This window comes from Alternaria ventricosa, assembly GCF_023758065.1.
Source record: "Alternaria ventricosa strain BMP 2768 chromosome Unknown scaffold_35, whole genome shotgun sequence".
NCBI classification, from domain to species: Eukaryota; Fungi; Ascomycota; class Dothideomycetes; order Pleosporales; family Pleosporaceae; genus Alternaria; species Alternaria ventricosa.
The window spans coordinates 66,866-204,146 of NW_026055715.1; the positions used below are offsets into that span (position 1 = coordinate 66,866).

The window sequence follows — 137,281 nt, forward strand, 5'->3', positions numbered from 1 at the left end:
AGTTCCTTCACTCATGCGGCGCGTTCTTGGGCGGGTCGTGGTTGAGGGGAGCGTCGGGTCGACGAGGAAATTGAACAGGCCTACAGACTACCCCGGAATGAGAGCGCGCAAAGTAGCTGAATCAACGTCGATGTAGCCTCCATGGTGTTTGGCCACTCTCTTGGATGAGGTGAGGGAGTCGCGGTGTACCGAGGCAAGCACGGCCAGCTTGGAAGTAGTAGCAAGGTGCGTCAACGATAGCAAACCTTACACATGTGCATCACCTCACCATTGATAGCAAGTCCTCAGACGCGACGCCATCGTCAATGATATCACAATCATTGTGTCGTCGCACACATCTCGTAATCCCTTGGAACGCAGCTGGCGCTGTGCCACACACGTGCCTTCGGATTCGGACCGACACTAAAACACACACCATCCCCTAACCATCGCGCATCCCCGCATCTCCACACCTGGGATCAACTTTAATGTCGCAGTCACCGGGGCGCGCTAGAGCGCCCGCTGGCCTTCCCATCCACGCCCCCTCCTCCAGCAATGCGCATTCACCCAGCAGCAACAACGATAGCCATGATAACGCACCCCTACCTTCCTACCTCGCCCGGCATATCCAGCTCGGCTTCTCCCCCGACGATGTCGCCGCGCTTATCACCGCCATAGACTCGAGCCAAGACCGATCGACTTCCTCCACGAACAGGACGCTAGCGCACCTTCCCGCAGAACTGCTCCTACAGATTCTCGAACATGTCCCTGTGGACTATATTCTCGACTGGCGGTTAGTCTGCCGTGGCTTTCGCGATGCGATCGACGGGCGGGTTCTATACCGTTGTCTGCAGAGGACGGAGCTGGTGGGGTATATGGGTGCGAGAGATTTTGGACTCATGGTGGACTTGGACGACGAACAATATGAGTCGGTCCATTTACTTGAAGCGGGGTTTTCGCACGTCGAGTGGGACACTGCGTCAGACCCGGAGACAAATCGACCCGCGTGGAGCGCGACGCACGCCGTTTTTGAGATCGCAGAGGAGTGGTATGACGCATTCAGGCAAATAGGCGGTGCGGAAGCGCATGATGGCGATACGATTCTCGACGTGGACTCAGACTGGTATAGTGTCTTGGACCGACTGCAGTTGCGCCGCAGGGAAGAATATTTCGGGACGTTGCGCTGGTGCATCCGGCTCGACCACGCGGTTCTGGATTTGGATCTCCCGTGCGAATGGCCGCGAATGCACTTCGACGTCGATGTCACCCTGCACACGGGATTGATACGGGTTGCGTGGAAAGACATGCTCGTCCGCTTCCTCAAGACAGAACGACAATACCGGTTACTACTAGAACAGGTACGTCTGCCCTCAAAACAGCTCGTATGGCCATACTGACAACCTCCACCCAGAAAACCGACTCCCCCTACACCTTCTCCCACCACGAAGACTGCCTCCGCTCCGTACGCCGCACGCACCTAATGCGCTCCCTCACCGACAGCAAAGACGACCTCCGCATCCTCTGGCACATGCGGCTCCTCCCACCCCTCTGGGCCAGCGCCCCATCCCCCAAACGCACGCCTCTAAGCCTGGACCCCACCGAAAACGACGCCATAACCACACTCCTCCTGCTCCGCCGCGCCGCCTCCCTCACCTCCTCCCAACTCACCTACCTCCACACTCTCCACTCCTCCTACCAAGCCATGGAGTCCGCCCTCCGCGACCTAGACGAAACATACTCTGAATTCAAGTCCTACATGAACATGCCCGGTTTCCAGACGAATATCTTGCTGCCGGCTGTGATACGCAATGCGAAGAATATACCGCGGAATCCTGTGGCGTGGAGTGATGAGCTGAGGGGTAAGATTGAGGGCATGGTGGAGAAGTGGCGGGGGCAGAGGGATGTGGTGGATAAGGTGAGGGGGTTGTTGGAGAGTAGTAATGTTGCCATGGCTGTGCCGGATGATAGCTTTGATGAGCTGGGTAGTGATTTTTGAGGTGGTGGCAGCTAGGATGGGATATAATGGCGGGGAAATGTGGGATGGAATGGGTCTGCGGGCGGGCTGGCGTGGTGGATGATTTATCTTCTTTCGATGTGAGGATGATCTTTGGTGGACTAGATATACTTCTAATATTTTGCCTGTTATTTAGAACAGTATTTCGAGGTTCCCAGCTGGTGGCGATTGCCCATACATCCTTCGTAGAGACAGAATAATGCGATGATACTCGATCGAAGAACAGCGTCTGGGTTGGCTCAGATGCCTACAAGGAGATTAGGTTTTCTGAATTCGTATCCTATACTCTTTATCGAGGCATACGTTGTTACATGTACTATCAAATGCCTAGAATCCCATGCAATGTATACCTTTCGATCATGCTTCAGTACACCCCGTGTATTACCAAAGAGTTATGTATGTGACAACACCTTCGTTACACTACACATCTGTTTAAGGATCCAGCATCACACAACATCACAATCAACCAGCGATCTGAAGACAAAGTGTTCCAAAGTATTATGATTAAAGCCTGGAATCTATCCCAAGCTGGGTATGCCGAATGCGTAATGTGTATATCTCAAAACACCATGCGCTGCATCAAACCATAATGAACAAAAAATACGCCAAAGCTAGCTCATCGAATCATTGCGCTCGAAAGCTATCAACATGAAGAGTAACAACAAGCGCCGGCGACATGCTCGCTAATGCAGGGAAGACATGCGGTGGAAGTAATGCAATGCGAGGCGAGGCGGTGGACATGCAGGGGTAATGTGAAGCCTGACATGCCATGCGCGGGAATAAGAAGAAGTTTCTCAAAAGAACTCGGTGGTGTAGTGCTATGCTCAGAGAATGAGAGCAGCGCCGAGGAAGACCATGGACGCGCCGACCATGGCGAAAGGAGCCATGGAGATGGACGATGCGGCACCGTCGGCAGGGGGAGCGGCGGCGTCACCAGTCTCGCTGGCCTCGGCACCCTCAGAGCCAGTGGCAGTCGCGCTGTTGGAGAAAGGTGTGGCAGAGGAGAAAGCAGAGCCGGTTGACATGGAGTGCATGCTCCTGCTCTCGCTGGTGAGGCCGCTGGTCTCGCTGGCGGAGATGATGCTAGTAGATCCGGACAGGGCACTCGAGGTGGTGCTGCTCATCGACATGCTAATGTCGCTGCTCATGCTCGAGGCAGTCTCGTCGAAGAGAGCCTGGATGCGGATCTCGTGGCACTGGTCGCCAATCCACGAGTCGTACAGGTTGCCGAAAGCACCGCTCATGCAGCGCCACCAGCGGGTGCTGCCTCCTATGGCGAGCGAGTCGTTGCCGCAGACTGAGAAGCCGCCTGTGTAGATTGCGCCTGCCTGAGGAGGGCCATCGAACTGGAACTGTTGGTTGGCGACGATGGAGCCGGTGCGGCCGTATTGGTCGTGGAGGATACCGTCTTCGAGAGTGCAGAGGAGGTCGCCGTCAGATGCCTGGTGATGGTGTTAGTACGATGTTATGAGTAAGAGTCCAGGGGAGCACATACCTCTTGAGCAGTTTCGCGCCTCCTGAGACTGGGGTTCTCGAGTGTGCCAATTCGGAAGGGCGTCTCGACAGTCGTCTTGCAGCCCTCGGGCGCAGAGGCATCGGGAGCAATGCCCTCCTCGACGGCCTGGGCGAGGCCAGTGGCCGCGAGGAAAAGCGGAGCGAAGATGGTGGAAGTGCGCATGGTGACGGTCGAGGATCCCTGACAAGCTAAGACCCACAGTATGGGAGGGTATGTCGTATCGTATTACTCGTGATAGTTATGAAGAGTGCGGGATAGAAGATACTCGTGATATGGGCCTGCAGCGTCAAAGTCGTGAAGAATAGCAGAAAAGCGGCGATGGGAGGGTGCAAGATAAGAGGCTGGACGCGAGGCCGGCCAGAATTATTTGTTGGTGCAACCCTCGCGCGACTTCCACACAAAGCAAGGCCCAAGGCGCAACAAGCAAGGTGTACCTGCAGATCGACGCTCAATCGGGCAAGGCCCAACGCGTGGACGTCAATGCGTAGATTGCATGTTTATCGTTGAGATCATAACCGCTTGCCGAGATGAAACATGGCCGAACATGCACCCTATAGGGATGACGCCCGTAGAACTCCTGGGGAACAATACGAGAGCCACGCCCGTCCACGTAGGGCATGGTGAAGACACAAGAAAGCGCATCGTGTGCGTGCGAAAGCGCCTTCTACACCCACACCGCCACCGGCACCAAGGCAGGTACCCGCGCCGACGTTGGAACTTGCGCCTGTCAACGCCTGCCCACTAATTTGCTAGTCCTCTGGGCACTCGAGGACAAGATCTGGGCAAACACCGCCATCGGCACTCAATTCCGTCGCACCATGGCCAGCGCAGCGTTTACGGTTACACGGCATTGCCGTCATCGCATTGTGTTTGCCCATTCTACACGAAACCGCCTTCCACATAACCTCTCGCCTGCAAACCTACCATTTCCAGGCTGCCATGCCATTCAACTGCCGCTCTGCCTGGATCTTGTTCGTTCTCACCGTCATGTCCTGTGGCGTCATACCTGCCCCAGTCTGCGTGGGTCCCGAGGTAGGTGCGGTAGAGTGCGTGTGCGCCGGAAGAACATCGGGGTCGACCGCCATCGCAGCCTTCGTCTCCTCACACACGCGCCCGATCGCAAATGTCTGAATTGCTGCAGCTCTGGCCTGCAGTGCTGGCATTTCTGTTTTGTCCCGCTTGTTGAGGTCGGGATGGTTCAGTACCCCCGGCTTATACGTGTCTGCGCACAGTGCCATCAAATCACCGATATCTTCTGGCGCGTGCATCATCTCAAGAAAGAAGAATTTGTACCATCCCGCCCGGTTCAGAGCCGGCATGTACGTCGTGTATGTTGTCATCGGCGTTGGCACATCAGCGATTACTTTTGCACCCTGCGCATGCGAGTGTTGATTAAAGTTCCAGTTTGGTGTCAGGTTGGATTGGCAGGGCACCATGATGTGGGGGATTCCCTCGAGACTCCACAGCTTTGCAAAAGCGCTATAGTACCTGTAGGAAAAAAGACCTGACTGCACATTAGTCTTGCATCTTCTGTCGGCAATTCAGACACTCACGACACGCGTCTTCGGTCAATTTCACCCAGCTTCCGATGATCTTTGGTGCTTCTAGAAGGCCCGTGTTCTTTGGCTCAAACTTCCGGTCCAGAGCGTCGAAAAGCAAATCGGCCAGAATATAGAACTCGCGTGTTGGAACTTCAGTGATCGCATCTGCAAACCTCCACGGATCAGCCAGTGGAATCGTGCTGACACTAAACGACCGCCGAGGAATGGTAAAGCCCGGCGATGGCGATCCAGTCGGAGATAGCGAAGGGTGGAAGGCTTGATACTGCGAGCCTGAGATCGATGATTCATGTTCCTTCGGCTTCGATTCTGCAATAGCCAAATTTCCAAGATCTGCAGGAAGCTCCGCAATGAACTCGTGTGGCGCAGAATATCGAGACTGATGTGGTGCGGGCGTTGACGACTGGCTTGACTGTGCAGGCTTGTTTGACGGCACATGAGGTGCCATAGTCATCGGCTGTGTAGGCGGAGGGCTGACGGAGTGGGCGGGCACCTGCGACTGTCCTTGGCCATATGCACCACCTGGAGACGGGCTATTCCACTGGTGCTGTGAATGAGGTGGCGGACTTGCTGCAGTGGTGTTCTGCTGTGTGGGATATGTTGGGGAACCCGACTGCTGCCCGGTAGCCTGTTCCCATTGTGGCTGCATGACCTGGGCGGGTATTCCTGGAGACATAGTCGAAGTCTGGGGTGGTGGTGTATGTTGAGCGACATGAGAGCCTCCCACTACTCCCATCTGCTGTCCAGTATATTGGCCAGATTCCTGTGTCGGTTGTGCGACAGGCGCCTGAGGCTGACCCGGCTGCGCCTGATTCTGCCCATTGTATCCCTGTATCTGTGTATGCTCCGCGATCCCTCCGCCTTGACCGTATTGCCACGAAGTATGCCCCGTGCTAGTGAGCGGCGACTGTGGCGTATGAGACTGTGTGTTGGGTGCTTGGGTGGTTTGCGATGGGAAGTAGTTGGTCTGCCCCGAGTGGCCGGAAGCGGGTGTAGAGTAGCTGGATTGCTGGTACGGAGACTGTTGCGAAGGTGGGTAGGCATTCGGCGCTTGAGGTGGGGGTTGTTGCTGCGGTGGTGCCCATTGCTGCTGTTGCGGCTGAGGACTGAAAGCCTGACCCTGAGGTTGCTGGTATGGTTGGTTCTGGCTCTGCTGCCCAAAGTGAGTCTGGTAACTCTGATAGCTCTGCAGATGCTGCGGTGGGCCTCCTGAAGGCTTGTTCCCTAGCTTTGAGCTTATAGTCTTGCCCAGCTTGTTCAACATTGGCTTTCCTGTTGTCACCGCCTGCTCAAGTCGCTGATTCATCATCTGGCCAAACGTGCCTCCTCCCTTCTGAGACTGATATTGTGCTCCATAGTTCGTGGCATTGGGCTGATAGCTCGAGGGCTGCTGGGCGCCTTGCGATTGCGCTGGAGAGCCTTGGGATGGGGGAACGTAGACCCCTGGGGACGGCATCGAGTTGTACTGCGACATGGCCTACAACGTGATATCAGTGAATTCCAGAGCGATCATAAGACGCTCTCTTGTCGTTGCAAAGGCACCACACTGCAGCGCACAAAGCTCGTTACCGCAGATGGGCATCAGCCGCACCGTATACGGCGCTTGGCAACAAGCCATTGAGTCTAGGGTTAGCGAAGACATTATCGTTAGTATGGGGATCGAAATATGGACGATCATGAAGGCATGAACTAATGCGTGTATCAAAGTCATGATAGCAAGTAGTGGGGGGTTTGGTGTTCACCAGACGCGTGGATTACTTTTGCGGAAGTGACGGCATGCTGGACCCTGCAAGCTGCCCAGGACCGAGGTGGAGCTGCGAACCCAAATGGTCACATACGTCAACTGCAAAACATCACTCAGGCTTTACAACCATAACACACCTATAGCATCACTGGATATCTTCGATCTATATGAACACGACAACTTCAGTGTATGGCAGAATCCACGCGACTCATACCTCCAACTTCCACTAGAATCTTGACATGGTTCTCCTTGTCGTTGATCAGGGCTTTGATCCCGCCTTCTACCAGATCCTCCAGACTAATCTTGCTGGTAATCATCTTCATGGGTTTTAGAGTGCCTAAAGACAAATCAGCATCTGAAGGAAGTAAGGTTTCGCACACCGCACAACTTACCAGCAGCTAGATGTTCGATGACGGCCTCGAGGTCCTTTCTTTGGTAGCCCAAAACGGCTGTGTACTGCGCCTCCCGGAACACGAGCATGTTCGGGTTGAACGGAACCTCCTTCTCCCATATCGCGACGTTGACGACCGTCCCTCGAGCGCGCACCGCCGTGCAAGCCGTTGTGAGACTTGCGGGAACGCCAGCGCAGTCGAAAACCACGTCCGGTCCATCCTTTCCACTCAGAGCCTTGCTCATCTTCGCAACGTCGTATGTTTTGGGGCAGAGGACATGGTGCGCGCCGAACTCCCTTGCGAAGCGTTGCCGCGCGCCCGACACCTCGCTCACGATGATCTTCTTCGTGCCCAGTGCCTTGAGACATTGGACAATTGCCAGCCCGATCGGTCCACCACCCAAAACCATGACAACGGATTCGGGTGTAAGCGGAGCAGCTGAGATGGCATGCCACGCAACAGCCAGTGGCTCCACCAGTGCGCCGACGTCGAGCGGTACGTTGGTGGGCAAGTTCAATACTGCGCCTTCAGGCACAACGACTGAATCGCTCAAACCGCCACCTCCTCCCGAGAGCCCGATGAAACCACCGTTTTCGCAAACGTTTTCCGAGCCCGCCTTGCACGCCTCGCATTTCCCACAATATATCGTCGGCTGAACAACGACATTCTGGCCCACCGTAAAGCTCGAGTTATCCGAGCCCACTTCAGTCACAGTCCCTGAGAACTCATGCCCCAAGGTGATGGGAATCGTTTCGTTCGTACACGGGTGCGGTGTCGTCGGCGCAAAGTTAGGTCCTCCGAGGTATTCATGGAGATCTGTACCACAGATGCCTACGAAGGCCGGTGCGACCTACATACTGTCAGTCATCGCACAATGCACTTCCCAAGCCTCGAACACATACCCTGACTTGTCCCGCCCCGCACTTCTGCTCATCCACATCCTCAATCCTGATGTCCTCTTTGCCGTAGTATCTTGCTGCGCGCATGGTGAATGTAGAAGCCCGGTCTTGATCACCCCAGTTCGGTAGTCCCATAACTCAGATTCCTCTCGGTCAACGACCGTATTTACAAATGCGCTCTCAATAGCAGATGACATGACACGATCTGCGCCTCCGCTTTGCCAACTCTAAAAAGGAGCGACCTCGGTTCCGCTTCTCGGAACGTATGCGCACAGCCCCCAGGTGTACATGTGATCTAGAAGAGGGTACCCACTGTTGCCGCCGTGCCGCCCTACATATCTATGTATGTATGTGGTTCTGGACGAATGGCCAAGCCCGATTTGCGGGCATCGTGAGGCGACGCGGCTCGCACAAGAGGGCCGCGTCCGCTTGCACGCTTGGGTATCATCGGGAGCGGGGCTGGCATGGTCACGATATCAGGAGATATCTCCGTGAGTCCCGTATACCCGGCTGCCAGTGGTGCCATGCGAATGGGTTCGGTGGAGTTGGTGCGAGGCTAGGTTTGCGGGGGCGGGGAAATTGTGGAATGACTAACTTTGGTAACCCGGATGCTGGGCTCTTGCTTTGTTGATCCGACTTGGCTCTTGTGCTCCTTCCGTTCGTGAGAACATCAGTTTCAGACCTTTTGTAGGAACTCCAGGCAGCTCTGAATGCTCAGTATGCACATTGTCAGTTTCCTCGTATCCCGTCTGCAGAGCTTGCCGGATAGTGTAACTTGGCTACACCTTGAATGCGCAGTCGCTCGATCGCGCAGAGTGTCGCGCATGCATTCCCTGTCCTCATTCTACCGTACAGAAGCAACAACCTAGACAGATGATTGCAGACTACATGAGTATTGAAACAGGTCTCTACAAAGTTCCAAAGAGATATAGACATCTAGGTCGCTTACTTTTGTCATTCTTTCGAAACGGCATGGTACAAAGTTGTTGCCTATTGCAGGCCCGCATAGCCACCCGATGCTCAGCCTCACCAGCGTCCTTAAACATTTCAATCCGCATGTTTATGCAAACAAAAAACTTCTTAACTCATCATCACAAAATTCTGTTAGGCGAAAGATGCAACCGTTCACTTATATCCATGAGTCTGTCCTATACGCTTGGAACGACAGCGCCCGCCTTCGTCGCTGGGTAAAGCGCTTCACGTGCCCATGTTTGGGCTATCCTTACTGCAAACACTCCGCTGGGTTCCGCGACTGCACTGGGCGGAACCGGAAAAGAAAGCAAGAAGAGCGCGTCCGCATCATGAGCGAGGTAAAGCAGGCGCGGCGAGAGCGGGCCGTGGCAAACCGAAAGCGAAGTGTGTCTGTGGACGGGAAGCACACCAAGATGCCGTTTACGAGACGGAAGAAAACCGTGGAGCAAAGCCAGAGTGACTTCTTCGCAAAATTACCAACGGAATTGCGATTGAATATCTACGGCATGGTATTTCGCGATATTGAAAACATTACTGTGGATGCACATGATGGCGCACAGGATGATATGTTGAAATTCAGCGCCGACCCTGGACGCTCAACAGGCATTCTACGTACCTGCCGCAGAATGTAAGTACCCGCACACTCTAACCTCGGTACATGACCTAATCGTCTCGCCAGTTACCGCGAAGCAGTCGACTTGCTATACTCTGAGATCGACTTTACCTTCACAAGTTATAGACGTTTCATCCTCTTCACTCGCTCGATCCCGCAACCACGCTTAGCTAGCATCAAGCGCATCACCATCGGGCATATCTATCCGAGCTGGACTCCTTTGGTCACAACCGAAGAGGAGCGATACCGCAGTAACTACGAATACGACGACTTTTTCACCGCGATCAGGTTGTTGCCCAGACTAGGATTTCTCGACCTACAATTGCGCCTGGAAGATATTGAACTGTTGGACGAGATCGAGCAAAGGTGGGATAGGGTTGGCGTTGAAGTACAGTATATCATACGTGGGTCTCCGCAGGACTTAGAATGGTTACGGGAATGGGAGTACAAGAGGAAGAGGGACAGAATATCTTGGGCGAGGTGGAAGATCCATCATTACCAACACACCAGATTGTTTTGATGGCATCAAGATGCGTAGTTTCGCTGAAAGTGTCGAAAGAGGAGTTGAATATCCATAGTAATCGGCCTGTGATGAATAGGTCTGCGACCAGCGTTCAGAGTATCCATGGATGTGTTGACACCATACAGTATGCCTTGCGACGCCTGTAAAGACAGCCACACCAGCCAAATGGTCTTACCAGCAGTTAGACCAAGACTGCGCCAACATACGCTACCTTGCCGGCACATGGTTGCCTGACGAAGGCACCAATGGACAGGCCCCCACCAACTGCGCCTCCTTCGCAGGATCAAACAAGGCGGCCCCCAACACATATCTTCAGCCGGCATCGCCACATCTCAACATGCACAACATTTACACAACACGATGCCAATTTTTGGACTCATCAAAGATGCCATAATATACACATGGCACACCAACTCCACCCTGCGCTTCTGCTGCAAACTCGTCACTTGCCCTCTCTGTGGTCTGTGTTATTGGATCAGATCCATCGAACCCATAACCTGTGTTAAACGTCCCCCCGGCCGTCCATCTACAGCACAGCAAAGGCGATATGACGCCTTGGCTAAAATCGAATATCGGAGACGCGTGCGTGCTTTGGAGAAGAGAAAGCGCAGTGTTTCGGTTGACAGAACCCGGGGGGTATGGAGGAAGAATGCGGAATATCAATCGCAAAGTTTGTTCTTTACCAAGTTGCCTGCGGAGTTGAGACTGCAGATCTATGCGATTGTGCTTTCTGAGCAGGAGGAAGTGGGGTTGAGGTTTAATCGCGAGGAACTTTGGGATCTGTGGAGGATAAAGGCTGTGTCAGGCTGCAACACGGAGATGCTGAGAACTTGCAAGAAAATGTCTGTTTCTTCCTCGCTTTCGGGCAGTCTCGTTGAGCAGAAGACTTACAAAAAGTACAGGTACCGCGAGGCCATTCCGGTGCTCTACTCCAATAACACGTTCAAATTCGACAATAACAAGATTCTGTCTATTTTCACGTCGACAGTCCTTCCGCAACGCCTCGCTCGGATCCGAAATATCGTTATCGATGATACATTCTCTTCGTCTTGGTTCGGCGGCGTTGGCATTTTCGATCACTCCGAGGGCCTTTATGCGTCGCTTGGGGGTTTCGCAGATCTTAGAGAGGTGGTACTGAGGTACCGCCTACGTGAGAATGAGTACAGAATGACTCCCCACCTGAGGGACTTTGCTCTGCTTGAGAGACTGGAAAAAAAGGAGAGACCAAGAGGGTATGAGATGTTTTATGAGATATTGGATGTTCACCCTGGGCCGAAGATTGAAGGTATGTTGTTTGATCGGTGGGTTGTTGGCGAGAGAAAGAGTATACGCGGGGTGGACTCAAATGAAGGCGTGGAATGAAAGCTTTTGCAAGCATCAGGAAGGACGACGAAATAAAGACATGCTGGGAATATGTAATTAGCGAAGATGACCTTTCTCTTCTGCTCAGGCTCGATGGGTGTAAGTGACTCGAACACGGTGGTGAAATAGCCGGATCGCCAAACATGAGTCCAAAAGTCGCTGCCCGTGTGCTTCTTGCACCCAATGATTTAAGAAAGGACGACCGGCGTCCAGCGAGGCCGTGATACATCAGCCCCTTCATAGCTAAAACCCATGGATGACTTTGGGTTGCGCACCTAGGGTTTTCCGAAAGGTTTCCGCTGTGAAGTTTCGCAGGCGTCCTCTAGGGAGCGCTTGCTCTCACACTGCAAATCTTTTGGGTTCTGTATCCGAGGTTCTCTTCGCTGAGATGGTCAAGCGAAGCGGAGGGTCAGCTTTCGAGCTTAACGGCTATCCCACTGTTGGACGAATGAAATACCTCTCCAAGGCTTACTCCGTAGTGTGAAGAAACCAGCGGTCGCGCTAATCTGGGTGTGCTTAGGCTTTTGCCTATGGGCGGAGTTCCGGCAGCTATCGAAGCCACCACTGGCGCACATCCAGTCGGAAGCCAGGCAGATGACTTTTGAAACTCCTTTTGAACGACGCTTGGCTGGAACAACCTGTCGCTTCTGCCGAAATGCAAAGAAAGGCCAGTTGTGGCTGAAAAACAACGGGCGGCAAGATAGTCCCGAGCGCACCTGGGCAGATGGGATGCATGTGCTAGCCACGTTCGGCTAGGCTACATCTCGACCGGAGATCTGGCCACATCGAAGTTTGATTGAAGCTTGACAAGCGAGCAATGCATGTCAGAATGCACCACACACATCCCTCATCTATGCTAGACTCTGTTTTCGCTGGCTACTTAGGTGCGCCTTTCGCATCGATGCACCCGGCAGTTGCTGCGGAAGATTTTCAGGATGGTGCTCAGCTCGCTGCGTTCAGTGTCGGCGCTCCGGGGCAGCATCCATATGGCAATGCGAGACCGTCGCCTGCATACTCGCAACACACCTGCAGCTACACGCTCATCAGTTGTGCGTCCCGCTTTGCTATGGAGCGGCACGTCCCAGCGAACAGTGTAAGGGTCCATGGGCTCGATGGTCTAGACTTTAGACAGGGCAGTTGCATGGCCTACGCGGTCTAGATTCCCACCAGACGTCTGGCTTGCCACTCCTGGAGCCGTTTACTCCGGGACGGGAATCCACAATGAAATGTGGCTGGGATCTGTACTGGCGCAGCAGCCCGCAACGCCGTACCATAACATCTCTCTCTTGGGTCGTCACGCTATCGGCATTGTTATGGCGGTAGAGCTTGAGCAGTCTCACCTCTCTTTTCTCACGAATCCGACTGGCGATCCAGCCATTGACGCCGACTTGCAATATATTCGGGACTTGGACTGGGCCAAAACTGCCGTCGGACTCATCTCATCGTGGCCTCGCGAGCTGTTGTTGCTCATCCACATCGCCATGATCTCCCCTCAACCGCAGCTTTTCCTGCTTGGCTCCGATTCGACCGTTCTTTACAACACAGCATACGGCCGACTGTTGTACGACCATCATCCGCAGTACCAAGGACGACCTATAAGCCTAAACACAGCTTTGGTTCAACAACTGCCCTTGATCGACAAACTTGGCGAGTGCCTAAGGGCAAAGTCGGATCTTCATGGCGAGCAAAAAGTGCCCTTCTTTTTCTCCCGGAATGGCCGCCTCGAGGAAGTGTTCTTGTCCATCACCACAACGGGTCTACCGCCGTCCCTGGGCGGATCCCATGCCACAGCGTACAACGTCACCCGAGATATGCTGGAATTTCGTCGTGAGAATTCTTTGGACAAATTTCGCAGTTCCTGCGAGACTGCCATGGATCTGGATACGCTGTGGCCCTCTATCTTGAAAGGCATATCCAATGGAGACGGAGACATATCGTTTGCCGCGTTATACCGCGCAGAGACGATTGGAGAACATGAAAAAGAGACCGCTTCTTCTGAGGAGCAGGCTCCTTCACCGACCTTCGTTCTCTCTGGTACTGTTGGTTCCTTCCCGACCGCGCCTCCTCCAAGACTCGAGCCAATCATGGATCAAGGATGGGTTGACGCCTTCTACAGGAGTGTCAATACTCGTACACCGGTACTTCTCCAGGCTGAGGACGGTACACTCCCCCAGGAAATGTGTGAGGCTTCTACGAGTCGATGTGTGCCACCAGGCTGTCATCTTGCCAAGTGTTTCGAACCGGACTGCCAATGTTCATGCTGCCTTAATCGTTGGTCTGGCACCTCGTACGCCTTACAATCGCGCCTATCAAGCATGGATCAAGACGCTCCATCGTGACTTCTCCCACGAGGTGATTTCGATGGCAAACGCTGAAGCTAGGAGCCGTACTGAGAAAATCCGCAAAGAACGCATTGCTAGAGACGAGGATGTTTCCACCAAGGAAGAAGCTCTGAAACAACAAGAGGTTGCGCGCGCAGCAGCTCTGGAGCAGCTTCATCTCAGCGAATCGCGGCTGCAGCAAGCCGTAGAAGCCAAAAGGCAACAAGAGAAGTGAGTCTTCACGTACACGTTGTTTGCTTTAGTTTACTAACAGGGTGAAGCTTCGTTGATATGGTGAGCCATGAAGTACGCTTTGGGAGCCATACAGGTTGTTGCATAGCCTAACATACCGTAGATTCGGAACCCCCTTAGTGCTGTCATGCATTGCGCGGATTCAATAGCTCACTCGCTCTCCGAAGTGAAGCTTCTCCTTAACCAGTGCGAGAACCGAGGTACACCCGATAACGAAAGCTCCCGCACCGCCGACGACTTACGCAATCTCAACAGCAGCATGTGCGATGCTGTCGACACGATCATGGCATGCACTATGCATCAGAAACGCATCATAGACGATATTCTTTCGCTGTCCAAACTGGACTCGAATTTGCTTGAGATCTGTCCAACGGTGTTCCAAGTCAAGAGCTTCTTGGGTCAGGTCGAGAATACTTTCAAGACCGAGGCTGAGCAAGCTGGTGTCCAGCTTGTAGCTGTAGCCGATCCTTCATTGACCGAACTCGGCGTTGACTGGATCGATGCTGATCCGGGCAGAGTGACACAGGTGTTGTTCAACATGGTCGCCAATGCGATCAAATTCACCAAAGATAAATCCGACGAAAGAGCTGTTACCGTTCGTATTGGAGTAGCGTCATGGCCACCTACTGCTATCTTCGACGGTCTCACCAAAGCAGTGCAAAAGACCGGATCAGTAGACCAATCGGAACCAGAGGAAGGGTCCATCTTTTTGTGGTTCAAAGTTGAAGATACAGGGTGCGGAATGGATGAATCGACCAAAGCGCGCGTCTTCAGCCAGTTTACTCAGAACATGCCAAAGACATACAGTAAATACGGTGGTTCCGGACTGGGTTTATCTATCAGCAAGAAATTGGTGGCCTTGATGGGTGGCGAGATTGGCTTCCAGTCTCAGCAACATATCGGATCTACGTTTGCTTTCTACACTAAAGCATCGAGGGCTCTACCACCGAGGCCGTCTCTATCCACCAGGAGCTCCGAAAAGTCGATCACGTCCGAAGGGTCGACCTCGTCGCTACCCCACGCTATAAGCACCGCCGCGGATGCACCGCCAGCAGTCCAGTCCAGTATTCTGCTTGTGGAGGACAACATGGTCAACCAGCGGGTGCTCAAGAAACAACTACAGCTCCAGGGGTATATCGTTTACACAGCCGATAACGGACAGGAAGCTTTCGACTTCATTCAGACCACACAACACTGGAAAGGCTCGACTTCATCGCAACCACGTGTCAACGAACCACGTATCGACGTCATCCTCATGGATATTGAGATGCCTATTGTCGATGGGCTTGAGTGCGCAAGTATGATTCGCGCCGCGCAGGAAGACGGGTCAATCGATAAGCACCTTCATATCATCGCTGTCACCGCGAATGCAAGACCCGAGCAACTGAAGCGCGCGAGAGAGACTGGAATGGATGACGCGGTTCCGAAGCCGTTCCGAGTGAGAGAACTTGCAGCTGTTATCGAGCGATTGAGAGATGAGTGATCCAATACCAGAGGATGCTTCACCGTGAAGCGGTGATCAGCGCGCCTTCCCGTTTCATCTCGTCTGGCTCTCACTTCACCAGGGTCCAAATGCTTGGCGTGACGAATACGGTGCAACCTCGAATCGTCGCTTTCTTCGCGTCGAGACAGTGTAGCCACCTAAGCACAATTCAAGGTAGGTTGAAGAACAGCTAGGCCTGCGCTCATACTGACCCACAACAGATGAGCTATAATCTGGACGCACTCTTCCACGACCCCGATGACTTGCGTCCCGGGGTATTGTCGCTTAGTGTGTCAGTGTCCAAAGCGTCTACTATAGAGTCCGCCGGAGGCCTCTGGCACGAGCATGTAGTCGATGAAGAACAGGCAGCGAAACACGGTGAAGAGGCCCGTCTGAGAACTACCATCGCAACCTTGGGTCAGCAATGCGAATACTGGAGAGGGCAGGCTGAGGAACGAGGCAAGACCATCGAGGATCTAGATCGAAAGAGTACCAGAACCGCTGCGGTATCTGATCTTCCGACTGACACCGTTCGCCGTCTCAACCGCCTCGAAAGCGAGGTCACACGTCTGCGATCAGAGAACACGCAGCTGAAGGACACACTCAAGACCATCGAGTACGAAAATGTCAATCTGGGCAATCAAAACGATGGAAAGACGCGGAAGCTGAAGGGTGCCAACAAGAAGGTCAAGAATGCTAAAGACATGGCAGGGAAGGAGGAAGAGAAAGCCAAAGATGCCCAAGGTGACAAGCAACGCCACCTCGCATCCGAACGCAAGATGAAGAAGGAACGCGGTGCTGCTTTGGCTGCACTACAGCAACAGAGGAAGCTCAACGGTGACCTGCGCGCGGAGCTTGAGGTCGAGCAGTCGGGTGCACCTCACATGCGCGATGTTGCTGCGGACCCGAACAACACCACTGCCATTATCCCAATTCAGTTCGAAATCCGTCGCACAGATGTACAACCTATGATGAGAGTCCTTCAGTGGCACCAGATGAATCTCACCGAAAGGTTCAAAGCGTGGTACAAGGACTGGAAGAAGGCATCGACCGGCGAGGTACGCAAAGTCGTCGGCTCGGAGGGCGTGGACGATGAGAAGAAGAAGCTTGAAAAGCTGTATGGAGATATGGTTGAGATGCCTGATGGTTACATGGAGACTGCTGCTGAGCACGATGGGTGGCGATCGAAGCGCGGAGTCCAGGCGGTTTGTCGTCATGCTGAAGCGCGACACAACGGAGAGATGTAGATGTTGGGGATTGTGGCTTCATACCTCTCCGCTCCATCCTGATACTTAGCATCGAAGAGCACGCCACCCTATAGTGAATACCAGAGACTACTTAGGAATCTACATCGCCGTCAGACCCGCTAAACTCTTGTTCCTGTACTAATGGAGACTGCGATACTTCTGTTTGATTGCTGCACCACGTTATCACTCTTCCTCTTCCTCCCCCGAACCAACGAATGATGCGGCACGGTGCCGAGGATTGGCTGCATCGATGGCAATCTCATAGGCCCAGGCGCTGAGGTTTCTGTTCCAACGTAGTCAGCAAAGGACGCTTTCAAACATGCCGGGTAGGAGTGGTTGCGAATCCCAAAAATTGTTGTAACGTGAAAGTCGTGTGTTAGCTAAGCACCGAAGATGATCCCTAGCATCCTCGACCGGCGGCAGGTCTGACGCACGACGCACGACCCTCCGACCCACATCACTCCGCCAAACAACACCGCCAGGGTTCAATAGCGACCATGTCCAACATCCTGCCCCTACACCACTCGTACTACCCCTCGCGCCAGTCGTCCCTCTCTCGATCCGTAGACACTGCGCAAAAGCCATCGACATCCTCCTCTGCAGCCACGATCCGTCCGCAACCCGGCACACAATCGCAACCACAAGGGCAGCACATCGCAATGAGCGGCACCCCAAGTCAAGGGCCTGGGCTGCGGTACCCTTCGAACAAAAAGAGCATATACGACAGGAATCTGAACCGGAGTAAGAATGCGGAGCTTAGTAGGGCGGCGTTCGCGTACCTCTTCATTGAAATGATTGCGTATGCGCAGAAGGGCGCGAAGGATGTGGGGGACTTGGAGCAGAGGTATGCTAGATACATGCGGTCGCCATACTTCACATGTGCACTACGAAGTTCCGCATTCGACTTGCACAGGCGTGTTCTGACATCTATCTAGACTGAATACACAAGGCTACCCCATTGGCCTCCGCTTACTCGACCTTCTCCTCTCCCGAACCGCCAACCCCCTCGCGAGCATCCGACCCACACGTATCCTGCCTCTCCTCCAGTTCATCGCGCAACAGCTATACCGATACCTATTCGGCCGACCTGCCGACGCATTAGAAAAGTCTGGTACCGACCCAGGACAGTACATGCTCTTCGACAACGACCCGATGGTCAACCAATACATAAGTCTGCCCAAAGAACTGTCGAGTTTGAACTGCGCGGCCTTTGTTGCGGGCATAATTGAGGGTGTTTGCGATGGTGCGGGGTTTCCGACCGAAGGCGTGACAGCGCATAGTGTGGGCGACGAAGAAGGCAAGGGTCTGTGGCCTGGAAAGACGGTCTTTTTGATCAAGTTTAAGCCTGAGGTGTTGGAGAGGGAGGAGATACTGGGCAGGGGTGGGGGCTGAGCTTTGAGGGGTTGTTCAATTCTTGAAAAGCAGCTGGGTTCAACTGCTCATGATGGCATAGCGAGGCGTTGTGGACTTTTTGGAATTCAAGGTTGCTATCAGCATGTACATCATTGTCGAATCAACCTCCGCGAGACCATCCATCAGTTCAGGACAGGCCCTCCCATCTGTATGACTGATTACTCCGCTAAAAGGTTCCGTATACGCATTGCGCCAGCATTTATAGCCTCTCCCGCGCAGGACTGCTATCACCAACTACCAGATGCGGCAAGCGCGCCGACACGTGATCGTGAAGCTGATGACAAATGCTGATTGGCCAGACCATTCATGGTATGGCGCATCTGTTGGAAAGAACATTCCACAAGGTTGCGCCATCGCAGTCGAACAAATACAAAAGTGCAGCCTGGATCTTACGATAGCTTAAATAAACTACAGCCGCCTTTCAACAGCCCTTCAACAAGACACAACACTCAAATCACTCGACACACAACCTCAGCACGCCGCCTTGACAGACATTTCAACATCAACCATGCCAACAGAGATCTCAGCACCCCTACACTTCCGCACCCTTCTAAATGGCCATACCTATCTAATCGCCGACTTCTACGCAACATGGTGTCCACCTTGCAAGCAAATCGCGCCCATCTACAATCAACTCTCCACCACGCACGCCTCACCAGGGAAATTCGCATTCGTAAAAGTCAACGTGGATGAGCAGAGGGAGATCGCGGGGCAATATGGTGTCACAGCTATGCCGACGTTCATGGTCTTCAAGGATGGAAAGAAGATTGAGGAGATCAGGGGCGCAGATGTGAGGGCGCTGAAAGCTGCGGTGGAGAGGGTTGCTGGTGAGCTGGGGAAGGTTAAGGAGGAGAAGGTTGAAGCGAAGAAGCCCGGGGTCAAGCCGGAGGTCAAAAAGAACAGCAAGAAAGAGGAGGATGAGAAGACCGTTAGTGGAAGTTATGGGATGACTGGAGGGAACAACTGGAAGATGTCGTTGCATTAGATGTGGAAGGTTTGGGAGGTGATAGCCACATGCAGGTTTGGAGGACGATGGACTTGTGATACCCAGGAATTGAATGCATATTGTAGTAAACAATATTCATCAACAGCTATATGTACGATTAAGACCGTGATTAGTATACGTGATCACTATCCAGTGTACGTCATCCTGTCGCGTTGGTGTTGGATTTGTAAAGTTGAGACGCGTAAGGACACCTTTCAGACTAGCGATCGCCACCGCGGGACCCTGATAGCCGCTGTGCTGCTCTAGCTCCCCACCAGATTTCCCACCGCTCTTCAACACACATTTGGAGCTTCAACTCATCTTTGAGCTTCACACACCTTCTAGATGCTTTTCCGCAATTTAATACCCGCAGCCATTGCGCTGCTGCCCGCAATTGCCTCGGCATCGGCCGTCATCGACCTCACACCCTCCAACTTCGACGATGTCGTTCTTAAGTCCGGCAAGCCCGCCCTCGTAGAGTTCTTCGCTCCATGGTGCGGCCACTGCAAGAACCTCGCCCCCGTCTACGATGAGCTCGCTGGCGTCTTCCAGCACGCTGGAGACAAGGTCAGCGTCGCAAAGGTCGATGCCGATGCCCATAAGTCGCTGGGCAAGCGTTTCGGTGTCTCAGGTTTCCCTACCCTCAAGTGGTTCGACGGAAAGAGCGACAAGCCTACGGATTACAGCGGTGGACGTGACCTCGAGAGCTTGAGCAAGTTCATCACAGAGAAGAGCTCGGTCAAGCCTAAGGTCAAGGGCAAGCTGCCTAGCCAGGTCGTCTACTTGGACGACAAGACCTTCAAGGCAAAGGTTGGAAAGGATCAGGATGTACTTGTTGCCTTCACTGCCCCATGGTGCGGACGTATGTCTTTCTTGCCTCCTCTCCATCAACTTGTCATAACTAACATCTTCACAGACTGCAAGACCCTCGCCCCCGTCTGGGAGACCCTCGCCAACGACTTCGTTACCGAGCCCGGTGTCTTGATCGCCAAGGTCGACGCTGAAGCTGAGAACTCCAAGGCCCTCGCACAGGAGCAAGGCGTGTCATCCTACCCGACCATCAAATACTTCCCCAAGGGCTCCACCGAGCCTCTCCCCTACAATGGCGCCCGCGCCGAGAAGGACTTCATCGACTTCATCAACGCAAACGCCGGTACCCACCGTGCTGTAGGTGGTGGTCTCGATGCCACTGGTGGCACCATTGAGGCCTTCAACACCCTCATTGAGAAGTTCCAGGGCTCATGGGCCGGCGGTGCTGAGGAGGCCAAGACCCTCGCCGGTACTCTGCAGGACAAGTACGCCGAATACTACGTCAAGGTCTTTAACAAGATCGGTGCCAACCAGGAGTACGCTGCGAAGGAGCTCAAGCGTCTGCAGGGACTCATTGCCAAGGGCAACCTGGCACCCGAGAAGATGGATGACTTGATGAGCAGGAGCAACATTCTGAGGAAGTTCATGGGTGATGCTGAGGAAGAGAAGTCGGAGTTGTAGACGACCCGTGCGTGAAGTAAGATTCCGCAATGAGGCATACCATCAACACTATTAAGATGACAAGATGAGCTGGGGGCGCAAAGAGGCCTGGCGCAGGAGTGACAGGCATACGTGATCATGACAATGAGAAAGAGGAACAAGTAGTAGAGAACCAAAATTCAATACCCAGATTGCATACGATCTATGTAATTTAACACCAAACGCCAATGACTGAGACGTGCGCGATGTACACCGCCTGCTTTTGACCAAACATGATGCTTTCCCTGTAAATTTACTTGCCAGAACCTGAGCCCTTCGTACCATCTCCAGCCTGGATAGTTGCTTCGAGATTATCTAGCCGCCGTGACATGTCATCCACTACGCATTGTCAGCATCTGAGCTACCCGCTAGGCATGCTTGTACCCACTTTTGGCAAGCAGCTCGCTGCTGACTGTGGTGAACTTGGTGTTGAGTTGATTCAGGAGATCGTCCACAACTGCTGTGAGCTCTCCAGAACTCTCGGCATCTTTTGAGACGGCGGACTATGCGCGTGTTAGGTAGAGCGGGGCATCGTGAGTGCAGCAAGCACGTACCGCAGTGTCGCTTTGCGCGCGGTCTGCTAGTGGTTGTGGTGTTGCCATGTTTGAATGTGTTTGTGAGGAGAGTAGAGAACGAGACGAGTGGTCTGCGGATTCAGGACAGTTTCAGCACCTCATAAGGCGATTTTGAAGCTGTCTGCTACAATACGACAGGAGAGATGCGCATACGATGGATATGTAAGGTCGCGGAGCACGTGGTCTTCGCCGCGGCTTCCTGCCCGTTTCGTAGGCGGTCAAGCTAGCGTGCGCGCTAAAATGTTTCTGCGCCCAGAGTTCGAAGTTCACGAATTATTTTCTGGGAAGCTTTGACGTCTTGTCTTTTGCGACATCCGATACTCCACACCCTTCAGAATCCCAATAAACCTCAGTCGACATGGCGAAGAAAGGCGTCCTCAAGTCGGCGCTCGACAACTACCAAGGCCGCGACATCAAGCGCGAGAAGCAGAAGAAGTACGTCAAACAGGCGCTGAAGCGCAAGGAAAAGCGCGAGGCCAGGAAGGCCGCGGAGGAGGGCGAGAAGGATACTGAGGAAGGTGGCGTGCCTGTGCCGCTGGATGAGGTAGAGGTGAAGGTCAATGGCAAGACAAAGAAGTCGAAGAAGGACAAGAAGGCCGACGCAAAGGCTGCGCCAGCAGTCAAGGAGCCCGAGTGGGAGACCGAGGGCGAGGATGACGACGACGACGACGCAAGTGACGATGAAGACGCGCCCAATGGACTTCAAGTAGACCTTGATCACCTCAACGACACCGATAGCGACATCAGCTCAGACGAGGAGGAGATACAGGCTGATGAGGCTGCAGAGGAGGATGAAGACGCCGAAGATGACGAGGATGAGGATGAGGACGAGGATGACATTGCGCTATCCGATCTGGACTCTGTCGCTTCAGAGGACAAGGGTGACATTATCCCGCACCAGCGCCTTACCATCAACAACACCGCCGCTCTCACCGCAGCGTTGAATCGCATCCAACTTCCTTACTCGAAACTCGCATTCTCGGAATACCAGTCCGTTACCACCGACGAACCTGTCGAGATCGCCGACGTCGAGGACGACCTCAACCGTGAGCTCGCCTTCTACAAGCAATGCCTGTCCTCGGTCAAGGACGCGCGGAAGAAGCTGAAGAAGGAGGGCGTGTCGTTCTCTCGACCGGCCGACTACTTTGCGGAGATGGTCAAGAGCGACGAGCACATGGGCAAGATCAAACAGAAGCTGATTGATGCCGCGGCAGGCAAGAAGGCCGCTGCTGAGGCACGCAAGCAGAGAGATTTGAAGAAGTTCGGAAAGCAGGTTCAGGTCGCGAAGCTGCAGGAGCGCGCCAAGGAGAAGAAGGACACCATCGAGAAGATCCAGACTCTCAAGAGGAGTACGTATCACCTATACCCGAAGACTTGACTGGCAGTATACTGACAAACATGCAGAGCGACAAGGAGCCGACATCACAGCCACCCACGAGGAAGACCTCTTCGACGTCGCCGCCACCGCCGATGACGACAAGTCCGACCGCCGCGGTCGTGGTGGTGCTGGCGGCAAGGACTTCAACAAGCGCCAGAAGAAGGACTCGAAGTACGGCTTCGGTGGTAAGAAGCGTCACGCGAAGAGTAACACCGCCGAATCCAGCGCAGACGGGAGCGGCTTCTCGGCTCGCAGGATGAAGGGCAAGCCCAGCGGCGGTGCAAGCAAACGACCTGGCAAGGATAAGAGGGCGAAGAGACACTAGGTGGTGCAGTCATATGGAAGGCTGAGTGACAGTCACATGTCACGTTCTGCATGCGTATGGCGCTCTGGCGTTCAGGGACTGAGTCTAAAAGCGCACTATGTATTCTAAGAGGCGGAATGTCTTACTTTGCTAGGAGATACCAATGCACAATTGAACGTCTGAAGTTACTTTGAACTGCCGCTGATATATCGTTCCTCGATCTCGGAAGAGAGAGTTGGCGCCTACATACCGCCTTGTCCGGGCGATATCGCACGCCATAAACCCCCGTAGCAGTATACAGCACTGTTTGTAACGGTCTGTCGGCGCCCCATATCGGAGCCCGATAGCTCCAGGCGCCAGTCCCGCCTTCACCGCGATACCGCAAACCACAAGCGACGACGTCATCTAACAAACGCTCGCAGGCTATAACGCCCGTGCTTGCTCTTCACGCATACATTGCTCATCCCTCTCACCTTCATAAACTTCTCAAGTACCTACCTCGACCACATTGCCTTAGTAACGACATCAAAATACTCGACGACATCACAAGTCCTTGACTATCCCTACAACTCACCATGTCCAACGAAATCTACTTCGAAGGCGACGATGAAGTCCAACCCTTCAATAAACTCACCCCAATCCCCACTCCCAAAGTCGACAAGCCAGTCGATGAGCTCGCCTTCATCGACGTCGAACCCAACACAATCTGGTACTTGAGCATCATCCGACCACACACCGATTCCCACGAACTCATCGGCCCTGCGAAGGCATTCCGCCACCTCCTCCCCCAAATCGAAGACGTCGTCAGCAACTCGCCCAACGCGATCGACAAGCTTGCCCTCATAAAAGAGAAGCCAAACGACGACTTCCTATTTGAGGACGACGAAGATGAAGAGAAAGAGGTTGATGAAGAGTTCTTGGAAAAAGGCTTCAACACGTTCATTGTGGAGGGCCAACGCGGCTCCTACACTATACTGAAGATACATCGCGAAATCAACAAGGACGTCTTCGATATCCTGCCCGCACCCGTCTACACTATCATCTCCGCCGGCCCTCTTGCCCACGCCGAACGCCCGGCTGCCACCTCCTTGTCCTCGAAGTTCACGGCTTCCAAGCCAAAAGGATACGCGGCTACAACCAAGCTTCACGCTTCCTACGTCGATCGTGCTGACGCGAAGGAAGACGCTGAACATATCTTCACCGTCCTGCTCCTCGATACCGAGGACGTGAAGCAGACAAAGAGATGGGAGAAGGGGACTAAAGGAGGGGGTATCTTGATTGGTATGAATGCGAGCAGTATGTGGGAAGTCAATGTTCTTTACATGGATGATCCGATTGGCAGGGCGCAGGAAGAGGCTGACAGGGAGCATGACGGTTTCGTTTTATGAGGAGATAAGGGGGTGGGGAGGTATTCGATGGGTTGGCGGTGTTTAGACGGTTGGGTGATGGGGATATGAGCTCCTCCCCGGTCTTGTATGAAGCTAAAGTCGGGAAGCTTTGGGTGTCTTGGAGAGAGACGGGACTACCCATGGCGTCCAGGATTCTGGCTTCTCATTCACACTTTCTACGGGCTTTGCTGTCGTCTCTTGTATGCTGAGACTCTCTATTGCTTTTGTGACGACGTGTTCGCAGCGGAGGAAGCGGCCGTCTGGCCCTCGTGGGTAGCGTAGGCATACATGAATATTGGGAGGCGCTTGTGAAAAGTCGTGTCTTTTGCTGTTTTTGCGTACGAGAGCGAGGTGCGCGTCGAGTTGCTGGCGAGCTAGTCGTCTTTTCTGGATGCGGTTCTGCTGCTTTACGTTGAGTTTGTTGAGTGGTGCTTCGACCGGTTGCTCGTTGGTTGCTGACATGTTGATCGATGCTTGGGGTACTGTCTCGGGCGTCCTTACGATGACGGCCCGCCAATTATTGTACGGGTGGGAAAAGAAGAGTAGTTGGATGTTTCACTGTCAAGAACGATGGTTTCATGGCTTTTCCACCTCTCAAGCTTGCAAAAAGCGTTTGTCGTGCATTGCGGATCAAAGACATGCAGGGAAACAATGCCACATGATTTGTTAGTGATGACGTATGACGGTCATGCGATGCGGGGACGTCTTGCAACGTCGTGAACACACGACCACCACCACAACACCATCTCATCGCAACGCGTCGAATGCTGAACAACAACGAGAGGCTCACAGCAACACATCCAGCATGAGGAATGTATTGTCGAATTAGGCTCACACGCTAGGCCCAACGGTGTCGGTACAAAATCGGGTTTGACTCAACGGCCGACAAGGAACCGCACATCACGAGTCGAGAACTTTTTTGACCTCCCTCCAGAACTCCCGAGCCCAGGGGACAGACGCCAAGGAGACTAAGAAATTATCACGCCGCACCGCTACTGCACTTCAGTGGACCTCCCTCGTCTTTGGTTTAGTTGCGGAAGCATGCCTCTGCTGCATCGGATTGTGGAGCGAAATCCCATCGGACCTAATCCGGTATACTATGCAGAGCCCAACGCTCTCGGTAGTTCGAGCCGCCGACCGACGACGAGACAACTGCTGTTATGCGCCAATACAAGCCTATGCACGATGTTATTGCCAACCTCTTGAGGCGCCTTCCTTCGTCGTTTGCAGGCTTCCCCACCATGGCGTCAAGGAAACAACAGGATTGAACATATGCGGTCACACTCGGTAGCATTCCGCAACAACACCAACGTTTGAAACAAGCCACAGGCGGAAACAGAAACACGCTACAGCTTGTCTCTCCACAAGAGATTGCAGTGTGGATACATCGGAAAAGGGTCGTTCGTGATAGGCCTTCGGCTAAAGTGCAGGTTGAAGTGAACGACTACTGACTCAGGAGTGCTCCATCTCGCGAATCCACCAGCCTGGATGCACGCCTTCATCGTGTAAATTGAGTCTTAACAGCTCAAATAAGCGCAACAACAGGCTCAATTGAAGGCGGCCGATATATATAATGGTGTAGACCGTTACCATCCGTGAGTCTTGCCTTGGAATCGCTCTTGACAATCACACAAACTTCGGTAGCCGCTCTACCTCCGAGACCCGTATGCAGTCTCTATCTTTGGCACAGTGGGTACGAGCACAGCGAGCGCTAGATGGTAGGTAGTAGCTCACCCGAACTCAGACGTGAGTGGGCTTGCAGTCTGGTTGTGTCTGGATCCCGATCATCACGTCCTTGAGCATGTGCGATCCCGCCATGCCCCCCTTTCCGTCATTACTCGTTTCACGTTGAAGAGGCGGAGAAATAGTCTTGCTGTGTTTTCATGCGCTGAGATATTGGAAGTGGAAAGAGACATCACAACACTGATGACAACAGCATTCTACGAATCTTTCACGAGTTTCAATTCACTATTGACTGTACATTGGAGTCTGCTCACATGTTCCTGTACTTCTATGCATAGTCTGCACCGGCAGCAAAGTTCCGTCGAGCATGGTACCTGCACCTCACCAACTGATGAGACCTCCGACCGCCAAGTCTCCTACTGCCAAGATAATGGTTTGAAACAGGCACCCGTATGGTGACAGGCCCACCACCGCGGTTCCCAGGATCGAAAAAGCGGGCGCTACGGGGGTCAATACCACAATGACAGCTCTCATCCCTTCGTATGGTCATCTCGCTTCGCCACAGCTGTACGGGATAGCGGAAATACGGCCACAGCCAAGAGATCTCGGCCTCATGCGTCGATGGGAGGAAACACCTGAGGCATTGTTTCATGGTGCAAACCAACGTCGGCGAAGAGGGGTTTGCAAGGGATGGGTGGAAAGACCAGCTCTGGTCACTAGAAACGGTTAGCGACGTTGACCACAGCGCTCAGATAGGAACGCATGCTCAGATACATAAGAAGCAAATCACCACCACGACAGAGAGCTCATCAGCACACCTTTGCACACTGTCTTTCGCTTCTCTTCAGCTTTTCGCTACTACATTCGTTTCTACAGGCTAGTCCTACCATACAATCGTTTTTCATCTTCCAACCCACTACCAACCACCAAACCAACCACCACTACCCATCTCAAACATGAAGCTTTCCATCATTGCCGCAGCTGCCATTGCGCAGATCGCCTCTGCCCACTACACCTTCGATGTCCTCGTCACCGACGGCCAGGAGTCCAAGGGCTACGAGTTCATCCGCGAGAACACTCGTGCGGAGAAGTTCAACCCCACAAAGTGGAAGAACCCCCTCGACAACATGACCCCCGATATGGACGACTTCCGCTGCAACAAGGGCTCGTTCGCTAGCGCTGGCAAGACCGGCGTCAAGGAGGTCGCAGCCGGCACCAAGATGGCCATGAAGCTTGCCTACGGCGCTACCATGAAGCACCCCGGTCCCGCGTTCGTCTACATGTCCAAGGCGCCCAGCTCCGTCAAGGAGTACGAGGGTGACGGCGAGTGGTTCAAGATCTTCGAGTCTGGCCTTTGCCACCCCGACAAGGACATTCTCGGTGATGCTTGGTGCACCTGGGACAGCAACAAGATTGAGTTCACTGTCCCGGCTGAGGTGCCAGAGGGCGAGTACTTGATCCGCTCTGAGCACGTTGGTCTTCACGGTGCGCACGATGGCCAGGCTGAGTTCTACTACGCGTAAGTTCTTCTCTTAACTACTTCTTCGACAACATCAGCTAACACATGATAGTTGTGCTCAAGTCAAGGTCACCGGCGGCGGCAGCGGCACCCCCGGCCCCACCGTCAAGTTCCCCGGCGCCTACAAGAAGGACGACCCAGAGTTCAACTTCAGCATCTGGGGTGGATACAAGGACTACACCTTCCCAGCCCCCGCTGTCTGGGATGCCAGCACCAGCGGCGGCGCTCAGTCTCCTGCCCAGACCCCCACTGAGGAGCCTGCTGAGGAGACTTCGCCTGCTGCTTCCCCTGTGCCGTCTTCCGAGGAGCCTGCTGCTAGCAGCGAGGCTGTTGCGCACAACTCTGAGAACTGCAAGGGTGGAAAGGCTAAGCGTGGTCGCCGTGCTTTCCGCGAGGCTCTTCTTCGCAAGGCGTAAAAGCCGAGAGTTCTGAGTCTGGGAGCATACGCGTTGGATGAGATGGAGGATCGAGACGACGAGAGGTCAGAATCTTTACTCTGGCCGACTTTCTATATATATACTTTTGGATAGGCGCAGCCGTGCTGCGCTTTCTTGTAAATGTTGCTGAATGAAGAATACAATCAGTATTGCCAAAGCAGACTATGTTCTCGATATCTTGTTGTGATATCCTTTGTTTACCACTTCCTGGGAGAGATAGAAGCCCTCATCAAGGGTAGCATGCCTGCAGTTATTCCCTCACATTTTGATCACAGGTTTACTTTGAACACCAGCTTTCAGGCTTAACGTGGTTATATGCACGTAGATTCAGAGTTCAAGAGTGTGAGTATGGAACTCTCATCTGGACGACTTGTATTGACATTCTTGTCCAGGCACCCCAACAAAACGGAGCCAGCCCTTCTCCATTAGATGAGGTATATCTCCTCTGGATGCCTCATCTTTTCGCAAATAGCATTCAGAATGAGTCGTTGTTGTAAACATCCTCGTAGACGTGCCACCATCTCCATTGTCAAGACGTGAATCCATAGTATGCTATAGTTCTGCTCAAGCGTGAACTTTGAATCAATCTTGAGTTCTTCCAAGAGAACCGAAGCAGTGCACATGATATTGGCTATTGTCCAATCAACCTTCAAGAAAGATCCCACCTTTTTTGCACCAATCCTTACAGTATCAGGCGCGAGAAGGTGCAGTAGATCAATTCCCGAGAAAGCAGAAGATCGACTAGTCAACCTTTTGTTTACCCTGTCTTCGAGATCTGACATGGCATGTTGTAGAGGTGCGTAATCCTTGCAAGAATGTCGGTGATCTCTCACGACACTTCTGAGGTGGGTCCACAGCTCTTCTGGCGAAGACGCCGTTTCCAATTTGGCCGCATGAGCCTGCTGGATACGCCTAGTGAGACTTTCATCATACACTTCTGATACATAATAAGGCCATTGGGTTGAATCGGGGTAATCTCGCGGATCGGAATTCAACTCCAGGGACTCTGCGATAAATTCCCTAGCATCTTCTGAAATCCCTATCATCCCTGCTATTGTGGGATATCGGTAGTCCTCTCCAGTATTTATTTTGAACGGTAAGGTGAGTACTTCGCAGGCAGCTGATGCGCGAGGCAAACATTTTGACCAGCGTTCGTTCATCTTTGATCCTCGCAACAACTCAGCGTAGGCTGAGCCGGCTCTATTTCCATAGAAAAAAAGATCCATCAGCCAGTGCTCGGCAATTTCTTCCTCGAAAACCTCTAGACGATCTTCAATCCTGAACGCATCTCCAGAATTTGACGGTACATCCGCACCCAGAGGAGCACAAACGATTCTGAATCTGTCACGAAGGCTGTAGATAGCATCCGCATGTTTATTCAGTGCTAGAGCTGCCTGCCATTCCAGACATATGTACAAATGGGTATCACTGTATGGGAGATCCTGTTGTCTTGACTGGGAATCTCTAGAGCGCGTGAGTTGCAGGCCGTGCACTGATCTCCCGTTGGTGTCTGTGAGTTCTAGCCTTCCTGTCGAAATGGAAAGTATGTGGACAGCTTCCAGCGCCAAAGTACCACCTAGTGGTAGTGGTTTGACAGAGCCCCGTCTCCAGCCTGAAGCTATAGTTAGTGCGTACCAAGTCGGAAGCATATTGAAGTTGTCTCGACGCCCCTGAAAGGCCTCGTCTAGTGTCCACCTGACGCTGGGTTCGTTGTAGTTGGGCAGTCTGGACCACTGTAGTCCCGACGATGGACGCTCCACAGATGTCGTGTCGAATTGGAGAGTCAATGGTGTCAATGAAGTGCACTCTCCGTTCATACTTATATGTGGTTGCGGCGTCCAGTCAGGAGTCCAAGAAGGAAGGAGTGTCATCTTGGGAAGCAAAGCCATTTCTAATACTGTGGATATTTGTTCCCTGTCACGGGTCGTACCTATAAGCCAGTACATTGCCAGACCAGTGTATAGCTGCTGCTTGCTAATACTGTAATCCACTGGTAATTTCCTTCGATCCTTCTCGGAAACTAGGCCCATTAGGCCGTATACACGATCGCGCAAATCACCGCATCGAAAATCTTTGGTGCCCTTGAGCCATGACAGTAGGTCCATCTCGCCGTCTTTGTAATCGAAGTGCTCAATCAGAGCCGAGACAGGCTTCTTCTGTTGGCTTGACAGGGAGTTCTGCACAAGATCGCGGAAGTCCTTCCAATGTGTTGTATGCTTGCCGACACTCATGGTGGCTGAATTAGCGAGCATGACTTCCTGGATGACCCAAATACGCGAGAAGTAGGGTAAACAAAGTATCGTGCTCACATCGGGGAAAGCACTCCCAGAAGGATGGTCGGATCTTCCGTGGTTATAGTGTGGCGATTCCGTGACATCTCCAAGGTCTTCGTTCCACTCTCCCAGATACGTCAGCACTCGGGCTGCAGACTTGTAAATATCTTTCATAAGCGAAACTTGACGATCTCGCTCCTAGTCGCACTACCGTGCAAGCGTAGGAGACGAACGGAGTCGGCGTTCGGAAGGCTTGTGTATACTTTTTGAAAAGTAGTGGCCAATTCAGATGAGCTGTGTGTTTGTTCTTGGCCCTTCTTATTTGACTCCAATGACACTCCGGACTGTGAGGTGGTATTGTTGCTAGTCCATGCATCGATGCTCGCACCCACAAAAGCTAGCGTTGCTGCATGGTCGTTATCAATATTGTGTTGAGTAGAGCTTTTCGCATCTGCCGGGGTGTCTACATAATCTCCGCCATCCGAATGTGCCTTGGGAAGCCGATCATGATCCAAGTCTCTCGCGACTTTTCGTGATTCTGCAAGAGTATCATCGGAGAAAAGTTGGGGCGGCCATGTGCACAGCAGTTGTGATCGTGGAACATCTGGCGGAGGTCCAGGCGGCGAGATTGGATGGATGGGCGATAAAGCGGGCGCTTTACGAAGACAGGTAAGACATCCCGGTCGTCCATCTTCCCACTCCAACTTCAGCGCTGCGCATGTCGCGTCGTGCCACGCCATGGACCCAGGTTGCGTGAGCTCCACCAGGTAGATAAGAGACGTGTTAGGAGTGATGGTGAAGAGGCCGTCGAGGAAGGCTGGAGGATGCAGTTACCCCGCCTCGGTTGTGGCCATTGGCCAGCCTTGCTGCATCTCACAGCCTCGTTGTGCATATGTGCGAATAGCTAGAGTCAGTTCTGATGATAAGCAAGTGGGTTTCGACATATTCGAAGGACGGCAGTTTTGGATACCATCCGGTTGTAGACCGACCTGGTACCGCTGAGGAGGTGAAATTACCTTTGAGACAAACTACTACTTCAGGCCACCACGAAACGCATCGAGCGCCTCTGGGATCACACATATAATGTCAACCATCTTGGGAGACCCAGCTCAAGTTACATGACAGATGCGACCAAAACGCTGGAGGACTTTCCAGACCCCAGGACCATCTCCTGCTCCGAGGCATCGAGAAGCCAGCTGCACATGACAGCTGAGCATCGTGACAAACTGAGGCATTGCACCCCGGTGTCTGACAGGCTTCTCGTGTAACAATGAAGTCCTGCACAAGGAGAGCTGCGGCTGAGGCCACCACTGTCGCACAAAGTTTGCATAGTCGGTACGAGTTGTGGGGTGGTGACATCTCAGCGGGGACGCGAGAAAAGATGGTAGCGAAGCAGCAGCAGTGCGTTGGGCGACAATGTGGAGAAGAACATGCGGACGATGAATGTCGGGGTACGCGATGTCGCTTTGTCATGTACCTCAGAGCTCAGATGCCGCGCCTGAAGATTTTCTCGTCGGCGATTCGTGCTATGTCGGGGCTGAATTCTTTTCCGCGTCAAGCTTCGTCGGGGTAGGCACTAGCGCAGGGCATGGCCAATCAGGGTTGTGGGCCGTCGGATCGAAACCATGGGGAGACCTCCGCGTGATTGACACCGAGCGACCCACGTGAACGAACCACCTCGGTAGCGACAGCCTTCTCGCCATCATCGCTACCACATTTTCCTCCCGCAGCGAAGGGACTGGATTTGGATCTCTCGCAGTCGCTGGGTCAGGCATCCTGACCGTGCATCGTGACCACATGCACTAATCAAGGGCGGCCCCGGTTGGACGTTTCCAGCGTCGGGACAGGAGCGGAGGCTGGGGTTGGTGGTGTTGGGCTAATGAGAGTGACTCGTGCCACACTGCGCGCTTAATTAGGAGCTCCGAAGGCCAGCAATGTCGCGTATTGGCCGTTAGGCGTCCATGGCCGACAAGCGTCAGCAGTTCACATTCATCTTGACCGCCGTTGCATTAGCGTTCAGCCACATGGTGTTGTCTGGGGAAAGAGGCCTGCAGTGGTGAAAAGCATAGCACAGGCCATGCCATTGGCGCATCGTCAGCGCATCATCGTGATGAAGGAAAGCAGGCGTAGAAGGCGGAGGGAGCCGAGTGTAGGGCGCCGCGCACCTGGTATTGGGGGCTAGCGCCGTTACCAGCCTGCTCCAGACACACGTTAGCCGACTCCATGGGCCACGAGAGACTCCATGGGCCACGATGGTGGAGTCTAGTGAAGTGGGAACCCTTGGTCGGGGAGCACCTCACGTGCGGCTCTGAAAACCTAGAAGCGTTCTAGACAGGTAAAAGCATCGTCTGTGCTTCACCTGCCAAGGTCAAATCACAGCCGGTGCAAATGCCGGTCCGACACTTGTCAAATTACCAGGTTAGTCGGGCCAGTCGGGCCTGGAGAAGAAGCTGGAGCAGGCAAAACGCGGGCGACCATTCCCCAGAGAGCTGGTGGCGCGCACCCTTCACTGGGTTCCAGGCTAATGCACCCAATAGCAGGGAAGCACGGGCCCCATCTAGTCGCGCCGCAATGTTACCTAGCCATTTCTGCGGTACACTTGTTCCGCACTGCACTAGATCTCAAATCTCCAGCTCTGTTTATTAACCCTCAACTCACCCGCATCTCGGATTCTGATTCTTCGTCCAAGGCCGCGTGCGAGTTCTACCCTGCACAGCTTCAAGCAACGCGCTTCGTCAACTCCCTCAGCGTACAACCCCCACGCACTTGCCCATCATGAGCCACAACAACGACTTGGCCGACGAGGCCGCCAACCCCAAGGGCATCCAAGCTACCACCGATGTCAACATGACTGAGTGCCCTGTCACTTGGAAGGCCTACCTTCTCTGCGCCTTCGCCTCCTTTGGTGGTATCTTCTTCGGTAAGACAACAACAGAGCACAATCTCCACAGCAACAGTGGCTGACTGCATACCCAGGTTACGATTCCGGATACATCAACGGTGTGCTCAACTCGCCTCTCTTCATCGAGGAGGTCGAGGGCCCCATCTGCCCCCAGGGTCTCAACACTCCCGATGGCCTCTGCAAGATCAGCTCTGGCAACACCTCGCTCATCGTCTCTATCCTCTCCGCTGGTACTTTCTTCGGTGCTCTCGTCGCTGGTGACCTTTCCGACATGATTGGTCGCAAGTGGACCATTGTTCTGGGATGTCTCATCTACATCATCGGTACGAACTTCCCCGCTTGCACTACTTTATGAAACAAGCCACTAACCCCCACTTAGGAGTTGTTCTGCAAATGGCTGCCTCTGGCCGTGACCTCCTTGTCGCTGGTCGTGCCATCGCCGGTATTGGTGTCGGTTTCGAGTCTGCCATTGTCATTCTCTACATGTCCGAGATCTGCCCCAAGAAGGTCCGTGGTGCGCTCGTCTCCGGTTACCAGTTCTGCATTACCATTGGTCTCCTGCTTGCCGCCTGTGTCAACTACGGCGTCCAGGGTCGTGGTGACACTGGCGAGTACCGCATCCCCATTGGTATCCAGTTCGCCTGGGGTCTTATCCTCGGTGGTGGTATTGCCTGCCTTCCCGACTCTCCCCGTTACTTCGTCAAGCGCGGCCGTCCCGATGAGGCCAAGAAGGCTCTGATGAAGATCCGTGGTGTCCACCCAACCGACCCCCAGGCTGCTGAGCTCAGGTCCATGGTCGAATTCGAGCTTGCTGAGATCATTGCCAACGAGGAGTACGAGCGCGAGCTTATCCCCGCCGGTGGCTGGATCTCTGGCTGGGCCAACTGCTTCAAGGGTTCTCTCTTCCAGTCCAACTCCAACCTCCGCAAGACTATCCTCGGTACCTCGCTCCAGATGATGCAACAGTGGACTGGTGTCAACTTCATCTTCTACTACTCCACTCCCTTCTTGGAGTCGACTGGCGCCATCAGCAACACCTTCTTGATCTCGCTCGTCTTCACCCTCGTCAACGTCTGCTCCACCCCTCTTTCCTTCTACGGAATGGAGAAGTTCGGTCGCCGCACACTCCTCCTCTTCGGTGCTCTCGGTATGTTGATCTGCCAGTTCTTGGTTGCCATCATCGGTGTCACCCAGGGATTCAACAACTCCACCACCCTCGCCGACGGCACCACCCGCGCCAACAACATCGCCGCTGTCAACGCCCAGATTGCCTTCATCGCCATCTTCATCTTCTTCTTCGCCACCACCTGGGGTCCTGGTGCCTGGGTCCTCATCGGTGAGGTTTTCCCTCTGCCCATCCGCTCGCGTGGTGTTGCCCTCTCCACCGCCTCCAACTGGCTCTGGAACACCATCATCGCCGTCATCACCCCCTACATGGTCGGTACCGACCAGGGTAACCTCAAGTCCTCCGTCTTCTTCATCTGGGGAGGTCTCTGCACCATCGCCTTCATCTACACCTACTTCTTGGTTCCCGAGACCAAGGGCCTGTCTCTCGAGCAGGTCGACCAGATGATGGCCGAGACCACTCCCAGGACCTCTGCCAAGTGGCGCCCAACCCACACCTTCGTCGAGAGCTCCCTCCAGAAGGGTGGCTCTACCATGATCGAGCGCAACGGTTCCATTGTCGTTGACACTGAGAAGAACCACCGCACTGCTTCCGTCCACTAGATGGTTAATAGTGCAGTGTTTTATTCACGTCTTGATGACACGAATGAGTCACTTTGAATGATGTAATGTTTGGTTCTAGCTATGCAGTACAGTATAGCATATTACTAAAGACACGGAATGGATAGATGCCTGGCTGGAGAATGATACCTCTGAAGTTTATACTATAGCATAAACTACTTCTTAATCTTGAACTACGGATGCGCTTCTTACATGTGATGTCTTATTTGATTCTTGACTTTGAAATGTCTTTCTCTCATGTCATGTATCCTGTGAAGTTCAATGTTGAAACGCCCTTATGTAATGCTTCCGACCCATCTTCTCATACGTCATCCAGCATCAATACTTGATCCATCTCCAATCACACATACCCACCCCCTCCCTCTGCCTCCTCAACCCCTCTCTCAACTTCCACTCCCTCTCCCTCTCCCCCTTCCCCATCCCCTTCCTCCCTCTCTTCACCCTCCCCTTCTCCACCCCCCTCATCCTCCCTTCAACCCTCCTAACCTCAAGCTCATCCGCCCAAGGCCCCGCTTTCACCTCCGCAACACTCCTCCCCACCCACCACTGCGGATCATGTATTCCCAGCCACCCACCTTGCTTCACCCAATCCGGTCGTGGGACGCCTAATTCATAGATTTCGAAGAAGGGTGATGAAGCTATGAGTGTGGCGTGGGTGCGGAGGAGGTTCAGGGCGAGGAGGCGGGTAGGCTTGCTGGTGGCGGTTGGGATGGTGAAGCGCGTTGTTTGCGCTGGGGTGGTGGTGGAGAGAGTGTAGGTGATTCCGGATTGTATGCGGTGGAGGAGGGGGTCTGTCTCTGAGTCGGTGGTTGTCTCGTCCAGCGAGGCGGATACTGAGGGTGTTGGGGAGGTAGAGGGTTCGCGGATAGCTGAGCGGGGAGTACTTCGCCTTGGTGACGAGGGCCGCGGCGAGGATGCTGGAGGTGATGTCAGCGTCTCGCTGCGCGATCGCTTGGCTGGTGGTGATGAGGCCGGCTCATTGTCTGCTCCACGCTTTGAGGATGTATATGTCATGATAGCAGTAGGGATGGTGGTAGTAGGTAAGTGGTTTGGGGAGGTAGGAGGGTGTTGTTCAGACTTGAAGACATCATTTGATATCTATTACCTAGGACATGCTATAGTGGAAGTGAATGAGAGTGCGTCTATAGATACAATAGCTCATGCATCAACAATAACAGCCTCTTTCACTACAGTATCCCAGATCCCCTTCACCTCGACTGCACATGTAGATAGAACCACACAAGGAATTGAACTGTCCTTTACTGGGTTGAACAGCCTCCATTACCAAGAAGAGACATCTCCTCCCGCATCCTTGCAGTCTGCGGATCATCCTGGATACTCTCCTCGCCGACCTGATTCGTTCCAAGTGCAGTCCACTTCATGACCAGCTCAATGCCTGGCATACCGGGAATGTTCACTCGCTCGCGAGCATCTTCGACCGCCTTCCTCAGTACTTCTGGCTTCACGGCCCCAAGTCGCAGTGTTCGTGGTCCTGGAAGCGAACGATTGGGGTGCGGGTTCTTGGCTAAGTACAGTCCGAATACGCCGATAATCTTGTCAGCGTAAGGAATCTCACCTTTAAAGCCCAGCTCGCGCATGACCCAGTGCTCTGACGCGACTTGAGGTCCCTTCCAGACTTGTAACTCCGGCATTGTATGCGGCCTCTTGGGGAGAGCGGTATGAAGAGAGACCACGCTTAACTTTTGCTCAGCCTTCGTTAGTTCTTTCCATGACTTCGCGATGTCGTAGCCGTCCTTGGTTCCTGGAAGAGACATGATCTTGTAGGACTTGGCGAAAGCTTTCGCTGCTTTGACAGGATGATCTTCGCCAAGCTCGGCGACACCCAAGAAGCGATAGAAGCGAGCGATAGCAGAAGCAGGGACTACCTCGTATCCCGAGATCTTATTGCAAAGCTCTGCCTCCTCTGCATTGCCAACCTTCTTTGTTTCACCCTTACACTCGTGTCGGAACTCGCCACGGAATTCGCCAGCGGCCATGTTCGAGAACATGAGCATTGATTTGTCGAGCGAGGCGACGCACTGTAACGCATAGATCGGTGACAGGAAGTTTGGTTCGAGACGTGCACCTATCATCTCGTTCGTCTCCAATGAATGCTTGATGAACATGAAGGTGCCAAGCCACCTCGCGAATGCCATGTCGCCGTTTCCGGTGTTGAACGCCATGTCACCCACGCATTTGATGGAAAGGGCGAGTTCGTAGAGTTCGACAGCGGCGGCTCGTAGCCATGCGACTCCCTGTGTCATGGTTTGCGTGACTTTCTCGACAAGGGCAGCATCGAACCCAGTGGTGAAGGTGACCTTCTGTCGGAAGGCTAATCCACTGACTGTAGGATAGAACGGGTAGAATTAGTAGATTACTCACATATGACTCGCAAAGGCGAAGCTTACCTTTTCCCATGGGTAGGGCAAACCTCTCCTGATCCTCCCTGCCCAGAGTGCTGACAGTACCAGGCGGCTTGTGCAGTGCGAACTTGAAGTCATAGCCCATAAAGTTGGCGAAGTCCAGGATACGCAGAGCGCGAGCAAGCTTTGGCATGTCTTGCAACAGCAGTACTCCCACTGTCGTCTTTCCGCCATACTTCCCGGTCGCCTTCCGCTGGTAGTTAGGATCGACCTTGACTTCGGCAACGTGGTTGTCAAACTTCTTCGTCCCTAACTTGAAGTAGGGTACTTCATGGTTGAGAAGGGCGTTTTCGATCGTCGTGCCATAGCCATTGTGAAGTTTGATCCACTTGTTGTCCCCATAGAAGACCTTGGCAGCTTCCTGATTGATGGCCTTACTAGTGCGAAGGACGGCGACCTGGAAGTCATAGTCTTCGATGAGATAGCGGTTCGGTGGGCCGCGAACGCGATCGGAAAGTAGCAGGTAGCGGAGGATGTCGCGACGGATGTGCTTCGGAAGCGCTTCCAGACGAGACATAATGGCGTACGCTGTCAGGTCACGGCGGCAGCTGGTCGCTAGGGGTGAGCGTGCAGTCGAGACTGTCGGCTGTCGGCTACCGCAGAGCTGTAAGTACACGGAACCCTTGTAATAGAGCGATGGCTGAGACAGGATCAAGCGGATTGATGAGTAGCGTCGAGATAAACGATGAGAGTGAAAGACATCAGCTCGACGGCCTCGACGAGCGTGATGAACAAACTTTCCGTTGGGCTACCGTGGGTGTGTATGGAGACGACCACTTCAGACGAACTTGGCGAACCACCGTTACCGAATATCTCCCCCCCAATGTACACAACCAAAGTACCATCGCGAAAAGACCCCTCGGGCTCGAGCGCGAAAGGCAGAGAAGACGGCAACTGCGAACAACAGCTGCAGGAGTCTTGCCGGGGCTTGGATCGATGTAGCTTAGCGCCTACGCTTAGCTCAGGTCCCCGCGCGTGCCCCCGGGATCGACTCTTCTGCCTTCATGCCTATCCTCCACGCTGTCCATCTCATCATGTCTAGCCATCTTTTATCATTACCGCGCGAACTTCGCGACATAATCCTCGAATATGTCATCAGTGCGCACGTCGAGCTTCCGAGACACCCTGCACCAGATGACACCCCTCGCAAGGCCTCAGTAGGCTCGAATTGCCTGCGCATACCCGTCTTGCCACCTGCCGAGCAATATGCTACTTACGGACTGCTCCTCACGAACAAACAACTGCACCACGAGACCAAAACCTGTCTCCGCCGCCTGCCGACGGCGTACTCTCTTGACCTCATGATGGTCAACGACAAAGAGCTCTGGCTCACATGGACCTGCTGTCCAGCTCGAAGCAAAGAGCCGATCGATTCCATTTCCATAAACGTGCGCGAAACCAGAGATAGTCCGGATCTCTATTTGAAGCGGCTTCACAACATTCTTTTCGAAAAAACTTGCTTTCTCAGTCTCTTCGAATACATGGTTGATGTCTGTTGCCCTGGTCACCAATTTAGGAAACTTGGTTTGAACCCTCCTTACACCAAATGTAACTGAGCGAGCCCCGCACATCAGTACTGTGCAGTTGAACTGGGTTGGGTGGAGGGCAAGATTTATACAGCAGGACATGCGTCCTGTGATGCGCCAAGAAGATGTCATGAACAACCAGAATCTAGCCCTGAGACTACTAACCTATCGAATGGCCTTCTTCTTACTTTCAGTAGAGATGACAGTGTCGGAATTGGACGGCGTGGGCTTCAAACTGTGGGCTGGAGGCTTTGACAAGAAAATCATTACTGTCAATGGGGACAGGAGGGCTGAACTAAGCAGGCGCTGGGAAGGGATTCATGCTCCGCACGTCCAGAAATCTACTGACGCACTTAATTACAACGACAATATCCTAGGAGTACATTCTCCGTCCACGTCCACAACCTTCTCGCCAGGTCTTCATCTCTAGCCTCCGCCGTCAGTTTCTCCGTCGAGTCAACCCCCCCAGGCGTGTAATATCCTCCACTCCGCAACGCTCCTTTCTCCGCTCCGGCCGCACACCAAAGCTGATTGGAAACGCCCTCATGTGGCTCAAGCCACTTCTCGCCCGACATCCGCGACGTTACATTGACAAATGTCTTACTCCAGCCGGCCATCTCGGTATTCATGGGCGTCTTGACAAGTCCAGGGTGGATGGCTACAGACGTCAGCTCAGGATGCCGACGCGCGAGCTCCGTCGCGAAGAGGATGTTTGCAAGTTTGGATTGGCCATAACGAATCCATGCGCCTAGCATCATTCGAGACATCGTGCTTCCAGCATCAAGCTCATCGAAGGAGATACCACCTTTGATGGCGCGATGGAACTCGTAACCGGCGGACGTGTTGCTGACGACACGGACGTCTGCACCGGGCTCTTTGGCTGTCTTGAGCAAGATGGGCATCAGCTCTCTGGTGAGCATCGCATGGCCGAGGTGGTTCGTCGCGAATTGGATCTCGAAACCATCGGTACTCAAAACTGCTGGTTTGGCAATGATACCGGCGTTGTTCATCAGTATGTCGAGGCGATCATGTTTGAACTCTTGAGCGATGGCCTCTTTGACTGCGCGAAGGGACGAGAGATCCATCTTGATGAAGCTTAAAGATGTCGTCGGGTGCTTGGCTTTGATATCGGCGATCAGTGCATTCGCTGCAGTGACATTGCGGCCTGTGAAGTAGATGTGTAATGGACTGTGCGCCGCCAGTGCTCGCACACTTTCCTCTCCCAATCCTGCGGTGCCTAATATGACTGTCAGAAGAATGTCAACGACGGGAAACAAGTTCAATCACCTCCAGTCACCAAGATCACTTTTCCGGAAAGGTCTCCAATGTTCTTCGCAGGGTCGAAGTCTTTGAAGCCTTGCATGTTGAGGCTTTGGCTTTAGTCGCGAGGTGCGTTGATATGGACATCTCAGTTTCTGCAGTTGCACAGTGGCTCTTATATACATGGTGCACCATTGCCATTTTTCAATTCGGACGAAAAGGCAGGCTTCTTGTGGCGCTTCTTCAAGGTGGTGGTGGTGGTGCGATATCTCCGCCGGGAAGATGTGTGGCCGCAACGTGCAAAACACCGGGATGATCGACGAGAGTGCAAAAACGCTATACCACATTCGGCCATGAGACAGGATTATGGCTGCAGACACAAATTCCGAAGACGAACAAAGTCCCTCAATATGAGTCACGTCACGTTCGCTAGACATCAAAATCAAAAGTAAGGTAGAGAATGCATTACATGGGCTGTCAGGGTGTCACCCAGTCGCGCTTGCTCATAGATCGGCCACGCTAGTATGTTCCCCGTGCAGCTACGCGTCCCGTCCCGTCGCATTCGTCGCACGCCAACCTAGGAAAAAACTAAACAGCGTAGAGCCTACGTTAACGTTAGGTTACCTACTTTGCAAGGTTTTAGGTTAATGTAGTGTACAGACCTGTTTAGTTTTTTTCTTGTATAAGGTAGTCGCGTTCCTTCCCAATCCGCTTCCGTCTCTCGCCACCTACTCCGAGCTCGTCAGACACTCTAGCGCATGCGATAGGTCGATCACATCCGTAGACGCGTAGGCCAGTACAGGCTGTCGCGATAAGCGCTACCCAACCCGTTAGCCGTAGTATCGGCCTCACAGAGGCCGCACCGCGTCGCATTCTAGTAACGCAACATTACTCAGACTGTATCCGACCTTGCCGATAGTAGGATAGTAGGATAGTAGGATAGTAGGATAGCTTTGTAAGGGGTATCGCGTCGATTCGTTATCTTACACTGCCTAAGGAAAGCTTAGGTAGGATTTTCACGTTGGTCCAAGTCCTGCTTCCGTTGCCTGGTGCGGATACGATCAAAAGCCGAGAGAAATGCGCGGTCGCTTTACTACATGTCTAGACCTTGTTGTCTGGGCTTTGGTCATGCGTCCCCTCATCCCATGCGAATTCTTTCGTCATGGTAATTCCTCTTTCTCTCCTCATACTCTGTGAGAGCTCGCTCGTAGTAACACTGCCTTCTTTGCACAGGGCAGTACCCGGGCACTCCCCATGCACAGTCGTTGTCGTGAGACACATTTCGTCTTCATCCAATCGCGATTTGCCCCATTGGCTCCGAGTGTCATTGTTAATCGTGTCTCCCAATGTATCCTTGAGGTTGATCTTGCGCGTGCGCTTCTTGGATATCGTTTCGAGAGGGTTCAGTGAGGGGCCGGATGAATCGGAGTGCTGCGATGACTTGAAGGAGGATGGCAGGCTGGTCGAGAGTGCGTTGATCACCTGCATCATGAGCGGTCGCAGCGTGGGTAGGCATCCGGAGATGATACCGATGGAGGGCTCTACGGAGGACCAGATGAAGACGTCGCTCTTTGCCCAACTGATGTCTTTCGACTGGACGAGGTGGGTAATGGTGATGATGCGGTAGAGCGAAGCGAAGCAGACGCTGTACTTATTAGCGAGACTTCATCGAAGGGACAAACGTTGAGCTGCGACGTACAAGCTACCGAGTAGGAACGTGAGACAGACTGCCACCTTCTGGGTACGTCCCATGTGGAGCTTAAGCACGCTCGCTATGGGTATCGTAAGGATGCACACATCGCCGAAAAGGTTGATGATGCCAACACCGAGATAGAACTACATTTTAGTCAGTCGCTGTTTGCAGATCAGTCTTGTGGTAGTCTCACCTTTGCCTCGTCTACCTGGACCACGCCTTTATCTCCGTACCACTGGTTCCAGTAGTAGTGCAGTGGTCGCGTGTAGAGCGGTAGGACGATGTGGTTGGTGATGAGATAACCTGTAGTGAGAGCGATGCAGAAATAGCCAAAGTATGAGAGGCCGAATATGCGACGGTATAGGGCCAAAATTGAGAACTTGATGATGCATACACTCCATGCGTAGATGAAGACATAGGCGAATGTGATCTTGCTCTAGTCAGCCCTGCGTTACGCGTGTGGTCGGGGACTTCACAACGTACTATCGTGATTTGTCGCATCTCATACGGCCCTAACGACCATATGTGCTTACCAAGACCATAGAAGCCGCCTAGTCTAGATGTTAGCATCTATCATTGATCTCGCGTGATTGATTGCTCTACCTGCAATGCAGCATGCCAGGTTGCCCGCATTCAGCGCCAAACCGAGAAACATAAGATAGTCATCTAGACCTAGCGGCTCACGCTTTACATGCAAGCGAGTGTAGAGGCGCAAGCCCACGAAAACGAGAGAAAGGACGAAAAGTACAACGCCGATAGCATTATTGGAGGCAGTGCGGGACTCGGTCAAGTCTAGTCCGGGAGGAGGGTTTGCAAAGTAATCGAACGCCATGTCGAAAGCCGGTTGTCGTCGGGATCACGCAGGATGAGTTGCGAAGTGTCAGAGAATCGCACAACGGGATTTCACGCAGAGGATCAAGCTGTATTATCGCCGTGCAGGCGTTTGGGTTTTGCACCCCCCATTCACTCGGCGGATTTCTGTGTCACGAAATGCATTTATTGCAGTGAACCCATAAGGCCGTGCAACCCTATATCCACTCGGATTAGTTTCCATCGTAATCGCGCCGATTGTGCAACGAGTGAATGCCAGTGTTTTCGGGGGGAAGTGCCGGTTTCGGTGAGGAATGGAGTCGACGCTAGCCGCCTATGTATAGGCTCACATGGCTGCGAGAACGCGTGGTGTGACCAGCCGGGTACCTGATGCGCACTAGCCTGTGACAAACACGATCTTCGCGTGGAGTTGCATTGTTTTGCGAGGCGGGAGTGGCTGGCAGTTGAGCAATCGGACCTTTACACGACACGGGAGATAACGACGTGCCGCAGCGGTTGCCGTACGGTGACCGTGCCGGAGGCGGCGATCTTGGCGGGCAGCAAGCAACCTTAACAAAGAAATCTGGGTCCACGACAGTTATCTTCTCCGCAGTTTCAACAGCCTGTCAGTCTTGACTCAGTCCATCGATTAGGAACACCCATTGTCGTACTGCAACACGATGGCGCCCAAAGAAACCAAGTTCAAGGTGGCTGCCGCACACGCGGCGCCTGTCTTCATGGACAAAGCCGCCACCATCAAGAAGACAATCCGCCTTATCGAACAGGCTGCAAAGGACGACATCAAGCTCTTAGTGTTCCCTGAGACCTTCATTCCTGGCTATCCTGTACGTGCATCGGCTGTCAATCTCAAACTTTGTACGATGGGGCTCATGCTAACATTACCATAGTACTGGATTGAATGTTACCCACCCCTAAAGCAGGTCGCTGCTTTGGCAAAATACGCCGAAGAGAGCGTCGTGGTGGAGCCGAACGGAGAGGATGTGAGTGCCATCCAGGATGCCTGTCGCAGGACCGGTGTAGCCATCAACCTGGGCGTCTGCGAACGTGTCGCCAACGGCTATACGCTGTTTAACACCCAAGTCATTATCGATAGTGACGGCACTATACTCGGTGTTCATCGGAAGCTCCAGCCAACCTATGTCGAGCGCATGGTGTGGGCTCAGGGCAACGGCAGCACATTGCGCAACTGGCCATTGTCGCTCGGGTACAACCTCGGAGGTCTCGCGTGTTGGGAGCATACCATGAACGGCGCACGCCAGGCCCTTATTACACAGAACCAGCACATTCATGCGGGAGCTTGGCCGGCATTATCCACCATGGCCGGCTTCGAAGCCGTTGCCGATGCGCAGATCGAGGCGTTGATGAAGGCCCATGCCCTGACTGCCCAAGTCTTCGTCATCACTGCTTCCAACTACGTCGACCAACAGTGCCTCGACTGGATGGAAGAGAACCTCGGAAAGCAGGATCTCGTCAAGGCTGGCGGCGGCTGGTCTTCTGTCCTCCATCCGTTCTGCTCGTACATCGCTGGTCCGCACACGGGCGGGGAGGAGAAGTTGGTGCAGGGCGAGATTGACTTCTCGCACATGGGGTCGGTAAAGGTATGGATCGATGCGGCAGGCCACTACCAGCGTCCCGAGATTCTGCAGTTCGCGTTCGATGCGCGCCCGCACTGGGCTGATGAAAAGACCGATCGCTTCAAGGTGCGTACTGATGACAAGAAGTCGGACACTGAGAGTGGTTACTCGTCTCAGAGTGAGGTGAGGTCAAACTAGAAGGATGTGGTCTTGGCAACTGTGCCGCATCGACAGGCAGTCACAATATGAAGTGGCGTGGCATATGTGACATGTTACTGGCTGAACCTCGTGGAGGCTTAGCGACTCAGCCATCTTGTGCAGCCTCATTCAGGCGGGGTCAGATGAAATCTCTCAAGAAGTCTCAACACTTTCATTATACCATTATCATCTCATTCTCCCAAAGTTTTGTTGTTATATTGCCATGCCGGTCACATTCGGTGCCGTAGGCGACATCATCTCCGTCGTTTTGCTTGTGAAAGATCTAGTCGCAGCGCTCGACGAGGCTCGCGGCTCCAAAGCAGAGTACCAGGCCGCCGTACGCGAGCTTTGGACTCTCGACCGTACACTCCTCGAAATTGATCTGCTCACTAGACAGCATGGGGATGGAGCTACGCCTGAGTTACGGAGTCTCTGCGAAACAGCCAAGCAAGCCGTAGCTAGATGCAATGACCGCGTTAGCGCCTACAAGAAGCGCATTCAGGGATATCAGCGCGCTTTTGAAGTCGGCAAAGTGAACAGGGTTAGAGAGATTGGAAGAGCGATTGGTTGGAGGACTGGAGAGAAAGAAGCGCTGGAGCAGTTTCGCGCAGAGATCGCGGGGACGACATCAAGTCTGCAGATGTTGTTGATCACGGCCAATGTGTAAGTATCATATTCATGCTGGTCGGAGCTGATGCTGATGTTGTATAGCACGTTACTTGGGGTGAGTCGAAAAGAGATGAATGACAAACTCGACGAAGCAAAGCGCAGGAACGACACGGCGACGCTCTTACATGATGCATCACTCGTAGACATCAAAGACGGCATTGGGAATGCTAACCGCAATATCGAAGCTGCCAACTCGATATTGGGGAATGTGTCCGAAGCACTCAAGTTAGATTGGCTCCGAAAGCTTGGTTCTGAGCTCAAAGGCATGATTCGAGGCGCGATGACGATCAACTTCGCAACTTACCGTGCTGTTATGCGTCTGCAGACTTCACTTCCCAGCTACCTAGAGCGAAGCATGTTTGAGGAGCCAATAATACTGGACGACCCCATGGGTCGTATTGCGCCTGTCCATTTGCAATTCATCACCTCTTGGGATGCCTTCCACTCTGTTCTTGAGCTGCGTTTCCAGGACATGCCAGGTCACATCAAGATTGGACGAAGGCAATACGCCTTACAAGCCCGAGGCACGGGAAGAGAGATAGAGTTGTCGCGTCCATGGCACGCTGCGTTCATACCAGGTCAGCGAATCGACATGAGCTTCATCTTCAGTCAGGATGATGCTAGCGAGAGCAGTAGCACTACTTGTCCAGGATGCCGGACCCCATCATCATATACTACTGATGCCGATATACACTGCACAGAATGTCAGATGTTCTTTCGGAGAATTACCGTAATTCAGGACGACGAATATCAGCTACAAGAAGATCAGCATACACGAGAGTCCAAACTGCGACTAGGAGCTACGGCTACCGGTAGTCGAAAACGAGATATACATGAGCTCAGTGAGCGCGAGGAAGAGGACGTGAGAAGCTTCAAACGAGTGCGACTCGTTTCCAAAAGAAAGCGAACTGATAAACTTGAACTCTTTCCGCCTGGAATGGTTGAAGTAGAGGCACGCAAACGGCAGAGAAATCAAAGGTTGGATGATGTCATGGATTCATTTGGTTCAATGAATGGGCGATTCACGCACCTTCGAGCGCAAGTCGATCGATTACACGCCCAGCTCAACAAAGAAACAGTCGAGCAAGAACTGAAAGGCGGCGAGGAATTCAGTCTCGAACGTCATGGAAAGCTCATGGCTTCTCTCAATTCACGTAAATATAGGAAGGAGAGGGTTAGAAGGACGAGTCAATCAGACATTGGCCCAACAAAATTTGCCCAAGAGGGCGGGGCGGACAAAGGGAGCCTTCGATGGGTTACCGCCACCAGACCCAGCGATTTCAAATCAAAGGCTAACATGCGAGCCGTAAGCCAAGCTGCGATGAACAGCTATCTAAAGGCAACAAAATGATTGGCTAGAAACATAGTCAGGGCCACTGGCGAAGCCACGGATGATTCGCAATAAATGGCCCCAAAACGATCAGATCATCGACCCTGGGAGCCACAACCAGAATCAGTCAAGGACGCGCTACGATCTGACTAAGAATATGGTTCGCATCTCCAAAGATGAGGACGAAAGCTTGTATAATTACCAAGGTTGACTCCTGACTATAGCATGTCTACTACAGGGGGATCGTACATCAGATCGCCGGCTGAAAGACGCTACCAATAGCACTCATCCCTACATACACCACTTCTTCACCTGCACAGCCTTACACCCGTCCTTCCCAAGATACCAATCATCACAAAGCGTGTTACACTCCACCCCAGGCTTCACAAACACCCTACCCTCCTGGCTCGGGTCCCCGTTCGGCGTACCATACCAAGGTAAACGCCATTGGACTTCGAAGTCGTTGGCCTCGTAGCCTGTCGCACCTGTTGGGCCATGTTAGCAGGTGTTATCCATGGAGGTGTGGCGGATAGCGGCTGGAAAGTTGGTGATGGGGGTTGAGAAGAGACGTACGATACCCATGGCGGCAGGCGCAATAGTTTGGACCGGGCGTGTGAGGGTTATCATGGCCCCAGACGTAGGTGCAGGAAGTGGTGATGTCGCATTTGTTCTTGTCGGGGCCGGGGACGCATGTGTCGCAGGGGGGTTCGTAGGGTGGAGAGAGAGCGGCGGCGAGAGTGAGGAGAGAAGAGACTACGGCGATGGTGAAGGTCTTCATGGTGAGGTGTCGCAAGGGGTTGACGCAACTCTGATAGGTGATTAGACGATTGAAGTGGGTGTTGGTTTGCTGTATCGCTCCTTCTCTGTGCGGATGGAAGATAATGGAGGAAACAGAAGGTTGATCTTATACTCGAGATGCTCCATAGCAGCTGTATGAGGTCAACTTCAGTGTCGTTTCCCATTCACGCCACCGCATCACATCCAAGACATGCATTTCGTATTAGCGTTGGAGCAGCGACGCCGCATCGATACTCATGATCAGATCAGTACGAAACCACCTCAGCCAACATGATATCCACACGTAAACCTGAGCCACTATAGTCGTACTGGACTCCTTGATCTCGTACTGCAAGACGTGCGTAGATGCCAAGCAAACAGTCCATGCACGCGAATGGAAGCAGCGACTCCAGGGCGTTCGCCGCATCATCTAGCGCTACCATAGATCAACTGCTAGAACGATGTCATAGGTTAAACATAGCAGAGATGGCTGAACTGAACATCTGATGATATGTCTGGCGCGGTCAGGAGACCTCGTGTTGCTTCCCCGCATTCCTCAGCTTGCTGATGAAGCGGAGAACACGAGGATTAGCGGCTCAGGGGGGCATATGAGAACATTGTTCGCCAATTGCGAAGTGTGAATGCGATGAGAATAAGTGTTGCTAATTGTCTAACCGGGATATACCAGTGTTATGCGACTCCGAAACGCCATGCCATGATGCGTGTGCAGTTGCTCTTCATTGTCTCATCTCTTCCCCTTCTTGAGCACCAGCCCCTTCCAGCCCTTACTGTCCTTGATCCGCCTGAGCGCTTTGCTCGCAACGGGATCCTTGGCCAAGTCATCCAAGCAAGCCTTCTTTTCCTCTTCGCTCTCGTGCTCGTGGAACTCGCACCATTCCTTCTCCATCTTTGGCCTCTCCCCCCTCGCCAACATTGTTACCAGCTCGAACAGGAATGCTTGCGGAAGCTGGCTGCGTAGAGCTATCGTGCGCTCGTCGTCGCGGTCGGGGTTCCAGTACACGGAGTACATGTCGAGGAAGTATCGGCACAGCGGTGCGTCTGGTGGTAGGCTCTCGTAGGCGGCGATGACGTTGCTGTGGTCGGGCATGACTTGCAGGATCTCGTCATTTGTTTGCCATGCTAGGATGACGGCGCGACGTAGTTTGGGGATGGCGTAGCGGTGTGCGAAAACGTAGAGCGATATGAATCGGCGTTCCAAGAAGCCTTCCAGCCCTCTCCACTTGTATGGTCTTGAGCAGCATGGGCACAGTGTCTCTTTGGGTATCTCTGGCTTCTCAGCGGGGTTGCGAGGAGGTGGCACTACAGCAGCCTTTTCGGGCTCGGCATCGCCAGGAACTTTCTCCGCGCTCGGTGCAGGGCTGCTTGCTGCAGCAGCGTTGGCCGGCGTGGCGTCCGCTTCCGTATCGTCGGTCTCCAAAGCAATGCCCCAAGACGCAGTATCCACATCATCGCCCTCCTCCTGACCGGCGGTGCTCGAGCTGTCGCCGCCATTGACACTGACTGCATGAGTTGGAGGGTGGACCTCCTTCCCTCCCTCGATGAGATGGTGTGGTATGAAGCCTGTGTATAACCATAGCATGAACGCGTCGAACACGTCAGGGGTTGTGTCATCGAGGTCTAGCGTAGTCCCCGACTTCTCGTAGGGCGAATTGCTCTTCTCTTCCAAGCATGTGTTGAAGTATGGGGAGCATCGACGGAGGAGTTCGCGATGGCAGCTGAAAGACTCGGCGTAGTCTTTTCCACCGACTTTGACTGTGATGATCGTCTGATCAAAGTTTCTGCCTCTGGTTAGCGTTCAGCTTGATGAATCTGAATGTAATGACGGTACTCACCGGAAAGTATGACCGAGCGTAGTAGCACCTTTTGAGTGCATGAAAGGCATTTTGAGTAGATAGTCAGGTTCCATTCATTGTCGCCTTACTGAGGACTTCATCGCCATTATATCTCTACTTTTCCAGCCCGGGTAATACGGGGAGCTCAGTTTCAGCAATCGTGACAGATGCATCTTGGCGTTCGACCTTCCGGCGGTTGAATGCTTGTACGAGCTTCTGTGCCCTGTTCGAAGAGGCTTCAGCGGGGTGACAATGAGCTTAATTGAAACCGACAGGCCCTAGGGAACGAGTGACGGCTGGGCTCAGCTGGGCGATCTTAGAACGAGGTAGGGGTTTTGTCGAGTCGTGAGGAAGAGGAAGAGTTTGATAGCCGTTTCATGATGCTTGGCGGGGAAAGAATGCCTCAGCCGACATCTGGCTCGCACGAGATATTCATGGCGGTGAAGTCGAGCCTGGCATCTCCTTGCGCGTGGCCTAACGTAGAGACGGGTGGTGCCGCAGGATGGCTTGGTGATGGGGTGGATGGGGTGGTTGGAGCGTGATGGAAGACGCGTCGCATCCCCGCGTCGTGATGTTGGCATCCGTGCACCGCTGACCCGCGTCATCCCCAGGAACCAAATGGGCCGCGACTCAAATCAAGGAGGATGCGGACTATACAAATCAGACTGTCATTGATCAGACGCGAAGCATTGCACGAATAGTAGGAGTTCATTAGGTGTGAAAAAGGGTATGCGTGTATTCGGGCTATTGCGCTGCATGATTGACCAGTCTCTAGAACAAGAAGACAAAGTCCTTTCTCACAGCTCAAGCCTTGCTGTTGCCCCATTCTCTCCACCACTCGTAGAGTGCGATACCACCTGCTGTTTGAACGTCTGTAGAGAACGTTAGTACGTTGTTCTTGATGTAGACAGTATAATCGAAACTTACTCAAGCTCCTGGTCACTCCCACAGTCTTGATCTCGACGTTGCGATCGATGACGGCCAGCACCTCCGCGGAGATACCTTCCTTCTCACTACCCAGCACAAGACAGCACTTCTTGGGTAGTGTACCAATATCCTGGCTTCTAGCCTCTTTCACAATCGTCTCTCCATCCACAACATCATTCTTACTATCCTCTGTCCCCAATATGCCGCTGCGATCCGTCTGCTCAATACCCACAACCTCATACCCCTTACTCTTTGCATCGAGTAAGAACGCCGGTACGCCAACCTCCTTCAGCTCATTGATAGCAAGATGTTTCTCGGATCGCACACTGGTGGCCTTAAAGTCTTTATGCGCAACCTTCTTGAGATCGTCGATGTAGAGGGCTTCGAGACCGAAAGATTCGGATATGCGGGAGAGACCACCGAGGTTGGTGGGATTGTCGATAAGAGAGGCAACGAGCATGACGGATGCGGGACGGGCGTTTTGCATACTAGGTGGGCCGCCAGGTGGGTGAAGGTTGTCGAGGTCAATGCCGGCTTTGGTCTGGAGGGTGATTTGGCCGGTCGGCTCTGTGGTGGTGGTGGTAGGTACCGGGGCAGTCGTAGCTGGTACAACAACATCAAAGCTGGGTTTGATCTCGTTCCCAATTGCTATGCGTGCAGGTGGCGGGTTGAAACCATCAGACTGATCATCACGCTCGAGAGCCTCGAAGTCTTCATGTGTGACGAGCTCTGGTTCCGGTGTCTCGATCGACAGGTATCGGCCTTGGAAGATGCCTGTAAGGGTAAAATCCTGTTCAATATCGACCTTTAGAGTTCTTATCGTCCAGGGAGAAGCGTTGAACTTGTCCAGCCGGCGGATGAAAGCGTTCATGCCTTTGAAAGCGGGATTCTCGGTAATCCTCCTCCAGCCCTTCTCAACAGCTATGTCGAACACGATGGGAAACGCAAAGTTTGCTTCGTGGCGGATCTGAACTTTAGGGCTGGCAGAGTAGAAGTTCAGGTGTGTGATGAGCTCTACTGCAAAGTCTTGGGTTTCGTATGGCGCGACTAGAAGACATATCTTCATCAGACTGGCGATATGAATCGGACTATACTCTTCCAGATTTCCTAGCTCTATCAAGAGACGCGTAGAAAATTCCGGGAACCGACGGTAAATGCGAGCTATGGCCCATTCAAGCAGGTAGCGGTATCGTGGCCATGATTCTACCACTAACGCACGAGTGAAATAATCGAGATGACTCTCCACATTTATGTCATCCACACAGTAGTGACTCATCAATAGCATTGCCTGCAGTTGAAAAGTGTTCTTCCATGGACATTTGACTGCGACTGGTGGTTTCTGATCCCCCCAGGGAAGTTCCAACTCATCCAGTATATTCCGAGCAGTCTCTGGAGATGAGACATATGGGTCATTCGGAATACGATGTAGGATATCTATGACAGCTGAGTATGCATGCCATTCTCGCATACCGTAGTACGATGCATATGTTCGATGCGGCAGGTATTGCTGAAGCTTGTCGGCAGCGACAACCTCAAACAAAAACTCTGTTCCGATGGATGCTGGATTATTGATGAAATCGAGAATGTAGTCATCGAAGGGGAGGCCTCCCCGCAATGATTTGATTGCATATGGGTGTGCAAACACAGCTTTGCGTAGCGATCGAGCAAGTACTGCAAGAATGTAGGACCGTCCCTTGGATAGCTTCATAAGGCGTTTCATGGCTGTCCAGAGCAGACCTTGGATGTCGCAGCCACTGGGAAAGTGGTCCAGAGCGTCCTCAACACAAACTATTATGCATGTCGGATGGAATAGTAGCGCAGGCAGGTGTACAGCAAATGGTCTGATGAAGTCGCGAATCTCGGCCTCTTCCCATAGTGCTGACAACACAGTGTGCAGCTCGTTCGCGTCGATCTTGGCTGGCTCAGTGCGATCAAGAAACTCCATCACGCTCTTGCATGCTGGCGCGAAGGCTGGACCTTGTATGCAGCTATGTTTTGAGTCGCGGAGGTCGTTGATGAATGACTGAAGAGTAGGCAGCTCGCCATCACTCGTGCCAAAGGTTGCTTGGAGCGCAGAGTGATCCACTGGATCTTCCAGCTTTTGGCATTTAGCCCGCAGGGCTTCACTAGTAGGTACACCTTTCGACTGTGAATCGGGATCAAGAAGATCGCAGAGCTTTTGGCAGTGAACGCTGTGTAAGTCACTTGCTACCTCTGGCATTCCAGGCAAGCGTGATAAGCTGATGATCTCGGTAATCTCGGAAATTTCCAGTTTGTGATGCGTTGGGCTTCTTTCGTATCGCGTCTTCAGGCCTTCGATGAGACCATGCATCATGTACAATATTGCTGGTTGGAACATCCTCCCGCCGGCATTCACGAGGTAACGAACTATGCCAAGAATGATTGCACGGCCATTTCGGTTGTCCACTCCGACTTCAGAGACGGCATAGTCGACCGAAGGGACGAATGATGGAGTGTCTTCGGTATCGGAGACAAACCGAGAGATCACTGCAGCGAGTGCGTCTCCGTGAGCGCACGTTGTCGATGATCGTGTGGCAGTAAGAGTCGATGTGAAGAGGCTACCATCCGTTGCCCAAGGCAGAAATCCCTCGAATAGGAAGTTTATGTGGCCGCTCAAGTCACCCCGGCGCTGCGATGTCAAAGTCAGCATCGGTATACTCAGCCTCTAGCAGGCCATGGCTTTCGCCCTCAACTATTATCTTGTTGCGTGGATAGTACAACAACGATAACAACGATATCGTCTATGAGAATGGAAGACATGTGACTTACTTCGATGATAAAGTCCATATACCAGCGACCGATCATCTTCCTAACGCTCTCCTGTATCAATGGGTTCAAGGCTGCGGTGAGTAGAGTTGTCGTCATCGCGGGAGTAATCCGGGAAGGATTTGTTGCTGAAGAAGAGCCAAGAAGCGTCGTCATGGATTTCAGGCAGTCCTCGACCTGGCCAGAATACCGATGGAGCACGATGGTCTCGAATAGGGTCGTATATAGATCGTACTGCTCCCGGTCTTTGCCACTGGCATCGTATCGCATCGTAGGTGTATCGATATGGTCAGAAGTAGCAAGAAAAGACTGGCGGATAATACCGAGGCAGTATTTGCGTTGATCTGCATGGCCTTTGACAAGACCCAGCCTAAGCTTTCTCCAGTATTCTTCGTTGCTCACACATGTGAATTTGAGCCCAGCGGAAGCGGCGAGCGATATCCATTGGAACCAGGTCCTGTATATCTTGCTAGACCGAGCAGCAAACCTTGCCATGTCGAGGGCATTGAGTCGGTTCCATATTGATTGATCAATGACTTCATCGAGATTGGTGGGCGAGATCTCTCTCTTGCTCTTCAACAGCGAAAATAAAGCAGACAAAGTATCGTGTGCAGTATCATCTAGCCCTTCGATGCCGACGAAGCTCGAAAGGAGAGTGAGAGATTGCGAGTCGACCATGTACGAAGACGCGGCCGGTACCCAAAAGGAGCATTTCAGGAATTCGAGATAGGCTCTTGCAGTTTCGATGTTTTCCCCATGTGCTTGTTCAGCCGATAGATCCGTGGCTAGGGTGGAAAGGCTTTGCTTGATTTTGGAATTGAGAAGAGATGCGGCATGCGAGTCGTGGGTGTAGCATATCTCAGCAATCTCGTAGAGGCTCTCCGGTGACCTTTGGTCGACTAGACGGTCCAACACGGTATTCCATAGTTCCTCATGCTGCGAAGTACTTGCACCTTCTACATGGGCGCTTCCGCTGGGCAACAGTCGCACGCAAATATCGAGCGCGCCGCTGTCGATTCCCGGTGCAGCTCTTAATTTCGCCAGGCTACCATCAAACGCTACCTGTCGGGTATGTTCGTCCAAGAGACTTAGTACTGCAGCGGTGGCCATGTCTGGCGACGGCAAGTAAATCTTGCGCGGGCGTGATAGGCTTTGTCGTTAGTGCGCTCCTCAAGCGAGGTGTCGACAGGCCGCTGAAGGTATCCTGGCTTTATATTCGACCGCTGGATGCCTGTTCTCATTAAATGAATGAAGGTAAGCAAGTCGCATGCGAGTAAATGTTAGGTTGAATGAAGTTTTGTAATTGCATGGTTAGAGTTCACGTCGCAGGGTCGACACCAGTCACATTTTGCGCCCGCCTCAGATGGAAAATTTAGTCGCTACTGCGATGCACACCCGGCCGAAAGTGCGCGGTAGACAACAGCAGTCCAGCAACGCATCGAAACGGAAACGAAGCTGTACAAGATTGCTATGGGCAAAAGATAGGTGTCTGGTATCGATGAGCAAACGCGACTTGAACTAGAGCATGTTGCATGGAAGGCGCTGGGACGAAAGACGTCATTGGTGACTGCGAGGTATCCGGCTGATAGTCCTTGATCCTTCACCGGATGCTCATAGCAGAGCAGCACTGCATGCGCCTAGACAGCTTCACCGTCTGTTGATGCTATGGACAGGTCAGCTAGCTCTTGCTTTTGGCCAGGTCGTCCTGTCGCGTCGTGTTGGGAAGACGAGGGCTGCTGTGGGTACTCGCCAGTACGTACCTAGAGACAGATCGAAGCTGATCCGACCACACAGTATCTCCCCAGCAGATCGCGGAAGCTATTAGACATCCCCTTTGGTCTGGTCGCGTCGCGCTGTGATGGCGCGCGCGTCAATGGGGAGCTTGGCAGTGACGTGTTATCGATCGCACACGGCAACCGCGTGTTGACACGGCCCAAACAATGGCCGACGAGTCATGGGCAGAGCGATCCGTGCTCCACCTCAACACCGCCTATGCACCTGCTGTACATTCACCGGTCGCAACAGCTCTTGGATTCTTGCTACCTCATACTAGACGGTATCTTGGACTACAGAATGTATCCCTTACACACCACCGCCTCTGCGCCTTCCATGCGCGCATCCGACGCATCGTATCTTCAGGCGCTCTCATCACCCGCGCCCATGAACGACGACCCCGGCAATGTCAAGGTGGTGGTGCGATGTAGGGCTTTTGTGCCGAGAGGTAGGTTCACAGTACTCAATTGATATCTACGGAGACTGACAAAGGCTATAGAGAAAGAGAAGGGCACAAAATGCCTAATTCGCATGGACCCAGCGACGCAAAAGACAACACTCTATGCGCCAGAAGAGAGCGGGAACAGCGGACGCCGTGTTTTGGACGACAAGGAATTCACATTCGATCGCTCATACTGGTCGCACGATGAGTCCGACCCGCACTACGCCCACCAAGAAGACGTCTACCGCTCTTTCGGTGAGGAGTTCCTCGACCACAACTTCGGAGGATACCACACATGTATTTTCGCATACGGCCAGACGGGATCGGGAAAGAGTTACACCATGATGGGCACACCAGACAACCCAGGCTTGATCCCGCGAACTTGCGAGGAGCTGTTCGATCGCATCGCACACGAGCCGTCACCCAACACCAACTACCACGTTCAAGTCTCTTACTTCGAAGTCTACAACGAGCACGTACGGGATCTGCTCACCCCGAGGACGACCCCGCCCATCTACCTCAAGATCCGCGAGAGCCAGAAGGATGGTGTATACGTGCAGGGCCTCACCGAGGCCGAAGTCAAGAGCTACGCTGATGTTGCGCGGCTGATGAAGATTGGCGACATGGTAGGCATTTCGCCCATACCCCTCCAGACGAGATACGGTACTAACAAAAGCGCAGAGCCGAACGACTGCCTCCACCAAGATGAACGACACCTCGTCACGATCCCACGCCGTCTTCACAATCCGCCTCAAGCAAATCACCCACTCGCTTCTCTCCGATGAGACCATCGAACGCACAGCACGCATGCGCCTCGTCGATCTCGCTGGCTCCGAACGTGCCAAGTCGACCGAAGCCACCGGAGCTCGCTTGAAGGAGGGAGGACAAATCAACAAGTCTCTTACTACACTTGGTCGCGTCATTGCTGCACTGGCAGACCCAAGACGACACGGTGCGAAGGGACGACGACCACGAGAAGTTGTGCCGTACCGCGATTCGGTCTTGACTTGGTTGTTGAAAGACTCATTGGGCGGCAACAGTAAGACGGCCATGGTTGCTTGCATTGCTCCAGCCGACTACGACGAGACTCTTTCCACGCTACGTTACGCCGACCAGGCAAAGCGCATCCGCACACGTGCTTTGGTCAACCAGGACTGCATGTCGGCTGCACAGCGAGACGCACAGATCGCAGAGATGTCAGAACAGATCCGCAGTCTACAAGTCTGTGTCAACGCCGCCAGCCAGCGCAAGAGGGAGGAAGCCACCGAGCTGGATGAGTACCAGAGGCAGGTCGCACTCATGCAGCGCCTCATGGAGGAGAACCGTCAAGTCTCTGCGGCGAAGATCAAGGCACTCACCTCGGAAGTCGAGGAGCTGCGTCCTACGAACGTAGCTCTACGCGCAGAGATCGACTCATTGCGCCGCCATCTCCAGCTCGCTCTGGGAGAGCTCAAGAACCCCATCGTCCTGCCACCACCTCGGGAGCTTGGTACGCCAGACTTCGAGAATGAGTCGTGGCTAGGTGAAGGCGAGGGTAAAGAAGAATCTGTCCCTGCTCCTGGTGACGAGGCCAGCGATGATGACTCTGACTCAGGCTACGATGAGGGTGACCACGATGAGTTGGCACAGGAGCTGCACAACGAGGCAGAGGCCTTCCTCCAGGACCTGGGTATGTTCCGCAAGAAGGTCGGCAGCGATGTCGATCGCTTCGGTATTCGCGAGACACTGGCTGAGCTCATCGGAGGTCATTGAGCATCCTGACGTTGATTATGCGGCTTGGTTGTGAGGAAATCGGGCTTGTAGGCGCACAGATTGGTTACGAATGCATGAGCGACGGCGTTTTCTTCAAGTTGGATTTGGCAGTACCCAAGATTAGTATACCAGTATATAGTTACCAAGAAATGAAAGATATCCCATGAGTCTCGATGAGTTCTGCGGAGAGTTGACGTGAGTCGAACATGACATAACAACAGACGCTGAAGTACACATTGCCATATCATGCTTAAAGTCACATAAGTAAGAAACGCAGCGTATGTTTGCTCGATTTGGATTTTGGGCGCACCCAAGGCTACCTTCGCAGGCGTTGCGACAGCCTCGGCGGGCGAGCTATGACCTCAACTTGAAGCTCCATGCAGGCACCCAAAGCCTCCGACAAGTTCGCGCGATGATACCCCGATAGTCGCGCCCAACCATGTCCAAGCCAACAGCCAACTGGGAAAAGGTCGGCGACAAGTTCTACAGGAAGGTGCAGCTCTACCAGGCCGTCTTCGACTCAGACCTTGAGCTCGAGAACTACAATGTGGTGGGGGCGCCGTATAGCGGTGCTGTAGGTAGGTACGTCCCACCGTCTGCCGACGACTGCGCAAACATGTGACCAGGCGACTGACTTCTGTAGCTGTCTACCGCGATGAGGAGAAGCTGCATACCTACCGTGGTCCCGGCGCGTCCAAATCGAGCATCGACATCTATAGCTGCGCGGGCAAGCTGATACGCAGCATCAACGTATGCAATCCTCTACGTGTTGGGAGATGAAGGACGGAATACTGACAGGCGATAGTGGGACAAAGGCACAATCAAGGGCCTGGGATGGTCGGAAGACGAGAAGCTGCTAGTCATCACCTCGGACGGAACGGTGCGCTGCTACTACGACCTCCAAGGCGACTTCGTGCCCTTCACCCTCGGCCACGGTGCAGACGAGTACGGCGTATTATCCTGCAAATTCTACAACACCGGCTTTGTAGCGCTTCTCGGGAATAACCATCTCATCTCTGTCACCTCGTACGCCGAACCGCGCCCCAAACTCCTCGCTATACCGCCGACCGAGCCCGTCATATCATGGAGCATCATACCGCCTGCCTATTCGCTCTCGCGATCGGTGGAAGTCATACTAGCGATTGGGTCTACGCTGTATGTCGTCGATGCGACTGAGGCGGAAGATCGCAACTTCGATGCCGGACCGTTCAGGCACATCAGCGTCAGTCCGCGCGCGGAATTCCTGGCCTTCTACACAGAGGATGGAAAGGTGTGGGTTGTCAGCGGCGACTGGAACGACAAGCTCAGCGAGTACGACAGCAAGATCAAGACAGTGCCGAAAGACATGGAATGGTGCGGCTCGAATGCTGTCGCGTTAGCCTGGGAAGACGAAGTACACCTGATCGGCCCTCGAAGTGCCGCGACCAAGTTCTATTACGACACCTGGGTGCATCTCTTGCCGGACGTCGATGGCATACGGCTCCTCACGAACGACGTCTGCGAATTCATACAAAAGGTGCCGGATGAGGCGGTGGATGTCTTCAGGCTGGGCTCCGACTCGCCTGCTGCAAATCTGTTGGAAGCGTCTTCGCTCCTAGAACAGAAGAGCCCCAAGGCCGACGACCTCATACAGCTGATACGACCGAGTCTGGGAGAGGCGGTGGACACATGCATCAAGGCCGCTGCGCATGAGTACAACATCCACTGGCAAAAGTCGCTGCTGAAAGCGGCTTCGTACGGAAAGTCAGTGCTGGACCTGTACTCGTCTGACGACTTTGTCGACACGTGCGATACACTACGAGTTCTGAACGCTGTGCGCTTCTATGAGGTTGGCCTGCCGCTCAGTTACGACCAGTATCGCCGCATGACGCCTGAGAAGCTCGTTGAGCGTCTCACGAACCGCAGCGAATACCTTCTTGCATTGCGCATAGCCGAATATCTGCATCTTCCAGCAAACCAGATCCATGGACACTGGGCGCAGCAGAAGGTGCGCGTGTCGACAGATCCAGAGGAGGAGATTTGCAGTCTTATAGTCAAGAAACTGCATGGCAAGCCTGGTGTCTCATTCGAAGAGATCGCACGGGCGGCCTACGATGAAGGTCGCGTGCGACTGGCGACGGAGCTTCTCAATTATGAACCCAGAGCTGGCAAGCAAGTACCGCTACTACTCAACATGAAGGAAGACAACATTGCGCTCGACAAGGCGATCGAGTCGGGCGATACCGATCTCATCTTCCACGTTCTCCTACACCTACGCAAGAAACTACCTCTTGCCTCCTTCTTCCGCGTCATCAACAGCCGACCTGTCGCCACAGCTCTGGTCGAGTCGTCAGCCTGGGATCAGGATCGCGAGCTACTGAAAGATCTGTACTACCAAGACGACAGGAGATTAGACGGCTCGAACCTTCTACTGTCCGAAGCAATCGCACAGGAAAGCCATCCAGCCCAGCAAGACAAATTGAAGCTGGCGTCAAAGTATCTCCAGGACTCTCGCGACAGCGCTGCCGTCTTCCAGCGCCAAGCTATAGACGATGCTGCCAAATTGCTCCGTCTGCAACACCAGTTCGAGACCGACCTCAACGGCCCGAGAGACCCAATACCCGCAGGCTCGCTACCAGGTCAAACATACATCGGGCTCTCAGCAAACGAGACAATCTTCCAACTCATCCGCCAAGGCCACTACAAGCGCGCCCAAAAGGTGCAGTCAGAGTTCAAGATCAACGACAAAACATACACATACATCCGCCTCCGCGCCCTCGTCGCAGCACGGCATTGGAACGAGCTGGAAGAATTCGCGAAGCAGAAGAAGAGCCCGATTGGCTGGGAGCCTTTCTTCAACGAGGTTCTCGGTGCGGGAAACACCAGAGTGGCGAGTGTGTTTATCCCCAAGTGCACGACGCTAACGGTGCCGGAGAGGGTCGACATGTGGATTAAGTGTGGGTTGATGGTTAAGGCGGGTGAGGAGGCGTTCAAAGCCAAGGATAGGGAGCTGTTGCAGGAGATTAGGGATAAGGCCGATGGGAGTACGGCGATGGAATTGGAGAGGTTGTTGGGGATGTTGCCGCAGGGGAAGAGGTAGGCGGTTGGGTTTGTGGATGGGTTATGTAAACGAATGGCGCAGTGGTGGATATGAACATGGGCTAGTGTGTAGTAATCATTCACGTGTATTAAATCTGGATTGTTGCTTACATGTCCTGCATAAAGCGCGAAATACTCTTGACGGGCTCCTCTTCTCAGTTTGCGACAGCAAGTGTTATAAGAAACATGTCTTCATACGGATAGCTTAGAAGGCTACACTAAGCTGAGTGTATAAACAGGTGAGCGTCATGAAACAGGTAGAAGGCTACATTGAGTTAAATGTATAGACAAGTGGATATCATCAAACAGGTAGGAGGATACAATGCCCATGAACTCTCTAACTTTTCTTCTTGTATCTTGTTGTAGACTGTAGTATATCAGAAGCTTCATCAATTCCTGCTCAATTGCCTCATTGTATACGTCACGGTCAACTTTCAGAAGCATGTTATCCCGCTCTTCCTCGGTTGTATCCATCATAATTATCTTCTGGAAGCAGGCCATCTAGCCTCCTCTTTTCCCATTTCCAAGCTCCCTTTCCAAGACATCGGGACGTGGAGGCAGGCACACCCGGCAAATCCCCGGGCCGCTACTTCTTCGGGGGAAAACCCACACTAGCGTCAGCCATGTGCACAAGACCGACCCGCAGTGGCTGCGAAAACGACTCGCTTCCCCGCAATGACTAGGATGGGTACCGGGGCTAGGTGCAGGCTCCGCGATCTAACGAAGAAATTCGTCGCTCGACGTCGTCATCTCGGTGTGTACTCGTCCGAACAGCCTCTAGATCTTCGACACCGGCAAATAAGTGTGGGAATCGAAACGGGGTCATGGCTTTGGCTGTGGTGCCGGTAGGCAGCGGGAGGGAAAGGTACATAAGCCTTGGATCGTCAAGAGCTTGAATGGGGTGTAGGATTGGACATTTTGGATCCGGTCGCCATATACGCAAACATGAGGTTTTCCAACTCTCTAGTCAGCCTCGCGGCTGTCGTACCCGTCGCACTCGCATCGATACCTTACTCGCAATATATCCTCGCGCCCAAATCACGAACCCTCCACCCCGTTTCCGTACACAGCACAAACGGGTCTGTCACGCACCCCGAGAGCCTTACCAGCGCAAATGGCAGTTCCGTCTTCACCGGCGAAGCAGCAACAGCATACGACTTCGGCATCAACATCGCAGGTCTCGTTACCGTCACAATCGGTTCCGTCAACTCGTCCTCCTCCGAATACATCGGCGTCACCTTCTCCGAAAGCTCGTTATGGGTCAGCAACCGGAGCAGCGATGCGACGGCCGATGCAGGAAAAGACGAGACCCTCTGGTTCCATGTCAATGGCACGGGACGGTATACCGCGCCGAAGGAGAAGGTGAGGGGTGGATTTAGGTATATGACGTTGGTTCATAATGGGACGGGGAGTGTGGAGGTGACGGGCGCCGAGGTGCATTATACTGCTATGCCGCATTGGGAGGGAGATGCGCTGGGGAATTATACGGGGTATTTCCATTGCGACGGTATGTCATTCATTATTTGCTTGCTTCTGTCGCTTGGGTAGAAAGACTAACGTGTTGCAGATGAGCTGCTCAATCGCGTATGGTATGCCGGAGCGTACACGAACCAGATCTGTACGATTGAACCAGACACCGGCAATGCGCTTGTTCATCTGCGCGAAGAAGGTTTCTCGAGTGAGGACGACCAGTCGCCGGTTAATGTTACTTGGTATAACAACTATACCATTACCAGTGGCAAGAGTGCGCTGGTTGATGGTGCAAAGAGGGATAGACTTGTTTGGGCTGGCGGTACGTTGATACATCCCCCATCACTGAGTGCACACTGACAGGCATTGGTAGACATGGCGATAGCAGTCCCCGGTGTCGTGGTATCGACAAACGATGTCATTTCCATTGAGAATGCATTGGACTCGCTCTTCGAGGTACAGAACGCGACGAATGGTCTACTCCCATATGCTGGAAGGCCTTTCCCTCCTCAGGCGATATCGTTCACGTATCACCTCTACACCTTGATCGGCGTCGCTGACCACTTCCTTTACACTGTAAGACATCCCGATCAAACCCTTCACACTCGCTGACCAGTTCTCCAGGGCGACATGGACTACCTCAAATCTCTGTGGGACAAGTACAAATTTGCCCTATCCTTCTCCCTCTCCAACATCGACTCCAGCGGTCTCATGAACGTGACTGAGCCCAACGACTGGCTCCGCTTCGGCATGGGCGGCCACAACATCGAAGCAAACGCCATCCTCTACTACACCATCAACCAGGGCATCTACCTCGCCTCAGCTCTAAACGATACCGCAAACATCTCTTCCTGGCAGGAGACCGCTGATGGTATCAAGACGGCCGCCAATGAACTCCTCTGGGACGAACAAGAGGGCATGTACCGCGACAACGAGACGACAACGCTCATGCCCCAAGACGGAAACGCCTGGGCAGTCGTCGCAAACCTCACATTGAACAGCACGCAAACGAGTATGATCTCACAGAACCTGGTTTCACGATGGACACCGTACGGCGCTCCTGCCCCCGAAGCCGCAGACGCCATCTCACCCTTCATCTCGGGCTTTGAACTACAATCCCATTTCCTCGCGCAGAATACTACCGCAGCATTGGAGTTGATGCGCCTCCAATGGGGCTTCATGCTCGACGACCCCCGCATGACAAACTCCACCTTCATCGAAGGATACAGCACGACCGGCGAACTCCACTACGCGCCCTACAACAACGACGCACGCATCAGCCACGCCCACGGATGGGCAACAGGGCCGACATCCAGTCTCACACAATACGTAGCCGGTGTACAGTTACTCACTGCCGGCGGAGCAACATGGCGTATTGCGCCTTCACTTGGTGATCTCAAGTTTGCGGATGCGGGCTTCAGGACGAGCTTGGGTTTCTTTGGCGCGAGGACGCAGGTATTGGACGATAGTATAATGTTGGACTTTGAGGCGCCAAAGGGGACGGTGGGAGAGGTTAGGATGCCGGTGTTGGAATGTGCGGGACGGGTGGTTATGAGTGGAATGGAGGGGCTGAGTGGGGATGTTGTTGTTGAGGTCATGGCTGGGCAGGGGGATGTGGACGTCCAAGATGTCAAGGGTGGCAGGTGGACGGCTACGTTTAGGTGTACTTGAAGGGTGTAGATGTATGAAGATCGTTGAATGTCTAACGAGTAATTGAATCGCTATAGTATGTTTGTGGTCGGTGCCACGATACGCGGCTCACATCTCCAACTACCCTGGTGTAATCCCATATTGATACGGACCAGACTCCGTGAACACAAGAGGTTTGCTTCTCCTCGGCTTCAGCAAGGCGCAAAGCAGGTTGCGAAAGGCCCGTACACGAACTGCGTTAGAGCGCAAGAACTATTACACGCGCCTATATGAGGTCGACATAGCAACGGGTATGGAAAAGAAATCTCATCTGCCGCTTCCCGGCAGAGCTGAGGTTGGTGCAGGATGATTTTCTGGGTCCGGACTATCAGCGGATAAGAAACAGGGAACCATCGGCCCACTACTACTGTACCAGAGTCCTTCACCAACAGAAATCCTTCACGATGGCATGTTGGACACAGACTCGGTACAGTAAGCCGTATAGTTATTCGTCGAGCATTGGACATGTTTCTCCAGGGTAGTGGTGTCCTGTTAAAGTCTAAAAGCGACCAGGCGGCCAGGCAACGAGACAGCAAGTGTCGAGTAGTCCAGGTCAGCATATAGCACGGGTATAACCAGCTGGGAATGTAGCAAATACCGGTCATGTTGACATGCAGATTACCAGTATGATCCACGCTGTACCGCCTACCCCGCGCGTCTGAGTGGCGGAGGGCGATCGTGTGAAACGAGGCGTTCTCGTGATGGCGCGCTACAGCGACGCGCCCGGGACGTCGCTGTGCCAACGGCATCCTTGGCGCATTGTTCCAAAATAGTGTTGCGCAAACCACTATGACCACCCGCTTGACTCTGATCTGCGGCCCATCCCCAGCATTGCATCACTTGCGTCTTGTGTATACACATCTCGAGCATTGCTTCCTTGCACCGGCCTGGCATACAAGTAGAGTGCTGTTTGAGCCATTCCCTCGTTTTACGCCTTCTCCTCCTGCTCGGCCTCTTGCGACCGCCTGCATCTCGCTTCCCCACTACTATCCACTACCACGTCAGAGTCAGGACTCATCACACCGCATCCCATTGCTCGCGCAAAGTTTCTCCGCCCCACTGGACGCGGTCACATTGCATGCGCGTTTGAGCCTCGCATCTCGCTGGCGGGTCTGCAGCCACCATGGACACGAGCTACCTCGCCCAGCAGGTCACCACCATCATCGGCCAGCTGCACGGCTTGTTCGATGACATTGGCGTCCCCAGCCATGAGCGCGACTCGCGCGAAGCAGAGGTGAGGAAGGACGAATTGTATGCGCGCGTGATTGCTGACTTGTGTAGTTGTTCTCTGCTCTGTCCGAGACGCTTCACAACCAATTGCGACAGGTCACCAACGAGAAGCATGAGATGACAGAAGAGGCGCATCGCCTGCTCAAGACTATCCGCCAGATGGAGGCTTCACTGGACGACAACAAGCCCAACCCCAACTACGATGACCAGGACGACCGGGCCATCACCTTCCCCTTGACGCGCTGCCTTCAGGGCCTGAAGGAGCGATACAACTCGGTCAGCAAGATGCACAAGGAGCGCTTCGAGCAGGTCAGGAAACTGGCTGAAGCCCTGGAATCGTATGCGTCGCATCTCGAATCGTCCTTCGTCCAGGTCAAACTCCCGCCCACGGCGCCCAACGCGAAAGTCTCACCCTCCTTCGATATCTCGCCCTCCTACGTCACCAAGCTCGACAACGAATTCACACGCGTATACGAAGAATACACAAAGCGCCTAAACACAGTCCAGGTCATCTGCCAGGAGATCATCCAGCTTTGGGCAGAACTCGGCACACCACAAGCGCAAACCGACAGCGCAATCGTGCAATGTCATCGCGACGCGCCTGAACAACTCGGTCTGCACAAGGACGATCTCGCGCAATTGAACGCGAAGAAGGAGCGACTTGTTGAGGAGAAGCGCGGCCGCGAACGACGGTTAGGGCAGCTGCGCACAACCATCGAGGAGCTCTGGGATCGTCTGGGTATTGAAGAGCGCGAGCGCAAGCAATTCCTCACCAGCAACCGCGGATGTGGTCTGCGCACAATCAACGAGTACGAGGATGAGCTGGCCAGATTGAACGAGCTCAAGCGCCAGAACCTACACTTGTTCGTCGAGGAAGCGCGCGTTCAACTCCAGGAACTATGGGACGCTCTCTACTTCTCGGAAGAAGAGATGCTCGACTTCACACCCGCCTTCTCCGACGTCTGCAGCGACGCTCTACTCGCCGCCCACGAATCCGAAATCGCACGTCTCGAAGCCCTCAAGGAGCAACGGCTCCCTATACTTCAGAAGATCGATCGCCACCGCGAACTGATTCAGGAACGCGATGAGCTTGCACAATCGAGCCAGGATGCGACCCGTCTGATGGCGCGCGGCAACAAGGGCGAGAGACGCGACCCGGGCAAGCTCCTGCGCGAGGAGAAGATGCGAAAGCGCATCGCAAAAGAGCTGCCCAAGATTGAAACCGTAAGTCACCCTAGTCAATCAGCAAGAACTGAGCTAACACATCATAGGATCTCAGAGTCACCCTCGAGAGCTGGGAAGACGAATACGGACGTCCCTTCCTTGTCCACGGCAACCGATACCTCGACGAGCTATACGCAGCCGCGCAAAAGGCAGCCCCACCACCTCGCGCAAAGACACCCTCCAACAGCGGTATGCCTACCAAACCAGCCACTGTTGGCAGAGCCTCAGCAGCGCCTAGCCGTGCCGGAACAGTTCGTGGTGCGCCACCCAGCCGATCGAAGACCCCCGTATCGAACTTTGGCCAGAGCGTATCCGCAGCAAGCATGTCTCGAAGCACTTTCGCGCAATCGGTGGGCCCCAACTTTGGTGCTTCCGTATCGGCATCTGCCCAAAAGAGTCCTTCCAAGATTCCTTCTCGTGCGGGACTGAATGGTACAACAAATGGCAGGAGCTCGCCTGAGAAACGACCACAACTCTCACGAGAAGATTCGGCCACAATGCGCAAGATGGCGCCGCCTATGGCTCCTCCCCCACGTATGAAGGATCTGTTCGTCCCTCCAGAGCCGTCACCAATGCAGACACCGATGAACCGCTTCGAGTTCAACCGTGGAGAGCGCAGTGAAAGCATCGTGCGCAACGTACAACCAGAGGACCCCTACGACGACCGATCCTTCATGGGACGCACCATGCGAGGAGGCTACACACCCACCTACCCACCGCCATCACTATCATCCGCTAGCAGCCGCCAAATATCACAAACGTCGTCCACAGGCACCGCCGCTACAGGCATGACCATGCAATCCGGCTCCGAAAACTGGGAAACGTTTAGTGAACAGTCCGACGAGGTACCGGAGGAAGAAGTCGACTTTCAAGCCTACCGGCGGCAGATGAAGCGCTACACACCCGAGGGCGGCCATGTTGCCAGCCCAGGTCGTATCCAGGGCAAGAAGGTCCGCGGTATACGGAGCGTCGACACGGGCGAACTGTTAACCGAGCAGGACGGCCGCATGGTACGCGTTATCGAAGGCTCAGAAGCGGGCTGGACGACTGACGGCGACGGGTACTGAGTAAAGTACCCTATCCACTTGGACACTTTCTTCTCATGTCGACACGACTGCATGGCTTTCATGCTCCACGACGCTTATACCGCCACGGCCGTTCATCACTTTCCCGGCTCACCGAGCCCTGTTAATTGCTCTTGCTTAATTCGTGTGTGCATACTTTGCGGCTCGGCGTTACTGGACCCTGAAAATTTTCTCTTCTTGTCGACTCATCCTCGCTGCCGCAACGGCACGCACAAGCGGGCTGGGATACTCGCCACGCTATGCCACGTACTTAGAGTAGTGCGCTGCATGTCACTTCCCGCAATGCGACCGGTGCGGCGCCTGTTTGGGTAACGCAGCATGTACCTGCCCAGGTGGCTCTTTTATTTCTTCACATCACTTGCTTCTTTTTCAGCGGTAGGGTGGTGGATCATCCGGCGTTGGCGACCTCGGAAGCGTATATCTGGATAGCGCGCCATGCGCTACCTTGCTTGTGTCTCGTTTGCGCGTTTTGCATGTTCAAATTTCCCTTGTGCGAGGATGAAGCGAGAGAAGTGTGCATAAGGCCTCCTTTCTGTGAGTGGAAGGTAGATCTGTGTGTTGGCGAGGAGACGTGTACTATTACGATTGAACAGAATCCAGAACATTGCAAAAACTTGTGCGACCATGCCGTGACTGATGCACTAGGATGCCGAAATTTGTGATGCATTGGACGCCTGCAAAGAAGTAATATATCATCAACTTTGTTACATACTATGCGTAGAGTAATACACGTTCGTGTATACAATGTCCAGATTAGCGAAAGGCGGTCACGTAGGCGGCAAGCAACACCAACTCGTGCCTTCCTGTGCGAGTAAAGATGATTGACATGAAACAATGCAAGCGCACAATGGCGGGTCGGTGCCGAGGGCCAAGAGACGATCACGGGAAGCTTGGGGTACACGATAGAAGGTCACTCCGTTCCTTCCTCTTTCGCACAAGAGATCCCTTAAGCTCGAAGCAGCAGGTGCAGTTACCGTGACAGAGCTCTATTATGCAAGGCCGTTGGGGAGCCTCAATCGCGAACTAAATTCTCACAAAGGACACGTGCCTTTCGTTCTACCTACCGTGAACTACTCTCCAAGGCCACGACATGACGACAATGACGAAGTTGGTGTCCAGAAAAGGGCCGGTATGGGAAGTGTGTAGAGTGGCACAGTGGGAATAGACTTTCTCTCCACTCCACATCCACCATGCTTTTTTGCTCGACAGTGGAGGGCAGCGGGCATGCACCCCGCAGGAATCCGCGGCCTAGCGTGCGAGACGGCGCCGGGCTGCACGACACATGGTGGAAGTGGTTAGATAGAGTTAGAGGCAGGTAGCGAGATATTGGCACAGAGATAAGGATAGCACATCTGACAGGCCCGGAGCGATTCCACACAAGCCAACCGTGACCGGAAGGCAGGCAGGCATGCGACCGTCTTGCCGCGGGGAGCGCTGCGTGCATACAGAGTCCTAGCTGCAAGCCACGTTACAGTCATCGCACATAGTAGATGCCTATGGGAGGTGCGGGTGAAGGGAGTCATGATGACGGGAGGTGCGCTAGTGTGAGTTTGTCTGAGATCTGAGTGAATGCTAAGACTCAACGTCTTCATGTGATGGCGTGCAACGTGCTGGTCTCCAAAAGGATGGCTTCCACCAGGATGGCTTCCAGAAGACGACCGGCGTGGGGCGACGCGACAGGGCTGGCGGAGGCGGAGGTGGCGGCTAGAGCCAATCAGGGGCTGCCCGAAGGCGATCGTCTGCTCGAGTGTTGTGCATGCGGGACCGACCGGGGCTGAGAGCTGGTATGCTCGTGTGAAGCGTGATCAGCGCAGCAGTAGGCGTGGCGCTGGCAGAAGGCCACGCAGTCTTATCCTCAGCCGCCAGTATCTGGTCCGAGAAACGTGCCTGGATGCGCGCTGGGCTGGGTGTGTGCTTTTGGTGTCTCGATAGGAGACCTCCCACGCTGCCCTTATTACTTATCGCCGCCCGATAACCCTGAGACCCCAACGTCGTCATCCTCCCTTATCACCACCGAAGAACCGCCTCGAGTCCACCACCATAGTATTTACTTCTTCATACCATCCTCGCCTTTTTTGACTCTGCCTACCCTCGTGTGCGAAAGCAGAGCAGTGCGTCGGCGATCTTCGGCACACGTAAACCCTGTAGTCTCATGTCGCCCGCGACTTGCCCTTGCAGACCCGTCCAATCGCCTACCAGCAATAACGTAAAGAAATCCGACGGCCGCACGTCACATCCAGCCTAGCCAGCACCAGCCGTACCTGGATCGTCCCAGCTGTTAGTCACGGGGAAAACGCCTTCAGGGCCCAAGCCGACGATAATGATGTACTCGCCAAGGTCCTTTCCCTACCTCCAGCACTCGTCTCCGCCATCCTCACGCACCTCCCGCTCCAGGCCTGAAAAGATGGGCACGCGAACGCGATCCAGTCCTTCTCCGAGAAGTGTCATGCCGGTCACAGTGGGAACCAACACGCAATCTATGAATAAGAACGGGTCCCTCTCACATACCGAGGCTACAACCATGTCACAGCCCGTCGTTATTCCTCCTCGAACGCCCCTCAAGTCGGCAACTTCAACACAGACTGTGAGAATGAGGGGACACAATGGCGGCAGACCCGCTCGCAATTCACAGAGCCACGATGCGAAAGCCCTGCCACCGGCCGTTGCAGCCTTGCTGGCCGTTACCGCTATCCCCAAGATGCCCACCCGCCGACGACCACGCACTACTACCGAACGGAGGATATCCATGGACGAATTGATACAGGAGTGGAAGCAGGACGATTCCGACACTCCGCCTTCACTTGTCGGCTCGCCCATGGACCTGCTTCTTGGTCGCGTGGACGAGTCGGACGATGAGTACAGCAGCGTTCTGAGTATGGAGCAAGAGAAGGGCTCTTTCCTGACGTCTAGGTCCATCTCGAGCGACTCAATATCCACCCTACCGCCTTCGCTGGACTACGAAGACCCGTCGTTCGCGTCGCATTGGGACAATCTCAGTACACCAGATTCACTGGGTAGGAAGTCACTGCCAGAGCGCAGGGAGAAAATTGTCTCTTCACCACCAAAGGAGGACTGCGTCTTGGACCATCCCCTGCTCCATTTTGGCCCGGACGAATGCGAGGACATTATTGCGACAGACATCAACGAGACTGTCACTCCAGTACCTTCCAACGAACGATTTAGGTCATTCAAGTCAAACCTGACTGCGTCACTCCAAGCACTCAAGTCAGCCGCCAAGTCCTTCTCCAACTTTACAGCTCCCAGCGTTCCACCGGATGACTTCCTTACTCGGTCGTTGCTGGCACCCAACTACACAAGCGAGATGCGACCGAAACACGTCGAAGGCCTGCCATCACCCGAACTGCGACGATACCTCAACCCACAGCCCTCACCAATCTCACCGACTGAGTTGTCAATGCATTTACACGACTCTCTTACCCTCGATGCCGACGCCGAACCCCACGCGCCGATGATCCAAATGCAGACATACGAACGCCGAGGGCGATCACAAAAGTCGCGCCGGAGTCGCTCCACGGATCCCTTTTCCGAAGCAGGACGCGTCCTGTCAACCGACGCACCTACCGTCCGGCAGCGCGAGCCACGCGAGAATAGCGACTTTCTACGTGTAATCGTGCTCGAAATGAACATGCGCCGCGTGGGCAAGCTCGACACAAAGGCCGTCGGCAAGGCACGTATTTGGTTGCCGCCAAGAAAGCCTGGGTCTAGCAAAGCACCTTCCCTTCACGGCGCAAGCGGTGTGCCGCTTAGATGGACTCCCGTTACCGCTGCGTGAATGCGCTACGGCTAGCAATTTCATCAGGCCGTCTCGTTGCGTCAACAGGCTGGGTTGGGCATGCACGCAGCACTCGGTACGGTACCCTCGACACGTTCACCACGACCACGACACGAACCGACAATGTCGCATGCATGCATGCAAGCATGTCGTGTCGAGCTCCACCCACGTAGCGCATCGCGAATGTGCAGGCAGGAATTCGATCCTTGGTCATTGGCAGACGCGCCATGCAGCCCTGTCAAGCTCGACGATCCCGGATTCAGAGTCTCCGAGGATCGCATCACCTGCCTTGGCATAGCGCGCGCTCGCTCGCGGATTCTAGTGGAGCCGCCAATCGAGCAGAATTCCTGGTCTTGGTATAGGACAACGTCACAGCCCGCACCGTTGGATCTGGCTGCGGATACTCGCGACATGGGGTCGCACGTGTCGTGGATATTTCTGGTCGCGAGACATCGTCTAAGCAAGTTTCTCGACCAAGCAGTCAAGTCAGTCATGGGAAGGTCGGCCGCGCGAGGTCGCTCGGCGATACGCACGTCTCGGTGGTTCATCGGGACCCGTGACCTGCTTTCCACACTCACACGACACACGGTTGCGGAGCAAGACGTCACACATCGCATGCACGCAGGCGTCGCCTCTTTCCGCTGCGCAACGGTCGCCCACACTCCACCTTCCGTCCGGTGAAATGACCTGTCCCCGTCACGATAACTCGCTTGCGCAAAAGCTGGGGACCTTTCTCACGATGCCACTTTCGCAAGTCCCGTCCCCACCCGGCATCCGCAATGCCGGGTCTCGCCGATAGACGCCCGTCCGCCAGGTTCGACTCGCGACACGGTGGGGGTACACGAACCGGCACATTCGTGTTACATGTTTGTATCGAGCAAATGGCTTGCCCGAAGGCCTACGAGACATTTCCGAGGCGGCTATGAGCTGATTTTTTTCTTTCCGTTCGTTTTCTTCTCTATATTATCGTGCGCATATTAGCGGAGCCTCGCGGCATTTGCCAGATTATCCATTTTCTTTTTTTCTCACGTCAGATCTTTTCTTTCCGCGGTTTTTCGAAGCATGGGGCATGGGTACCGGCGTTTGCGCGATGGGAGCATACGACGGTCAAGCGCTGACCGCAAGAATTTCTCTCTTTTCTTTTTGACAGTAGATCAGTCAGTGTGTGTGCGTTTATAGCGTCGCGTAGCATATCGTTATATCCGCATCGCATGGCATCGTATCGTATCGTATCGCGTGTTCGCGATCTAGATTGCATGACTTCACTGTCACACATTTGATTCGGCATGGTTACAGCATTCGCTTCGAGGCATATATATATCATCACAACAAGTACATATCCAAACAATTCAAAACATCAAATAACAGACTTCCGACTAGTGCAGGTGAGGTGATGCGTGTGGGGTATGCTGAGTGTGCGATTTTAGTATTCTCGCTTTTAGGTGGACGATATGGTGGGAGTGATGCGTATATTCGAGCTGGATACATGGCACGGGTCGTGGTATCGCAAGGACTGAAGTGCATGTGTGATCGAAGATGGAAGATGCGTCTGCTATCGTGGGTGGATGGGCATACCTGGGTATGAGGTAATGGAGCGAACTGCTCGTGTGCTGGTAGAGCGAATTGATCTGGTCATTTCCCATTGTGCGGGTTACCGGTCGACTCTGTATGGGCTAATCTTAGGTCTGCAATTAGTACTGACAAAGTCGTCTGCGCGAAACGCACATTAGTCATGCGGTATCCAGGAGGCATTCGTTGTTTCTGCATAAACATACATTAAGATCAAAAGTAATGTGCATGTCTGGGTACGGTATGTACGTGAACACAACTCGTAAAACGGCGTTGTACTGCAAAGAGATGGGTATTATTCGGGCTGAACAAGAGCTTATGTTCTACAAATTCGAGTGCAGATGGGCGCAGGTAGCAGTATATATGTACTTCTTACTTAGTTTTATCTTTGTCAATTTTGCGTCATTTGCTTGCCTTCACAATATCTAAGCACATTCCTCGTCATGCCAGTTGCTGCTCCTGAGTTATCGTCGGTCAGTGCGAGCTCGGATGTAGGGGTTCGCTTCGATGTGTCCTCAATAATTGTTCGGCTGCCTGTTCGATGAAACCAGACTCTGTTGCGAGAATGGGTAAAAATGTAACATCTTTAGTCTGGCAACCGACGAAATATGCCGAAGGCTGGATGTAGTGCGGCGGTCTTCATCGTTGTACGGAAGACAATCTTCATCCCTGTCTACGTGAAATGTATATTCTGAAGGTTCCCAGCACGAAAGTTTTGGGCTTACATGACAAACCTGTCTAAAGTTTCTTGAGAGTACAGCTGAACAGAACTAACACAGATGCCTACCGACACTTCTACTGTAACGGTATGGCTCGTGTGTAGAAGCGTAAGGTGTTTCACGAGTGCAAAAAAATCCGGCATGGAGGAAATCATGATCAAAATGATGCCACGCATCTCCTAACCTCTCCAACTCGTGCCAACAAGCAAAAAGAAAGCTATTAAGCCATATTCTATGACCTAACCAGGGGTCGAACCTGGAATCTCTTGATGTCGAAGTAATCGTAGTCAAGCGCCTTGCCATTGGGCCATTAGGCCAGTTGTACTGGTTGTTGATGGAGAAAATTGAATTTTGTCAGCATATATTCTTGAACATGAATGCACATAGCCCGTATAGCATGCTAGAAAGCCTGATTGTAGCTTGTTGCGTTTGATGGTACCGGGAGGTTGCTGGCTAGTAGCATGCCAAAAAAACTTTTGTGCTGTGGGGCTGCGGGATCCGCGAGTGAGGGGCACAGCAGATTTTCGGAAGCGAAGCACGACAACGCCGTACGCGTGCATGACTGTAATCAACGGCAAGATCTCAAAGTTACCACCCCAGGTAATCGTCATTCTGTCCGCTCTGTTTGGCTGCATTCACAAGCGACACTTGGGCTGAACGGCCGTACACGATCTCATCACAAAAGTCTCACGATGCCGACAATTACTAAGTTGACTACTACATGGCACGACGGGGAATCAAATCACATATCTACAAAAACCAAGAAACCAAATGCATAGTTCGCGATACCTTGCTACCAGTATAGTGTTGCTGGAGCTCGATCTGCCCGTGCCAGGCGGGAAAGCAGTCACAGCGACGTTTCGCGATGGCTTCTAGCCGCAATCGACACCTATTTCCAAACCTGCCTGGTAGAGGAGGACTGGCTGACGCTAACGCAGAGTCAAAGCAAAGCATCGCTGTGGCTTTGATGGCACTTGTAAACTTGCCTCTCTTGGACCCGGCGTCTACGGTAAACCAGCCAATCAGATAGGCAGTTCTTTCAAAGCAAAGAATTGCTGAAGCTTTCGACAGTAAACGTAAACCTGCCCGTCTCGGACTGACGCTAGGATTCATGCCATCTAGCCTGTGAGTCAGTGCTCTCTGTGAAAGCAAAGTGTCGCTGTGCCTTCGACGGCTGTTTCGAACTTGCCCGTCTCGGACATGATGATACGGAGGCCAATCAGGCCACTCATCTTGTCAAATCGAAGAATCGCTCAAGAATTCGATAGCAAATGCGAAGTTGCCTCTTTTGGACATGACGCTAGGTAGTGTGCCATCGAATGCTGTACGAAAGCGAGAAATCGCTATGCTTTGGATGGCATACTTCGATGGCATATGCAAAGTTGCCTGTCTTGGACGTCACGTTTGTGGCAGGCCAATCAGATAGGTCATCCCGTGAAAGCGAAAAATCGCTGAAGCTGCTGCTGCGTTCCACGGTGAATATCAAACCTGCCTGTCTCGGAATTGAGGCTTGTGGTGGGCCAATCAAGTCGACTGGAATCTGAAAGCAATCTTTCGCGAACGCAGGCTTGGCCGCAATCTACAGCTGTTGCAAACCTGCCTGAAGTGGAAGGACGGGTGGATAGACCTCGTCATCGACTTTAGCGATTGGTGGTTTTCTTGGGAGGGCTGGGCAGCCACCGTGGAACATCCATGGATCACTGTGCTCGTCCTCAGTTGCAATCGGCCACACCCCTGAAACTGTTCTGGAGACGATTCAAACGCAGCTTCCTCAATAATGTAGACCCAAACAATGAGATGATGTTGAGCTGTATTGTCCAATACCACGCTCTTTTAAACTGAACAGCGAGAGGAGCATTAGGAGTAATCGCCCGCACCCCAACCACCTGTGAACATAATGCAAGATCCCGAGGTCAGTGACTTTCAGCAGCAAACCCAAAGTTCCTGTATCAAGCAGTGGCGACCTGACGCTGAGGAACTACGCCGTAATCTACAGTCTTCCTGCAAAGCTGCCTGAACTGGAATCTGCCATGTGTTCCATCAATTGAGGGGCTCAATATCGAAGGCGGCGTTCAACTGTGCAATGTGAACAAGCTGTGTGCCCTTGACGGAGACGCTACGTGCTTCTGTTCGCAAAAGCGACATTCTTTGTGGGTACTGAACTGGTAGCACATCATCGCTGTCGGAGCCATCTTGGATCGTGAGCAACTTGCGATCCTTGTGTAACCATAGACAATCAGAACCTCACAGAACTATCGTGAACAGTTTGCCGCGATCGACACCTTCTCAAAACTTACTTGAACGAGACGTCTCACGTGCGGCGTCCTGCAGTCCTCCGTGCATGACGCACGAAAACCGGCTTTTCCTCGATCTGTTCTAGCTGGACACTACTCGTAGATCACCTACCCGCTGCACTCTAGCGGCCGATTAAGCCAATCAGCATCACTCTAATAAATTTTCGAACGTCGATATGGCCTCCAACCGCGATCAACACCTGAAGCAAAGTTACCTAGTTGGGAGTCATTACGTCGACGACTGGGTCTTTCTGCAGGGGTCTCTCTGCTCATCCCTGCGAAAGCGATGTGTCGCGAACAGTGTCTTGGCTGCGATCGATACCCTTCCTTCGAACTGCTTGTTCAGGAAGCGTCGCTGGGCGAGCTGCATGATGCGAACGTAGTTGTGGAGGCCGAAACATGGGAACGGTTGCTGATATTCTTTGCGCGTGGGAAAAACGCTATTGTTGAGAGCGTATGCGGAGCTGCGATCTCCTAGGCTCGCGCAACATTTGCCTGGCAACATCAGCATCGAAATGGCCGTCGTGCCTTCACGCCTGCATGCAGCAAATGCTCATCGAGCAGATGCAGGCAAGACGCCGTCCGCGGGCCAGTCGACGCAGCCGGGGCAACCGGGGTATGCCTCCGCAATCCACGCCCTCTCGAAATGTGCCTGTTTGGGAGGTGCGGCCTCGTTGCATCCCTTCCTCTCGATCACTCTTTTGCAGTATACAGGATACATTGATACCTCAAAAGTAATGGAAAACACTATCTTCATGACTACATGACTCTACGGTTGTTCATACACAAGTGCGTAGGGCTGTTGTAGTTGGTATGAGGGCGCAGGACTCTAGCCAATTTTCCACATAGAACGCAGGATCCAAAGAGCAAGAAAATTGGCTTCGCGGCATCAACGCATTTGCCGGTAGTCTACATGCAAGGAAAGCGTTAATTTGGCGATTCTCTACGCGAACACAAGTCGGAAATTTATTCGCGACGAAGAGATTTTGGGTGCGTGCGGTTTCGGTGTGTTCACGGATGGAGGGAAAAACCACATGACCTTGAATTTCTATAATATTCGTGCGCAGAGCTCATGTAGTCGCCTCGCCTATGCGTAACTCGCCCAACCCATATACAGCACCGCCAAGTTCCGCTCATCAGTAGCTTGCTGAATAAGCTCATTCACCGTGGCCTTGGTACTAAGCGTTTTGCTCAACTTTTTCTCCACGACGCTAAGCGCCCGTCCCGCTTCGCCAGCCTGTTCCTCCTTCTCCCTCTTCTTGTTATCTTCCTGCGCGACCGCTGCTGCCTCTTCGGCAGCCGATTGACCCGATGGCGCGGGTGTACCTCCCGGTGCAACAGTAGTCGAGCGCGCGGTACCATTTGCACCCGTTTCTTGGTTGGCTTCCTGCATACGCTTCGCCTTTGTGGGTGTGACGCTCCAATTGACAAGAGGATCATATCGCAGGACGTTGAGGAGTGTCATGATGGATTCTCGCTCTTCACGCAGCGTGTCCATGGTAAATTCGCAGCAACGGCGGAAGACTCCCTCTGTCTTTGTGTATCCCATGCCGTCCACCAAATCGCGCGTTAGTCGGAACGGCACGACTTCTGGTACTGGCAGGACGCGACCAGCTTCGAAACTCACACCGAGATCGATATGGACTACCTCACCAGACTTCTCGTCGAGGAGAATGTTGTGACAATGACGATCGCCAAGACCGAGGACGTGTCCAAGGATGGAGATGGCGGCTGTTGAGCGCGTGTATGCCAGGCGACGTTCAAACCACTCGTCTGGGTCTTCGAAGCGCTCAAGTAGGAAGTAGCGCATCACGGGGTGGAAGTTGTCCGCAATCTTCTGCCATACTTTAACGCGCGTGGTGAGGGAGTCCTGCTGGCATGCGCCGATCTCTTTGCGACATTTCTCGGGCTTGTAGTCGCTTGGGTAGTATTTCTCGTGAGCTGGCATGACCCAGAGATGTAGAGGAATGGTGTTCTGCACGAACTCCATGAGACCAGAACGTGTTGAAAGTGGAAGAACTTTGTATGTGCGGATGCCGAGATTGCGAATACGCGTTGCGGTGTGGTTCTTCAGTAGTCGCGATACTTGGTCGAATACCTGCTCCATGATTGCGTCCTGGCGTAGGTCGTCGTTTCCGGATTTGAACAGTTGCTTGTACGGTTTGCCATCGGTGCCCTTAGCAGTGATGACTTTTGGCGCACTAAGTCCGTTCGCAATTGTCATGGTCGACTTGAAGCCTGCGATCTTCGGCAAATCGCTGTAGTTCATGTTCGGCCGAACCTCAATTTGAAGAGTAGCCGGGGGTACGTTGAGCTTCGGCACCCTGTTCACCAGATCTCGTGACTCCTTGTACCTATCAAGGGGTAACTCACGACCTTGCTGAGTACTCTCCTTCTCGCCCTTGAACATAGCAAGATGATGATAGACCTCATTCGATTGGAAGATCGAGCTCCAGTACGATCGTCCCCTCTTATCAGTACTAAGCGCCGTTGCAAGGCCACCCGCGGCTTTCTGACGGGATTTCGCAGATTCATCCTTGGCTCGAACGACATCTTCCCTAGAGGTGGCGGCGACCTTCATCTGAATCGCGAAGATCTGATGCATACCTGGTGTACGAAGTCAGCAACACATCTCTTATCAAATCGTACCACACAAGGGAAAGACTGAACACCGTGGAGCCGACTTTGACATTGGGCCCCCTACTTCGCATGTTTACATCTTAATGTAATCTCTAGGGTGCTCGGATTTTCCCTTGGATGGGGTAGTACAGGAATTTGACTTACCATGGAATGGGTGGTCGACGCAGATGCGGAAAACCAGCTCCATCAGCAGATGCTGGAAGTCGTTCTCTTCGGCTTGTAGTCGTGAGGATAGCTGATTCATCAGCAAGGCGAACTTCCCGCTCGGCACATCCTTGAGGTATGCCTTGACAGCTTGGTTCGCTAGAGGCGTATCAGAGTATTCTAGCCACAATGAGAACACGCGGAGGGCGTCGTGGTTGTATTCGTCGCTGGCCAGAAGAGACAAGAGATAGTTTTCGAGACACTGGCGAAGGAATTGCTCGCGGCCCTTGCGCATTCTCTCATATTCCGCATTGTCGAGGTCGTACCAAGTCTTCGCGCGACGAGCGTTTCGGTGGTACGTCTCGCGCATTCCTTTACTCTTGTCGGTCTTCGAGAGCTTCGCGAAGTCATGGTACTCTTGTAGCTTTCGGTCCATCACGGTCTTGATCCGGTTCATGTCTTCCGCCGCTTCAGGACTTTGAAGCTGCTTATCGCAGAAGAGAGCAAACTCGTGGAAGACTTGGCCTGGGCCCAAGCCCTCTTTCTGGCCTTTGAGCTCACGGATTGCTGGTTCCAGGTACTCTTTCATGATCGCATCGGGCTTGGCGAGGCGAGCTTCGGCAAGATGATGTCCCTGGTATTGTTAGTCGAGAGATGTGTGCAGCTATTCGGTATTCTTACCAGTCGAGCAAGCAGTACTGGCAAACTGAGATCAACGTTCTGCGAGTCGAAATCGGCGTTGTCGATGAGATGCTGACGCATCCTTACTGAGATCTCAGTTTCACCTTGTTCCCACAGCACATTAGCTACCTCATGCTGAGCTGTAGCTTCAATGTCAAGACCTATAGCCTTGCACTCCGGTACGATGTCGGAGAGGTAGGTCACACTTGCGAGCGACTCTTGGAGTGCTCCATGCTTCCTGCAAAGACTGGACGATGAAACTAGAGCCTCTACCTCCATGCCTCGCACGGTCGCAGTCCGGGTGTGAAGCGAGTCAACGAGAGCGGCATTTGTACCGAGCACGTTGAAGAGCGTCTCACGACATGATAGTAGCTGGCGTACGTCATTAAATCTAGTGATGATAAGTATACGGTCTTGGAAAGGTTGAGCGATACTTACTCGCCAGCCCGCATCCACTTCTCTCGAGCCTTCATGCGATCCCAAATATCTAACAAATGCTCCGAACGTTCAGCTGTAATCACTTCGTCTGCTTCTGTGAGCGCCCCTAGCGTGCGCAGGCGAGTCTTCGTGGATATCGATGAAGTGGCTTTTCCGCAGAGGAATTTCATCGTCACCTGTAGTTGGCGGTCGAAGTTCTCTTGAGCCTCTGTAGCGCTCTTCGCAAAATGCAGTCCTTGAAAGGCTTTGAACAAGGTGCTTGCCTCTGTATGGTTTACTTCCGGCGCTTTGATATCCCACTGGCCCAGTTTGCGCGCAGTATGCAGCGTACTCTCAACGACGTCGTCTCCAGCATCGCGGAACTGGTCGTTGGAGAGTAACGAGTGCGTAAGGCTGTTCATGTTCAGCATGATGAGAGATTTGAGTGTTCCTCTGGAGTCTACCGCCTCAAATTCGTTGCGCCGGCGCATTTGACTGTCTAGACGAGCGCCACGAAAGAGCAGACTCTTTACCCCGTCACCCTCGTAGTCGAGACGGTCTAGCACTGACAACAAGCTGGAACCCCGATCGACACCGTAGAACGAATCAGGCTCATCGAGGTTTTTGTAGATAGAAAGCTGGAGCTGCAGCGGCACTTTTGGAGGGTCGACCCTAACAGACGATCTCCTGGTGCTGCTCTTGATGATTGGCTGGCCAGAAGATGTCTCCGCAAACAAAAGCGCACTCCTGAACATGCCACAGTCGTTCGCGGCTTGTGAAGCCTCTAGATAGTCGACGTCTAACCATTTATCTCGCTCCACTCTGGTAACCTCCTTGGGGACTGGTTGGCTTCGGAGGTAGAGGATGGATTGGATAAGGATGCGGACGTGCGGTACGGTATCTGGGCTGCAATCGCGGAACCAAGTGGCCATCGCCTTCGATACGATGTCATGAACATTGCGCTCCGCTTCGTATTCGTCAAGTAGCACGAGATGAAGTATGTAGGGCAGAAGCTTCTCCGCCATGTGGTTGATACCGCGGAGCAAGTCTGGAAGAGCCCCCAAGATGGGGTCATCGATTGCAACTCTGCATAGTGCCATTGTGAGGTCTCTAATCCAGTCAGATACAGGTTGGACCGGTGTAGGTGAGACGGCTTCGCGAAGACCATCCGTCACAGGATGCGAGGTGGTATCTGGCTCCGGGGGCTTGTACACAAGGGCTTTACCGATGGCCTCCGGAATAACTCGATGCATCTCGCTCATGTACTGCGAATCAGGCACCAATCGAGATATCAAGCGTCGTACAGCATCCTCCGCAAGGCTGACCTCATTTCGTTCGTCGCTGTAAAATAGATCGATAACCTCGTTAACAATAGCTTCTCGTGATGACTTTCCAGGAACCGACTTGGAAGTCTGCACTGAGGATGCCCATGGCCGAGCCTGCGCAGAGCTCTGCTTCACTTCTCCGTAGGCGCTATATGCTCGTCCTAGGACCCGTGCGGTCCATAACAAATAACCTTCGCCCACCTTGCTTCTGCGACACGACTCCCAGACAAGGGGTGCATACTCTGCAGCATCGTGATCCAAGCCGAGGACGTCATCTCGGGCGTTTGGAGCTGGTTCAAAGTTCTGGCAAAGCAAGTCTAATGCGACATCGCGTGACGTTTTGTTCAATAACTTGCGTCCTGACTTCGCGTCGTCCAGTATCTCAAGAAGAAGCTTACTCTCTTCACTACCTCGCAACGAGTTGCCTTCGGCATTGACTTGAGCAGCGGTCGCGGTGATGAGCTTGAACGCTTTGATAGCGGAAGAGCGCTCTACACCAGTAATTGCCTGCGCGTGCGCCTTGAGATACTCAGTAAGCCAAGCATGGAATCTGTTGGCTGCATTCATAGTCGCTAGATGTTGGGATTGTTGGGTGGTGTTATCCTGAGAGGAGCCTAGGAATACTCGAAGAGAGATGAGAATCGAGAGGCCGATGCCTGTAACGAAGCTGAGCTGTTGACGAAGATACTGTGCGCCGTGTTCAAAAAGATACTGCATGATGCCAACTGTATCTTCAGCACATTGCATATCGGTGAGGAAAGGGCGCAAAGACTGCAGCGTCATTTGCAGTGGGTACCCTTCATGTGCTACAGGTCCAGCCAGCGCAACTATGACTCGAATCTTCCTGATCATTGACCGGGCATACAGCGAGCCGAGAGCAGGGTGGATGCGATCGAGCAGGGAGCGCATCACATATGTATATGTGCTCGGTGACCAGAAGCCAGCCGGTCTGTCGCCCGTCCGTCTACACAAGCGTTCCAGCTGATCAGGCAGATAGAAGGCGGAGAACGAAGGCTCAATACCTATGTTAAGGCCTTGTGCAGATTGGCCAATTTCGGCAATTTCGGCTAGAACTGCAGCGGCGGGATTGAAGGCTGGTTTCTTCTCCAGCGACTTGGGTAAACGTTCCTCGTGATCGATGGTTTGGAACATGTGGCCCAACACCTGAGGGAAATGTTTCTGCACCAGGCCATAGTATTTGTCGCTACCAACCATGTCTTTCAGCAAGTTGCCGAAGCTGGAGTCGGCTTTGTTACGGGCGGAGCCCCTGCAAGTGTCCCATGCAATTGTATATGCGGCTGCTTTGCCGATATTTCTCGATAGCATCTCCTGTGCTGACATGTCCAAATGATCAGCTAGAAACTCCACCTCATCCTTGCGCCCGAACATCATGGCTTGGCCCACCACTTCGGCTTCGATGTCACGAAGAAGGTCAGAAAGCGACGCGTAACCGAAGATAGTAAAAGGAATACGGCCGACCTTTTGGCCTCGGTCTAGCCAGGTGAATATGACTTGTGGTGCAAAAAGCCGGAATAGGCTTTGTGAACCACCGAGACCTCTTGACTGCGCCACGTTCAAGATGCATCGTTCGGCGTGGTAGGTAGCGCCTGAGATAGTTCCTGCCGTGGCGAAGATTCGATATACGCTGTGACGCAGCAGCGTATGCCACTTGGATGCCAGTCGCGACAGGACGAGCAACCGAACCGCTATGCCCTCAAGACCTTCGTCATCTCCAGGCAAGCTGCTGTCGACACCCTGCAAAATCTTGTCGTGTTCGGAGAGAACGAAATCTTCGAACATTCTTGGCAAGTGCTCCGCGATGTGATATTTGACAGTCATTTCGCCTGTTGACAGCAGCTCGAAAAGGCTAGTCCGTACTGATGGAACCTTCCGATTTTGCGCAAAATCGGGATGATGCTTCAGTAGGCCATGCAGAAAGACTGCTATCGTTGTCTGCAAGTTTGCTGAACGCCTGACTCCTCCTTTCGATTTCTCCATCTCTTTGACGTAATAGACATACAGGGCCTCTACGTTGTCGTAAAGATCTTGAGCCTCGCGATCGGTTGCATCAGGTAGCCAAACGAGTGTGGTTCCAATCAGAACCTCGACAAGCATACCGTTGGCGACTTCGGAGGTGTTGTATTCACGAGCACGAGGATCGATAAGAGCTTCGCTGAACCGTTCGAGGAGATTGAGGCAGTCGTTCCTGGATATCTTCAGGTTGCTGTTCCATACCGAACGAAGAAATTGGCGCGAACGAATAAGGTCGTTCTCGGAGAGAGAGACGAGGTAATCGACGAAATCCGGGGGCACTGCTCCAGGCTCTAATTCAGTACGCTTGGCCAGAGACGAAATAAACTGCAAGTGTGCTAGACAACATGCACGCAGAGCAGATAGATCGGTTTCTGCCTGCACATCATGTCGAGGTACATCATTATCGGGAACTGTTGCTCCAGCAGTCATCTGTGAGTCAGGCTCGTCGTCCACATCCATGAAGTCATCTTCATCCGCGTAGAACGATTGCTTGACCTCTTTGCGTTGCTGGAGAGCCCGGGGTAAATGCTGAGCCAGCTGATCGATGCCCATCAACTCATATACACCGGAGCTCACTCGCTTTGAAGAGCTGATATCAGGAAGACCTTTTGCACAGGTCTCAAGGACTGCATCAACTTTGTATTGTTCCATCTGAGGCTTAGCCAGTGTAGCGGCAAAAGACTCGATCAGGGCAGCTGCAGACAATCGGAGAGTACGCACACGGCGGTCGTCAGGATCGCTCAGAGCTGCAACAGCTGGCGCGACGATGCACAGATTTGTGACGATGCGCATCATATCTGACGTGATGCCTTGTATGTTTGATGTAGCCATATCCTTCCAACGGTGCTGGGCTCGTTCGAGCTCGGATACGCAGAAGTCAAGAATCCTGCTTCCAAGTTGAGTGGAGGAGACTTCGCCCGTGGGCTCGTCGGAGGAGATACGCGGTCCTTGTTCGATCTTGGCTACAAAATCTTTCACGGGTCGGAGAAGCAGGAGATAATGTGCGAGGTCTTTGTAACGCGCCATCTGCGTTCGAGCTTGCCCAATAGGTCCAAGTACCAGATAAGAGGCCGGCTCCGGTGGGCTGTAGGGTGCGTCCAAGCACGTGTAGAGTACGCGCAGTACATCACGGGCGTTGCAGTGGTGAGCATTCAGCGCCGAGTATGTCCGCTCAGACCATAAGCCTGTATGATGTCAATTCAGCTCCAGAAAAAGCTTGATAGCGCTTACTGGGAGTCCATTTGGTGAGGAGCCAGTTAAGGATCCGCTCAGCTGTCGAACTGAAATGTGTCGGGTTTTCTTTGATTCGCTCCTGAAGAATGGTGGTGAGTAGCGATGAACTGCTCTCTGTGAGTAAAGCCGGCCCGCTTAGTTCTATCGACAAAAGCATAGACTGGACAGTCTCAGACACTGCTGAGAAGGGAACGATGCTCAGGCGTAGGAGAACGTCCATGAGATGACACGCCGCGCGGGATATGGATACGGAAGTGACTGCGCGAGATGCGCTTTGCCATGCAGAGATCCAATAGGGAAGAAGGGTTGAGTGGGATGCTGTTTGTTGAAGCGCGGCTCTGCGCAAACGTCAGCTACGTCCGCTGTGTATAATGTCATGATATGCCTACCCTGCCAAACCTATCATTGCCCACACTGAATGTACTGGGTTCTCATCTGAGATGCATGAAGTGAGCTTCTCCAACAGCGATTGGAGTTCCTCCTCGTCAAATGGTCCTTCCTGAACCATGAACGAAACGACCTGTAGAGCTGCTCGCTTGGCATTCGATCTGGGCTCAGACACATGACGAAGGTATTCAGGAAACAATTGAGTAATGCGAACGCGTTTGCTAAAGCTTTCTTCGCTGTCGCTACGGTCGTGGGCGATGGACATCCTTCGCTCATCAAGCATAAATGAAAACCGCGCAATGGTGGATACTGTAGACCATAATCCTTCATATCGCTGATGTTCAGTCTCCATGGAGAATGCGCATGTGTTCAGGGGATGAGTCTCATTGCGAGCGGGCCCCAAGTGCCGAAAACAGAGATGATCCTCTTCAAGATATTGGTGCGCGGTAGTTTCTTGCCTGCGTCGGTAGTCGCCATACATGGTCTCAACGAGGCCTTCCAGGTCAGAGCTGGTGGTTTCGTCGTCTGGGTCAGTAAGAAGGCTCGCAATGTGCGCCTCAGTGTATATCAGACTGATCATGATCTCATCCCGTAGGATAGCCTCGGACCACATAAGCTTGAGGAGCGGGAGCAATGTTTGCACCGTACGCTTGGTCAACTCGACAGATTGCAACGTGATGCGTGCGAGGACCGCGTTGACAGCGGCCAGGGCAGCCACGCCTGTACTTCCACGGGTAGTCCTCTGTTGCAAGAACTTTAGTAAGACAGCCAGCACGGCGTCAGCCTTGTCTAGCAATGGCGCATTGGAAGCCTTGACGAGATGATGCAGGCAGTGGACAAAGTCTTCTGTTGCGCGAATGTGCTCTGGAGGGGTTGACTTGGTCTTGGTCACTGGCAAGCGTGGAGAGGCTCTAGAGGACGTGAAGTCGGCTTCAAGGGGAGTGCGGGCGCGACTTGAAACATTAGTGCTCCAGCTGTTCTGCGGCTCACCTTCTGCGGGCGACTCCTGAAAGAAGCCGGCCAGAGTTTCGATGCAGAAATCGACTGCAGCATCCCAGCACTCCTTGGATAGGCGCTCGACGTGGGGTTGGTACTCTAAGAGGGATCGCAGAGTTTTTGGGAGGGCTTCCAGAAGCGGCTCAACCAGTCCAGTCGTCGCAGGAAGCACCTCGATTATCGTGTCTATTATCATCTCGACCGTAGAGCTCTTGATGGTCCGCACGCCCGAGGCGATGACGTGACGCAGGGCCGATGCCGAGAGGGGAAGGAGGGCTGCAGTAGAACCAGCCTTCGTCGCCTTGGTTTTACCGTGGAAGAAGGCGGAGCGCCCATCGTGGAGGCATTGGAAAAGCGTCTCGCATAGCGCTAGGTATGATTTGTTCCCAAGAGCCTCCAGACTAGGCTTCCCGCGATTGTGCTTGAGGATGTGGATGAGGTCTTTGAGGCCGCTCGTTCGGTCGACTACCCGTGAGGACTCGATCAGGACTGCGAAGCGTTAGAATGAGGCCTATGCGAAGCTCGTTTGTATCAATTGTGACAAAAAGCTGAATGACCTGTAGCCTACATCGACGGAACACGCAAAGTAGGTGACCTGACGTCGATGTAGGCTCCAGGGTGTTCAGCTCTTTCCCAGCTTGGCTTGCGAGTGCGCTGCAGCCGGGAGGTGTTCGGTAGGTTCTGAGTTAGCAGATGTGAACGCAGCAGGCCGCGACTACCTCCAGCCTTGATCGTGTGGTTCCCCCCAGGACTTACGCTTTGCATCCTGGATATTGGTCGCCCCCATGGCCAAATACTTATACGCGTAACATGTCGCGGCAACTACGCGACGAATATGGAGGCGAAACGCTTTTACATGCAGTAGGTGTAGGTCCTACGGGTGGTGCGGAGTTATGGCGGAGGTGAGTCGTGACGGGAAAGCGCGTCGCAGGGTTTACGTCCGTGCGCCTTCGCGTTCTGCGAAAGTCAAGCAAGCAAGCTCTCGCTCCATTGTTGAGAAAACAACACCCAAACACGGAACACGACAGCCCACCCGCCGCCACCCCCCCGGCGCATAATGCGCACGACGACCTCACGAATTTCCCATGGCTGAAGAAGACAGCCTCGCCGCCCTCCAGGGCCTACACCGCGACTTGTGCGCGCACATCGACCTGCAGCTGCCAGTCCTGGAGCGACTGCTGCTGAACCTAGAGGCGCATCTGGAAGAGCTGAAGACGCTATTGGACAAGAAGCCGAAGAATGATGCGAGCAGGCAGGCGCTAAGCTCTGGTATTACATAAACAGAGGTGTAGACAAGGAAGGTGCTAACAGCGCCAGGCAAGATCAAGATCGACGACAACGAGTATGGGGTCAACGACGACTTCAAGCAGAAGGCCCTCGAACTCGCCGACGCCCTCAATCTCGACGAGCTCGACGCCGCTGCCCTCTTCCTGGGCGCCGAGAGCGAAGCCCAAGAGCTCGACCGACCCCAGCTCCAGACCGCCGTGATCCGCTTCCACCGACGCCGCGAATATGTTCTGCTCTGCGTGCGCATTCTGATGAAGACTGCGCTGGACAATGGCGACTCGGAAGTGGAAGGCCTGCCTGTCCTGCAGGAGGCTGCCCAGATGATAGTCGGAGTACATGGCACAACCAATCTGTCCAACGCATACGGCTTCTGGACCAAGTGCTTAACCAGCATGGAGGCCGTCGAGAAGTGGCTGCAGTCCGTCGCCGAGCGCGTCCAGAGCACCCAGGTCGTTGGCCAAGTGCCCCTCCCCGGCTTTGTCGAGATTATGGATTACCAGCGCCAGAGTCTCACACGACAGCACGAGAACCTCGCCGCGATATGCACGCATATGATCAAGCCCGGATACGTCAATCTCGACAACTACAAGGCTTTACTCACCCGCGCCAAGTCCCTCGATCGACACGACCTCATTACCATCCACTATGTCCCAATACTCCTGCGTCTCACATCCTGGGTTGCATCCGAGGGCAACAACGTCATGCTGAGGGAAGCACGCGCTCTTCACGACTCGCTCATGGCTGGACGGGAAAATGACAACTGGGCGCTGAGGAACCTGCATTCGGCGACATTGACTTGGTGGTTGGCGGAGTACAGCGGGCGGTACATGGACCCCAACACACAGGACGCTGCTTTGCAGGGCATCAACTTTGAGGAGGAGGCCAACACCCGATCGGAGATCTTCCTGAAAGCACTCGGCGACGGCGCATTCCATTTCATGCTGTCAGTCAGTCAGGATGTGCGCCCCACGCGCTGGTACGACCCTCAGAAGACCAGCATGTTATCGACGCTGTTGCAGGACACCGCGGTCCTGAGCAGAGATTCGCCGCAGCCCGAGGACTTCTTCAAGGAGCTTCTCATGGAGCAACTGCAGACCTTTGTGGACTCGTTCATTACTCACATGCCAGACACTCTACGTAAACTAAAAGCCGAAGAGGACGACCAGCGACGACAATTACAACTCCACTTTCAGCGCTCAACTGGAGAATATCCGCTCCACCTCGAACGATTCATGGTCATTGTCGCATACGCCTTCGATGGGTTTCCAGACGCAGCGGAAGACTTCTGGAGCGATAAAGAGAGCAACCTCTACGGATTCCTGCAGTGGGCAGCCAAGCGCCAACCTACACCCCGTATAGCCATGTTCTGCGAGATGTTACGGGCCATTGGTTCTGGAGAGGCAAATGCCGAAGCGGCGCATCGCTTCCTGCTCGAAGAGGGAGCATCTGCTTCCGGGAAGATCCGACGAACGAGTTCGCTCAGCTACACGACCATCTTCAACGAGCTGCGCGAGTTCGAGAACGACATTCACGAGCCGAAGAAGCCTATCCAAAGCGGCGTCTACGCTCAGACCATGAACCCAATCGACCAGATCGTGGAGCCAGAGAGCGCAACTATGCTGGAAAGCTACTTAAGACTAATTGCACACATCTGCCGACAAAGTTCTTCTGCGCGGATGTGGATCCTGGATCTCAAAGAGTATTCCTTTGCTGGCATCTGCTTTGGTCTTTGCACCGACAAAGTTGAGAGTGGGCTTCGAGCAGCCGCTTACGACGCTCTGTCGGCTCTGCTTGTGGGCAAGGACTTCACCCGTGCAGATGCCATGTGGGGTCTCCTGGATGAGTGGACGGTCAATGGCTTCTATACTGGATCCAGACAAAACAACGCCTTGGGTGCTACACCCAGAGATGACTTGTGGCCAACGCTCGCCGACGGGTACGACGAGTCCATCGCCCTAGTTCGTTTCCTTCACTCGCTCGTAGAGCCATATCCGGAGAACGAAGGCTTGAACGACAGTCTACCATTCCCTGAAGGCCTGGGATCGTCGCGCAGGATGCCGGGTATTGAAAGCTACATTGACTTCGTCATGCAGCAGGTGTTTGCAGAACGTTCCCTGGACGTGCTTGATCCGCTACAACGTAGCGTCATGCAATGGACATGCTTGCGCTTCATGGTCACATGTCTTTCCACCTTCAATGAGAATCTCGTCGTGTTCGCGAACAAGTCTAGCATACCTGTTGATTCGGTCATTGACCCCACATCACTTGCTGTGTACGTTGCGCTTCACCCATTTGCACGCGTCATGGAGTGGCTCTTCAACGACAAGGTGTTGAAAGCTCTTTTTCTTGCATCGCACCACGACGTGACCGAGGTCGACGCTGCTCCATCCGACTCTCCATTGATCCAATCCCTGATGCTTAGCATCGAGGTGATGGATCTTGTGATGAAGCTCCAGGCGACATACCTGGATATCGTCAAGCCAGTTCTCAAGCAACAAACGTCGTTCCAGCATTCTCCCGTGTCGAACCTGTCGCTTGCATCTTTCGAGGATGCGATTTTGAACAACCTGCAGGTTATCGTAGACCTGGGACTCTATTGTGGTACCGGCCACGAAGCTTTGACAATTGCCTCTCTTCAATTGCTAGAGAAGATGGCGTCTTCGCGGAAACTTGCAGTCTCGCCTGCGGGCTTCGGACAACGTTCCGGGCGAAGCAAGATTGTTGGCATACTAGAGAAAGACAATGAAGCCGAGCGCATCGGCCGGTCCCTCTCAGGCCTAATGCGTTTCAGCGCCGAAGAGCTCGAAGCTGGCGAGGATGCTTCAGGATATGTTGTCAAGCTGCGCGTTTTGGACTTCTTAAACAGCTGTCTAGCTGCCGTGTCCCTCCGGCCGACCATAGCGCATATCCTTCTCGGCTTCTCATGTGGACCTAACACTGTCCGCGTTGGAGAGAACAGCCTCTGGTCAAACGGACAAGCCTTGTTCCACAGCATACTCCTTCTTGGGGTTCAGTATCCTGACAATGACGGCGAACAGTTCATAGCTTGGCGGTCTGCTCTTAAGACCCGATGCTGGGATGTTTTGCAGAAGCTCTGGCGGTCACCGCTGACGAGCGCGCTTGTGATGGAAGAGCTCCGTGACAACGAGCTGCTCTTTGTGGAGGCCCCCCAGCTAACTCCCATTACCCTTGATATACCCTGGGACGGAATGTCTCTTGCGCAAGGGCTCGAGGTCACGCCTAACGATTACTCTCCATTCTTCTCAGGACCACCAGCACTCGCCCTCCAGAGCTTCCTCCAAAGACGCGCTGCTTTCCTCGACTATGAGTCGAGAGAGCTGCGCTTGACAGTGAAAGAGAGCATGCCGACTATGAAGTCTAGGATTCAATCTGTCCTTCTCGGTACCACGATCCGGCCCGGCGAGGACGCAATGCCAAACCCGAACATCTTCGATCTATTCGACTTCATCGAGCTGACCTATCCTGAGCGCGCTCTGCCAGATCAACACAAGTTCTTCGAAGGCGTCAATCTGACCTCATGTCAAGAAGAAAAAGAGGGTAGCACTCTCTACTCTTTGCCACTTCTGGAACAAGTCATTCGTCTCAAGATGAAGTATTGGCGGAAGGAAGGCATCCTGAATGATCAGGAGCAAGAAGAACAACTCGTTGAGCAAGCGGAATTGCTCATGGCTATCTTCATGGACTGGAATCGTCGCACACAACTTCTCCGCTACCACAAGGACATTCTGCAGTCGTGGGTTCAAGTCGTCATGGTCGCGGTACACAGCTGCGACTTCGAGAACGGCGCGCGGAGTTCTTTCATCATGCAGATACTGCAAGTTATTCTGCCCAAGCTTGAGCAGTCGTACTCCTCCGACATCTTCACCGCTCTCCAACTTGCCAGCCTAGCGGAGGCTCTCATTCAAAAGGTGGACTTCGAGTCAACTGCATTCGACAAGACAGGAGACTTCGCAAACGACCGCCTCTCTCAACTCTTCCGCGCGGCGCTCATCGGCATATACAGCCCCGTATCCACCGCCGAGCTACGAGAGTACTGCTACCAGATCTGCTTCCGCTACATCCACGGCACCTTCAACAAAGCAACGCCCAACTCCCTCCTCGGCCGCCACACCCTCAGCGCCATCAAGAATTGCGGCACCAACATGCTCGAAGTAATCTGCGACGACGCCTACAGCGGTCAAGGAACCTGCAAAGTTTCCGCGCTCCTCCTTCTCAACGCCTTTGTCTCAGCCGCAACACGCCAATCCTCAAAATACATCCTCGACAGCTTCGTCTCCCTCAACTTCGTTGGCGTCCTCGTCGACAACATCAAGCATATCCCCGAAGAACTCTCTGCCGCCGCCGCACCTCTCGTCCCCGTCCTCCTCTCCTACTACGACGCCAGTCTCGCTCTCCTCCTCCGCGTATGCCAGTCCCGCCTCGGCGCCGCACACGTCCTCAACGCCGGTCTCTTCCCTGCTATCCGCGACTCGCAGCTCTTCTCCGTAGACCCCGATATCGGTCTCGAATTCGATGACCCCAATGCGCTACGCAAGTACTACGAACTCATGCTCGCTGTGCTGCGTGTCATCAACGCCGCAGTGATCGCGCGGGGACGGCAAAACGACCAGACGGTATTCCAGGCGAGAGAGTTCTTGAAGGATAATAGACATAGTATGGTTAGCATTTTCAAGAGGAGTGTTAATGTGGGTGTGGGAATGGGCGAGGAGCTGCAGCAGGATATTGTGGATTTGGTGGATTGCTGGACCGTCTTAGTGGATGTTACGGGGTTTTTGCAGGTAAGACTTCTTGACACGAAAGACGACGAGGATGTTGATGCTAACACTTTGCAGTATGAGGATCAGTCGAGTGCGAAGAAGGTTAGGGTGAATATGTTCTCTTGATGAACATTACGTTTGGATGGGGTGTAGTTTAGAGAAGGGACGCAGTTCTTTAAGCGCGGTAAAAGCGTCGGAGCGTCTAATTGGTAGAGATCGCGTGTTTGGACTTGCCTGGTTTCGCGATCACATAGTTCAATCATATTCGCTAACTTTCAATGTATTGGTGTATTAATGAGTGACTACGTGTACAATGATATTCCTTCTCATGAGTTATGTCTTAGCGAAAGTAAAATTCGAATGATATGTCGCGACCTCCCGCATCCAAAATGTTGTCATATCGAAGTTCATGCCATGGAGGTAACGGAGCCGGAGTTTGAATTTCCAAAGGAATTCGGTGATAATTTCTACGCCACTCGCGCTGGCCGGACCCGCGATTCCTCTCAAAAATGGGCACGGGATCGCGCGGCGAGCCAGGATCGAAATTACACTGAATGAGTTGGGAGTTTCTTGATATATTCCCCACAACCTCAGCGAGTTGTTCAAAGTGGTAGAGGCCATACCAGCGCCGGTCAATCCACGATGGCGTATCAAGATCGCCGCTGGCGTATGCCATATCTACCGCTTGTTGATAAGCTACGTCTCGGTGGACGAACTGGAAAACATCAGAAGTGTACTCCGGTATTGGTCCGCCGTCAAGGATAAGCGTGTAGGAGCCTTCTGGCATCCCTAGGGAAGGGAGTATGGAAGCTTCCGTCAGCCATTCGCCAACGGATTGAGTGATGTCTTCTACTTGAAGCTCGTTCTGAAGATAACCCACAGAACTACTCCCATGTCCCTTAGCGAGGTAAGGAATCCACATTTCCCGGGAATAGTTTCCCACAGAGAAAACACATTTCCACAAATTAGCGAAGCGACGAATACGAAGGTTCGGGTTTTCTTGGCACAGCGCGATAAAGCCTCGACCGTGGCAAGCCGGAGATGCCACCGTTTCGCGGTCTTCCACCAATGTAACGTTACGAACAGATTGCCGAGTCTGCTGCGGGAGAGAGTTGAGAAAGCGGAGTGCCAGGGCAGCGGCGGAGTAACCATATCTCATATGCGGACGATAGTAGGGCACTTTGTGCTTGAATCGGTTGATTAGCGCCAGCTTCTTCATCTCAATGTCGTTGAGGATTGTCCACGGATCTGGGTGATGTCTGCCCAACGCCAATGCTCGACGCATGTCAAAATCCTCGCCATGAAAAATATCCAAGTAGTAGTCTTCCTCTCCTGAGGCCTTAAAACCAAAGTCGATGTGTCCTATCAACTGAACATAGACGCAGTGGATGAAATCGTTCCAAATTGAGCGAGCTTCACCGAAGCTACCCTCCATCGCGCTCAGCCTGATGTGATCATCATGTGAGCCCGGCGTCCACTCATCGACGAAAGGCGCGAACCGAGGATACGCCGTCGCGATGGTCTGCGCCATTTCGGAAGTGAGCAGCTCCGATAGCATGGTTTGAACCACAAATAGCTTTTCGGACATAACCCAGGAGACGAGACATTCGTGGATCGCTGCACTCTCTCGGTTGGCCTCTGAGAAAGCGGAGGTGAATGTAATCCCGTTGAGCTGGAAAGGAAGGCCTGCTAGCTCAGATCTGAGTTGATGGTTCACGCGAGCCAACGAGAGCGATATAGGTGAGCCGTCGGCTTGCTTGAGACAATCCTTATCGGGGTCGTAGATGTAACCGCCATCCGCACTGACATAGTACTCGTAGATGTTGTCGCGTAGCTCTCGCGGCAGGCGGAGAAGAGCTGGCTGCGATTTGGTGTCTGGAGTAATCGTCGTCGTCGCCGAGCGCCTGGTGCAAATGCGCTTGGCACGTGGCTGCTGCGCCATTGTCGTACTCGATTGAGATATAGGGGATAGCGGGCTACCTAGGTAGTATACGCACTGGAGAAAAGGTCAAGGACCGTTCATTTGTAGTGTCTTGTTCATAGTACGAGCATCGCGCTCTGACAGCATGATTGCGCTTCCACTACCACGAACAACAGTGATCTTGTACCACCATTACCACACCAACAAATGCCCGAAGCACTCACTCAGCTGAGATTGCGGGGACAATTAGGCCAGGGTCTCACCCCGGAACGAGTGGCATGAGCTTTCGGCATTCCTGGGAGAGCCGCGCCATGCAAGCGAACCCCATGAGTCGACCTTGGGAGAAACACCGACGATACCGACCACCATCATTGATGCCGGGTCCGTACGGTATGACGTCTTGGCGGGCACTAGTCCCAATTCGGCAACGCCTGTCGCGGGGCTCCCGACAGGTCGGCGCAAGGTTGGCTTGAGGAACCTCCGAATGTGACACAAACCCTCATACGAGCAGCCCTGCGTACTCATGTTCCATACCGGCTGCGCGATATGGACACGCAAATGCCGACATATGAGTCCCTGCAGACCCCGTCGCCGCGACGAATATGGCCAGTTCGACCAGCCTCCGCGAACTCCGCCTTCGGCCCGCCACGATGAAGCTCTTTTCTCACGCATCGCACCCAACACCAGACGTCCACTGTAACGGCGCGTACCTAGGTACCCTCCTGCATCGTATCCTGGCAGAACATAGCGTACGCCTCCAGGGTATGGCATTTGGGGGCCTTGTCGAGAAGGAAACGAGCTTCCTTGCAAATTGCAGCTCCAACGGATGAGCTGACAAGGACTTGATTGCACATGGGGGCGGTTGGGCTAACTCAGTAGGTATGACTGTACAAATCAACTCTTCATAGCGAGCTGCTTCGCTGCTGGCTATGCTGTAACCGTACTCGTACCCACGCGTTGTCTTTGTTACCCAGATCGGTCGTACGCCCGCCCACCCACATCGCAAGAACATATTACAAACATACTGTGGCAACCTAATCGAGCCCTATGGCTACGGAGCGCACGCCGTCGGTATCGTCGATTCGCCTTACAGTCTCAGTGGTGGATTGCATACCAGAGGCAGGGTCAATGTGCATGGCAGGGGAGGTGGCGGCTGCAAAGATTTTCTGCGGAGAGACAAACTGCTGTTTGCTGTCGGCTCCCAGGGCGGGGGGTTCAAGGCCAGTATGAATGGCTGTACCCAGATTTGCTGTTGACTGCCTCCTCCGTATAGCCGCCTTCCTTCACGACCTAGAATGCGGACCCCGTATCGGCAAGCGTCTCACGGCCCTGACGCGCAGCAAAGATATTTAGCGGCGGCCAATATGACCATACCCATACTGCGGAGCCTTCTTGCCATAGGCACTGGAGTTACGGTAGCATTGCTCGGCTTTATGCAAGCAGCAAAACACTTGGCCGGAGTGCTGTAGCTTCATACTTCAGATGGCAGGGCATGCGCTCATAGCAATCGCTGGAGTTTTGCCTCGATTTGTGAAAACCAAACGTTTCAATTGCCATCTCGGTTGTTAAAAATATGTCGCCCTAAGAAGGGCGCCCCGATCTTGCGAGATAGGTTCAGGAATCTAAGATACATTGGCCTTCGAGCCACAGCATGATATCGCTCAACATCCCATTCAATGACGGCCGTGTACCACCTCGGATATACACTCCATTCCATCGGTACATCCCGGTACCTCAGCTCTTTTCGCGCGGATGCACTTTCGACCAGAACACTCGCATTCGGGAGGGCTAGTATGAAGTTAGTATCAATAACCGACTTGCCAGAGATGAACTCACAACTTGTCCGTGGGCATCGACATGATAATTGATATTTGCTGACTCATATCATGAGAAAGAGGTTTGTTTTTTCGCGACCCAGCCAAAATTCCCGCCCACGTTTTGACGTTAGTGTCTTGGATGTAGCCAGAAAAGGTCACCTTCGGCACACTCCGGAGACGGTCGTATGCCATCAAGAAGAACAAATCTACGAATTTCTTCTGACATGAAGCTTTTACGGGACTTCCATCTCGAATGTGGCGCCAAGGATCTCTGTTGCCTTCACGACCACCGCGCCGACCGAGAACTGGAACCTGGAAGTCAAACTGCAAATGTTGGAGTTTCAGATTGGTCAAAAGATCCAAGTTCGCTTCCCTCGATGAGTTGTAAGGCGTGAATGCGCTGCCTCTACTACTTCTGAACCCGAGAAGACAAAACAGTCGGCTGTTGCTCATGCTGAGTGACACTCGACTAAGAGTGTTGAAGCCAGTCGTGGTATTCACGGACTGAAGCATAGGGATTGACGCCGCCAACGATTGGGGATTGCTGAAGCGCTTGAAGGTGGACTCCCAGATCATCTTCTGGACATCAGAGCCGAACTGCCGACTGATTAAAAGCAGAGATCGCATCCAATGTGAGCTTTTCTTTGACAAGCCATCGGTAGAAAGCATATGAGCTCCCAGTCGATGGGGCTTGAGGCATCCGGGGTACCACAAAGTGAGCTCATACGGTACATCTACACCGATGGCCTTGGGCCAGCCCGCGGTTTGGATAGCGAGACTTTCCAGGCCACGAGGCGCCTCTTCTAATGGTTCGATATGAGTGTACCCGTCGCAATCGTCGATGTTTATGAGTTCTGGGATCTCTTCGCCTTCCGAATCGTACTCGACGTCTTCGCTGTCCTGATAAGGCTGATATGATGGGGATCTTTGTAACGCTTCACATGACTTGTTGTTATCACCGCCAGCATAGCAACGAGGGCAATCAAGCTTCACTCGTGGCCAGATAGCTGTTCCGATCAGAACTTCGAGTATCCTTAGCCGCAGTTCGATTGGAAGTCCGGTGTAGTCGAATGCCATCGCGTTAGCCTATCGATGTCAGACCATTGCTACAGTAAGGAGTGATGAGTAAGTATACTTGGCCATCCATGCGCTCTTTCGAACCGCTACCTGAGTTATGGTCATGCCCGTCCTGATCCCAGATAGTGTATGATATGCGTTTTGGGTAGTCACGATGGAAGATAGAGAAACACCGTAAACACCGCAAATCTGTTGACATGGCGGTAGGCTCATCAAAAAGTATAGACAAAATCCAATGATTGGAGCTCGCTGTATCTACAAGAAGATGTGACGACGACCTTGGTGAAAGCGCATGTCCAAGATCGGGGAAGCTGGGCAATCTACGGCACCACGAATGCCATCCGAGGGGGCTGTCTATCGAAGGGTTTCGGCAGTGACCCGTGATATTTTTGTGTTCGAGCCGGTGCCAATGACATTGTCCCGGACGGCTCCGCTGCCTTCGCTACCACAGAGTATACAACAAATGATTACATCTCGAACAACGCGAGAGACACCTGAATGGTGACGACTGCGAGGTCTCTCATGGCGGGGTAGATTTGCGGGTGAGATGTTTCCGTAGCGTGTACCACCCGGGTGTCATCAGGGGTGAAAAAGCTAGCTCTATCATTCGACGAAACGCTATCAGGGGAATATCAGCTAATGCATGTCTGATAAGTGGAGATTCCACTTCACATCATGACATGACAGCTCTCACCCATCGGATGTACGTCAACGCAAGGCTTATACCTCATCGACCGCCTGCTTCGAGATCACTATCTAGAGTTACCCGACGGCGTTATGTTCGCCTGCTCTGCAGCAACAATGCGTCGCGTTACATCATCAAAGACGAGTTTGTGCATTTATTCCTTGGTAGAATGTGCCACTCATGACTGCTGTTGTGGTGTTCCGATGGTTCTTAGTAACATCACCCGTGCAGATTGGAAGGAGAGTACATGTTCCACCTTTCAAAGTGCAGACTGTCGCATGACATGCAGGCGAGTGACATGTCTCAGGACCGCTACTACACCCTGTCCCGACCTTGCTGTTGAGATTCCGCGGTAGGGAGCTGTCACAATGGATCTATAACTCAGAATGTTTGGGGTGGGGTGCGTCCACTACCCCATAAACCCTTCAATGGTGCAAGTGACGGTTATGTGTTGCAAAGACCGAATTGACCGCAAAAAGAAGGACTCAGATCATATGGAGGTATCGAAACAAGCGCATACCATTGCAACGGCGTTGGAATTGACATTGCCCATTCGGTGGGCCCCAACAAACAACCAACTTCCGGCAGGGTTCGCGCGAATCCTCGTTGATGTGGCAATGCGATCTCATATAATGATGCAATTGTCACTTACCCGCGCAAAGGGCCGCATATGCATGTTCATACACGTTCAACTTCCTGCCATACCGGGCCGAAAGAGTCGTCCCTTGTGCCCGAGATGCGTACGTGTAGACATCAACGGCGAAAGCCTGCATGTCGGTATACTAGTGCCCTCCGACTGGGGTAAGATCTCGGGAGTAAGCTTCCGCGAGTGACCCTGAGTTCGGAAAGGTCGCGGAACGTCCAACGACGGCAAGGGTCAACGATATCACGGCTTTCCCGTCCGCCGGCTGTCGCGACTTCTGAACCCCGCACCAAATCCGTCCATTGAGTTGCCATCGGTGAGATGGACCGCAGAGGAATCAATGAAACAAGCTTACCGCGATATCACAACGATGATGGAAAAAATTGGAGGTCGACGCCTCATTACCTACCAATGCACGAGCTTCGATAAATTGCTATAAGAACGGATGGTATGGCGCTGTTGCACAGGTACATCCAAGATTCACGAAACTCGAATACTTCCTTTGCTTCGACAACCCAGAGAAGGCCTTTTACTCAAAGACACCCCCTCGACCAGGTAGGATGTCTCCAAACAAACGTTTGAAAACCTCCGCAGCTGTAAGCTCCTTGTCATCCAGCACTGAAGGAAGCCAATTCGGTGTGTATATCTCAGCCTAAAAAGATGCATAATTTGTTCTCTAATGTCTTAAGCGACAGGTCAGCCGACGGATCAGTCTACGGATCAACCGACGCGCTGGTGTGACTTGCCGGCCGAGTTGAAGTTGAAGATCCTGTCCTTCTTAATCCCTGATCGCATTACGCCCCACCTACGCACTGGTTGCGGCTTTTCCGGAATCTGGAACGCATCGCAGAACATCACTGATCAAACGATGCACTTTGTCCCTTGGCCTAGAAACATAGGCATAAAGGCACCAGATGCGCAAGACCCCGAGAGTTCGCTTCGGGTTTTCACTCCCTACGCAGCTAGTCCAAGAGATGCTGAGCTGATCGATTTACAAAGCTTACATGGGATCAGTAGGCTAACTCGCCAGCTTGCCCAAGGTCTTCTGTGGCAAGATACAACCAAAGTGTTCCACGACCTTGATGATCTTCGATCCGTCAGCCGAAAGTTGTCATTCGAGACTCCCGCGTTTGTGGCCCTGCGCAAGGTGATTCTCAATTTCACCTTTGCGGATTACTTTGACCTCATCAATATCTCCAGCGATGACCAAAATCCGTTCAATCCATGCTGGGAGCTTCCGTGCAGGTCGCTCGAGCACCTATTCGGCGCACGTTCCCTCTATCGCCTGGAGTTCCACTTCTCAGCAAGTCCTACCACGTCACGAGACAGGAGACGAGAGGACCCATTCCGTCACTTCCGTGAAGATTTGAACCGATTGTCATGCCAAAAAACTCTGGTGGAGATGATTCTCACGGCATTCTACATGCATTTCTTGATCAAGATGAAGGACTTCCCTCGTATCATTCTATCGGGTCTAGTCACCGATGAGCAGAAGGCGAGGTGGGAAGCTATTTTGAACGGCAGCGTCAATGAGAAAGATTCATCAGCGATGCAGGAATCTTACAGGGGTTACCAGAACATCTCTGTTGAGGATCTGTGAGTCGATATGATGCTTGACCTCTTCCCAGAAGCTGACAATACTCAGTCCTCCTATTTGCGAGTGCGCGACCGCCTGCAATGTTTAGACGTGCGCGAGATGATGACTGGAGAGATACATGTTATGAGAGTCAGGCTGTTCATCGACAGATCACGCAGAGGTCGATCCGACACGACGAAAGCCTGCATGCTATGGCGCAAAGATATATTTCAACTTTGCATTTTACCGACAAAGCTTTGTTCAAAGTTAATTACATTGTATTATGGTGACTTCAGTACACATTGTGGTGCGGTTTCGGGTCACATGCGTAAGAGAAGTGGACGTATGTTTTGATTGCCTCTCGGAGGAGAGAGTAGCTTCCTTAGACAATTCTATCGTACTAAGTATCTCACACCTTCGCTTTGCTTGCTTCGTCCCCACGATTGCGGACTAGACGTGTCTTGTCTCCACCCAATATCTTTTTGCACTACAATGCTGCCCACCTTAATATTTATGGCTGTTTTAGATAGCGATCCGGCTATGTTTGAATCGCATGTGAATAACTTGTGGGCACACAGCGGGGACGATCTAGTGCCACCGTCCACGACAAAGATTGACCACACATGAGGTGCGACTCCACAAGATCAATGTTATTCGCAGTCGTACCTTTGCGCCTATTCATCGATTATCGAAAGCATGCAGATAGTGTGTCACATGTCAAAGCGGCTGACACAAACCACTTCACAACATCATTTGCGTCTGCCGACCAAAACTAGAGGCTTTATCAGAAAAGAAGGCATTAGCGTAAAGTGGAAACTATGACTTCGTTCTCAATCAAAAGCTTGGGCGTGTTGTTATGCGCCTTTTCCTCATTGGCCTGCAAAGGGATATGCACAACGTCACACGATAGGGCTGTGATCACAATCCTGCAGTTCATGACATCCTGCAAAATGACATCCGAAAATGGGCACATAATGTAAGCATAACATTATTCCATTATCGCACCTCTAAATACATCTAGTTCACCTGTTTAGTCTCAACAAAACCATACGAGACGACAGAACCAGCGTAACCATACTCATCCAATTCGGTCAAGATAATCTAGTCTGATGACTAGAAGAAAGGAACAAAAAAGCAAGACTGAGACAGCGCTCGCTACCGATGAACCTCCTCAGTACCTCTCAATTTCCCGAATTACTTTGTTGTGCTTCAAAATTCCCCAGGCAGGTAGATGAGATGGCGTTTCGAAGCAACGCGGCCCGTATGACCGCCATTCCTCGAATGATAGGCGCCGGACCTCGAACTCTGACGGAGCCTCGTTAAGAGGAAAGTTGCAAGAAATCAACGCATCATTCCGGCCACTAGAGATGATCTGAAGCGCATCGTGTATAGATTCGGAGCAATATCTCAGGTCAGTTCGTCGTTCCAGCCACCGCCAATATGAGTGCCGGGCACGAAAATTGTACGACAAGTCGGCAGCATCCGCCGATTCCGTATCATCCGCCGAGTCCGCAGCATCCTCCAATTGCCTAGTATAGCTTGATTTCAAAGTAGACTGACAAACAGCATCGTTGAGAACGCGGTCGAAAACTATGGTTGGTATTCTCGAGGGTGCGCCACCATCTATGACCAGCGTGAAAGATCCATGGGGCATGCCAAGCCGAGGTAGGAGCATGGCCTCCGACATCCAGATGCTGATCGCTTTCGTAGCCGCTGACGATTTGGCTTCACATTGCCAGTTCATCTTGGCCTGTGAGTTGATGAACTCGCCACCGGTCTTGAGAATGCATTCGAACAAACCAACCCGACGTTCGATTCTGAGCTTCTCGTACTCACGACAGTACCGAATCAAACCTCGAGCATGGCACTGAGGAAGTGATACAGACTCATGGTTCTCAACCAGAACAATCTTCCTCAGACTCTTCCTTTCGTATTCAGTAAGACCGCGAATGAACTGAATGGCGCAAGCTGCTGCGGAATAAGTGTACTCAACGCGGGAGTTCATGTACGCGGTGTCTGCGCGGGATTCCTGGAATAGAGGAGGTAATTCTGCGGGTATCGAGACGCCCCATGGATCAGGATTCATGGCAGCCAGCTTTCTGAACTCGTCATGGTTCAATGTTGTACACAGAGGGAGGTCCGTGCTGGAGAAGTTGGGACTGTGTATCAGAATGTCCAGCATGTCATGGACGAAGTCTCTTTTGAGAGAGGGTGCTTCGCCGTAGAACTGACTGGGCCAAAGATCTCTACCACGCCCGGGGCATAAGGGCTTCCCCTGAAGCCAGCAGTCGAGTACAGGCTTGAACTCAGGATGGTGCTCAGCTCCTATCTGTGCCATTTCGTGCGAGAGGAGAAGAGGGGCTAGACCATCAAGCAGCTGAGATTTCTGCTCAACGATATACCTCATGTATCTGTGGTATGCATCCGCGGACCGTGAATTTCCCTTGACATACTGCGAGGTGAAGATAAGAGTGTTAAACTCAATGCGAGGGGGTGCGAGCTCGTGAGAAATCTCGGGGAAAGCCAACTCGAAAGCTCCACCCGAAATTTCCCCTTCGCTATCCTTGAAGACGTGGTTTTCACAGTCGTAGACCAGACCGTCCTCGCTGCTCAAGGTGTATGCATAGATCATGTCTCGGATTTCGCGGGGTACCGGAAGAAACGGATATTGCGATGATCGCCTGAGCTTGGAGAGTGCGGCCATGCTGTGCTGAGTAGATATATCGGCTTCGTGAGGGATGTCAGAGTGCACTGCCAATGGACAATGCGATGAGAGTGTGTAGAAGTCTTTGCCTCGTGTTAGTTTGTTCTAGAATGACGAGAAGCATCATGTTAACAGGATAAAGACTTGCCTTGATGAAAGAAGCTGTGATAGGAAGTATGAATGGTGTAGAAGGCACAACTTGGAGTGCAGACTTTATATCTCTAAATATCACACATCAGGAACCACTAGATTTCGAGCCTGAACTATGCCGAGAAAGAGTCAGGGCAGCCACCAGTGGACTGCAGCGAAATTATATCATGACCATACTGACTAGTATGCCATGACGGTGGAACAATTTGTCGGGGAAATACATTTGCGTGTATGATGGTTCCGGGACAGTTTCGGACATCGTGTGCCGCTCGGAAATCTCCAATGCGGCGTTATCACAGTACCAGGGGACGCATTGCATGGCTACTACTGCATGAGATGAGGTTGTTCCTGCGAGCGCAGCGGCGGGTAGATATGGAGCGATGGTTCTAGCTTGGGATGGTTGCAGATTACGCCGACCCCGGGAACTCGGTAAGATGAACACGTGATTGTCAAGGGGAACCTTAGTAAGCCGCGTCATCCGCATTGTAATGTACTAGCGCGTTATCCGAACACCCCCGGGGCCCCATGAACCTTCGCAGGGCACGACGCCGTCATGTGCTCGGCTTTACGATATGATGGTACGGGCTGCACCAACACCGCCCTTCGCCGTCGTGCTACATCACGCCTCAATTTCGCTCATCAAAGTAATGTTCCATCACATCGTACATATTACCTTTAGATACTTCATGCCCATCCTGCGCGGGTGGGGTTCCATCGGCTGTCGCTAAACAACTTCTAGTTCTCTTTGCCCTGACGCCCACACACAACTCACCTACCATCGCTGGGTTGACGTCGGCCCGGCCCCGATCGTAGACACCTCCGAGGTCTGCGGACCGCCCACCGACGCGATCGCATGCCAGTCTTCTACCTCCGTAGTGGCTTCCACCCGAATGCCGCCGCTATCTCAGACATATGGCTGCACAAGTGGCTTGGGCCTGCTATGGTTCGTAGGGTTCGCCTCTATGCGGCCTCAAATCGACGCGACTCGTATATGCATCCACGCGTTAAGGCGTAAAGGAAGGGTGTGAGGATCGCGGGACCCGAACGACCACAATGGAGGTGTCTCGATACAGTACTGTGGTTATTAGCTGGGACTGCTGAAATGGGCAAGGGATAAAGGAGTGATCCAGACGGGAAAGGAGGGCAATTGAAAGCAAGCCTTACGTGTTTTGCGGACGTTCGATACAGCTTGGCTTTGCCTGGTTGCTGTCTCGTCTCGTGTTTCGTCAGATGAGCTGCGAGATCTGCGAGCATTCACGTTAAAGGCTGCTGCTTCTCATCGCTACGCATGTATGATATGGCATAATGACTGCCGGGTCGGACGCCAGACCTAGTCGAGCTTGTCGAGGAGGTAGACGTACGCCAGAAGGCATAGTGTAGTCAATAGAGAGAAGGTGGTTGGATGCCGTATCAGCATTAAGCACGCTTTGTTCGCTGAGGACTTAGAATAGAGAGACACGAATCACTCATCACTTGTACAATTCATTTCCACAATTTGGGCCACACCCATGCGCAAAGGTAGTCTGAAGCTGGGGCCACCAGCATAGAGGTAACAGCTGCAGACGAACAGCAGATGACCACTGGGCGCGGTCACCACTCGCAATTGCCGTAAACACATGTGGAGCCGTATAGCAGTGTTGCAATTGACAGTCTGAACAGCTGCGATTTATTACTTTGCTTTTCATCATTCGAGAAAGATCGCTCCAAGAACTTCACGCTTTGTATTTGGTGGCTTCGTGCTTAGTTTTATTCCGAATGATGTATAAGCTCTACCTCCATCCTCGACTAATCTCGGCAGTCGAACTCAGCAACGACTTCGCATCCACAATCGGGGTTTGGCTGCGCGGCTTCCATCCAAGCACATGGACTTTCGCAGGAGCAGATCGGTGGGCTAAGCAAAGATCAGTTCGAGGGAAAGACTGTAGTGACTCCACTTACAACTGAGCAGCGGGGGTAGACTTGATCTCCGCGGCCTTCTCCGCAAAGTCTCGCCGCACTCCATGCTTGAACTCTCTCCATATTGGCTCCCACTCCGATCGTGTGCTGTACTTAACATCTCCTTTAATAGAGACCATCGGCACATTCCTGTTATTTGTATATGTCTCGGTAAATCTCTCGTACAGCAGTGTGAGAAACCACTCAATCCACTTCTTCTGGCACGTGATAACAAAAGGATCAGGCTTGAACTGCGTAACAGGGTGCAGTCGATCGCCGAAGACTCTGAAGGGTAAAGAGGCCCGAAAGTGAAGGTCGAGATCGTCGATACTTTCGATATCCGTTAAGGCCCTCAAGCTGTTAGATTTTTCCGCCGGAAGTGGCGTGAAAGCTAAATCGCCCATAGTCTTATATCCGAGCAGACGGAGGTACCCGCGATCGCTGAATGTGAGCGATATTCGCCGGAGTGCGTTGAATGGGATGGCTTTCAGGTGTGGAATCGTCCTCGTAAGGGTTGCGATATTGCCAAATCTTTTGTTTGTACTTTCCCAGATCGTCTTCTGGGCTTCCGAACTAAAAGCCTTGCTAACGAGTAACATGTTCTTGATCCAATGTGTAGCTTCTCGGGTCGATCCATAAGGACGACTTGATAGCGGATGATAACAGGACACTTTGTCTCTCAATCTTGGCGCATCGAGTGACATACCCCTGGGCCAAGTATCGACGACGGTTTCTGCCTCTTCTGAAGATGCGTGAAGTGGTGTATCTTTCAGATCATGCTGAAGTGCAGGTGCTGCACCATCTGTACAGCGGCCATCATCCTGAGGTATTGCCGAGGCTTCGGAAGCTCTATGGTCAGGCCATAATACTGGTCCTATTGATACTTCGAATACCATGAAACGCAATTCACTCGGGAGGTTCAAGAATTGAAATGACTTGTGGTAACGCTCGAACCACTCATCCAGTAGACCCCGGTCTGCAGTTTCGCCGCCATATTCCTTTGTTAGCCATGATCTGGCAGGTATGCAAATCCACTCAGTCGTTCCAGGAGTTTCAATATCGAGCTCCGGTTCGCCGTTGATTGACTTCCATCGCGTAACTATGGCACGGGTGACCACTCTCCCGTCTGGCTTTTTTCTGGAGATGGTAAAGTTCTGAACGATACGGCTGGCATGCATAATAGGTCGAAGACCTGCGCTTCGCTCAATTCGAAGGCCATATGTATTCGTGAAGAAGTTGAAACTATTCCGACGCTCTTCGTGCAGTATGAGTCTTAGTATAGGCAAGGCATCCGGCATGCTTTCAATTCTTTCCTGCTTCTTGTATCAGCCGGGTTCGATAGAGGGACTACCCGCGCAGCAGCTTACTTGTGCAGGCCTCGGCGGTACAAGACCACAAGAAGCACGAGTTTTGTCGATCACTAATTGACTAGCATGATTGGGGCTCTGCCAGTATGGGGCATGGACGGACCACGCGTCGGACATATCTTGAGGGTACGATAATGAGCACTGTTCTAGGTATCAAGAACAGATGTTAATGCACACCGGATCTCATCGGTGGAGGAGTGGCGGTGTGGTGGCGTCCTTTCTATCGGGACCTCGGGAGTGGCGGGTCACCCGCGCGCTTTGGCCACTCCCCGCACCTGCAGTCTCCATGCTGCGACCCAGCTTCAAATCGTACCAAAACCTCGTTCACCCGACCCATTCAATCGTGAGCAGGCCGCGAGGGCCCTGCACCCATTTTTAAACCAACGTAGCATATACCGTCACATGCAACAACAGCTCGATGGAAGGAGAACAAAGTAATGGGGTGATCCACGCTCACCAAAAACTCGTTCTAGGTGCTTTCTCATCTTGATGTGACGAGACGGTTTTGATACCACTGTAGTTGTTGCAAGCTCCACATTACGATGCTGTCCCAGTTTCCAGAGGCTTGGGGAAGCTAAAGCGCCCTATACCACGAATCGCTTTGCAACCTTGGAAGCTATCGCACCAAAGAGTCGCCCAATTTTTCCTCCTCAACTGCGACTCCCCCATCGCCACCCATGCGCCTCACAAAAGCTTTGGCTTGAACGGCGCCAAACCCCAGAATTCTACCCAGCTTTGACCGATCTGTACATGCGACGGCAAGCCTCCGACCAAGCTCCAGAGTCAGCTCACACAAGACTGTAAGTGTGCTCAAAATCTCTGGCGGCGTCGGGCTGAGCATGTAGCTGACCTTCCAGATATTTGCACACACCGAGGTTCCCTTAATACAACCACAGACTTCTCTTACAAGATCATGCCGACCCTTCTCCAAATGCCTCGCGAGTTACGCGATCTTGTCTACGGTCACTACTTCAGCGCCGACGGCGGATACGTACACGCTTTCGCATTGAACAAACCCCGGCGGGCAGACGGCCACACCGTTCAGCTCTCCATGGTACTTGTGTGCCGCCAGATTGCCAACGAAACACGCGCACTTGGGCTGTGTATCAACACACTTCGCTTCTCGACATTTCATTCAGACGCCACTCAGGCGCAGGCCGGTCTGCTTCACGCCACTTATCAAAGCATCAATAAACGCAAATTATGGCTACTCAATGTGTCGGCCCCGGACCTTCTCAGTTCGGAGACTGCACGTACAGTAAAGATCAAGTATCCGCAATTCGCACCGATGATTGCTCTTTGGAGCTCTCAAGGCGAACTTCGTATACTCGATAGAAGCGATGTAGATTGTGGCGAAGCGCCGTCGATGTGGCGTGATGTCGTGGCGTGCACCTTGATCCTCGTTTCCCAACATCCAGGCTTCGCTGCGAAAGCCAAAGCAGGGTCTCGATTTCGGAGACCGTACGAGATTGATGATCCTATGGACTTGGACAACGTCTGGCTGGAGCCTTACGAAATTGATGATGTTATGGAATTGAACAACGCCTGCTTTGAGCCTTGGAGTATCATGAACGCTGCAGAAATTGAACGAATGCAAAAGAAGGTCACGTTTGTGTGCAATGGCCTACATTATACTTGGCCCAATGCAAAGTACAGTTGCTCGGCAGCAACAGTCGGCCTTCGGTTCCTCGACTCAGTTTCCAAAGCTACCCGCGAAGCTAGTAGGAAACTCGTGCTGCTAGAAGACCCTGAGTTCATCGCTGACCCCGCAAGCCACGGAAGAGGGTACACTGCTCTCTGTCAGTCTCATCCGCAAATACGAGTTGAGCGCGTGGTCAATCTCTGGGAAACAGTGTTTCCTGCCGCAGAATTCCGCATCCATGACTTCTTGTACGGCCGTGACGACTTTCTTACGGAAGGATTATTGGACGACGAACAATGCCCTGCTGGTGAAAAATCTAAAGCAGTGGGTGCGTGGAAAACAGAAGCCATGGCTCTGTCTGAACTAGGCATGCCCGAAGATTCCTTCACGTTGGTACTCGATGGCGATCCTACTCCAGAACACACACCCCACGTTTTCAGAACGCTTCAGCGCGATGCAACCTGGCAAAATGCCTTAGATTCCTGCTATATGCGTGGTGTACTATCAAGACCGTCCTGGTTGTATCGGCGAATGAACCCAGGGTACATGTATGAAGAATTTCCTGAACTGGTTCGCACGCTGTCGCCCATCAGCTCGCCGGTTCGTACGAACTTTCCCCTTAATTCTGCGGGATTCTACAATGTCGACAGACTCCTCAAGGAGAATCAAGGGTGGTCTCTCCGCGACTGGGAGGAAGGCTGGGCAAATCATGAGCCGGAGGAGTTCCAAACCGAGGCGCCGCTGCTTCCATGGCACCTTCTGCATTGGGGTACCGTCATCTTGTAAGCTTGGATGCGGTGTAGTTCGTGATTGTCAAAATATTGTACCTCATAATTGGCTATTGTGGTGTAACAATCGGTCACATGGTTAGAGGGCTAGGATATATAGTCCGATCACCTCTTAGTAGAGAGGGCAGCTTCGTAAGACAGCTTACATTGCCGATTTCTTATCCCTCCTGAACTTGCTTTCCTAGCCCGCTGATTGCGGGTAAAATCCCTGCTATACCTACCCAATTACTTGCTTTACTATACTATGAATAGAAGTGCATGCAGTGCTATTTCCAATGATTCTATGGTCTCATATAACGCTATGTACTTTCTTCGGATGTGATATCGACTCTTCAATAGACGTGATATACCGTTACCACTGTCGTGAAACTGACAAAAATCGCACGCAACTGCTTTGGCCGCTGAGTGAAAAGTGGCGGAGAACCGGCAGAAGGCCAGGGCAAGCTACGCCATTGCCTCTGGACTGTGACTGGCGCACGCTACGACTCGCCATCAAATTGAACACGTTCGAACTGAGCAGATGACCATCACCATACCATAAAGCTGGTCTCTTTCTAAGAAGCTGCTGATTTCTACGTGTCTGCCAGGCCTTAGTTCCTCGGAGCCCTTGCCCGGTCAGATTTTGACCAAAGGCATGTCTTAAGGTAGAAGCCGACATACTTTAGCGGATGACTTCGGCTCGTCGAAGCATATAGTACGTAATGTGCAGTTGAGGTTTATCCTGAGCTTTTCTATTACTATGCATGAATTATACGTCTTAGCCTTGTCGACCATCGTGAAGCATCAGGATACGCGCTAATATCTAGGTAGTTAGGAATAAGAAGGGTAAAGTCTATCGACGCGTTGGCGAACCTTGCCGTAACGCGTTGTGGTGTCAGACTGCACCATCCACCGAAACGGATCGTGAGTGTTCCATTCACGTTGCCACTTTGCTAAATCCCAGTCTTCATGTGCTGCAAGCATATCCTCAACATTCCATTGCGACCCCATAGGGAGGTTGCAACGTATCAAACTGTCAGACTTGTCCTGCACTATCATCTCGACGACTAAGGCTAAATCGTCATAAATGTACCCCTTGCACCTTCTCCGGCCGATCCACGATGGAGTAGACAAATATCCACGCTTGTAAGCTTCATCGAGCGCGCGCTGCCAAGCGAGGTCACGATGAAGGATATCGAAAACTTTGCTAGGTTGCTGCGCCCGAAGCGAGATCGGGAGGTTCTCTTCCAAGATAAATTGAAATGATCCCTTGGGCATGCCAAGCGCCGGTAAAGCCAAAGCTTCAACTGTCCAGAGCCCGATCTCCGAGGTAACGTCGACAGAGGAAATCCCCCCACCTAGTATGCAATCCCAAAGGTCCACGCGACGCTCGATGCGAAGGTTTTTATTTTTGCGGCAGTATGGAATTAGCCCTCTGGCATGGCACTCTGGAAAAGCAGCAGCTCGGCTGTCTTCCACCAGCGTGACGTTGCGAAGGCAATTTTGTGATGCCTCGGGCAAAGAGCGAACGAAATTGATGGCGGCGGAGGCGGCTGAGTAGGAGTTATATCCTTTGGGCGCTGTCGGTGATCCTTCCCGGTGCGTAAACTCCATGTCCGGAATCGCCTGACCTCCAATGATAGACCACGGTTCGTATTCCTCCCACGCATGTTGAAAGGTGTGACTCTGACATCCCCAACGATATCGAGAGTTCCGATTTGCTTGTCTGATTGTGTCGTAGTCCCATACACGTGTCAATGCTCGCATCATGCCGTGGATTAGATCGCGTTCAACCGAGCGTGCTTCGCCATATGCAGAATTCGGCCAAGCATGCGCACATACAGCAGTCCGACATTCCGGCTTGAACCAATTGTCGTAGAAGCCCTTCGGTATCTTGCCCGTATACAGATGCAGTTCTGCTTTGACGGTTTCGGCACAAGCAGGATGAGATGCGTATGAGTGGACTACATCGCTTCTGTGACGATCCAACTCGAGCATCATGTCGTTGAATAGTGCCGCGCTCCGACGAATGTCCTCATCCTCGACCGTCGTGAAAGTAACCCTGTTGATTCTGAGCGAGTTGTCTCGTGTCTCGTAGTAGGCTGAACGGCAGGTATAGGCGAAGGCATGATCTGGAATCTGCCCGCTCTTGGTGCGCAACGTGTTGCTTGCAAAGTGGTAGAAAAGGCCTTTGTCCACGGCCGTGTAATATCCGTAGATCACATTTCTAATCTCGGCTGGGAGCCTAAAGAATGGAGATTGCAACTGCGCGTTATTTGTCTGCGCGATGACTTTCTTAACCTCTTCTCGAGCAGGCCTGGGAAACAGGACGCGTGCTAGTCTGTTGACGTCGTCGGTGCGCATACGTCGAGGTCCTACGCTGGGAGTGTCTGACCACTGCATGTTGATGGATGTCGAACGGTGAAGGTGGATATACAGGCGAAACGGCTAAGCTGCCAACTGGAGTGTTAGTATATTAGGTCTTCTTTGGAAATAAGTAGTGAAATTCCATAGGGTGTCAAGTTCAAGAATCGGCCTCAGGTAGTCCCAGGGCTCATCAGGGCCCTGTCCCTATAACTAAGGTATTGCGCTAACACGCGAGGCACTCCGGCGAGCAACATTACAACTATCGCAATTGTAACATTTGATAAAATATGGGCAGGTGCAACGGAAGCAACAGGAGAGGATCGCGGATACAAGAGCACGCCGCATCTCCCGAACGACGCGTGGCGATCTTTAGCGCGTAGGTCAGGTGTTAGCGTGATGTTGCGGGCGCGCTTCGGCGTTCGTCAGCGTTCCCGAATGTTCTACGTCATCCTCCTCATGTACCTACGAATCTCGCACCATGCCTCCAGACATGCACCGAGTGCGATAACACCCTCAAAGCTGATCACGAGACTCTTCAAAGATGGACGTTCAACTGTATGTGTATGATCTTTCTCAGGTAAGTGGCGGGAACAGATGTACTTGCGCGCGCTTTCGCGACGCCCTCGAAAGTCTCCTCGGACTGACGGTATCCAGGGTCTTGCGCGAAGCATGTCGCGGCAATTCTTGGGCATTCAGGTAGGTCACATATCTTCCGATACTCGGTGAATCCGCTGACACATCCTTCCGAACAGATTGATGCCGTATATCACACCTCTATCGTACTCGGCGGCATAGAATACTACTACGGATCAGGCGTGCAGACATGCCGGGCGGGCACCACTCACCATGGCCGGCCGATGGAGGTCATCAAGCTGGGGCAAACTGCGCTTCCTATGGAGGTTATACTAGAGTACCTCGAGTCTCTGAAGGAAATATACACGGCCGAGGTACGGCTCCGTTCAGCACTTTTGCGCAGGCTCTGCTGACAGTCCATCCAGTCATACGATCTATTCGCGCACAACTGTAACAACTTCTCCAACGACTTCGCCATGTTCCTTGTCGGCAAAGGAATACCAGACCACATCACTTCCCTCCCGCAGACCGTCCTGAACACGCCGTTCGGACAAATGCTCAAACCGCAAATCGACGCCGCTATGCGACCCATCGTCCAAGCGCCCACACCGCAGCCGGTACAACCGCAAGCCCATACGAAAGCGTCGACTGCAAGTACATCCAACGGGGCCTCTTCTGGGGGTAGTGCTTTGGAAATGAACACGGGCAGGGTCAACAACATAACAACGCTGAAGGACGTGGACCGCCTTCTCGACCTCGCGAATGACCGTTGCGCCATCATCTTCTTCACGAGCTCCACATGCGCGCCATGCAAGTTGGTGTACCAACCGTACGACGACCTCGCTGCCGAGACTGGCACCAAATGTGTCTTCATCAAAATCGACTTCAGTCACGCCGATCGCTCCATCAACACTCGCTACCCGAACGTTCGCGCGACCCCAACATTCATAACATACCTCAAGGGCGAGAAGCGAGACGAGTGGAGTGGAGCTGATCCGAGGCAGCTACGGAATAACGTGGAGATGCTGGTCAACGCTGCGTTCCCGGCGCACCCACATCTCGAGAAGAGCACACCCATGCTGTTGCGGCAAAGGCAAAGGCCTGTCAAGTTCACCAAGGTGCCGCCACTGGAAAAGCTGGTCGTGAAGATGGGAGATGCAGGAAAGGAGCCAGCTGTGTCGTCAGTTGTATCTTTCATACAGACCCGCGAACAATCTGGGGCCATAGAAGCACCCCTAGGGGATCTGCCGCAGTTCGCCAGCTTCCTGAGAAACAGTACCTCAGTACTCCCGCCAGAGCTTCTATTCACGGCCCTAGATCTGCTCAGGGTGGCCTTGACCGACGTTCGCGTGGCTGGCTTCTTTGCGGAGGAGCACAAGGGAGCAACTGGCACACCTGCCACTATACACCATCTGCTGGACCACGTTGACAAGCTGGGCGATTCCGCGCCTTACCCTCTTAGACTTACGACACTGCATCTCGCATGCAATCTCTTCTCATCGCCACTCTTCATACCACACCTCCTCTCTCCCCCGCTTTCGTCCACACTGATCTCCATCCTGACAACCGCCCTCCTCGACGAGAAACATCCCGCGCTCAAAGCCTCGGCTCTCAGCCTAGCAATGAACATGACATCTTCGAACCATCAAGTGCGCATGAAGAAGCACAGCGCAAACCAGTCTACGCCTTCGTCTTCGGAGACCGAACTCCCAGAAGCAGAGCAAGGCGAGCTTCTGGCTTCGCTGCTGGAAAACATCGGCACCGAAGAGCAATGGAGCGAGAACCAGAAGATGGGTATCATATCTATTGGTTGGTTAGTGTATGCCGCTGATATGCAGGGTGAGCTCAGGGACACCTGGAAGGTAATGGATGCTGCAGGTACGATCGGCAAGGTTGAAGCGAAAGATGCCGAGGATCGACTGATGGTTAGGGAAGTGAAGAGCCTGTTAGAGTTGTAGCTACCAACATGGAGTCTAGCCGGATACCTTCATCGCAGAATGTTTCCCCATCCCGATATGACGATCGCTAATAGCGTCGCATGTAATGATCTGCTTTGACCCAGTTTACAGACCGGCCCCGCTGATTCCGGGAAGTGTTACATTTGATACCACCATCACTGCAGACGCTACCTCTGATCACCCGTAGTTGAGAGCTGTGAACTGGAGCGCGTTTGGGTAACCGAACACATTGTCATTGCCAACGTCACGTGTTTGTGACATACCTATAACGGGCTGAGCCGTCCGAGGCATGAAAGCAACACAGTATTCCAGGTATATTTCCAATTTGGTCCTCGTCTCGACTTGTTGACTGTAGAGAAGTTCTCATCTAGATTTTCGCAAGGAACAGGGTAGACACAGCCGCACCAGTCTTGCGTGCAGAATCGTGACATACACCTCACAAAACCTTCGGCCCCGAGGCGTACCCCTGATCCATTTTCTTCCAATTCGCTCTCTCCTCATTACCCGTCTCACTTCACAGCCCTTCTCTTTCATATATAAGTACGTTCTTTTCACACTCATCCTTGATCTTACTCCCTCTTTGCCAACATCTTGTCGAAGTCATGAGTCACTCACCCTTGGTCCGCACTTTACATGGCCGTCATGGCGAAGCCTTGCTCGAGCTCGAATTATCATCACGCAGGTACTATGACGAAATGGACGACAAAACCCTCTCCGCTCTCATCCGGAAATATGATATTGTTATGGAACATATCGTGCCGATGTGTCCAAAAATTTGGCAATGGAAGGTACGCACATTGTCTGGGTTCTAGATCACATCATTGACATCTTCAGGACCCTATTCTTGACAGCTTGTTGGATATTATATTCCAGGAGATGACGCATAACCCTACTTGCGAAGCGAATATGAGGGGCGCCATCATAGTGCCGAGTGGAGAGCTTGACGATGACGAGAACAGTATCTTTCAGCTCTATAGAGTCCACTTCCCGTATTGTGATGCCAGACATGCGTTATGGATTCGACGAGGGCCCATACACGACAGTTCGGAGCTAGAACTTAGCGAACATATCTCCGACACCAGATTGAACGAAACAAAGACGCATTTCAATCCCGAATACTGGACTTCCGCTAGAGTCTGGTTGAGACACCACTACGGCGGACAAGGAGCCAGGCAAAAGGCGTTAGAGAGATACCAGAATCAAACAGGCATACCTTTCCGGCTCATGGATCTGCCGATAGAGATCCGACTGATGATATACGAGTTCTTGGTCGGAGAGCAGATTTGGCCGCACTCTGACCCGGAACTTCATGCCCATGTCGAACAAAGCCACGAAGCCGCTGTGGCTGAATTCAGTGCGAAATCATGGACTGATGGGATAAACACTGGGGTGTATCCGATCTTATTCGCCAAAGTCCAGAGGAAGAAGCGTCACTTCAAGCGTGCGGATCGTTCGGTCGAAAACGAGACATCACCAGAAGATTCGCATGTCGGCCTTGGTCCTACTCGAGATGTACAAGCAGCGGCGATGAATCTCATGCGTGCCAATCGGGAAGTCCGCCGAGAAGTCGCAAAAGCTGTATGGGGTAAGTCTATCAAGCGCTTCAACCGGCTGCGTGTTCTGAATGACACCGTCTACTATCTTCGCAGATACTGCACGAGACAAGAGTTGCCAGGCCATTCGTTCCCGCCTCGCGACCCTCTGGTACTACAGCGTGTATCGCTAAGTCTCTCCAACGAGGAGTATTTGCATTTCGTCGGCTATGAATTTGACCATCGTCGTATCGTACGTCGCGATGCTGAGGGCGGCTTGAAGATGTTGGCAGGTATACATACCTTGCAACACTTGAACCTCCAGTTCCAGATTTTCGAGCCGTCTCTTCAGCCGCTGCCTGGTGAGGGGGATTATTGGGAGTATCGGACGGATTGTTGGACACCTCTCGACGGTCTGACGTGCCAAAAGGAGCTTGTCAATATCATCTTGACACTGGGCTACGACCTGCTGAAAAGGATCGAGAAGGTTACCATTTCTGGGCACGTGAAGCGATCAGCCCATGAGAAATGGGATCCTTTGTTGCGCGGCGAAGCCTACATCAAGGCATCTGGTAAGAAGGGCGACATGGCAGCGGATGTTGCAGAAATTCTAGCTACACCCGATTCGACATAGTAAGTGGCCCTTCCACCGCCCGGGCGGGTACTTCCTCTGTGCTAACAACATTGTTAGTCCGCCAAAGTGTGAGTGTGAGAGTCCATGTGAATGGTGGCGGTTTAGGGACGAGGATGGTGAATTCCACAAGATTGTGCATCATGAGTTCTCATATGAAGATTGAGGGTGGCGCATTGCAGCGCGGGAGACAAATGTAATATTTTCCTGCGAACATAGCCGTTTTGGGTTCGATAACATACTCGTGGAGGAACGCGGATGCGTGTAGCCAGTGCGAGGTGTTGGGGAACACGGCCGCATTGAGTTTAGCCTCAACACTTGCCAAGGTGCCGTTGTGATTGCCTCGTCCAGGGGCTCTAGGCCGCCACCAGGGATAGCAAGAATTCTTTGTGTCTCGTTCTTCGATATACTATCAAGATGGAAGTATGCATTGTCTTGGTGGTTGCTCAATTACCGAAATTTAGTCAATGCCCAGGTGCCAAATGCCACACAACTTCTAGTCATCTCAATGCCGCACTCCGCGGTCCGCGATTGGACGGGTGCCTCGGGATCGACGTTTAACACACCGCACGGATGTGTTGATTCAATCGCAAACGTTGCCTCTTTGCGACATTACATTTCTTGGTGACCCTTGAGAAGGTGGTCTATAACTACATATCATGGTTTAGGTGCTCGAACCCATTCCTGGCCATCATTTGCCGTTCTGTCTTGTCTTCTTTTTCGCCTTCTTTTTGCTGACCTTATCTTGGCCGACCCTGCCATCGCCGACTGGCTCTCGCTTGGCCTTCCATCCGCGCAGAGCTGCAAGCTGGGCCTTGAGCTCCTCTGGTGTCAGAGGTACAAGGTCCTCGCCCTTGCCATCTTCCCTTCTGACTACCTTCTTACCAAGGACGAAATCCACATCACCAGGCCTGTTCTGTGGCAGACTACGGTCACCTATGGGCCATCGACCGTGCTTTTCCCAGTATGCGCGCCTGCGTTCCAGTCAACACAGTTTGAGGTCGATGGGCATGCACGAGGAGCTCATCGAACATCACGCTATTGCGCAGCATGAATATACACCTACCTTGCACCTGCCTCAGCCAATTTATCGGCTGCCTCATTGCCGGGATCACCAGCGTGTCCTTTGACCCAAAAGAACTCCGTCGTCGCATCCCTCCTTGATCTTCTTTTCTTTAAAGCCATAACGCGCTCAATCAGATCCATGTTCAAGTGCTCTATACCCTTTGGCTTTAGCCAACTTCTGTATTCCCATGTGTCATACCACTTTTCGACAATATTCTTACAGTACTTGGAATCGGTACGAATCAGTACGTTCATAGTCAGAGGAGCGGCCGTGAGCGCGTCGAGGATGGCGGAGAGTTCGGCGCGTTGATTGGTCTGGGGGCCCAGGCCAAGCGGGCGGCCAATGTTCCTGCGTCGGGGTAGATCAGCGAACAGAACTTCAGGGTGCGCAGTCGCTTTTCGTAATGTTGAAGGAGATGAAGGGAGTGAAAGAAGGGTCTAGGTGAGTTTCATGTTACTCACCTTGGATCTGATACTCCAAAGAACACGCCGACGCCAGCTGCAGCTTCGGCCTTTCCGTTACCAATCGAACTTCCATCAGTACTGATTGTGAGAAGATCCTCATGATCGAGGGGCTCCCGAGCTGTAGCTGCCATTGTCATTGAGGAGAATGTGAAGTACTCGTCATCGAAAACAGCGAAGCTATGGCAACTCGATCTCCTACATGGATGCGATGAGATGTCAAAAATCACTCTTCGGTAACTGGAGACTGCGCAATGCGTGTGCTTCGGGAAAAAACCACCGCATCCCCAATGCAGAGCCGTACTTCCTTGCCCTTGCAACGCGCACAAGTACAGTCGCGATGACCATGGTACTGCGATGCCGCATCGCAGAGGAGTTACATTTGCGCACATGTCATAGCTCGCGCGCTAGAGTCCGATCGGAACCTTGGGGTTATACGTCGATGTAAGACCCTTGATTTAGTCAATTGAATGCCTCCATCCCGATCTCAAAGGCTACACCTGACCCATGAAACCTCCCGAGGTCGAGTTCCGTCTGCATTCGGAACCTACAATGACCGGCTACTACCACGGCGCAACTATGACACTTCGTTACAAAAAACTTCCGTGATATCATTCCGAGCAAGCGCATGAACCTGCCCAGGTGGTTCGACGGGTAGGGTACAGCTTCGCATTTCCCTCTAGCGCAGCCCCACATTGATCTTACCCCGCCGGAAGACTGGATACGTCCACACTGTTGGTGGGTGGGTGGTGCGCTTATCCTCCTGCATTTCAGACTGTCAAACATGGACGACGATGTTGAAGGTATGTACTGAAACCTAGGCGACGTCACGAAGAGCTCGAATACCAGATTCTTTTCATATCTCGGGATCGGTGCCCAGGTGTACTGCTCATTTCGGCTCGCCAGTGGGATACCGATGTGTTCTGAGGTCCACTCCATGAACAAACCAGCTGCTTCATCCCGAAATAAAGCTGTGTACTTGGATTATGGGACGTATTTAATGAAGCGGGCCCCCGACTACATCGCACCATTGTTGTGGCATCTCGGATAGCACCTAAGCATCGCCTTCATCCAGATCTTTTTATCTTCGACAGCGCGAACTCGAGTAAGGGACGATGAATACATCCGTTGGAAGATTCCAGATGTTGAAGGAGTATCCCCAGGAACTCAAGATGCCCAATGTGCTTGACCTTGACATCACCGGAGCATACGATTCGAGACCAGAACCCAAAAAAACTACCAAATCCGTAGGTCCACCTCCAGAGTCCTTGAATATAGTGGAATAAAGTAGCTAACATGGTTAGGTGTCCGTCCGCAGTCTTTCGAAAGCGTTCTACACACTCGGTGGAATGATTCACGAAGAGCGATCCAAATGCTTTACCTTCTTCGGTAACACGGACCAGATTCGAATCATGCCCGGGTCACCCAAGAGACATGCCGTCGAGTTCTTCACGCTCGTGGTACCGGACAGCGACAAGGACCACACATCCTTCCATATCAGCGTCCGATGGAAGCTGATCAACGGCAACAAAGAGCTCTTTATCCACCGCTACGGTGCTATATGGTGTTCATGGCTACCAGCTAGGCAGTGGTTGAGACAATACTACGGCACGACTGTACGCAAGACGGCACTCTGGTTGGACTACGTCAATTTCTCCGGCCAGAAATTTCCCTTCATGCGCCTACCGGCAGAGCTTCGCCAAATGGTATTCGAAGCTGTGGTAGGGCCAGTCTTGTGGCCCCGCAAGCGTGATCCGCGGGCGTCTGAGTACAGGCCGATAAGGCTGTTAAGGTCGTCTGAAGGCGAGCCGCACGCAGGGAGCATGTCCGCTCCTATAACCTGCCAGGAACGTCCGCAGAATCTTTTGGATCCCCGTCTCATTTGGCCTTCGGGATTGCATGTCAGAAACCGCGGAACGTCCATGGAATATGCAAGCGCATTCTGCCGTTCCGCCCGATGCTCGCAACACCTGAAATACAACCCAAAGGGCAGCTTGAAACCTTTGTTGTTGGTCAGTAAGGCATTCGGTATCGAGCTTCAGCAGACTACGTGGCAATCTACCACGAAGCACTTCTACTACGGACGAGACATTATCCAGACGATCCCAAGGATTCAGATCCTCCCATTCAACAGCCTTCGCCGTATATCTCTAAAGATGTCCAACTTAGAGTACTTCCGGCTGTTGGGATACGGAAGCACCAAGACCATCGGTTTCGCCCCGATAACCACACCCCGACTGGGTTCACTAGCGCTGGAGATGCTCATGGGCTTGGACAAACTCCAGTTCCTGGAGTTTGGTTTTATCACCGGTCGCTCTGATCACGGTCACAGAGAGTGGGCTGACCCGTGGTCTACGTACCCTCTGTACGAGGTTTCTTGCCAAGCTGAATTCGTTGACTGGTTCTTCACGTTGCTGTATGCGAAGTACACGGCGGCGAAATCGGACACTCGTCTTATCCCGCATGTCACATTCACCGGCCATGTCAAGCACATTACCCGTGCTCATTGGGAGCCCATTTGGAGGAGTCTGAAGTGGGGGGTTCGTCACGACTTCTCGTCCAAGATCGAAACGATCATTTCGACTCCCGTCGAGCAACTGTGAGTAATATTGCTCTGTGACCTGTGATTTCTCTAACTTAAAACGTAGACCACCGCGCTGTCATTGTTCCCACCGATGCGACTTCTGGAACAGTTCTGACGAGGGACTCCGTGCGTTCAGATGCGGAGATTAGCGCAAATGGGGCTGGCGGTGAAATTATCATCAGGCGCAAAGGGATACAGTAAAATCATGCAAGTAGAATGGCGATGATTCCATGAATTGATCAATCTAAATTACTGGAAGATCGAGCCGCATCGCCCACCATATCTGTATGCCCATAACTATCAGGTTTCAACCGCCGGTTATAACGCGCAGACACCTAGTCAAAGATGCGTTGATATCGAATAGTATGCCATGGTGCCAGCGGTGCCTCTGTCTCATATTCGCGCGGCTCGTGCGTGTCCCAGTTCCTCGTCCAATCTGACATGGTCCATGTACGATGCTCTTCTAACATTTCGGCGACATCAAATGGTAAACCGGGATCGAAGTTGCAAGTGATGAGTGACTCTTCGTCTGACAGTTTCTGGACGAAATTTGGAAGTCCTTCGTATAGGTAGCCTACACGAAGCCGTCGCTCCAGCCAAGAGGGTGCAGGCAACAAGCCACGAGAGTAGGCCTCGTCAAGGGCAGATTGCCAAGCGATGTCTCTTTGCACTACTTTGAATACATCAGAGGTATGCTGCAAAGTAGGCGCGCCATCAAAGACAAGGCGATAGGACCCTTCTGGCATTCCAAGAGACGGCAAGGCCATTGTTTCCGCCATCCATGCCCCGAGAGCTTTCGATATGTGCTTGGAAAGCAAAGGATCGCTGACGACATTGTACATGTACTCCGGGTACTGGCTTGCCAAAATGTAATCCATCTTCTTCTCGGGCGTGACCGGAAACGCGTTTTGCCAAAGACTCACAACGCGCTTGACGCGAAGCTTTGGGTTGGACTGACACAGACCAATAAACCCTCTTCCATGACACTTCGCATATGCCACAGATTCGTGGTCTTCGAGCAGTGTGAGGCTCCTTATCTCACTACGCAAAGCGTCTGGCAGCGTGCGAAGGAAGCGAAGCGCATTGGAAGCCGCAGAGTAGGTGTACTTCGTCTTGGGTTCGTAAAACGGTAGCGTGGGTTCAACGTCGACGATGTGTGCTAATCGCTTCAGCTCGACGGGATCGGGAATGACCCAAGGCTTTGGTGATGTACGAGTCAGTTGAGTAGCGCGGCATACGCTATCTGAACCCCAGAGTCGAGGTATAATCAACGCTCTTGTGACGGCTAAGACATGCTTCGACACTAGTTTCAGAACGTCGTGTATGAAGCCAGGGATGAAGTAAGGTCTCGATGACGCATCATTCGCTTGGAGAGTGTAGTACTCGATATCTGGACCCCAGAGTCTAGTTATAGCAGACGCTCTTTTGCCGAACAACGGATGTTTTGACATCAGATCTAGAATGTGGTGTTTGAAATCAATCCAGACCGAAGGGGCCTCTCCACAATGAAAGTTCTTCCTGTAAAGAATAGGTATGTCGCTTTGAGGCGTCCAATCGTCGAACACTGACGCAAATTGCGGATATGCTTTGGCCGCTAGCTCGGCCATGTCGCGTGTGAGTAGCTGAGATACAAGCGAATAGATCATGATGTGCTTTTGGTGCATGACTTCGCCTACGGTAGCGTGAAGTACAGCTGCCGCCTCCTGTGTTCGTTGCGAGTGTGACGTCGAGAATGTAATTGTGTTGGTGCGAAAGGCGAGGCCTCGGACCTCAGACGCGACCTGTCGACAGGTAAGAGATAACGACAGCGATTGTATAGGCGAGCTATCCGCCTGCGTAAGTTTGTCTTGCTCAGCATTGTAGAAGTAGCCGTTTTCGATCGAATAATAGTCCTCGTAGATCATGTCGCGGAGCTCGCGAGGCAATTGTAAGAAGGCAGACATCGTGGAGGCTTTGGGAAGACACGCCGTCGCTCCTAGTCGTTTGCGTCTGAAAGAAGTCGTTCAGGATGAAGAGAGTGCGCCTTCAATCCAGACTGCGGTGTAGTGTTTCGGGCAGGTTATTGAGATAGTACTTCAGTATACAGTATAATTGCGATAGCTGTGATGTTGTTTGCTGGAGTGTCTGGTGCGTCACCGCAGTACTGTATTCGTGTGTGAAGGCTCCTAACTGAGAGGAGTCGTGCCTGAGTACGGTGTGCACAGTATGCCGGATCACTATTTCGAACAGTGTGTCGACGTGGGTGAGACTGGACGGAGTAGATGGAAAGGGCACAGCAGAAGACGATGAGTTTTAAGTAAGTACGTGCGAGGGTTCGCGCAGCTTGGTAGCGAGACCACGTAACTTGGTACGACGAACCACGAACGCGCACGTGAACTCGTCGTAAACCCCGGTTGTGCACACGCCTCATACACGAAAAACAAAAGGACTTACCAGGGCTGCGGACTACATCAACATGAAAGCTTGCAAAGTGGGTGACCTAACGTCAACGTAGGCTCCAAGGTATTCAGTGTTTTCCTACCTAGGTAGGTTCCAAGGATGGCTTGCACACCGACGCGAACTTCACTCGACATAATATCACGAGCAAATGGAACATGATCAAGGTGGACCGCCCACCAGGTGAAGGTACTGCTGCTGCATGATCCATGAGACTCTTGGCGGCACCGAAATCAATCGAGCGACACCACAATCTGCGGGCCCAGAGTCTCCGGATCGTACCCTCCACCTGGTGCCCTTGGCATAATTTATTAGCAAACCAATCCCACAGCGCAAACTAGTCCAAAAAGAGCAAGGTCCGTTGCTAGTACACAAAAAGACGTATTTCCAAAAAGGTCAAAATCCCACGTTCGGCTGTGTGTCAAAGTCAGTAGTGTACGACGGAGAAGTGCATGTTGCCTGGCAATGGGAGAACGTACAGGTGCAGGCGTCGGGCGGGCCGAGGCTCGGGTCCTCGGCGCTGCTGCCTCCGGCGTGGTCAAAGCTTTCAAAATTTGGAGCGGCAAGGCAACCGTCCCACGACTGTGATCAACGTTAGCACCTCCAGCAATGCAACAGTGTATCATCGCACACTCACACACCAACGTCCACCCACACCACAGCGGGGAGGATTACAATACGATTACTTGCGTATCTATTAGCATGCGACTCTGCCCAGAACGTCATTAAACTTACCATGTCCTCGACGGCTTGTGACCGACCGAGCCATGGATCGCGAAGCGACACTGCAGTCTTGTCAGCAAGGCGTTACGGTTCAGACCGCGATTGCGGCGCCACGTACAAATGCTGAAATCTCAGCTTGCAAAATCGTGCTTCCGCTGCAGGACAATCATGTCAGTCGATGGCTCGATGATGGTGGCGGTTCACGTACCACATACACCCTCCATCCTCCACCTCCATCCTCATCCCACTGTTGCTCGTCAGCCCTTCTGATCGGCGCCAAATAATTTTTCCAAGCTTACCAGCTTACGGCAAAATCAGAGATCCAAAGACTCGTTGCTGCCACTAGTCAGTTCGCCGACTCGCAAAGGACTTCGCTTATGCATACAAGACGCAAACAGCAGCTCAAATCCGATACTGAAAGCTGCACCGCTGCCATTCGTCAGTTTGCTGGCGTCTAGGCAAGTGAGTGGCGGTCGCCGTACATACGCACACCGAATAAGCCCTCAACTGCGTCGCCGCTGGTACCAGTCAGCTTGCTGATTTGCGAGCAACGTACTTTCATTTGACGTACACACCTCTTTCGTAAGTCCTCCTGGCGTTGGCAAGTCTAGCATCATTAGCTCGCGGCACTCAAGCGAAAGGCCTCCGCTTTCTGTACATGCCTACCTGAAGCTGATCTTATTGCTAGTCGTATCGCCTCCCTACTATCAGTCAGCTTACTGTCTTGCGAACAAACCCATGTCGGGCCTACCTGCCTCCACACCTACATCGATCGCATCCTCGTACCGCGTCGCTACTACTAGTCAGTTCGCTGGCGTCCAGACTATCCCCAGCATGTCTATCTACCTTGTCGAAGCTTCCATGGACCGCCCCGAGACTGCTGCTACAGCTAGTCAGCTTGCCGGTGTTCGCGCAATACTTGGTCGACTACGGTACATACCCGAAAAGGAAGCCCTCGGTCAGGCTGTCCTGGTGATTGTCGTGCAGACTGTCGTCAAGGCTTGGGTGCCATTAGCTACGGCGATCGAATGGCAGTTGTCTTGTGCTGTACATACCCATCATGGAGGCCATCATCAGAGCTCTCGAGGCCTGCCTCACCCGTCCTTTTATTCGATTAGCTAGGCCTATAGTCATCGTCGAAACGGGAGGTTACTTGTGTCGCGTCCCGAGACTGCCAAGACTGTCGCTACTGTCGATACTGTCGATACTGTCGAGATTGTTGTGCCGCCGCCGCAAAGGCTCCCGACTTTGCTGGTCAGCGATTGCAATGCACAAGGCTAACTGAACATCACATACTGCGTGGACCGAGACCTTCCATGGTCCTCTGTCATGGCCGAGCCTTCGAGCAACTTGCCGGCGACATCTAAAAAGGAGGTTAATCACAGCTTCGTTCTCGAGGACAGGTTGAAACGTACGCAGGAGTTCTTTCGCAGGCCGTGCCCGCTCCGAAGGGAGCAATGGGATGGTCATCGCATCGCCAGCGTCACCCTTCCTGCCCAGGGCGATCCTGTTCGAGTGAGTATTACTGTCAACTCGGACGTCTTTCTTATTCCAGACGCACCGTCGATTATCCACGCCATCTATACCCACGACTTCGCATACGAGCTCAGGCTACAGACGGCTCCGCCTACATTATCGACGTACAAGGTCAGTAGATGTCTCACATCCAGCTTAAGCAATAGAGATCTAACCTGCAGAGATAAAGGCAGCTATTATGTGCCAGCGTAAGGCGTTTGTTAGAATCCTTGGCCAGAGTGGCGATGAATGGACTGAAGGGGACAAGGCGTTCAAGGCCCGCCTCCAGTGTGATCTGTAGTTGTCAACTTTATTGAACACTAGACTAGCTGAATTGGATTGCTTACGATGCTGTCGAATGGATGGCAGCTGTGTTGGCGTTCTACCATCGTAGTCGCCCTTGAGGACTGAGCTGTGACCTTCTCAGTAAACATGTCAGAGTTCGCAAAAGAGAATTGAATGATGTTCACATACGGAGTGGTCGTCTTTGTCGGCTACTTAGCGTCTGCTGGTTAGAACCCGAGCAACATTGAAGAGACAGGGTCAATCGCGAACCTTGAGTCGTGTTATGTTGATGGCTGACTATCACCACTCAGTTTCACTCCGTACATCGGAGCCTGGGAGTCAGTCGCGAACTAACAGATTGAATGCGGCAAGGCGTTGACTAGTCATGGTTAGTATGCATCTCATCCACCGCGGTCAAGACTTGAGGTCGGGATGTACCATACTGATGTAGGCGTTGCTTGATGTCTACTCGCCGAGCGTTCAGTCTACGTTTGTGAAAACGCTTTTGGGGCGTGTAGAGGTATTAGGAAAGACGGCTGGTAGACTCACAAAGTTTCCCTTCTTGGCGAGGCCTCCTTGGTGACTGTTAGCAATTTGGCTCATTGCTGGGACTTTGTCTGCGACGGTCGAGACTTACGAAAGCAATGTGTTGTTAGTCTGTACTTACAGATGTCAGCAAACAAGGACATAAACAGCTTACTAAGGGAGTAGGCCAAAACCCACCAGAAGCCTCAGTGCCGATAGCAATATACACCAAATGTATCAAAATCTCAAAATCTCCCAGCGGTCCTGGGACGACTTCAACTACTTTATTAGCATGAGCGTCTTTGAGGATGGCAGTCTGACCTACAAGCTGGGCGTCTTTCGACGTCTTTTCACCAAACGGAGTCTGCAAAATCGGGCACAAGGCACCGTAAGGGGGTAAAGCATGTATTTTTCAGGATATGGTGTACTAGACTATACTATTGTAATGCAACAAATCCCAAGTTCGCTGTTAGTTTCCCACATAATAGACCCCTCTTGCTTCTTGCCGTCCCACCAAGCTTCTGCGTTCCTCCTCGACAGATCTCGACCAAGTCGTTTCCAGACCTCTCATCTTGCCGAACTACTTCTTGCCAATTAAGGTGCGATCACGCGGGAACTGATACGCCTTCTTGTTTCGTACCTTGTCGTATCGCTCGATCCCGAAGTACAGTATCGCCCATGACGCGGTAAGCTCTAGGTCGCCCTTGAGCAGATCGTCCCAATTCAGATGGCCAGCAGCGGCCCGGAGAAGCTTCCTCTCTTCTACCAACGCCTTGCAGTGACACACCAGATGTTGGGCGGTATGTATGTAATTGTGGCACAGTGGACAGATCTCGTCATAATCACCACTAACAATCTGCCAGTAGGGGTTAGACTTGAGTTCGATATTGCCATTCCGGAGAGAAAGCCCCATGGTACTCTGAGCAGCGTCCAGATTGATGAAGTATTTGAGGCTGTGGTCGGCGAAGTCTGGTGTGTGCGCTGCGTGGAAGTGCTTATACTCATGAGCACGTTCACGGAGGTGTTGAACCCACCACTCCTTGGCGGTTCGGAATACAGACAAGTTGTTGTATTCTTTGATCCATTGGCCGCGTCTCCATGGGTTGGCCCATCGTTTCTCAAACTCGCCGACGCTCAGGTCCCGTTGTGCGTCCGAACGGATGTCGTCGATCTGTTGAGCAACAAGCTTCCAGAGCCTCGCATAAGGATGATTATCTAAGGCATTTTGATCCGAGCATGCTCGTTCGTTCCGAGAGTCGATCTTAAGGCTTTCCTGTATGTTCTGATATGAGCCAAGAGCGTAGTGTCGGCAGCGATGATTCATCGCAATGTTGTACAGCTTCAGCAGGATGGGCTGCACATGAAATTCCTTCTCCATGGTCTGGACAGCAGTGTTCTTCCGTGACTTAGTAAGCTCCAAGAGGACCTCAATCTGTAAGCTTCCAAGCATCTTCATCCTGTCTTTCGTCAGGCTCCAGCGATAGCGTGGGTTGTCTTCGGTGTCGGTTGGGTCAGCGAGGAACCATACTGCCGCGGCATACGTAATCTTGGGGATGATCTTCGACAGGTAAAGCTGGCGTCGAGCAAGGAGGTCAGCACCCCAGGTGCCCGCCACGTATCGCTTGAAGTTGGCTAGGTCAACGCGAACTTTCCTCTGTATCTATTCAATGTTAGCCTGATAATCTAAGGCGACTGTTTTGCTTACTTCTTTGATGTGTGGTTCCCAAAACATCTTGAAATCGTAAGTGACCCCAAGTATTACCAGCTCCTCACGAAGAACACCCTTAGTCCGGTCTTCGGTAATGACAACATTCTCAAAGCCTGGAATCGCCGGTAACTCATCGGAACCCTTTGAACCAGGCACAGCAAAGTGCATGACATGGTATTTACTCGTCGAAAAGTGCAGATTGCTATCTGTAGCCCATTCGTTGAGCTGTTGGTGGATATCGGTCATCAATGTGCAGTTCTGCTCATATGAATCGCTGGTGACCACGAGGTAGGTATCATCCACATACGAGAATATCATGACTGTGTCTTCGCCGTGTTCCCGGGCGAAGTCAGTTAACAGAGGCGCGGAATAGAAAAGGTAGAGAAGTGGCGAGAGTGGGCTTCCTTGCGGGATGCCGACATCGATCCAGTACTCGCCGCCCTCGTATCCGGGCATGTTGATATATGTTCGACGATCCGACAAGAAAGACCATGTAATCTCGATCAGCCAATCAGGTATGCCCTTTTTCATCATGCTCTGCAAAAGTTGCTCGCGGTTGATGTGATCGTAGGCGCCGGAAATGTCTAGACCTAGGATGCTCACCTTCTTCTTGAGCGCCCAGCCACGGTAAATGGTGTTGTTCAGAGTTTCAAGAGATAAAGTAGTGCTCAAGCCTGGTGCGCCGAATTGAGTTTTTGGTAGGAGGCCATGTTTGATGACGAGCCCTTTCAGGCGATTGGCGACCAGACGCTCGTACAATTTTCCGATCGTATTCAGAAGTGCTATTGGCCGGTAGGAAGTCGGTTGATCACCGGGCTTACCGGGCTTCTTTATCATGATAGTGATAGTGTCTTTGAAATGGTCTGGATGAATGCGTAACCGGAAACAGGCGTTGAAGATATGCAGCAAACACGGAGCGATGATTTCGCGACACATCTTCAATGCCTCGTAGGGTATGCCATCGACACCAAAAGCTTTGTGGTCTGGAAGATCTCTGATCAGGTCTGATAGCTCCTTGAGTGTGATAGATTCCTCAGAAAGGCCGACAGTCTCTCGATGAGGGTCCAAGTGGGGTAGCGGGAAGGAAGGCTTGGGGGCTGGCTCGGACTGTCCGTATATCAGTACCACTATATAACACAAAGTGACTAGTCAGAGCCATTCGGTGCTTACATCGTTCGTCCAAAACGCGGGCTTCAGGGGAGGGCCTTTGGGCCGGCTATCTGTCCATGTCGAATTTACATACTCGTCTACCTTCTCATGGTTGAGCTTGATGACCTTATTGCCCACTTTGAAGTCCGGTGTACAGGCTAATTGGCGAGGTTCACTCCAGTTGTTTACTTTTCGTGCCAAATGAAAGATGCCGCGGCTGCTTGATGCCTCGATCTCAATACTTTCGCGATAATCTTGCACCGGCGTCGGGGTATCCTGGTTCTCCTGAGAGTTAGACTTAGGCCGAGGGAGGTGATTTGGAGCACGCGGAACGAGAGCCTTGATAGCCGGTTCCAGAACTTGAGTTATGACAGAGTACAGTGCGTTCTCCACTGCGTTGGCATCTGGAAGATCAGCAACCTCGATGTCTTTGAGCCCCTCTGCGACCCGAGCGACAAATGCATCTTTGCGAGCGCGCTTCCATTGATATCGGTCCTTGGTACTGCGATGCATGTCAAGATTGAAGCTAACTGACATGATGCAATGATCCGAATCGAAGCCATCAGCACCTTGAACAATCTCGTGTGTCGCTTGGTCGGCCAGGACATCCTTGATGTAAATAACGTCAATGGTACTCGCAAAGTCGCACTTATCTCTTTCCTTGCGTCCATATGTCACCTCCCCGGTGTTGAGACACTTCATGCTAGCTTCTTTCATTTTTTGGACGAATAATTTGGCCTTGGCTTCAACCTTGTGTTTAGGGAGATCGTTTCCGGCCCAGTCCGGATGATGCAGGTTGATGTCACCTACCAAGACGTGTGCCTGATCTGAGCTCATCAGGTCATTTGCCAGCTCAACCACATCAAGGCGCTTTTCGTGGTTGTAGACGTTGTGGAAAGCCATTCTGTATCCATCGGCAAGTGTGACGCGAAGCGTAGAGTGGATCCCTTTGTTATTGCCCATGGCCTCCTGGATTCGACAGCTTCTGAGAGACTTTTGAACTAAGAAAGCAACTTTGGACAAAGGAACAATCTTTTTCTCCGCTGCGGGTGTACGGCTGTATGGTTTTCGGTATGTGTAAGTGCTTGGATCGTTGTCTCGGGTTAGTACCTGAGGATTGCCATCATCATCGTCGGCCGCGCTATACAGATTGCCATACGATGTAAAGGATTTGAAAGCGAACTTGGGTGGTGGGTCCTGAATCGCGATGATGTCTGGAGGTCTTTGTAAAGTTGCCAGATACTCTGCAAGCGCGTTTAGACGCGCTGGCGCCATCTTTGTATTGACCGAAAAGAGGAGACACCGTCCGTCATGGAACTTGCGCACCTCGATAGGTGTGCGTTGTATGTTGTCAGAAGCTGGCTTCGGACGCGAGGAAGTCTGGCATAATTGTCAATCAATGTACCTGCGCAGGTGATGTGATGCCACTCGGAGCTAAGCTACCTTGGGACCGCCAGTAGGCACCTTCTATTGTTTCATCAGCTCGTGTCAACTAAGAAGATTCGTAATGCATTACCCGTTTACGTTTAGCCATTATGCGTGAGGACTTTGTGTGGGGACTTTGCGTGAGGACTTTGCGTGAGGACTTAGCGAAGACGTTTCATATCGAAATCGATGGATGTGTTGGGAAAGAACTGTGTCTCTAGCGTGAAAGAGAGGAGAATTTCCTTGAGAATATATACAAGAATCTGCGACGAGCTAAGCGCGATAGAGCCAGACATAAATCGGCATCTAAACACCACTGTTCGTCAGTGGCGGCCAGTCCATCCGGCAAGCTCACAGTGAATATTACACTCAGAATCAGACATATCGCAATAAGCAGGGATCCAGCCCTCGGAATCCGAGCGGAGAGCCTGAGTTGACCTGGCGTACCTACAATCCTTCGGCCTGCCGGCCTCTGGGACTACAAATCGATTTCTGCATTGTTGCCTCGACACCGGAACCAGGCGCAAACGGAACGGTGAATCTTGTGGAATGTTCGGTCCATGCGGCGGGAACACCGCGTAGAGCCACACGCGGCTTTGGCCAGATCTCGGCTTCGGCTACACCACTTTCCGACCAAATTACACGCAGCGACGTTGCGCGGGGGCCCGGCTAAGGTATGAATGGTAATGGCTCATAGCTAGAAAGTTCGCGTGCTGCGGATTGTCCGGTGGGGTAGCGACCTCGGGAGTGTCGCTCCTGAAGTTCTCAGGGTCCATTTTACGGAAAGGGATTAGCCTACATACTCATATCTTAGCGCATCGGTGATACTGCAACGCGGGAACTTCATCCGAACGTGCATACTACCTAGGTACGGACCTCAACAGCAACGTAACGCGCGCGTTTGGACGTGATCACTCTACTTGCATGCGTCATCTGGCCTTGCCAACATCAAAAAGTCGTGACATGTGAGGATTCAAGCCGTCGGGTAGGCATATTGGAACCGTCCCAAGGTACCTTTTCATCTCATCCACTTGAGTAAGACTTGGTCCCTTCGTGACCTCTTTTCAGTTAGTCAATGTGTTGCTTTCATGTTCACGCAGCCGTGAACCACTTTTTGGAACCGGCACATTGTGCAAAGGAGATTTGGGGGTTCTTCTCGGTGGTTCTCAGCTTCCACGGTAGCCTCATACTTCATGTGCTGTATCACGACTAGGATAACATTAATGATCGGAGCTCTTGGAGCTGCGGTCCTCCTCATTCGAGAGCATATCCCTTCCTCTAAGTCGTATGATTGCATACGGAGGGTGCAGCCGGCTCGCCATTCGAGCTTATCTAGAGACACTCAAGGTCCTCTTTTTTCCCTGCATAAGTATCTAAATAGATCGACAATATCAGGAGTCTAGCACAACTCTTCGGTAAACCCCTAAAGACCTCTCATATACATCACCATGTACCAAGCCGGGACCGTATGGAGCTGCCGATGGGGCTGCCGATGGACCTCCATCTTGGCACTTTGAGGACACTTCTACGTACCATGGCCGAGGGAAGACTGTGAGGCTATATAAGAGCTACTCGCTATTGTTTTCTCATGTTCGACAGCTTGTTAGATATCATTCCTGTCAAGATCAGATCTCAGAGCTGCAGCTTTGGAAAAGTAAGTAGCTGAGTCTTTCACAGTAATGTACCCAGCTCTAATCTTGGAACTTCTAGGCAACACACATCGGTGTTTTTCGTCAGTCGAACTCTAAGCCTGATATCCCGGAGCCGAGCAATCCAGGCCGTTGCTACACAACTCTTCTACAATACGCTAGGACACCGTCGATAGTCCTGACGCACAAGCTACGATATACTTGTGTCCTCGGGTTCCCGGCTTCTAGAACCCTTCACTACAAGTACATTCACAATCAAATTTGCAGCGGGCTTGATCTTACAACAGTCTTCAAATCGGTAAGGGCGGGCTTTTGCTATCTGAGAGGTCTTTGTTAGTAACGCGTCGTCACAGTGGCATCGTAGGACAAGTCGTTACAGATCTCGTTCCATGTACTTATCATTATGAACCTGCAATCCGATGCCTCGTTGGAGGACGCCAGGGATGACGTCGCTAGAGTCACACCCGAGCACAACGAGATGGAAGACGCAGATGCTGAGACAGAGCAAGATTTCGGTCTTAACCTGACTACCCAGGACCTGGTAAAAGTCCAGTCAGATTACAACAGAAAGTTAAGGGTCGTCAACCAGAGGCTCAAAGAAAAGAGGAAGAAAGACGAGAACGAGGCGAAGACGAAGATTCAGCACCCAGAAGGAACAGCGCCACAGGACCTGACCCGAGGAAAAGCAGCGAGTGAGGACAGAACTGGACTGGAAGAGAACGCGACATCCCGCAGCTGCACCTCGACCAGCCCGGGCGTTTCGACAGTAGCCAAGTCCCCGACTGGAACCGTGAAGATAGCGAGTGCCCCGTCCCGTCGAGATCCGGTGCTGCCCCATGTAGCAACTTTTTTTATCGAAACTGCCGAGGAATTCAACGACCTCGAGATCTGGGGATGGGGAGGTATGCGGCCGAAAATCTACCCATTTGGAGAGCCCTTTTCGAAAGTACGCTATATTGGTTTCAAGGATAATACCAACGGCGGCACCACAAAGGGTACAAGAGATCTCCTACTGTACATGGAGGACGCAGACTCGCTCGACATGCTGCGGATGCAAAGGTACTCCACTCAATTTTGCAACCTCATCGAAATATCGCCGGGAAGTCGACAATCGTTCAAATTCTACTGGGTGAGGCTCTATCACACGATGAAGAGCCCGAGGACAGACGAGCTTAAAAGCAAACTTAAATCATGGTGCGAACTCACTGGATTGGAATACAAAGATGTGGAGGTAAAGGACGGGATGGTCCTAGTATCGTTCGACAAACTCGCGGATGCGCTAAAATCGTGCAAATATCTACATGCTCCAGGCAATGGTTATGTGAGGGGGGAACCGTTTGACAAAAAAAGCCTCCCGTTGTACTATTTACGCTGTAGAGGACCAGCGTGTCTAACAAACTGCACTACTTTTTAGTATAATACAGTGTACGTTGTATGTTAGCCTATACGTATAGAAGTAACTACTAGCCTATATTATAACTATATAAAGTAATAGTAAAGAAGTTATAGTATAGCTAAGTATAGTATATAGCTTAGAGCTATTAGACTTTAGCTAGAAGTAGGCTAAGTAGACTAGAGATTACGTGTAAGGCTAAAAAAAGTCTATATAGATAATTATCTAGTATTATAGTTATTACTACTATTGCTTATAGCTAATATAAAAGGTAAAAAGAAATATTTTAAGTCTATTTTAAACGCAAAAAAAAACTTACAGCGCTCTAATCTAATTCTTATTAAGACTATTTAACGCTAAATAAGTCTAATTTAAGATAGTCTTACGCTTATAAAATTAGATTAATAGAGATAGCAAAGTCTTTATTTATAGTAATAGGCGTAACTACTATACTATAAAGAGTTTATAGAATAATAGAGTATAACTTAAATTTTTAATATATATTTTAAGGTAGTAATAGTGTATATATTCTAAGATTGTAAAGCTATTATAAGGCTAATATCTAGCTTACTATAGTATTATAAGTTAATTATAGCAGAATTTTATTAATTACTATAGTAATATATTATAACTTTAAAAGCTCTAAGAGCTTAGAACTTTAATACTCTCTATAAGCCTAAAAATAGCGCTATTATTTAAAATTCTTACTCTTTCTAGCTATATATTAATAGAGTTAATAAGGTTATTAGCCTAGAGAAGTATATAGAGATTGCAAGATGTTTAAGATAGGTAGCTAGAAAGTAGCTAGGTTTAGACAATAGTATAAAAAGTAGTAATAATAGCTATATCTTATTAGTATTCTTTATACAATACTATATTATAATATAATATAATAAGAAGATTTACTAGCGCTACTTTCTTTACTTTCTTAACTTCTACAGCTTATATAGTATACTACGCTACTACTACTTACTATCTTCTTACGCTACTAGAATTACTAGCTCTATTACTTTAAGTAATACTAACGCCTTTAGATATCTTCTTATAAGTATCTAAAGCTTTAGAGGTAGAAGATAAAGCTAGAGATAGTAATAACTTTATTATAGACTTTAGTTACGTCTACTATAATAATAAGTGTCTTAAGCTATATAAACTTAGCTATACTATATTATATAAGAGCTAGCTTACTAGTAATTATAAAGCCTTCTTAATTTAGTATTATAGCGTTAGAATTAGCTATAACAGCCTAAGTAGAAAGAAGAAGTTATTCTAGTTATGTAAGCGCTACTATCTTAGCTTCTCTAATAACGCTCTTAAAGTAGTTAATAGCTATAACTATATTAAGAAGTATATAGTAAATAAGTACTATATTAACGTTAATATAGGCCTATTACTAGAGACTAATAAGCTACTATATAGCTTTCTATTTACTGCTGCAAAGGTTACTAGTTTAAATAAGTTAGTATTATATACGCTATAGAAGAAGAAGAAGCTATAGGCTACGCTTATTAACTAAGTAATACTATAGAATATTAGCTTTAATATCGCAACTTTAATAAAGCTATAAGAGCTACTTACCTAGAATTATACTAGTCTTCTTAAGACGCTACTAGTAGTAAAGTTAATAATTACTAGCTATATATAATTAACTTACACGTGTTAGATAAGTAAGATTAAGATACTATTATAGATAGTAAGTAGCTAGATTAGTATAAGTATTAACGTATAGATATTAAGTAATTATTTAAGTTTTCTTAGAGTAGTAGCGCATTTCTTAGATAAAATTCTTAGTACCTATAACTTATTATAATAACTAGCTAACTATTTAGACTCTTAATATAAGTAGTGTAATATTTTAATTACGTTTTATAACCTCTATAGTAATTACACTAGCGCTGCGTAAGCTGCTATTATACTTAGCGTTCTTAATAAGTTTATAGTTACACTATAATTATAAGCCTTTATTAGTAATAACGCCTCTAATAATAATAGTAAGCTTATTAAAGGCCTTAACTAGTACTCTAATATCTACCTCTTCTTAAGTAATTATATACGCTACACTAGCTATATTATAAATCTTATTATTAAGACAACGCTATATAGTAAAAGCGTTAACTAGTTTAAGAATAACTTTATAGAGGCGTCTATAATATAATAATATAAGCTCTTTTAATTATAAAGTATTATTAGTAAGCTCTATAACTTTATAAATATAGTCTACGCGTTTTATAAGTATTATAAGCTCTTTCTATTAGTATAGAAGAAATTGCTTAATAATAATAACACTTTATATACTTATAATACGCTCTAGCTACGCTAAAATAAAGGCGTCTACTAGTACTTAGTATATTATATACTTCTCTACTACCTAGAGCTTTAGAATAGTATATAGCGCTTTATAATAAGGTTATAGAACTTATTATAATAGCTTAATAACGTCTATAACTTACTTACTAACGCGCTTACTAAGAAAAAGTAGAAGACTATATAGTAGCTTATTAACTTTCTATAGCTACTTATTAAGATAATAAAGCGTCTTAAAAGTAGTAATAGCGTCTCTAGATTTAGATTACTATAGTAGACCTTAATAAATTTATAAACTTTATAGAATTACTATATAATAAAGAGCGCCTGCCTTAATTACTTTAATAATAGTAGTAGCGCGTACTTTGCTACTACTATTATATATAGTAAGTAGAAGCTTAACAACTACTTTAATAGGCTTATTATTAGCCTAGATATTAGCTACTATTACGTTGTAATAGCTCTCTACTTTACTCTACGCTTTACCTAGTTTTAGACTTAGTAGAAGCTATATTCTAACTAGGTAAAGGCTATAGAGGCCTCTGTTAAGAAGGTTTATAGTAAGTATTTAGTAGTAGAGCTAGATAATAAGAAGCTAGAGCTACTACTACTACTACGCTGTAAGATACTTAATAGTAATAATAATAACCTATATAGTTAGATAATAGTAGTAGATATATACTATTTTACTAGTAATAAAACGCGTAAGCGCTAGAAGCGTAGCACCTAGCTTAAAAAGTACTTTAATAACCTTTGTAATAATATACTTATATAGTTAAACGCGTAACATAAGCTTTTTTATAACCTATAGTACTAGTAGCTTTAAGTTAGCTATAATAAGTACCTAATTATATTCTAGATAGCTACTAATATTCTCTCTATTTCTACTACTAGCTATAAGTATAAGCACTGCTTTTTAACTACTAAATAGATAATTACTAATAATTATAACTACTTTAGAGCGTCTATAATAGAGACTCTATAACTCTAGAAGAACTAGCTACGTAATAATATTATTAAGAGTAAGCTTTTATAGCTAGATTACTATATTAAGAGCTTAGAGATAGATAGTAATAGTAATAGTAAGGCTATAAGTAGTAGTAGTAATAGTAGAGATTATAGTAATAACCTAGGTTAAGATTACTATTTCTAGAGCTTCTATAGTATTAACTATAGCTTTAATTTACTACTTTATAGTAATAGGTTACCTAATTAGGTATATATTTAATGTATAAGTAGCCTAAGTAACTATACTATAGTTTTTAGCTATATTGTATTTACTACTATATATATAATACTAATAATTAAGCTATACGTAGCGCACGATAGCCTTAAAAGTACTGTACTACAGTTTGTTAGACACGCTGTGGAGGACTAGGTTACATGGCACACTCCCGAAAGTGTCCTTAACAAGGAACGGACAAGAGCTACAAGCGCGATTATGACGGCAAACCAATCTGGAATTGTCTCTGGTGCAACATACCCCATAAGCACAGAGGCAGGTGCCAAGCTCCGCAGAAATGTCGCAATTGCTCGCAACTTGAAATCAAGCCAGACAACCATAACACGGAGTCCGATCGTTGCAGAGCGCCTGATTCAGTAGCACATCGCAAAAAGTGCAGAGAGATCAGAAAGACATGGCCGTCGTGGGCTGAGGGGGCTGACATACCCGAGAATCCCACATTCGAACCATTGAAGGCCCCGTCAACCACAACCCCTCCGAACAGCCAGCCAAAACCTAGGGGTAGGCCACCTGGATCTTCAAAAAAGACACAGGCTCTCGAAGAAAAGAACAGGTCGCAGAACGTTTTCGAATCACGATTGGGCAAAGACAAGGACCACCCCATGACGGTCGAAGAAGAGGAGAGTAACACGCAGCAGAGAGCTCAAATTACTTCCGACCAGGATGCCGCGAGGGAGTTGGACTTCCCAAAGCAAGGAAGTAGGAGAGTGAAAGCTCGAGCGGTAGCTGAGAAACGTGGAAGCGCATCGAAGAGGAAGGCCCCTGCGCATGCCGATACCGACGATGAAGACGAACGGCAAAACGGCCATGGAAAGCGTGTGTGTGAAGAGGACTGGGGGCCTTTGTCTCAAAGAACCCGTTTTCAAAACAACGCGACTCCTGCTCAGCGATCATCGGCACTTGAGATTAGCATGGCCAGATCAGGTTTTGTTTGTCCAGAAGACAGTTCTACCGATGCTTCGACCGGATCTACCGAGAACTCTTCCCAGACTTCGCTCGCCAGCAGTACCACGCAGCCTGAACGGATGCGTAAAGCCATGTCGCCGCAGATCGTGATGGTTGCCGAGGATGAGTTGGAACAGGATGAGGCGCAAGATACTGAAGACTGGATGGAAGCAGTCTTCACCTCCAACGATGATGACTCCGAATACATGGCCGACATGCATTGATTCTAGAATGCCGCATTGCAACTAGGCGTATTGGCAGGTTTCGTATTGTTTTTGGGTCACCGCATTTCGCTATCCGTCGCCCTGTCGTCGATTCTTGTTGGATCGAAGACAGAATGGGTGGAATTCTGACGTACTTCTGTTCGTGGGTATTGCCACCAGATGACGCGTGTAAGGCGTTTGGATGAATATTCTTTAGTAGGTCAAAACACAAAAAAAAAAGAATATAAAGAAAGCGGACTGTGCTGTTATAGCACCTCCGGAAAATCTCTCGTTCTTCTGCCCGTCGAGTGTCTGCCAGGATCAGTTCGTGGACCGTTGTCAAGCGTAGCTTGGACTGCATTAGTCTTTGGATCCCATCCCATGATGGCCATTACCTCAACCTCTTTCTTACCCACTGTGCGGCAGCGAACGGCGATATTCCTTGTATGAAATGACCCCACGGAAAGAGTAGATCAACTCGGCTGCTGTGCGTAGAGCTACTATCTATACAGAATATCTAGCCACGTTATTTAATAAAATAAGTTTACATAACCTGAAAGAATCTAAAGAAAGATTAGCGCAAACAAACAACCTTAATATGCGGCAGCGTATCTAACGTAACATACTACAGTACTTTTAGAAGCACTTAGAGGTACATATAGCCTAGTTTTATTTAATATACGTATAGTTTATTAGCAAACTAATTCTATAGCGCAAACTAGTCTAAAAAGAGTAAGGTTTATTACTAGTATATAAAAAGACGTATTTCTAAAAAGGTTAAAATATTATATTTAGAGGTGTAGGCGTTAGGTAGGCTAAAGCTTAGATCTTTAGCGCTACTACTTTTAGCGTAGTTAAAGCTTTTAAAATTTAGAGTAGTAAAGTAACTATTCTATAAATACTAATATTTACCTATACTATAGTAGAGAGAATTATAATATAATTATATATTCTTAATAGCTTATAACTAACTAAGCTATAAATTATAAAGTAATAAAATACTAAAATCTTAGCTTATAAAATTATACTTCTGTATATATACTCTCTATTCTCTACCTCTATTTTTATTTTATAGCTTATAGTAAAATTAGAGATCTAAAAACTTATTAAAAATATAAATAGTAGCTTAAATCTAATACTAGTGCCTTGTATCTAATTTTATAGACTCTATTTAGTAAAAAGATATTAAAAGACGCCTAGCTTTTGTTCTAGAACTACTAGAAGATTTTAAGATTTTAATATATTTAGTATATATTACTATTAGCACTAAGGCTTCTAACTAATAATATATTACTTTTAAGGTCTTACTAAGAAAAGAAACTTTTTAATATCTTACTATATTTAATCTTTAGCTATTAATATAATATAACTTAAGTAGCTAATAAAGATAACTACTCTCTTAGTTCTTAAAAGTAACTATAATAGTAGAATACTAATATAGCTACT

The 137,281-nt window shown here is 51.8% G+C and overlaps 37 protein-coding genes and 1 non-coding gene across 38 annotated transcripts; 24 read left to right on the forward strand and 14 right to left on the reverse strand.

The window, feature by feature from the left end:
• Positions 1-467: 467 nt before the first annotated feature.
• Positions 468-1,975, forward strand: J4E93_010750 (uncharacterized protein; the record flags this gene model as incomplete). The annotated part of the gene is made up of 2 exons (XM_049348627.1): positions 468-1,337; positions 1,391-1,975. 2 exons carry the CDS (start codon positions 468-470, stop codon positions 1,973-1,975), a joined length of 1,455 nt encoding a protein of 484 aa, XP_049194192.1.
• An 842-nt stretch (positions 1,976-2,817) lies between these two features.
• J4E93_010751 (uncharacterized protein) lies at positions 2,818-3,671 on the reverse strand (the record flags this gene model as incomplete). The annotated part of the gene is made up of 2 exons (XM_049348628.1): positions 2,818-3,435; positions 3,489-3,671. 2 exons carry the CDS (start codon positions 3,669-3,671, stop codon positions 2,818-2,820), a joined length of 801 nt encoding a protein of 266 aa, XP_049194193.1.
• Positions 3,672-5,024: 1,353 nt separating this feature from the next.
• J4E93_010752 (uncharacterized protein) lies at positions 5,025-6,746 on the reverse strand (the record flags this gene model as incomplete). The annotated part of the gene is made up of 2 exons (XM_049348629.1): positions 5,025-6,545; positions 6,741-6,746. The coding sequence occupies 2 exons, from the start codon at positions 6,744-6,746 to the stop codon at positions 5,025-5,027; spliced, it is 1,527 nt and encodes a 508-aa protein (XP_049194194.1).
• Positions 6,747-6,994: 248 nt separating this feature from the next.
• On the reverse strand, positions 6,995-8,190 carry J4E93_010753 (uncharacterized protein; the record flags this gene model as incomplete). Its single annotated transcript, XM_049348630.1, has 3 exons — positions 6,995-7,149; positions 7,205-8,054; positions 8,107-8,190. The coding sequence occupies 3 exons, from the start codon at positions 8,188-8,190 to the stop codon at positions 6,995-6,997; spliced, it is 1,089 nt and encodes a 362-aa protein (XP_049194195.1).
• Positions 8,191-13,054: 4,864 nt separating this feature from the next.
• J4E93_010754 (uncharacterized protein) lies at positions 13,055-15,629 on the forward strand (the record flags this gene model as incomplete). Its single annotated transcript, XM_049348631.1, has 3 exons — positions 13,055-13,752; positions 13,805-14,125; positions 14,267-15,629. 3 exons carry the CDS (start codon positions 13,055-13,057, stop codon positions 15,627-15,629), a joined length of 2,382 nt encoding a protein of 793 aa, XP_049194196.1.
• Positions 15,630-15,850: 221 nt separating this feature from the next.
• J4E93_010755 (uncharacterized protein) lies at positions 15,851-16,876 on the forward strand (the record flags this gene model as incomplete). Its single annotated transcript, XM_049348632.1, has 1 exon — positions 15,851-16,876. The coding sequence occupies one exon, from the start codon at positions 15,851-15,853 to the stop codon at positions 16,874-16,876; it is 1,026 nt and encodes a 341-aa protein (XP_049194197.1).
• Positions 16,877-17,373: 497 nt separating this feature from the next.
• Positions 17,374-18,268, forward strand: J4E93_010756 (uncharacterized protein; the record flags this gene model as incomplete). Its single annotated transcript, XM_049348633.1, has 2 exons — positions 17,374-17,720; positions 17,812-18,268. The coding sequence occupies 2 exons, from the start codon at positions 17,374-17,376 to the stop codon at positions 18,266-18,268; spliced, it is 804 nt and encodes a 267-aa protein (XP_049194198.1).
• A 529-nt stretch (positions 18,269-18,797) lies between these two features.
• On the forward strand, positions 18,798-19,274 carry J4E93_010757 (uncharacterized protein; the record flags this gene model as incomplete). Its single annotated transcript, XM_049348634.1, has 1 exon — positions 18,798-19,274. The coding sequence occupies one exon, from the start codon at positions 18,798-18,800 to the stop codon at positions 19,272-19,274; it is 477 nt and encodes a 158-aa protein (XP_049194199.1).
• Positions 19,275-19,619: 345 nt separating this feature from the next.
• J4E93_010758 (uncharacterized protein) lies at positions 19,620-20,765 on the forward strand (the record flags this gene model as incomplete). The annotated part of the gene is made up of 2 exons (XM_049348635.1): positions 19,620-20,136; positions 20,191-20,765. The coding sequence occupies 2 exons, from the start codon at positions 19,620-19,622 to the stop codon at positions 20,763-20,765; spliced, it is 1,092 nt and encodes a 363-aa protein (XP_049194200.1).
• A 271-nt stretch (positions 20,766-21,036) lies between these two features.
• J4E93_010759 (uncharacterized protein) lies at positions 21,037-21,385 on the reverse strand (the record flags this gene model as incomplete). Its single annotated transcript, XM_049348636.1, has 3 exons — positions 21,037-21,122; positions 21,172-21,286; positions 21,338-21,385. The coding sequence occupies 3 exons, from the start codon at positions 21,383-21,385 to the stop codon at positions 21,037-21,039; spliced, it is 249 nt and encodes an 82-aa protein (XP_049194201.1).
• Positions 21,386-21,716: 331 nt separating this feature from the next.
• J4E93_010760 (uncharacterized protein) lies at positions 21,717-23,061 on the forward strand (the record flags this gene model as incomplete). Its single annotated transcript, XM_049348637.1, has 2 exons — positions 21,717-22,707; positions 22,763-23,061. 2 exons carry the CDS (start codon positions 21,717-21,719, stop codon positions 23,059-23,061), a joined length of 1,290 nt encoding a protein of 429 aa, XP_049194202.1.
• A 554-nt stretch (positions 23,062-23,615) lies between these two features.
• Positions 23,616-24,428, forward strand: J4E93_010761 (uncharacterized protein; the record flags this gene model as incomplete). The annotated part of the gene is made up of 1 exon (XM_049348638.1): positions 23,616-24,428. The coding sequence occupies one exon, from the start codon at positions 23,616-23,618 to the stop codon at positions 24,426-24,428; it is 813 nt and encodes a 270-aa protein (XP_049194203.1).
• Positions 24,429-27,067: 2,639 nt separating this feature from the next.
• On the forward strand, positions 27,068-28,046 carry J4E93_010762 (uncharacterized protein; the record flags this gene model as incomplete). Its single annotated transcript, XM_049348639.1, has 2 exons — positions 27,068-27,630; positions 27,683-28,046. 2 exons carry the CDS (start codon positions 27,068-27,070, stop codon positions 28,044-28,046), a joined length of 927 nt encoding a protein of 308 aa, XP_049194204.1.
• Positions 28,047-29,909: 1,863 nt separating this feature from the next.
• J4E93_010763 (uncharacterized protein) lies at positions 29,910-30,298 on the reverse strand (the record flags this gene model as incomplete). Its single annotated transcript, XM_049348640.1, has 2 exons — positions 29,910-29,938; positions 29,998-30,298. The coding sequence occupies 2 exons, from the start codon at positions 30,296-30,298 to the stop codon at positions 29,910-29,912; spliced, it is 330 nt and encodes a 109-aa protein (XP_049194205.1).
• Positions 30,299-33,115: 2,817 nt separating this feature from the next.
• On the forward strand, positions 33,116-34,970 carry J4E93_010764 (uncharacterized protein; the record flags this gene model as incomplete). Its single annotated transcript, XM_049348641.1, has 3 exons — positions 33,116-33,260; positions 33,317-33,565; positions 33,622-34,970. The coding sequence occupies 3 exons, from the start codon at positions 33,116-33,118 to the stop codon at positions 34,968-34,970; spliced, it is 1,743 nt and encodes a 580-aa protein (XP_049194206.1).
• Positions 34,971-36,247: 1,277 nt separating this feature from the next.
• J4E93_010765 (uncharacterized protein) lies at positions 36,248-37,928 on the reverse strand (the record flags this gene model as incomplete). Its single annotated transcript, XM_049348642.1, has 2 exons — positions 36,248-37,332; positions 37,397-37,928. 2 exons carry the CDS (start codon positions 37,926-37,928, stop codon positions 36,248-36,250), a joined length of 1,617 nt encoding a protein of 538 aa, XP_049194207.1.
• A 1,174-nt stretch (positions 37,929-39,102) lies between these two features.
• On the reverse strand, positions 39,103-40,300 carry J4E93_010766 (uncharacterized protein; the record flags this gene model as incomplete). Its single annotated transcript, XM_049348643.1, has 3 exons — positions 39,103-39,186; positions 39,525-40,174; positions 40,225-40,300. 3 exons carry the CDS (start codon positions 40,298-40,300, stop codon positions 39,103-39,105), a joined length of 810 nt encoding a protein of 269 aa, XP_049194208.1.
• Positions 40,301-41,298: 998 nt separating this feature from the next.
• J4E93_010767 (uncharacterized protein) lies at positions 41,299-42,722 on the reverse strand (the record flags this gene model as incomplete). Its single annotated transcript, XM_049348644.1, has 5 exons — positions 41,299-41,842; positions 41,897-42,033; positions 42,084-42,320; positions 42,374-42,441; positions 42,575-42,722. The coding sequence occupies 5 exons, from the start codon at positions 42,720-42,722 to the stop codon at positions 41,299-41,301; spliced, it is 1,134 nt and encodes a 377-aa protein (XP_049194209.1).
• Positions 42,723-43,380: 658 nt separating this feature from the next.
• J4E93_010768 (uncharacterized protein) lies at positions 43,381-44,493 on the forward strand (the record flags this gene model as incomplete). The annotated part of the gene is made up of 2 exons (XM_049348645.1): positions 43,381-43,545; positions 43,609-44,493. 2 exons carry the CDS (start codon positions 43,381-43,383, stop codon positions 44,491-44,493), a joined length of 1,050 nt encoding a protein of 349 aa, XP_049194210.1.
• A 223-nt stretch (positions 44,494-44,716) lies between these two features.
• Positions 44,717-46,513, forward strand: J4E93_010769 (uncharacterized protein; the record flags this gene model as incomplete). The annotated part of the gene is made up of 2 exons (XM_049348646.1): positions 44,717-45,156; positions 45,205-46,513. 2 exons carry the CDS (start codon positions 44,717-44,719, stop codon positions 46,511-46,513), a joined length of 1,749 nt encoding a protein of 582 aa, XP_049194211.1.
• A 1,501-nt stretch (positions 46,514-48,014) lies between these two features.
• On the reverse strand, positions 48,015-49,172 carry J4E93_010770 (uncharacterized protein; the record flags this gene model as incomplete). Its single annotated transcript, XM_049348647.1, has 2 exons — positions 48,015-49,074; positions 49,123-49,172. The coding sequence occupies 2 exons, from the start codon at positions 49,170-49,172 to the stop codon at positions 48,015-48,017; spliced, it is 1,110 nt and encodes a 369-aa protein (XP_049194212.1).
• A 754-nt stretch (positions 49,173-49,926) lies between these two features.
• Positions 49,927-53,946, reverse strand: J4E93_010771 (uncharacterized protein; the record flags this gene model as incomplete). The annotated part of the gene is made up of 3 exons (XM_049348648.1): positions 49,927-49,994; positions 50,050-52,699; positions 52,840-53,946. The coding sequence occupies 3 exons, from the start codon at positions 53,944-53,946 to the stop codon at positions 49,927-49,929; spliced, it is 3,825 nt and encodes a 1,274-aa protein (XP_049194213.1).
• A 1,050-nt stretch (positions 53,947-54,996) lies between these two features.
• On the forward strand, positions 54,997-56,803 carry J4E93_010772 (uncharacterized protein; the record flags this gene model as incomplete). The annotated part of the gene is made up of 3 exons (XM_049348649.1): positions 54,997-55,057; positions 55,109-55,677; positions 55,733-56,803. 3 exons carry the CDS (start codon positions 54,997-54,999, stop codon positions 56,801-56,803), a joined length of 1,701 nt encoding a protein of 566 aa, XP_049194214.1.
• A 439-nt stretch (positions 56,804-57,242) lies between these two features.
• On the forward strand, positions 57,243-59,882 carry J4E93_010773 (uncharacterized protein; the record flags this gene model as incomplete). Its single annotated transcript, XM_049348650.1, has 3 exons — positions 57,243-57,381; positions 57,447-57,553; positions 57,609-59,882. The coding sequence occupies 3 exons, from the start codon at positions 57,243-57,245 to the stop codon at positions 59,880-59,882; spliced, it is 2,520 nt and encodes an 839-aa protein (XP_049194215.1).
• Positions 59,883-60,826: 944 nt separating this feature from the next.
• Positions 60,827-63,022, forward strand: J4E93_010774 (uncharacterized protein; the record flags this gene model as incomplete). The annotated part of the gene is made up of 4 exons (XM_049348651.1): positions 60,827-61,388; positions 61,449-61,673; positions 61,725-61,927; positions 61,976-63,022. 4 exons carry the CDS (start codon positions 60,827-60,829, stop codon positions 63,020-63,022), a joined length of 2,037 nt encoding a protein of 678 aa, XP_049194216.1.
• A 1,141-nt stretch (positions 63,023-64,163) lies between these two features.
• J4E93_010775 (uncharacterized protein) lies at positions 64,164-66,561 on the forward strand (the record flags this gene model as incomplete). The annotated part of the gene is made up of 3 exons (XM_049348652.1): positions 64,164-64,274; positions 64,322-65,494; positions 65,542-66,561. The coding sequence occupies 3 exons, from the start codon at positions 64,164-64,166 to the stop codon at positions 66,559-66,561; spliced, it is 2,304 nt and encodes a 767-aa protein (XP_049194217.1).
• Positions 66,562-69,058: 2,497 nt separating this feature from the next.
• On the forward strand, positions 69,059-70,372 carry J4E93_010776 (uncharacterized protein; the record flags this gene model as incomplete). Its single annotated transcript, XM_049348653.1, has 1 exon — positions 69,059-70,372. One exon carries the CDS (start codon positions 69,059-69,061, stop codon positions 70,370-70,372), a length of 1,314 nt encoding a protein of 437 aa, XP_049194218.1.
• A 2,523-nt stretch (positions 70,373-72,895) lies between these two features.
• Positions 72,896-72,977, reverse strand: J4E93_010777. Its single transcript has one exon. It is a non-coding gene; the product is annotated as a tRNA-Arg (tRNA).
• Positions 72,978-76,041: 3,064 nt separating this feature from the next.
• J4E93_010778 (uncharacterized protein) lies at positions 76,042-85,598 on the reverse strand (the record flags this gene model as incomplete). The annotated part of the gene is made up of 7 exons (XM_049348654.1): positions 76,042-77,561; positions 77,739-78,372; positions 78,420-78,810; positions 78,858-83,379; positions 83,426-83,766; positions 83,818-85,300; positions 85,568-85,598. The coding sequence occupies 7 exons, from the start codon at positions 85,596-85,598 to the stop codon at positions 76,042-76,044; spliced, it is 8,922 nt and encodes a 2,973-aa protein (XP_049194219.1).
• Positions 85,599-85,896: 298 nt separating this feature from the next.
• Positions 85,897-91,002, forward strand: J4E93_010779 (uncharacterized protein; the record flags this gene model as incomplete). The annotated part of the gene is made up of 3 exons (XM_049348655.1): positions 85,897-86,080; positions 86,129-90,897; positions 90,952-91,002. 3 exons carry the CDS (start codon positions 85,897-85,899, stop codon positions 91,000-91,002), a joined length of 5,004 nt encoding a protein of 1,667 aa, XP_049194220.1.
• A 7,021-nt stretch (positions 91,003-98,023) lies between these two features.
• J4E93_010780 (uncharacterized protein) lies at positions 98,024-98,619 on the forward strand (the record flags this gene model as incomplete). Its single annotated transcript, XM_049348656.1, is given in 2 exon segments — positions 98,024-98,032; positions 98,050-98,619. The coding sequence occupies 2 exon segments, from the start codon at positions 98,024-98,026 to the stop codon at positions 98,617-98,619; spliced, it is 579 nt and encodes a 192-aa protein (XP_049194221.1).
• An 11,577-nt stretch (positions 98,620-110,196) lies between these two features.
• On the forward strand, positions 110,197-112,058 carry J4E93_010781 (uncharacterized protein; the record flags this gene model as incomplete). The annotated part of the gene is made up of 3 exons (XM_049348657.1): positions 110,197-110,223; positions 110,280-110,474; positions 110,526-112,058. The coding sequence occupies 3 exons, from the start codon at positions 110,197-110,199 to the stop codon at positions 112,056-112,058; spliced, it is 1,755 nt and encodes a 584-aa protein (XP_049194222.1).
• Positions 112,059-113,282: 1,224 nt separating this feature from the next.
• J4E93_010782 (uncharacterized protein) lies at positions 113,283-114,224 on the forward strand (the record flags this gene model as incomplete). Its single annotated transcript, XM_049348658.1, has 1 exon — positions 113,283-114,224. One exon carries the CDS (start codon positions 113,283-113,285, stop codon positions 114,222-114,224), a length of 942 nt encoding a protein of 313 aa, XP_049194223.1.
• Positions 114,225-114,912: 688 nt separating this feature from the next.
• J4E93_010783 (uncharacterized protein) lies at positions 114,913-115,882 on the reverse strand (the record flags this gene model as incomplete). The annotated part of the gene is made up of 3 exons (XM_049348659.1): positions 114,913-115,195; positions 115,288-115,635; positions 115,749-115,882. 3 exons carry the CDS (start codon positions 115,880-115,882, stop codon positions 114,913-114,915), a joined length of 765 nt encoding a protein of 254 aa, XP_049194224.1.
• A 1,038-nt stretch (positions 115,883-116,920) lies between these two features.
• On the forward strand, positions 116,921-118,351 carry J4E93_010784 (uncharacterized protein; the record flags this gene model as incomplete). Its single annotated transcript, XM_049348660.1, has 2 exons — positions 116,921-116,929; positions 117,053-118,351. 2 exons carry the CDS (start codon positions 116,921-116,923, stop codon positions 118,349-118,351), a joined length of 1,308 nt encoding a protein of 435 aa, XP_049194225.1.
• A 316-nt stretch (positions 118,352-118,667) lies between these two features.
• J4E93_010785 (uncharacterized protein) lies at positions 118,668-120,236 on the reverse strand (the record flags this gene model as incomplete). Its single annotated transcript, XM_049348661.1, has 1 exon — positions 118,668-120,236. The coding sequence occupies one exon, from the start codon at positions 120,234-120,236 to the stop codon at positions 118,668-118,670; it is 1,569 nt and encodes a 522-aa protein (XP_049194226.1).
• A 9,914-nt stretch (positions 120,237-130,150) lies between these two features.
• On the forward strand, positions 130,151-131,403 carry J4E93_010786 (uncharacterized protein; the record flags this gene model as incomplete). The annotated part of the gene is made up of 2 exons (XM_049348662.1): positions 130,151-131,034; positions 131,400-131,403. The coding sequence occupies 2 exons, from the start codon at positions 130,151-130,153 to the stop codon at positions 131,401-131,403; spliced, it is 888 nt and encodes a 295-aa protein (XP_049194227.1).
• Positions 131,404-135,081: 3,678 nt separating this feature from the next.
• Positions 135,082-135,856, forward strand: J4E93_010787 (uncharacterized protein; the record flags this gene model as incomplete). The annotated part of the gene is made up of 2 exons (XM_049348663.1): positions 135,082-135,090; positions 135,221-135,856. 2 exons carry the CDS (start codon positions 135,082-135,084, stop codon positions 135,854-135,856), a joined length of 645 nt encoding a protein of 214 aa, XP_049194228.1.
• Positions 135,857-137,281: the final 1,425 nt, after the last annotated feature.